The 144,179-nt window shown below is 39.5% G+C and overlaps 1 protein-coding gene across 1 annotated transcript; it reads right to left on the bottom strand.

Annotated features, from left to right (window-relative positions):
• Window positions 1–4,929: 4,929 nt before the first annotated feature.
• Window positions 4,930–5,268, bottom strand: LOC109264358 (transcription elongation factor A protein-like 8). Its single transcript, XM_019444435.2, has one exon. It carries the CDS (start codon window positions 5,266–5,268, stop codon window positions 4,930–4,932), a length of 339 nt encoding a protein of 112 aa, XP_019299980.2.
• Between the last annotated feature and the right edge of the window lie 138,911 nt (window positions 5,269–144,179).

The following is a 144,179-nucleotide window of genomic DNA, read 5'->3' as shown; positions in this document are numbered from 1 at the left end:
TTCAGAGGTTAACAGCCAGCAGGTGGTCCAGCTCAGTTTAAATGCAAACCAGACAGCTGTTTGATTATCAACTGTTGATTCTTATGGAGATCTGGGAAAACTTCTTGCTGAAAAAGGGTCTTCTCTTAAAAATCCCTAATGAAACAACACATAAATGTCAAAATGACAAAAATAAGGAAGTGTGTCATGGACTAAGCATTTTAATGTCCTTTCTGGCTTCCTCCAGAGTGTACTCTGGATCTAGCCACATTTAATGGCACAGATTCTTAAAGAGGTGGTGCACAGCATGAATTTTTACGACACAAATAAAACTTGGAGAGGGTCACTTTCTCTGCCATAGTCAGTGTCCTCAGCAGATGTGTGGGAGGCTCATCTTTCCAACCAGCCACCCACACCAGTGTTTTACCTGGACCCAGAGGCTATAAGGAGCACACGTGTGAGGATGTAAGGAAATCCTGAGGTGTACAGCATTATCCTGTCTGTCTCCAAGCCATTAAGACATTGCAGGGATTCCCCTGGGAAGTCTTGGCAAAGCTAGAGAAAATTCCAAGGGCTGATAAAATGGTTTGAGAATGGCAGATGAAAAGTTTCTAATCAAAACCTTACATTAGCACCACACAGCCCCATGGATTGATGACTATGACTGTTTTCCTCCCTTGATGATGAAATGGGACAAAAGAAAATCATTCTCTAAATCAGTATTTAATTACTGGTCTATTATATTACAATCAGAAACATTTCAGAAAGCTCAGAAAAAACAAAGTTGAACCTTTTTACACTGAAATCTGCAGGGAATGATGAAATGCAAAACCCTTAGGACTCCAAGGAAGAAAGAGTTATGGAAAGGCAATCACCTTTTTATTTTTAATAAAAGGAACAAAAATGCAAAGTGTAAAAAAAAAAAGAATTTCACAGCTCCTAGTTTAGTTGTAATAAGTTGGGAGAAAGAGGAGATCACAGAATGTGGAAAAAAAAAAAAAAACTTTTTTGTTTAACTCATGTTTGATCAGGTTTTCTGACATGACCTTATAAGCAAGCAGTGGCAAAGAGCCAGATTCCCAGAGACAGGCTAAGAGGTAAAAAGGAAGCACCCAAGATGTTTGGCAGGTCCTTGAAACTTTCTGCTACAGACAGAGGACTGTGAAAGTTGTAGTGCTTCATTCTGACAAAATAGAGTGTAAAGCCGTTTGAGGGCTTTCATACCACACCAGATCCAAGCAAAGGCTGCTTCTCAATTCCGGGAGGCCCTGAAGGTGAAACAAGCTATAATTAAAAAAAAAAAAAAATTTTTTTTTAATGTTTATTTTTGAGAGAGAGGGAGAGACAGAGTGAGAGAGCGAGAGTGAGAAGGCAAGGGGGAGAGAGACAGGGAGACACAGAATCTGAAGCAGGCTCCAGGCTCCGAGTTGTCAGCACAGAGCCCAACACAAGGCTCGAACCCATGAACCCTGAAATCATGACCTGACCTGAAGGTGGACTGACTGAGCCACCCAGGCGCCCCAAAACAAACTATAATTTAATAAATATTCATTCCTCAATGAATCAATATATAATACATAATCTTCTGGGCAATCTAGAGCTACAAGGCAAGACAGTTTTGACCATTTGCTGCAGATTTCGATCTCCAAAAAAAATCACATGAAGAACCAACCAGAAGATAAAAACATAAAGACATGAAAACTCCTTCTCTGCATTTCATTACCATGTTTGTTATACTCATAATTACTATTTAGTTAGGGAGCGTCCAGGAATGCTACATGGGGAACGAGACTTTGAACTTGATCTAAAAGATTGAGAAGGATTTCAATCATGAAGGTTAGTTGATTCCATAGTAAGTTGAGAAGCACAAGGTAAGTGCAGAAAATGAAAACTGATACTTAGTTTACCTAGTATCCATACACATTTCTTCCTATGTTGCTCCTACTCTTTTTAAAACTCTAAATATAAATAATTAGTACCTGTGTACATATTTTTCATTTTAAAGTGTTTCTAATTTCTAAATATACATACCCAGGTGACTTTCTCTCTGAAACATTTACCTACCCCAGAAGTAAGCTACTGCAGATAACCTACTAGCTACCTATAATTACTAATAATGTAACCATAACCTTACCTCAAGAGGTTATGCCCAGAAATCCCCATCCTGTATATGCAATATAAATGTACAGGTCTGCGTTCAAGCCCCATTGTTATGCCAAGGTGATATTTGCATTTTTGTCATTCCTTTTCAGTACTTTCCTCATAAAGTCTGGTGAGCACCAGGGCTCCATTCAGCTCTGCTCTATTTTTTTTTCTTTGGTTTGTTTGTTTTCTCTTTTCTTTCCTATCCTCCTGCCTTCTAGCTCCTCCAATTATGTGGCTTAGCTCCTATGGCCCATGGCCAAGAGACAAGCTCTTGTTAAGAATCATCTCTTGAGACTGGAAAGATGACGAGGAAAGTTCTGCTGCTAACCCAGATAAACATACCTTTACTCATTTTTTAGGGTTGTCATAACAAAGAACCATAGACTGGGTGGCTTCAACAACAGACATTTTCTCATAATTTGGGAAGCTACAACTGCCAAGATCAAGGTGTTGGCAGGATTGGTTTCTTTTCTCCTTGATTTGTTTTCATATGGTCTATCTTCTGTTTTCATATGGTCTTCCCTCTATGTGTATCTGTATCCTAACTTCCTCCTCTTTTATAGTCCTACCGGATAACTTATTGAAATGCCTTATCTCTAAATACAATCACATTCTGAGGTACTTGGGGTTAGAACTTTAGTATATGAATTTTGCTAGGGACACAATTCAGCCCATAACAGTACCCAAGTCACCAAAATTCTTTAATTATACACTGCCCTCTCTGTAGAGAGTCTTTAGAGAATGCCCTAGGTATTTTTCATTTCTAGAAGGCCATGGGTAGACACAGGTGCATGCTTGTCAGCCTTCCCCTGGCTACTTCCTATAGAAATTGCCAGTTTGTCTCAAGGCCTGATGAATTATCAAGAAAAGCATGAAAGTCTCCACTTGATACCAATGAGGAACTGGAGATTCAGAATGGTCAAGTGATCTAAAATCTTCTTAGACAGTCGAAAGAGAAGGACTTGTTTGTTTTTTTGACTTCCAACGTAGTGTCTTATAAATAAATGGGTGAAAATAAGGCAACATGTCACCCTTTAGGTTTAATAAAGGAAACAAATTCTAACATCAATTTCCTAAATATAATTAATCCCCTTAAAAGTCCTAAGTAAGGGTGATAATTTAAGACTGGTTTTGCTGAGTGTTTACCTTCATGGTATTTTCAGGATGGTGAGGAAGGTTCTGCTACTTAAGAATTTAACTACCTTACTTGCAGCAGGATGGCTGGCGTTTCACCCTTAGAATACAAGTTCTCTAACTTAATACTTTTCTTTTTTAATTTATCAGTTTTGATTAGTTGTGATGAAAATTCTCAAACAAATATAACAGTAAAGATACTATCTAATGAACCACCATGTGCCCAATCATCCAGCAACAGTATCAGTATAGGGTCAAACTTACTTCATCTCTATTCCACCAACCCTTTCTCCTCTATGGGGAATTTTGAAACAACTCCCCATATCATGTTTAATACTCCAATACACATATCTTTAAAAATATAACCATAACACTTTATCACACCTTAAAAAATAAAAAAATTTCATAGAAATTAAATACAAAACTTTTAAAACTTTATATTCAGATTTCTAATAATTCTTAAATAACATCAAATATCTATTTACTATTCACATTTCCCCTATTATCACACAATTTTGTAACAATTTGTTTGAATTATTTCCAAGTAAGTTTCTATGTATCTATTTGTTTTCTATTGCCGCATAAGAAACTATTCCAAATCTTGGTGACTTGAAATAACCATTTATTATTTTGCATGATTCTGTAGGTTGGTTGGGTGATTCTTCTGTCTCACACAGCTCTATTCAGCTGGCATCTTGACTGGGCTGGAATAACCAAGCTTAACTCTCAGGCTGCAGGTCTTGAGGAGAATGTCTAGAAGGCTGGGACCTCTCTCTCCCCATGCATTCAATCTAGGAGGGTAGATGTGCCTCTTTACATGGTGGCCCCAAGGCAGCAAAAGCAGCTGATGCCAGCCCCCAAAGACTCAGGCCTAGGACAATGTCAATTCTAGCATATTCTACGGGTTAATGTAAGTTAAAATCAATCCAGGCTCAAAAGGAGGGGAATAGACCCCATCTCTTAAAAGGAGGACAGGATTATTTAGAGATGGGAGAAATTACTGGTGACCATCTTTGCAGGGAAACAACCACATTCACCCATTGATATTTGATATGTTTTTTTTAAAATCTGTAATATTTGCCAACATTATTCCTTTGGCTAAGAGATCCAGAGGTAATTTGTGATTTACATATTTTATAGTTGTTCTATCAAGAATTTAGGTGCCTCCATTGTCCTTATAAGCTGGATGCAAATTATTTGACTCTTAATTACAAAACTTTAATTCTTTTTGTGTGTGTGGCACATGTTCAGGAAAAAAACACATATAAGTGAAAAGAAAAAAGCTCACACCACACAGAAATAAGCCATTAGGTTTTTGACATATGGATGTATGTATACACATATGCATGCATACATACAATTTGTGATTTAATCCTACCTATGTGAGCTGATACTAAATATACTGCTTTGTAAACATGTTATGTTTAACTTTGCAATATAGAATGAATAAATTTTCATGCATATGTGTAAAACTTTCCAACTAAAAAACAGATCTGCATAATGGGTCAAAACACAAAATCCAGTGAGACGCTGGTAACAAGGACACTACCTAAAAAAAAAAATTCCACCAGATATTTAAAAGTAAAACAAATGTCAAAGATACATCAGAAAACACAGAAAGCAAGCGGGGACCAGATTTTAATATCAGACAAAAAAAAAAAAAAAAAGAATTTACGGTCTAGAACACACAGTATAAGAACAGCTGCATGAATGTCTTTGCTTCCAATGCATCATCGCAAACTTGTTTCTTACTCTTCTTATCTCTTTCTTAAGCCTTTCCCACTCATCTACGCCTCTTATTATTTCTTCAAGGTCCAAATGCCTCATGGGAGTGTCCTCTTTAAACCCCAGGCCAGGTTGGGTCAGCCCTCCTCTAAGGCTTCCTGTTTCTTGGCTTATACCTTCAGAAGGCTGAGGATTTCCCTCTGCCTCCTGTGGTACATCTTCTGAAGGGCAGCGTGCCTCCACCTTTGGCATGTTCTGTGGTTTTCCTTCATTTTCTTTTTGCATGTTGAGTATTTTTCTGTTATTTCTTTTGAATAAATTAATCCTAAAAGGATTAGGGCACTTTTGCTCCTTCTCCAGCAATACAGAGCTCCTACAGGGAAACAAGCCCTAGACTATAAACTATGTGATATGTTTCTTAAGTCATTTTTAATCTCTAGATTACTCCTCCATATTATTTTCCCTCTTGAAAATTTGTTTAAAAAGTCGTTTGTTCTCCGGAGTTTCCCAAAGTCTAGATTTTGCTGACTGCTTCTTCCTGCATTTTCTAATATGTTCCTCTGTTCCTTTTATTCTCTGAAAATTGGTAGTTAAATCAAAAAGCCTCATCAGATTCTGGTTTTCCCCCCCAAGATGAGCCATGTACCTCCATTAGGAGGAACAAAACCTGGTGTCTCTTTTATTGTGATAGTATCAGATACTGATAATCATTATCTAGATCAGGGGTCTGCAAACTACAGCCTATGGACAAAATCCAATCAGTGCACCCTGTTTTTATAAATAGTTTTACTGAAACAATCACGTCCATTGCCAATGGCTGCTTCCACACTCCAATGCAGACTTGAATAGTTGCAATACAGACTATAGGGCCCACAAAGCTTAAAATATTCACTATCTGGTCCCTTACAGAAAAAGTTTATTGACTCCTGATCTAGATCCATCCAGATTGCGAAATCATAATTTTCTTTTTTTTTTTTTTTACAGAATCATAATTTTCTAATTCTACCATTGCTTCTTTTTTATTAACTGAAACATTCCTATAAAGAGAAACTTCTTACCAACTACCTAGTTATCATATAGGAACAGCAGGATACATGCTAGATTGTCTACTTACCAGTTTTTAAAATAAGGTAGTTTCCTAGTATTCTCCAAAGGCAGCCAATGAAGAGTTGAGAGTATTTCTGTTTGTGTTTGTGTGTATGTGTTGTTTTAAAGTATCATTATGAACCCGTGGATTTAAACACATTCCCTATGCTTCAATCAATTGCATTCAATTCTTATTAATGCTTAAAATTGTCCCATCTTTTCTAAGTAGTTTATTTAAATTGTCTCCTGAGTCTTTTTAAAATAATCCGCATATTACTGGGAGCTTTTATTACTATCTGGTCTAACAAGATGTTCCTGGCTAATCTTGTACATTTCTTTCCCCATACAGGGAATTATCCATTTCTCCAAGGAGATGTCATCCCTTAGTAAGAAATGATATTTAGTGAACAGAATCCAGATGCATGGGGTACACACTGATACTGGGGAAATTATTATTTCCAAGTCTTTTTTTTGAAAACAGAGCTTGAAAATATGTCTTTTTTTTTTTTTTTTAAAGAAAGAATACTATGAATTTATACTGATTCTTCTGATTCAAATTCAGGATTTTGGGATTTTTACTTTATCTCCTTGATCTTATACCTTTAGCTTTTTTTCAACTACTATGAAAATGTTAATTTTAAACAAACCAAAATAATACTCACTTAAATTATCCCATATACAAGAAAGGAATATAAGCACTATCATCAATAATATGATTACCAAAAATTTTCAGCTTTTTGTGTGTGTGGTTATTTTTTCTATTGGAATATATTCCACTGGGGTTATCCAATCAAATCACCCTGTTAGAAAGTTAAACGTATGTTTTTGATGAAAAAGGACATTTTGGCATGACTGTTTCAAAACAACTCAAATTACTGAGGCATTGTTTTTATTACCAAGTAATATTTGCAACAGAAACCATGGTTCCCCACCCAATCTCTGAACCACACCCCCAGACAGGATAAAGGGTGGGATGAGGCTCAGATATGAGGTGTGTCCATTGCATACATTACGAAAAACAAAAACAAAACAATGTCTTAAGAGGAAAAAACATTCTTTCATTTTATTTTCTTAAAGTACAGATTCCCTAAAAGGAGTAATAATCCAAACTATTACTAGTAATTTACCCTTTCATATTAATGGGCTCTGCTAGGAACAGGGGAAGAAGTGTGATGTCACTACCTAACCAAGGAAAGGGGAGTCAAAGAAGAAGGTGAAGGAAAAGGGGGAAACTGTGAAGATTCTCAGAATACAACTCAAAAACGTTTATTTCAGTGCTGAATCACTGAACTGTACACCTGAAACTAGTATTACACTGTATGTTAACTATACTGGCATTTAAACAAAAACTTAAAAAAAAACTGTTTCTTTCTTCCTACTTTTCCCAAGGTTCACCATCAGAAGACAACCAGATAGAGTGGGGGTAGTCAGCATCCTCAAGCTTCCTTTAAATTACCAAATTGCTTTTGAGAGGCCTGACTTCTCTCTTCATGGGTACATTTCTGTTCCTTCTTCACACATGATCTTAGCCAAAAGGCCGAGAAGCGATGCATTTCTGTTCCTTCTTATTTCCTCCCTTTGTCAGCAACTAGACCCCAACACCTGACCTTTATTGCCCACCTGCTTCCATTCATCAACCTTTGTCCCACATTTTTCCTTAAACTCTTCTTTCCAGCTAATCCCTTAAGTCAGGCAAATGAAAAGCGAAACTACCCCTCCAGTGATAGTGACCTCCAACTGGCCCAGACCAGTTTAACCCCTGACTGAGGCCTACACTGACAGACCAGGGAATGACCTCTAGAATGACAGACAACTTCCTTTACCTCATTATAATACTAAAGTCCCTGCCCAAAGAGGAGCACAAGCCCCATTCATAGAACACAATGTATGCATAGGCATGCTGCCTCAAGGCTCATGCCAGACCCTATGCCACCTCTACATACAACGGCAGGGCTTCCCTATTTAGATATTCATCCTAACCTAAATAAAAGGAACCCATCCACCCTTGCTCAGAGAGTCAGAGCTTTGGAAACAATTCCCCCATGATCTCCTTATTTGCTGCAAATAAAGTTTTCTTTGTGAGGCAACTCAATCTGGTGCAATTTCTGACTCACCAAGCAGTGAACTCCTGTTGGTTTGGTTACACCTTCCCCTGTCCCCCTTTCTTCTCCACTATGCCTTAAGCCTGGATTTGGCAAACTATAACCAACAGCCAAACCCAAGTGCCACCATTTTTTTGTAAATAAAGTTTCATTAAAACATAGCCAGGTCCATTTGTTTACACATTGTCTATGGAGGCTTTCACACTCTAATGGCATAAGTGAATAGCTGAGAAAGAGACTGTATGCGCCACAAAAACAAAAATAGTTATTATTTGGCTCTTTAATGGAAAAGTTTGCCAGCATCTGCTCTAAACTATGGGTTGACACTAACTTCAACCTTCTGGGATATGGCTCAGCCTTTCTGAGCTTGCAAGATCACTAAGCATTAAACTTGCCACTGAAAATAGGTTTACTACCTGAAGAGCACAGAATACCGATTCTAGAAATTGAACTAAACTCAGATTCAAGAACAGTGCTTGCTGAGAGCGATCCAAAGTCATAGATTCAACTTACTATTTTTTGAGAATTCTGAAATGAGCTAAAAAATCCTTAGGTACAACACAACCTGAAATACTCAAGGATAATAATGACCACTATCACTGCATACTTTTTATTTGCTAGGCACCATGCTATGGACTTTACAGGTCATGTATTATCTTCTTTAATTCTTATATCAACCTTAGGAGGTAGGCACTATGATTACCCATATTTTATAATTGATATGCACTTTAAAGGTCATGTATTAACTTTAATTCTTATATCAACCCTAGGAGGTGGGCACTATTATTACCCATATTTTATAACTGAGAAAACAGAAAGAATAAGAAACGTGCCCAGGGTCACACAGCTGGAAAGCAATGGGGCTGAAATGCAAACCCCAGCCTTCTCAGATAAAGCCCATGCTTTAAAACAACTAAGCAATGTTACTTTTAAGCCAGAACACTAGAGTTTACCATAGTCTCAAGCCTAGAATTTGAAGTTCTCCTGAGAAAGGGCTGACCTTTCTTGCCCAGGACTCAGACTGCTTAGAGAAAAAACAGTTGTGAACAACATGGGAAGGTAAAGAATTGGTCACCAAAGCTATGAAGTAACTTATTTTATAAAAGAGATTTCCAGTTAAATATGGCTTCCTGACCACAGACATTGAACCTTTCTTCTTCCTGAGTCCCCATTAAAACAATGATAAAGGAATAAAAAAGATTTAAGTCCTCAGGACAAGAAGGCTGGAGAGGAGATATCAGCAGATGAAAAGTTTAATACATTTTTAAAAAAAGAATATATCAAGGAGGAGTGGTGACCAATCTAGCTGAGCAGGGAAAATTAGAACCAAAAGTCCTTGGCAAAGGGAGCTACCAAAAGGGGAAGAGAGTGATGATCCCTTACAGAATCCTTAAGAGGCTCAGGAACCAACAGTGCTGGATATTGCACAAGGCTCAAGTCTAAATAGAGATTTCAGGGACGGGGGAGTAGTAAAAATATCCATATATATTAGTTTCCTCCTTAAATCTCTTTCCTCACACCACATAATCCCCAGGCAAAAAGATTGTAATTGTGTCCTTATTAAAGGAATAAAGTAGAGAGATTTCAACCACAGCAAAGGGATGGGTAGTATGAAGATGTAAAAGCTAGAGGATTAAGGAAGTTTTGTGAGCCTGTTAATGAGCCTACTTTACTTGTCCTGTCTCAAGAACTCCTATAGCAAAGTGTATGCCCCACCCTCAGAGCTCTTGCTGCTAGATTTTTTGCTGGAGATGACAAATAGTCCCAGACTTTCATATACTCATATATGGGCTCCACAAAGAAAATGCTACTACTGTCTATACAATGACATCACAGTGTAGCTTGCCTATTAACAGGGTCACAAAGCTCTCAGTCAACCCCATTCCTAAATGTGAACAGACATTCACAGACTATCAGATTTGAGGAAAGTCTCCAGAATGAAAAGAGAGAAGAACCAACAGGGTAAAAGAGAGCTAGATAATGTAGGAATAAAACAATGTTTCACAAACTATAATTAATATCTTCAGAGAGATAAGAAGATACTATATCCATAAAACAAGTGGATGCTACAGAGAAGGAACAAACAGAAAAATAAGAGTACCTGGAAACTAAAATTATGATAAACCCATTTTTTAAAAAAATCAGTACAAGATTCAGAAAATAAAATCATGCAAACCTCCTACAGAAAAAAAAATTAAGATGCTAGAGTAATGGCAAATAGCAGAGAAACAAAGATACATGGAAGATAAACCTGGTTAATCCAGCATCTAATTTATAAATGTTCCATAAAAAAATAGTGAGATAGAAATTATCAAATGTAAGAAAATTTCTCTAGACTAAAATTATGAACGCTCTAATGTCCCCACATTCTTAGAACCCCAGCTGAACACAGAATATTGAAGAAAAAATCATTTTTAAAAGACTCATACCAAGGCACATCATTGTGAAATTTCAGAATAAGAATAAAGTGAAAATTCTAAAAAGAATCCACTCAGAAAATCTAGGTCACATGAATCAGAATGACATGGGACTTCTCAACAGTAATAAAATGCTAGATGACAATGGAAGAATTCCTTTAAAATTCTTAGGAGTGATTTCCAACCCAAAATCCTTTATGCAGCCAAGCTAAAAATTAGTTCGAGGTAAGACTAGGGAAGACTGCTATGAAAAACTCAGCTATAACTTGCCTGTATCTTTTAGCTCCCCTAATACTTTCTTAGGAAGCTACTGAAATAGTACCCCACTGATGAAAAGGAATGAACCAAGAAGGAAAAACATTTAAGTAGGGAATGGCAAAGGAAAGTCTCCATTGTGACAGCTGTGCAGGAGGTCTTCAATTTAAATTTAAACATTTGGGAAACACAAGTGATTGCATATAACAGACCAACGGGGAAAATTAAAAGATTCAGGGGTAATTTTAACTTCTTTTCACCAAATATTTTTAGCTTTCCGCCTTTCAGACCCATGGCAGAACTGCTCTTTAAAGGCATCTTGTGGGTAGTGGAGCCATGTGAGTAGTTCAGGCCAACAAATTGTAAGCAAATGTGATATGTCTCACATCTGAACCAGAGCGTTTAAATGCTGGTTGCCCTCCAGAGCACTTTTCTGACTGACCAGGTTCAAGATGGTGGGTTCCCCAAAAGCCAAGGACCCCTAGGGATTCCAATGAGTAGAGTCCCTCCACCACTCCCTTTGTTGACCCATAGTGGACATACAGCATGAGCAAGAAAGAAATCTCTGTTGTTTTGACCCACCAAGATGTTAGGGTTGTTACCCAACAAAATGTAGCTCATCCTGACAAGTATGTAGAAATCCATATATGTGTAAAAATAGGACAATTATTAGAACCATAGTATACTAATTCTATACTGATAATATTTGCATCATTGTGATAATGGAAATTCTATTAATTTAATTAGAATTTTTGATATGACTATATATTGAGATGTTGGAGGAAGAAGTAAGGGTCATGGTTTAAGAGAACTCAATCATTACAAAAGAGCCAACACAGGGGCACCTGGGTGGCTCAGTCGGTTGGGCGTCCGACTTCGGCTCAGGTCATGATCTCACGGCTTATGAGTTCGAGCCCCATGTCAGGCTCTGTGCTGACAGCTCAGAGCCCGGAGCCTGCTTCAGATTCTCTGTTTCTCTCTCTCTGCCCCTCCCCTGCTCATGCTCTGTTTCTCCTGTCAAAAAACAAATAAATATTAAAAAAAAGAGCCAACATACAGTGTCTAAAGTTGGTAAATAAGAGTAAAGAATATTATTTTGGCAATATGGAGATAAACACTAGAAGAAACAGTTTAGAGTACTGAAAGCGATTTCTCTGGGGGAATGGAAGTGTGAATGGGAGCAACAGACTGTTAGTGCTGTTTGACTTTATGTACATGTATCACTTTGATCAAAATTAATTTTAATAGTCACTCTAAGCACTTAATTTTATTTGATAGGTCTATCTTAAAAGAGTTGAGCATTAAGTTAGGCTCCCCTATATTTCACTGAACTTGTGCCCTGAAGGCAAAGTTGTGTAAATCTTTTCCTACCCTAAATATGAGCCTTTTCCTGGTCTGCCCTGGTGTTCCCAAGGCCTGGGAATGGGGGTAAAGGGTAGGTGGGTGGGCTGTATGTCAAGCCTGAGCAAAGGTGTATGGGCTCCCCTAGGAGGGAAACAGTGTCATCAAGTCTGACTCATCTAAAAAATAAACCCTTTGTAGAACCCAAACCCGGATAGCTGCTGGGCAGAAGCTGGAAGAAGCCACACACTTTTCTGAATAAATTATAATAACTAGTGACATAGTAAGCACTGGTCTCCTGAAATTAACTCCTCGTCTGAGAGTTCCATATTTGCTCATAAGTTTACCTATAAGTAAGTATAAGGTCAGTCAGGATAGGGTTTTAAAGAGACCCTCCCTTTCAGTAGGCTTCATTTCCAGTGAGGTAAAACTCCAAGGTCCAATAGCTCAAAGTAGCCAGCGAGGCTGCAAGACCTTCCAACCCTCCCAAGCTGCTCCCTGCAATGGACGGAGTCTCCAGAAAAGAAGAGTGCTTACCCATGTTGAGTGAAGATGTCAAAGTTCAACAAGCCATTCAAATAAATGGCTGGAAGCACTCCAAGAATTATAGATTGTTAGGATGGATGTTATTATTTCTTCAATAATGACTAAAGAAAAAATAATAGCCTTGCTACAGACTATAAACTGTTGTAAGTGCTTTATGAATAATCTTGTGTGGTTGGTATTATTATAATCATCATTTTACAAATAATGAAACTGAGGCACAAAGAGCCTAAATATCTTGCTCAAGCTTGTGAAATAAGTTGCAGAGATATAATTCAAATCTGGCTATGCCAATGGACTCAGGGTCTAAAGTGAATCACTAGTGATATTTAGAGGAAGGATAGTTTTCCAAAATTCCATATCAAAGTTCTACACTAAATAGAGTGGGGGCTGCTTTTGAAAGATGCTATTGCTACTCACAATTCCACAAAGCATGGAAGTATGTGAAACAATCATTCCCCCAACTGCATAGGTCTACTATTTATATGAAGCTATTTAACTTAATTACAAATAATTTAGGCTACAGATGGGAGCAAAGCAACATTAAGGATCTTGATTTTGAAACTGTTCTAAAATAGCTTTTAAAATCTAGGAGGCAAATTGTCTTTCCAAATGGAAATGAATGTGTGACACAGTGAAGTCTTAAAGTTATTAGCATTTTTTTCCTGAGCCCCCATCTATTTTCTTTGTCATTTACACAATGTATAGCCTTTAATTTCAGCTCTGTGATCAAAGAGATACAATTCGAGAAGCTCACTATTAAAATCAATGGCTACACCTGGCAAGGGGTACAGCAGTGATGTGATGGCAGCTTCTCACCCTTGACAAAGGGAGACCAGAATCTCCTAGTGGTTTCAGGCAGAGACCCCAGCCCAACCTCTAAACAAAAAGAGTGGAAGTGTCTCTCCCTCTCCCTCCCTCCCTCCCTCCCTCCCTCTCTCTCTCTCCCTCTTTCCCTCTCTCCCTCTCTCTCCCTCCCTCCCCCCCCCCTCTCTCTCTCACACACACACACACACACACAGTGCAAGAAAGCCTCAGCCTCACTCATCCCATTCCACCGTACCTGTGAGGACTCCACTGCTGAATGCAGTGCCAGGAAACATGTTTTCAGGAATTCAAAGTATCACGTTTCATAATTTGATTTAAATCAATTATCCCATCCCTCCCTGGAACAGGCACAAGCTCCAAAAATACAAAATGTAAATGGAACCAGCTGCAGCAAAAGCCTTGTGCCAGGATGGATTTCAGTCAATGTAATCAGCCTCCCTTTCGAAGTACGTTATTGTTGAGACCCAGAGATTTGGTGAAACACTTCCAGTGTCCTGGGAAGGACCAGGAAGGTAACCAATTATGGGAGGGGAGAAAAAGAAGGAACTAATCTTCTCCATCCTAGCTTGCCTTTGCCCCACTCTCTTATGAAGAATTAATTCACTCCTCTGGGGGATACTGGGAAACTGAGGTCGTTACTGGCAGCCTTCAAACACTATCCTTAATTTATGGATATTTACTAAACCACATAATCACCCTGAGTTATCCCATTACAGGGCTCAGCAGAGCCGAGGTCTAAAGTCCTGGGTGTGAAGATCAATTGTGAGAGGTTTTGTGAATGTGTGTGTTTATTAAAGAGGGCATGAGTGTACAATTATTTAGGCTCCCAACATGCTGCCCAACAAATGGATCCCATGCGTAGGGCTTGGCATCCTTCCACTGAAATCCTTCCCCTTAATTGATTTAAAATGATAATTCAATTAAAATAATTATTCTAATCAAACTTCATATCTTTTTGGCAGGTTCTATGAGGGCCTCTGCCCTCAGTGTTATTTTAGTATTTTCTTTATTTGTTTTCTCACTGAGCTGACTTTGGCTCTCTGAATCTTTGGAAAATTTTACATCATTGGGTAGTCACTGTACCTTTCTGGAGCTTTCCACTCAAAACACAGGGAACGGGGTAAGGAAATATCCTAGGAGATGCTATGACTTTGAATTTTGAAGAATCAGGGGGCCAACAAACAACTGAGAATGATATATGGACATTTTACCCACTGATTCACCTATAAAATGCATAAATAAAATTTAGAATGGCTGGCCAGCTTGCTAAAGCTGTAAAGGGAGGATGAGGGGTAGTCTTATCTCTTATTGTTGTCTTTTTTCCTTTTCCTCATTTTTCTTTCAGTGGCTGTTGTCTCTTGAAATGTGTAACAGTTGTATCAGATCTCAGGAATTCTTCTAGTTTTTGAGATATTGCAACAACAGTTCTCTCATTTCTTCTACATAGCTATGTCAGAAGCTAGGTAGAGCAGATCCTCTCAGGCCCATTTTAAGGATGAGAAAAAACAACAACACAAAAGGGTAGGTGCTGTACCAATACCACACAGTTAATACTGGAAGGGCTGTCACTTTCCAACTGGAGAACCATACCACAATGCAAGTGAAAAACAAACTATTTCTATATTCTAATTTTTTAGCCTTAATACAATTTACAAGGACACTGGGACAGTACGATTTGTATAATGGCCAATCCTTGATTTAAAAAATGTTTCTGCTTCTCCTGGAAAAACAACAACAACAACAAAGACTCCAGGTGCAGTTTTGCCTGAGGGATGCCATCCTCTTGACCTGAATCATTGATGCCCGGAAATCCAGCTGTGGCCTCCTTCACTTTTCAACCATGCTAATGAGAATACAAAAAAGATCTGCAATAGAAGAGACAGGCCTCTTTCTGATGCTACTCTAAGTTGAACATTGGATCAGAAGTTGAGAGACTTGATTCAGTAGCTCTGCCACTGATTAGCTATGTGATTTTGGAAAATCCTTTTTATCTCTCAGTGCTTCAGAGCACTCACTAGACCTTCAGATTCTAGTATCTGTTGTTAGCCAAAAGAGCCTCTATTTTTGAGATTCCAATATTAATCCCATTTGAAACAGTCTCTAAGAAAAAAACTGGGCTTCAACAAGGCAACAGGTCACCCTTGATTAGTATCCTCCTGGCAAAAATTTTATCCTCTGGATCCAAGGAAACTTCTGTTTACGAGTATACCTTTTTAAAGAAATAACTCTGCAGTACCTTTGATGATGCTTTGATGGAATGTAAATTTTGCTTTTGTAGCAATGACAAAATACACACCTTAAGAACTGTCTTGAGCATCTCATCATGCACCTAGAGGCAACGTGGAGCCTAAAAATGCCAAGAGGGAGGAGTCATGCCCATAGAGCCTGAGTGGGAAAGCTAAGAAGAAACCTGAGCAGGGGCTTAGACTCTGGGTCCCACATCTCTGGTCACTGGTTATGGTGCTTCTCTGCAATCCTGCTCTGAGTAGACCCCATCTCAGGATTTACATTGAAAGCCATATGGAAAGCTCCAAAGAAGAAAAAGGGCTGTGGGAAAAGGCATTACAACATCATTCAAAAGGAAACTAAGTCAGACAGAAAGTTTCTTCCAAACTCGTTCTTTTCCAAATTACTTCTATGTAGGATTACCCATTTTAGGCAAGCCAGTTTCCAGAGGGAACCCCTTTGTACATGTACTTTGTCTGTCGTAATTGTATGAGGCTAACAAATTGAAAACAAATTATATGTATATGAAAACAATTTTTATGTACATATATATAACCCAGCCCAAATTGCAGTTCAAAGAAACCAGTGTTTTAAAAAGTGTACTACTCTTTTCTTTTACTCCTTTTAAATGTCATTTTAAATGTCCAGAAAGATGAAAACAAACAAAAAGAACAATCCCTTAGGAAAGTAACTGAAGGGAATGGAACTAAATCATCTCCTAAGACCATTTTTATGCAAAAAGCCTACTCAACAATTGGTTTTTGTTTTTTTTTTAATAATTGTTTTCTACTGTAGGAAAACATTTGACCAGACAGCCGGTTAAATTTGTGGGTGTATCACATGATAAATGTGAGGACTGGGCAGAGTCCTGAGCTGGCCATGCAAGTATTCTGATTTAGTTCTCAGGAGAAGCTCAGGAATACACACTTTAAATAAGAACTCAACCTGATTCTGATGGTACATGACCCACAGGCTAGATTTTCAGAACCACTGCTTTAGACAGATTCCCCTGAAGACTCTAACTTACTAGTGATCAATAAGTTTTCTTGTGACTGCTGTCATTTACCATGACTTCTTAGACTAGTCTCCAACAGAATACCAGTTTAGAGGAATAAGTAGAGGACTATGAACCAAGAGGTTCGCATTATATTCTCTGTAATAAAATGAGTTAATAAACACAGTTATTATTACATGGGGTGATTAATATCACAGTGGCAAAATCCAGATTTCTGTTTTCTAAACAATGAAAATTAGCAACAGGTATTACAATAAGCCCAGTGTGGTGCTTTAAGTCCCCTTTCTGCACCTGGCACTGGCTCACCTGCTTGATATTGGGAGGAAATATTAAAATCCACTTAATGTAAATGGTATTTCTCAAATACCATTTCAAAACACGCAAGGAATGAAAGAAATAAGACATAAACTGTTACCTCTACTGAAGAGTTAATGTCTAACCCTCACAGATTTCATTTTATACTAGAATTCATTAGCATTAGAGGAGCCATTCCATATCAGATATACAAAGTGCATGCAAAAGAACTGGGAGACAGCAAAGAAACAGACTTTTGGCATGGAAGGAGTAAGTCTCAGAGGTCTTTGTGGAGACAGTAAATGATGGGTAAGGTCTTAACAGGCATGATCTTTGAATTCATTGGAAGAAACAGTCTTGAATTCTGGCTGTTGCTAAGTCTAGGCAGATTCTCTGGAACCATGGACAAAACAGTATGTCCCTTACCTGGAGGGGTTTTTTTCTCTTTCCAGTTTATCTTCCCAAACTAAGCTGACAACAACTGTAAACATTCATGTATACATCCAACCATACATTCATGTAATCATTCATTCAATCTTTCATTCTTCCTATCAAGGACTGCATTTTTCACTGGGGATGCAAACAGGATGAACCCACAGTGCTGCTCTCAAAGTTTAGAAAAAACAAACAAACAAACAAACAAACACACACACACACCAACAAACCACACAGCTCAGGAGCGAGAACTTTTCAGTGGCCATAGTTGCATCCTAGGGAGCTCAAATTGAGTAACCCAGAAAGGTTCTCTTTCATACTTCTCTTTTTCCAGATTAATTCATTCTGCCCAGCAAGAGAATAATTGGAGAAAGAGCACAGTATTATGATTCAGGTGTGGATTCTGGAGCCAAAGTGTACGGTGTGAATCCTTGCACTAAAAGCAGCTTATAAATCACTGCCAGCTGTATGATCCTGGGCAATTTACAGAACTTCTCCAGGCCTTAGTTCTTCATTTGTAAAATGGGGACAATAAGCTAATATATGTAAGTGCCTACAGGTTCCATCGGGACACTATTTAAGTGTTCACTATTAAGAGGATGCCACCTCCCACACCGGTCTGCTGCTTGAGAGCAGGAAATTTGTAGCCCCCAACTCAACCACAGATGGGCAACCCCCAAACAAGAACATCTACTGCATGATAAACATTCAACATGTACATTTCTTTGTGGGCTGGCCTGGGAGCTCCTTCTTCAAGCAAATGTGCATTTCCTTCTGGCCCAAAAGCCACCATCTTCAGTGAGATGGAAAACAGCTGGCAAACACCCTTTCTACAACTATACTCCTACCACACTGCATGACCACTCCAGGTTACCCATCAGACTTATTTTTCAGGCTAACCCATTCTTCAACACGGCCATACAAAGATGCTCTCCCAGCCCTTCGATCATCTCCCTTTGCTTTGTTTGGCCCAGCACCAGCCCTAATTCTCTGTTTCTGCATTAACCAGGAAGAGCCTCAGATAAACATACACTATTCTCCACAAACACCTTCTCCAATACTTCTGACAAACTCTCTGGTGCATTACACTGAAATACTTCTGAAAACAAGATTCCATATACTTTCTATTTCCTTCACCATAACCTAATAAATGAAGAAATCCCAGACGAAAAAGAACTGGCTGAGCTCATAAGTGAGAAATACATGTGAGCTGATAAATATCCTCCCCAAGACTTCTATCAGAGCTAGAAAGCTTCATTTCAGGTGTCAATTCCATGTGTGTGTGTGTGTGTGTGTGTGTACATCATAAAGTCTTCACCCTTATCATTTTCACACTGAGGAGGGTGACAAAGAGGAGGTGGTGGCATAGTTGGTCTCACTGTCCCAGGAGTGGCAGAGGTGGAAGAGGTGAAGGAAATGGAAGGGAAGGCAGAGAAGCAAGCACATTAGGTATAAGTTTACAAAAATACAATGTAATTTCTGTGTCTGGCTTTTTTATTTCTCTAAAAACCTTTCTATATGGTACCAATCCTTCCACCATTTGGTTTAGCTTCAGTGCCCATAGCATACAAGAGTCCATGTCATAAGTCAGAAGCAGTCTTGAACAATCAGACTTCTTCTACCAGACTAATGTTTTCTGTTTTCTGGCATTGCTTCTACATCTTCCTCATCGTCTGCACTGGTTCAGAAGCACTCATCTCCATCATGTTGTCTTCTGTTAATTCCTCTGGTGTGATGTCTATTAGCCCTTGAATTTCTTCAAGATCCATATCTCAAAACCCTTCACCACTACCCCCCCCCCTTTTCTGCCATATCCACAATCTCTTCCATGATTTCCTTGATTAGCTCTGTCACAAATACTGTGAGGTCAATGCACAACATCTGGATACACTTTTCCCCAGCAGGAATTTGTTTCAGGCTTCACAGCTTTCATGGGTTTCTCTATAACAATGGTATCTTCAATGGTTTGATTTCATGATGATGAAACAACAATGGTATCAACAATGTTGTTGATCAACAATCAACAAATAACAACAATGGTATCTTCAATGATTTGATTTCATGATCTTCAATGATTTTCATGATGTTCTCTCTATTGGGATTCTCTTCCATACCACTGACAATGCTTTCTTTGGAATAACGTATGTAATGAGCCTTTAGATACTTATGACCCTCCCTGATCTAAAGGCTGAGTTAGAGACATTGTATTTGGGGCAAGTCACCTCAATGCCTTTGGTATTAAACTCATGGGGTTCTAGTTGGCCAATGGCACTGTCCAATACCAAATGAACTTTAAAAGGCAGTCCCTCACTGGCAAGGTAGTTCCTGACTTCATGGACAAAGCATGGATGGGACCAATCCAGAAAAAGGGTTCTTGTCCAGGCCTCCTTGGTGTACAAGCAAAAGACTGGCAGCTGGAGTTTATCTTTTTCCCCTTCAAGGCACAGGGGTTAACACCTTTACAAATAAGGGCAAACCGTCCTGATCATAAAGCAGACTGCATGTGCACAGAACAGTAGAGCTAGCCTATCACTTCTGGCCTTAAATCCTGGTGCTCACCTCTCTTGCTTACTAATAAATGTCCTTTGTGGCATTCTTTCTTCCAGAATAGGACACTTTAATCTGCATGAAAACACCTGTGCAGGCAGATATCCTTTCCCCTCAATTATTTTGTTAAAAGTAACTGGGAACTCATCAGCTGTCTAGCAGTCAACAGAGGCTGCTTCTCCTATTACCTTGACATTTTTTAAGCCACATTTCTTCCTATAATTATGAAACCATCCTTTGCTGGCATTAAATTCTCTAGCTTTGGATCCTTTACCTGTCATATGATGACTTCTCTTTTTCTCAAATGATATTAGAGACCTTAGGTATGCCTTTCTTGTAGCCATCAAGTACCCACATAAAAGTTGCATTTTCAACATGAGATAAAAAAGTATTTTGCAAAAAAGGGCAAGGCGTTTTGCACCTGTTGGTATAGATGCATCAGCAGTTATACAAATTTCCTTTTCTGTTTTTTGTTTTTTACGATGGTCTTTACACTAGATTCATTTATCTTGAAACAGTGGGCAACCTCAGCTGTGGACTTCAATCTACAATACATACCAAGCAATTTGACTTTTTCTTGTAATGTCATGACTTTTCTCTGCTTCTTGGGAGCACTTCTAGCATCACTCGTGGCACTCTGTATGGGTCCCATGGTGTTATTCAAGGTTTATGGTATTGCACTAAATGTGATGAAAAATACGCCGAGAACTGCAAGAGATCACTTTTTACTGTGATACGCAATTTACTGGAGAGATGAACCGCTCACGTGGAGATGATTAGTGTCACATGGCATTTTAAGCAGATACTTGCAACACTTGAGCTCACCACAATAGCAACAGGAGGTGGCTGTGACATTATTAAAGTAGTACAGTATGAGCCAGAGTGAATTTTATGTAGTTATGATTTAATATTGCATCTTTACAATTGTTTACCTTTCTCTCAACTATGAATGGCACTATTTACTGCTGTATTTGTGAGTGTAGGTTTTGATACATTTTCACTTTTTATAATAGATTTGTGAACATTTTATGGTAGTAAATGATAAAATAGAGTGGTATCTACATATTATGCATCCGTGTCATACCTGTTCTTAATTCTTTCAATATTTTTGAGCTTCACAGTTTGTGTACAATTTTTTTACATTGTCACAAATCTCCAAAAATGTTTCCAATATGTTTATTGAAGAATAAATAGCTCAAAACCATGTTGCTCAAGAGTCACCTGTACTCTGATTTGAAGAATACAGTACACCCTAAAGGTCAAATATTTTCTCAACTATTTTGGTCTCTCTATAATCACCTCTAGCATTAAAAATCTTCAACAAGATCCTAATTAGCCTTAAAATGTGTTTCTTGGGAGGACTAACCTAAGCTATTATCAGCTTATCACTTCAATCTTGGAATAACTAGGTAGTCATCTAACAAGGGCCTATAGAAATAGTATCCAGGACAGGTAAGTTTTGACGTGGAAGATGAAAAATAAAGGAACTTGGGGTACTTTCCAAAAATACCCACACTGACAAGGTTCCACAGTGCAGCCTGGGCAGTCACTATGGGACATGAAGGCACACAGTGCTGGGGCAAATAATAAACGGAGTGTCACAAAAATGAACTGGATTCAGGAAGATGGAGACATCTGAAAAGCATATACCAGCTGTTTCACAAATTTGCTCATCTCTGGGCTTAGGGAATAATTCTAACTTTCCAAAGCTTGTAAAAGATATGCAGGAGGCCAAAGTCTATTCCTACTCATCAACAAGATAAAGTAAACCAATTAAGGTCTATTTGGCCTGCTAAAGAGAATCCCAAGGAAGTGAAGGCCATCATCTCACTGTTTTGGGAAAGGGAACTGAATGAAGGGGTAGATAGTCTCTCTTCCCTCTTGGGATTTGTAAATCTTTTATTACTATATTTTACCTATCTCTAAGGCTGTTCACATATTAATATTTCTAAAATTAGGATGCATCTTACAATGAAAGGCATATCAGAGTTTCATTGATAACTTTCTAATTTCTTAGTGGAAAATAAAATAATGGCATCTATGACATTTGATGGCACCCCAGACGCAATGAAATATAGTACAGTGGCAGAAGGGCTATGATATGTGGGAATATGCAAGAATACTTTGCCATTTCTTCTCTGGAGTTCAGCCACAATGAGCACAGCCCTCCAACTCTCTGTCTTCAATTTATCAGCTGTTTGTGGAGTCCCCAAGATTCCTAAGCACAGCAATTATGTTTGGGTGGCTGCATGAAGAATCTTGTCAGAAAAGGGAAAGGCAAAGTAGCCCTATTTATTTAGTATGTCTTCAGCTATTTTAAAGGATTTTTCTTATTTCCATGTTGGAGGTCTTTCTACCAGTTTGAAGAATGCTCCCCCTCCCTCAATCCCCTAAACACACCAGTTAAATTTTAAAGCTTAGGAGCTTTTTTCTCTGTGGCCCTCTGTTTCAGTTAGTTCAGGGAACAGCCACTGAGAAAGGAAGGAATGCTTTCAGAGTGTCGTTTACACTCCAGAGACTCTGTACCACCCACAGTCTTCCCTTTTTGCCTCTCAAATGAATCAGAGCAAAATTAAATATCAAAATTCATTCAGACACTCCCAGTTTCTCCAGGCCTTCAGTCTAGCCTTTGCCACCTGGTGAGGACTAGGGCTTAACTGAGCTCTGGGAATATAAAATAAAGTTGCCATTGGTGCCTTGTCAATCAACATCCAATCCCATGCAAAGGCAGAATGTGCAGTCATGTGCCTGCCACATGTAGAATGTTACTCAGCCACCTTGGAGGAAGGGAAGAATCCCTCCAGGGAAATTCTTACAGCCCAGACATTTGACTCAAGGATCCAAGTAGGAGAGGAGAGAGGGATCAGGAATGAATTCATGGCAGGTATTAATGTAACCCTGACCACTCCAGTCTTGACCATCCAACTATGCATGGGGAAGAAAAAGAAAGAGGACAGACAATAATGAATGGAAAGGAGGAAAGAGGGCAATGATGTTCTCTTTAAGAAGCATAACCAGGGGCGTAAGAGATGCACTCTCTAAAAAGATTCTCTAAAAGTGGCACTCCTCAAAAAAGTTCGTAAGGTGCTATGTTAACATCACTATTGTCAAAAAATACAGGTGAAAAGACATCAAAGAAAACAATATGAAAGCAAGGAGAAGCTAAGAGAAACCTGTGTGGGAACACCTGAAGCAGAAAGTAGGCTTTTCTCTTTCCCATAAAAATGCTACATGGCAGCCATGACTCTGCCTACAGAAACTGGCTTTGTCAGGGGCCAAGAGATGGTGATAAGGAAGAACCTAAGTTGATAGTCATCCAGGTGGACTTCAAGGAGTTTATGCACAGCTAAGAAGAAAAATCAAGAATTTATTAGCTGCATTAACCGGCTAACAGAAAAAAATACTTTCATAAATATGTGCTTTCCCTCCAGTGAATATAATGGATCTCTGTCTCTCTCTCTCAATCAATTGGCCTGAATCAATGTCAGCTGGGAAAGCCCTAAAGGAGGATGATATCTTCTCCAAATTCTACCTCCCAGTGTTATTTCTCTTCAAATCACATTTGGTCATGTCTACAGAGTATTAAGACACTCGTTGATTTATCAAAGGACCTCACAGGAATGAAACAATCTTCAAACTGAGCCTTTACCAGAATTGACAGACACAGCAGTTCCCTGTAGAACAGCTAAGACACGCAGAGGAACCTGAATATCATTGTCCTAAATTATCTAGAATAAATTGCCCAAATTCCCCCACTTAAGGCACATCAACATGTCTCTTTCTCTGGGGATTGCGTGAGAAACAAACACACCTTTACTTGTCTGATCTAATCCTTTGTGGTTTTAAGTGGGGAAGCACAAGTAATGTAACCTCATCAAAAAGAATATTTTTCTTCTCTAACCGAAAAAGCTTAAGAAGAATTCCTCACATGTATAAAGAACTTTATACTATTCCAAGAACGCTCAGCTGTTATCACATTTGATGCTTATAGGCATTAAAACCCATAAATGTGTATTTACAGTCATCTTAATACTGCAAAGCAAACCAGAAGTATTTCTATATACATTACATAGCCAGTTGTTCATAACCTCAAAAGCTCTTTCTCTCCATCCACTGGCCTTTCTGCTTCCCTAAAGCTTTTTTTTTCTCCCCTGATCAGTTTTCCCTCTTTTACCACTTTTATTACTGTTGTTACACTTACAGGTGTTTGCATTTCCACTACCTCTGAGGATCCTTATGCATAAGATGGTAAATCTCCTCCATTTTCCTTTTCTTTCTTTTTTTAAACTCTCTCTTTTGTACTCCCATAACCCTGATCAAATGATACCCACGTTTCACAACAGATTTTGTTTTACCTTCACAACCCTCTTCTCATGGCCATATCCTTTCAGTACTTATACTTGTTTTCCTCATGATTTGTATAAAAAGTATTTACTCGTCCTTCCCCACCCTGGTTCTATTTCTGCTGCTACAATGATATGGTGATGTTAGTCTTCAGCCATCAACTTCAAAGACAGAAATTACTTATTGGTACAGAAAATGCTTCCCAAGTCTTTCTTCTTACAAACTCAGTTTTTATTCTTCATCCCTGCCACAAGGTTTTAAAGTTGAAAGGGACCTATGAAATCTAATCCAACTGTCTCATTTGAAGGTGACTATACAGGGATCCAAACCCAGACTTCATCAGTTTTGGCCTTTGCAATATCTACTGTTGTCTGGCCCAATCGCCTCTCCCATCTGAGAGTCTCCCATCTGAGACTCCCATCTGAGTCTTTTACTCAGAAATCATTTGACATTATCACCTAGTGGCCCAAAGTATTCTGAACTCATTCAGATGCCATCACTGAGCTCTTCCTCCTCTCAACTCCTCCTTTCACTTCAAATCTGCTGTGCCCCTCTGGTGAATATACCACCATCCACCAGGTGTCATTCTTGATATGGGTATCATCCTAATTCCTCTTCTCCTTCTCCTCGCATCCCCAGCTCACTCTTGATCTTTCTCCTCTTCTCAAGTGCCTCTATCATCAGCCCAGTTTCTGCCACCAACAGCTCTTGCCTGAATTACCACAACACCTTCCTAAGTGGTCTCCCTGTTCCCCTCTCTTGTCCACATCCAATTACAAGCACCTCCTGCAGCAAGCAGATCTAGAATTAAAATTTGATCATATCACTACCCTGATTAAAACCATTAACGAGTCCCCACCACCACCAAGAGAAAACTTGGACTCCCGGAGTCAGGCTACAAGGTTGTCTGTGTTTTGACCCCTTCATATGTGCAAGTTCATCTTTGGCCACTCCTACTTTACATTTCAAACCAAACTTCCTTCAGTCACTTAGATGAGTCCATACTTGCACAAGCCATTCCCTCTGGCTACAAGATTTTCCCTCTTCCATTGTATTGGAGCAAGCTGCCATTCATCATTCAGGTAGGAACTTTAGAAATCTTTCCCCGTCCCGATCTCATGGCACTTCTTGCAGTTCTTTGCTCAAATGTCACCTTTTCGGACAGCCCTTCCCTCACCAGCAGTTCACTTGTCAAAACCTAATGGATTACACACTCATTTGCTTATGTTGCCTCTGCTCCTTCCAAAACTACTCTCCCCATTACCACATTAGACAATTTTTTTTAAGTACCATGAGAATGGGGACCCGGCCTATCTTAATCACTGCTAAATCCTCAGTGGCTAGTGAGCATTTACAAGTATTTGTTAAATGAATGAACATTCTTGGTGTTTAACATAACTTTATTTACAGTAGTAGCTTCATAAATATTTGAAGACAGATGGAAAGGATGAAGAAAAAAGGCTAAAATTGGGAGTTTACAACAGCTTTCATATTTTTTGTCTATAGAAGTTGCAACATCTTCTCCTTTTATTGTGTTTGTTATTTCATCCTCTTTCCCTTATTAGCCATTGAGAAGAGCTGGCCCCCAAAATAGACCAGACTATCAACAAACTTCACTCAGATCCAGTACAGAAGCGAGGCCCACAGTCACAAGCAAACCTCCAGATTTCTCGGAATCATTTCTTAAGCTTAGATGTCTGCACTGAATCACCAATTTCTGCATCTTTGATTGAAATGCCAGAATTAGTCTACAGCCTTGCCCATCCCCTGCACTTTTCCTAGAAACAATTCCATAAAACTCTTGTTCTACCCCGTTTCTCTCATACACCATCTCCTAGCATCCCACAAGCTGTGTGTAGGTGGCACTGTTATCATACCTTGACCTGCTCTCATCCCTTGTCATCTGCAGTGTAAACATAGATGTCTCTCATTTCCACTATTTTTTTCCCATTTAGTTCACCTTTATTTAAGAGAGTATCTGCTTCCTATTCTGGGTCTCCTCAGAACCTTCCCTTTAATAAATGATTTGAGAATCCTGCCCCCTAGACTGAAGTTTAAGGGCCTCACCTTTCTTTCCTATTTCAAACAAGGATCTGCGCTTGCCCGCAACCCATCTGTTGCCCACCACAGTTGGTCCATGAACACTGGCAGTGACCTGCCCTCTCTTGTGCAGGAACATAGAAAGGTATCTGCTCTAGCCAGGAAATTAGAATTTATCCAGAGCAGGGAGGTCCCCGGATCTGTTCATTCACATTGGGTCTCAGTTCCTTCCTACTTATGTTTGTTCTTCCTTTAACAGTCCCAGCATCGTTCCTTTTGGCAGAAAAGATGAATGTAAAATAGCTCTGATGGAGCTTGCACTGTACTGACCATTCATCAACAGCACCCTGGTGCTGCCAAGCACTCAGCCAAAGGGATTCTTTTCTTCTTATTCCATGCTGTTTCAAATCCTTTTCCCTAGGCTAAGCATTTTTGAAAGCCTAGGTTCACTCTGAGCTTCAGCTTTCTGGCTTCTTTAAATTTTTCTTCTCATTTTTTAAAAATATCAGACACTCTATTTTACGTATCCCTGGTTTAGGTTTTATTCTTTTATATTTTTATACATCTTTAAAAATGTGAGCTCATCAGAGAAGGACCTATGGAGTCAACCTGGATTCTATGGGTTTTTCTTTTTCACTTAGATCCATTTCTCTAAGATCATCAGAATACTATCAGGGTGGAATTAGGACTAGCTTAACACAGAACTTGTTTTCATTTACTTTTAAGGTACTCAATGTGAACCTGATTCATAGAACACTGTAGGAAATACAGAAAAACAAAAAGAAAAAAAACTGAATATATCCCAAACCTGGCCAACGAGAAATAATCACCATTGCCCCCATATGTGCAGGGTTTCTTTTCCCCTATGAATCAGCAAAGAAAAAGGGGGGGGGGGATATCATTTTACCGCTTCTAAAGTCACTTAACATCTTTTTGTGCATATCTTACTGTGTCACTAAATATTATTCTACAACATTGTCTTTAAGGACAAGGTAGTATTTCATGCTATAGATAAGCTATTACTAATTCAACATATGCCTGTTACAAGACATTGGCTGTTTCCAATGGTATTAGAAAAAACTGTAATGAACATCGCCGTAGGGGAATCTTTGTGCATATCAATGATGGTTTAAGACTCACTCCTAGAGACAGAACCGCTAGGTTGAAGGGTATGAATTTTTTTTAAAAAAGGCGGGGTATGGATTAAAATTTGAAGATATAGATAAAAATCACCTTTCATAAGGGCTTTACATTTTCTGTAAATTTATACCAAATTACAGTCTCTGGAGATGAGCATGTGTACCTTCCATATTTAGAATATTATGTATCAATTTTTCAAAAACCTTAACCAATTTTATAGGTAAGAAATGGCATTTGTTGCTTTCAGTTACATATATTTAATTACTAGTAGGTATCAATATTTTTCATATTTTATTATCTTTATTTTTCTGTGTTTGTGAATTATCTGCTCATAATCCTTTGACATTTTTTTCCTAGGATGCTTGTCTTCTCCTTAAAATACAGGAGCTCTTTTATATCTTGAGAATATTATCAGACCTATCCTTATAAATATTTTATTCCTAGTTTTCACTTGCTTTTAAATGTTCATTATTTTTATGAAACAATGATCTTATATATATATGAATATATATATGAATATATATATATATGATCTGCCTTTCATAGGTCTTAAATGTCTTCCCCACCAAAAGATGACCTTTAAAAAAATTTTTTTAATGTTTATTTATTTTTGAGACAGAGAGAGACAGAGCATGAATGGGGGAGGGTCAGAGAGAGAGGGAGACACAGAATCGGAAGCAGGCTCCAGGCTCTTAGCTGTCAGCACAGAGCCCGACATGGGGCTCGAACTTACGGACTGTGAGATCATGACCTGAGCCAAAGTCGGACGCTTAACCGACTGAGCCACCCAGGCACCCCAAAGATGACTTTTTTAAAGCACCCATATTTTCGTGGATTCTTTTTTCTTACTAAATACTGAATTCATATGAAACTTGATATGTATATGACACGAGATAGGAAATCTTAATTTGTGCCCCAAATGCCTAGCCATTTATTTTAAAACCATTTATTAAATAAGCCTTCCTTCCCCAGTGATATTTAAGAACCATTCTTATCATATGCAAATTCTTATATATACTTAGGTCTATTTTGGGGTATTCTATTCTGTTAATTTGAAAAGATTTAGAAGTTTTAGTCTGAAGTCCTCTTAATCAGAAATGAGGTAAATAAGGTATCACTTATCAAGATACTATTTCTCAATAAAAGCTTGTTTTTTTTCTAATAAGCCTTTAACATGTCTCAATAAACTTACATGAACACATTTGATATTTCTGATTGTTATTATTAACGGGATTTTCTTTCTCATTGTACTCATTGTATTTTTTAATTGGGTTATTACTAGTGCACAGGAACTACAATGGCCGTTGTGAAGTGCTGCTCAGACTGTCCCCTTGTGGTTTGGTTTGCACACTCACTTCCCTAGCTGCTGGGTGGTGATAGATGGCAGGTTTAAGCTAAGTCCCTCTGTGGAATTGCCCTTAGCAGGACAGCTGCCTTGCTCAAATTCATACTCATTCCCTTGGAGAGTCCTTGTCCAGTGACTGGTACGTTAGAGGTATCAAGGTCCAGACCCCTTGATTCAAAGCAGGAAAATTCTGAAGAACTAACCCAGCTTCAAGGCTCCCCATGGAAAGGACTGTGGTTCTCAAGGCAGCTGTATCACAGTCTAACATCTCCCTCCGTTACCCCTCAGGTACTGAACCTAAGAGCATTCACCCATCAACTTCCCACATGTAAGCCTCCATCTCAGAGTCTACTTCCCAGGGAACCAGCCCTATGTCAGTTGCTGTCAGGAGTGATCTGAGGAAGAAGACTAAACTAAAATGTACTGTTGGAACTGGATCCCCTACTAATCAGTTGGCAAGGAGGACCTCATTCCTTGCAGTAGGTGGAGCACTAGAAACTTCAGGCTTGCTGTAGCAGTGCAATTGCTAAAAGTCTTCACCAGTGACAACCTGGGACAGGATACCCTTAGAAGAAAATGCACTGACAGATGCAGTAGCTTAAGTTTTGAGAGGTTCTGAGGAAGTACTAATTATAAGGACAATGGAATCCAATGGCTTGCTGAGTGGTACTGAAGCACTAGAGGGAGACAAGAAAAGGCTGAGAGTAATTTATAACTAATTGAAGGCTAAGAGTGACAATCAGAGGACCTCTCTGGCATCCTGTAAAGAGTCTGTGATTCCTAACAGCTGGGGGAAGGAGGAGGTTAAGGATCAAGCCCAAGACTTAATTATAAGGGTAGCAAAGCTCCAGATAAAGTGAATTCTCAGCCTTGGTAAGTCTGCTATACCAATGTCAGGATTCTGATTGGGAAGGAGTAGGAGCCTGGAATTTGAGATGGATCATTTGGACCAGTACACTTAAAATATTAACATTCCAGATCCTCCTAACCTCTCCGGGCCTATAGAAGTGGCCCACTGCTCCCTAGTAGTTTAGAGCACCCTTTGCTTAATATAAGGCACAGCCTTCTGTCCTACAAGGCAACAAGTACCCTCCCTCAAGTTCTTCCCCCACCTCTCCTGCTAGGCAAGAGAGTAATGTATAGGGTCGTCATAAGGTTACCTAGATGATGATGGGCTGGGCCTACAAAGTAGGGAGAGAAACTATATCCTCAAGATACTGTCAAGACCTAGACAACTTATACTAAAAGGAGCTGAAGCATATGTATGGGACTGGATGCTGGAACAAGAGTGAGTAAAGAACATCAAGTTGGGAAAGGGAGAGTTTATCAGCATGAGGGCACTCTCCTACATCAGGGGATCTAATTTAACATCCTGGCCTATGAAATGGCATCAGCACACTACTAGGATTGCTCTTGGAAGATCAGAGAAAGAAAGAACTTATACTAAATGAAGTAGAAATAACAAAACTGCCTTAACAAATGGTAAAATGTTAGGTTTAAAAGCCCGAGGAAGTAAGCAACTAGAGTGGATATACTTTGTAAGGCCAGAAAGCTCACCTGGTGATTGTTTTGTAGCAGGGTCCAGAGCATTTACCAAAGCAGTAAGGCAACAGGGCATGGGCTGGTGAGAGAGGCTGTCTATTGCAAGCCAGAGCAGAGGAAACGAAATGCCATTAAAGAAAAAAACAAACAAACAAACAAAAAAAACGCAGGCCCACTGATAGCAGTGAAGATGACAGAACTAAAAATAGAGGCCTGGTTTTCAAACTCAGAAGCCACTAACTCAAGGAGAGACCAGATACTCCGAAGGAAAGACTCTGCAACACCAAGGCAAGTATACACAACAATAATTTCCCCAATTCTTCTCTAAAAAGACCTACAGCCTCTTACTCTGCTAATTTTATACTGGGAAAAAGTAAAATACACCAACATTTCAAGGACTGTTGTACAAAAGGTAAAATTTGATATATGGGCACATAAAACATACTCATGGCCCCATTAAAATGGGAGCTTCTAAGAGCCAAGTAATAAATGGAATGCTGTCCTAATCTTGCTTACAATGTTGCATCCACTGGGTCCACAGATACACTCTGTGAAATGTCCTTGGATGTTCAATGTATCAATGGAATGGCCATGTTTGGTGGTTGGTATAAGCCCTACATGGATTCCTTGGCCTTTGGAGTAAGAGCTAATATAGTAGAGAAGATCAAATGAAAGCCACTGAAATAGCCCCTTCCCTGCCAAAAATTGTCAATAAAACACACTATACTATTGTGTCCGGGGAAAATGGCAAAGATTAGTGTCACCCTAAAAAAGACCCAGAATGACGTATATTCCCATTTAATTAATTAGTCTGGCTACCAGAAAAACCAGACACACCCTGGAAGATAACATCAAACTCAGCCTAGTAGTAGCTCCAATTACAGTTGCTGTGCCAGACATGGTGCCTCTTCTAGAGGAGACTAACATGGCCTCAAATACATGGTATTCAGCCACTGATCTGGTGAATGTGGTTTTTTCCATCCATATCAGGAAGAAGGATCAGAAATAGTTCTCTTTTACTTTGTAACAGGCTATAGAATATATTCACCATTTTACCCTGGTACTATGTTAACTCTCCCAACCTCTATCATACTGTAAACTAAAGAGACTGGGATTTACTGGACATTTTTCAGAATTTCACACTGACCTACCATATGGGCAAAATGAGTAAGAAGTACTAAGTATGTTGGAGGCCTTAAGAAAACGTGTCTCCAGAAGGTGGGAGAAAAACTCTGAAGATTCAGGGATCTGCTATATCAGGGAATTTTTTTTTTTTTTTTTAGAGATTCAAGGATGCTGATTCAGCTCTTCCAAAAGTAAAAGATTTCTGCATCTCACACCTCCTGTCCATAAAGAGGACATACACTGCCTGGTAGTCCAGATTCTAGAGACAGCATTTTTCCATATTTGAAAATACTGCTCTGATCCCCGTACTGGGGGACATGATGGACAGTTTTTGGTATGTCCCAGAACAGGAAAGCCTCTGTAAGGCAAGACCAAGTTGTAATAAAAGCAGGCCTGCCACTTAGGCAGTATTACCAGGAAGACCCCATGGAATTAAACATGTTGGTGTGGGGGGAAACTGCCCTGTGGAGCTTATGGTAAGCACCAATGGAAAAATAACAGCACAGCCCCCTAGGATGCTGGAGCAAGGTCATGCCATCTGTAGTGGTGAAGTGATGTCTTGTGAAAACTGGTTCCTATATGCTACTGGTTCCCAGTAGATGCAATGCCTGATTATGGGACATCAAATGCCTATCTGGCCAGAAGCATTCATCATAAAGTAGGTTCTGTCAAATATATCAGGCTTGACCAGCAGCAATTCCTCCTATGAAGAATGTTGTCCCAACAAGCAGGGCCAGAGAGCACAAGGAAGCAGCACAAGTAGGTGGCCTAGACTCCCATTTCATTCAATGCTGTTACTCACTACCAGTGACTCACCTTCAGCTCAAATCTATGGTTACATGGGTGGGGTCCTTTAAGATTCTGCCATGGAACCAAATGACAACAGAAAAATCGCTGAGCTTGGGTGAAAGATGTGCCTGTTCAGTAGAGGGATACAGGATGAAAGTACGCAGTTACGAGAACAGCCCCATTCAGAGGTGACCTAGAAAGACAATGGTACAGAAAATCCTCCTAAAGGGCGGAGCTTCAGAAGATGCACCCAGTCATGCACTTTGTGTGGAATGAGAAGTGACTCAAGGCAAGAGCATATATGAACTTAAAACCAATGGTGTGTCAGGCTCATTTGGTGTGTCACAAGCCTCAAGGAAAAAAGACTAGAAAATAATAAACAAGGAGGGCTGTGGGAAGAAGAATGAAGGTGCATCTATAGAAGCTGGCACAAATTGTGAAGATCTTTACTTCTGTTAACTAATCCACCACAGAGTATCTACCACAGCAAAAAAAAACCTAAACAACCAGGTGAGTGCATGACTTATCCAGATGATGTTAGCCAGTCTCTGCATCAGCCACCCCAGTGCTGCAGAATGTGTACTGGAACAGAGCAGCCATAGACACAGGAACAGGGGTTGCACATGGGCCTAAGAGCACGTGCTCCCAGTCACCAGGGCTGATTTAGCTACTGCTGCCACCAAATGTCTAACCTACCAAGAACAGATATGTATGCTGAGTTTCTGAAATGGTACCATTCCTCAGAGAGTAAACCAATGATCATACTGCATCCTAGAAAGGGCAGAATTCATCTTGAATGGACTTGAAACACATTCTGAGTATGACATTGCCTTTTCTGTCTGCAGGCCTGTCCTGTACTATTTTAGGGTACAATATTTGATCAGCTGATCCAGGTTCCACAAATATCACGTTGGTCCAACGTACCTATTTTACAGCAAAGAAAATACAACACTGTATACAGACATGTTCATTAGATCCACTAGTCCTATTACATACTGCATGGCCCAGAAGTTGTTGGCCTGACAGAGCAAGGGGATGGCCTTTTGAAAGTACAACTGGGATGTCAGCTTGGAGATGACACACTGAGAGAATGGGGCACCCTCTCCAGGATGTAATATACATCCTAAATCAATGCAGAGTATAAGTTGCTGAATATCTATAGACATAATATATAGATTCAAGATAAAATGGCTGAAACAGGAGTAAAACCACTTACATCACTCACAGTGACCCACTGGTGAGAATATGAGATTCTTGTTCCCTAGCTCTGTAGGTTTAGAGATCCTGGGTCCCAGGGGAGAAAAGCATCCATCCATTAGGTAAGAAGGATCCCACTAAACTCTAAGTTATGACTTCCATCTGGTCACTTTAGGATCCTCACGCCAAGAGATCAACAGGTAGTGAATTACTAGGGTAACTGGCCCGATCATCAGGAGGAAATGAGGCTCCTGAAATACACCAAACCAGGGAAAAATGTTTTTGGAAACCAAGTGATCCATTAAAGCATCTCTTAGTAGAAATCTGTCTACTTTTGACACTAAGTTGTGTGTTGTATTCTCATTTTAATGTCTCAATAGCCTGGAATTATAATTTTTATATTTCTTAGAACTAAGATTTTAAAGTGCTTCATTTTCTTAAATTTAACTAAAATTTTCTTTCACTTATTTTATACAGGGTCTCTTTCACAAATCCTTATATAAATTCAGTAATCTAGTACCTTTGATTTCCACAATCAAAACACTTGACTTAGCTATGCACAAATGATTTCTAAGGTCACTTTTTCACTCTTTGATTCATCCTTGTTCCAGCCATGATCCCCTTCTCCATTCTTAAAAAACAAACAAACAAAAAAACAACACACAACTTTCCTAGCAGGTAGTCTACTACCTCCTCCAACTTGCTACAGCCTAACTTCCCATTCAGATTGCCAAGTTCAAACCTCAAACCAAGCTGCTTTACTGGAACTGTTACCACAAGCAAAATCCCTCCTAAACAAAGTCACAGTGTTTTCTATACTTGCCCTTTCATTCATGAACAGAATGAATAGAGCCTCTGACCCTGACCTGCTTGATTAAAGCCTGCCACGTTCCTCCAGCAGTCCTTTCCTCCTGGCAGAACCTCCATGCCAAATCCAATTCCTCTGTGGGACTTCACATTGAACTCCTTGCCTGCAGAAATATGTACACTATAAATAGCATCCTTCCACTGAATTCATAATCGGGGTTCCCACACGATACTGTTATCTGAGTAGCTGCTTTTTGCCTCAAGAGGGACACCCGAGGCTCAAGTCAAGCATATGCCCCAAAAGTTTATTCCTGCCACTTCTTCCCCTCCCAGGAACTGTACCAGTTTTCTTTTCTTCTCCTGGAAACTCACAAAAACAAGCAATGCCTCCATATTTTTTTTTTCAACGTTTTTTATTTATTTTTGGGACAGAGAGAGACAGAGCATGAACGGGGGAGGGGCAGAGAGAGAGGGAGACACAGAATCGGAAACAGGCTCCAGGCTCCGAGCCATCAGCCCAGAGCCTGACGCGGGGCTCGAACTCACGGACCGCGAGATCGTGACCTGGCTGAAGTCGGACGCTTAACTGACTGTGCCACCCAGGCACCCCTTCTTAAAATTTTTTTTTTTCAACGTTTTTTATTTATTTTTGGGACAGAGAGAGACAGAGCATGAACAGGGGAGGGGCAGAGAGAGAGAGGGAGACACAGAATCGGAAACAGGCTCCAGGCTCCGAGCCATCAGCCCAGAGCCTGACGCGAATGCCTCCATATTTTGCTTTCTCCCTCTGTTCTCTCTTGCTATATCCTTCCCATTTTACACCATGCCATAATTCTAGAACACTGTATCTTTAGAGTCCCAATATGAATGACCACTAGCACTCCCATATTGCCACAACAAAAGACAGATGAGAAAGCCTCAGGAATCTGGCTAAATTCCTGCAGTTTTGCTTTTAATCCACTCATTAGGGGAAAAAGGTAAGCTCAGCCCAGGTCCTAGCCAACAGGCACCTGCCAAGACATTAGGCCCATGGAAAGCCTAAGTCAGATTTCTGCAAGGGGCACACCTAGCCAAACTGAGGGCCACATTAAAATGTCAAAGCCAGAATACAGATGCAGAGCCAATGTTCACATGAACTGGATTGGAATGGGAGGAAATCAGGCAAGTCTGGCCACCAACTGCATTGAGTATCTCCTAATTCCCTGTGCTGATGTATAAGAATATGGCGTGTGTGGATGGTGGACTCACTGAAAGAAATATTGTTGGGCAAGTATATGCATTCTTCTAACAGGCAATTGTTTGTTTGTGCCATATTCTGCATGCCCTATGCACACACTGGTTTATCCAGCTGCCCCCATTTCCTCATGTCTTCCATTTGTACCACTAAGGTACCTCATAGCTTTCCACTCACATACTTGGAGGTTCTCTTGGCTGGCTTCATCTCAACATGTATTGCCCATTCACAGGCAAAGCTCATCTCATCCCTATAATAATGAGGTGAAGTATGTAGAGTAGGACTATACTCACCTTACAGATGAGGACACAGATACATTGAGATACTAAGTGATTTATCCTAAACAAATTAGTAGCACAGCAGCATCTGGGTGAGAATTTTTATCTCCTAACTTCTATTCCAATTACAGTTACCTCAATATTATGTTGAGGTGTGTAGAATTGTGTTCATCTCCAAATTGGCAATTTCAGAAGGAAAACAATAGATGTCTGGCCTTTACTACCTACATACCAAGATGGCATAGGGTATACTCAACCCTTTGTCAAATCAAATATACATACTCTGTAGTCACATGCTTTCAGGCCACCAGTATACTCCCATGTCAATCTCAGATGACTGTTCTTAGTTTTACCTTATTTTACCTTCAACCAGCAGCAAACCACAATTCTGTAATCTGGAGCTTGTTTGGCTCCTCATATTTTCCAGTGTAAATATTAAACAGGTAAAGTTCTATAAATCTTAGAGATGAGAAACAGTTACCAGAGCCCCAAGGAACATTAGCCTTGCTTTTCTATTGTTCAACCACCATACAGGCCCCTTATTCCCGCCAATATTAACTAGGTGTGTGCCAGGGTACTGTACAATTGAAATGGTTTCTAAAGTTAAGGGTATGGGAAGAGGAGGAAAATCAAGCTTTGGTGTTCATTTCTCCTGTGTTTCAGCAACATTTTATGACTCTGTTCATACACAGCCCAAATGCTCTGGCAGAGCTACTATGCAAATACAATGTGTTGTGCCTCTGTGCATATAGTAAAAATGTGTAAAAGTACATACTTCCTGACATGTGAGACCATTTGGACTCTATGCTGCAGCACAACTTCTGGCCTCAGGATGCATGGGTAACCTCTGATAATATTCATGATCTCTGTTTACACCTATCAGCAAACACCCACTTGCTACCAGTTCTGGGGGATACAACTTTAAGGAGCTTTGGAAGCTTTGGAAAGCCTTTTAGGAGAATCCACTGGAGGGCAGTCCACCTGAGTCACTGATCCTAAAGTCACCTACTAAGTGAAGAGGGAACACCACAAGAAAGCGTTCATTAAAAAATGTTCAGAAATAAGATGCCCACCTTCCAGGAACTGAGGAATGATAGAGCTAACTGGAATACAGACATGTGAAAATTGTGCACTACAGGAATCAAGATGAAGGAATTCTTTCCATTTGTATCCAATAAGGACATACACCCTGATACACATACTCACAGAGGAGCTCTAGCCTTCCTCCAACACAATCCATCCTATACACAATTGTTTATCTGTGATACTTTTCAGTGTCATTCTTCACACTACTCTATATATTGGAAGAAATCCTATTGCCTAAAGAGAAGTGGTAAATTCCTGGCAAGAGGGCTGCAGTGTTCTTCTATGCCCTCCTATTCAACCACTGTAATCTTCTGAAGCCTACCTTAGTCTGGTATTCCTAAAACACAGTGCTCCAGACAATCAGTACTATCAGACTGTAGTTTGAAATGGAACAGAAATGTGCTTACCACACTTAGTTGAACTGTAACTGTTCACATTTTGTTTGTATTCACCCCCAAGGCTTTGTTCTCTACTTGCCTTCAACATATTGATTTATTCATTCATTAATTCAACATTTGTTCAACTCCGATCATATATTGTGTATAGTGCAGATAAGGGGGACAGAACTGAAGCCAAGAAGGCCAGGGAGGAGGCCATATTAGCTGAAGGTGGGAAGGGAGACATAGGTAAAATTTGAAAGTAAGAACACAGGCAGATGATTAGGCTTAGAAAGGAGAAGTTGATGAGTATAGATTTGATATTTTTTACTGGAAACTCATTTATGATAATCAAGTAGAGATATCCAGCAGGCATCTGGATAGAAAAGGAGGAAGGTGTGGGCCCAATCTCTAGATCAGGAAATCATGAGAGAAGTTGTGTGGGCTGAGAAGGCTGCTAACACCACACCTGAAAACATACCACACTATGAGTGCTGAGGACAAGGTGAGAAGAAAAGTAATGAAGGTCAGGGACTTGGATGAAAAAGTGAAAGAACATGGATATAGGGGACCTAAAAAAGTAGAGGGTTCCCTTTTTATAAGATGTAACACATAAAACATTTTTCTTTCAATTCACAAATTCTTTCAATTAAACAATCTGAAATAATCAAGAGTGCACCTTACTAGTCATGATGAGCACCAGGCGATGTATGAAATTGAATTGCTATATTGTATACCTGAAACTAATATAACACTGTGTTAACTAACTGGAATTAAAATAAAAACTTAAAATGAGAGAGTGTGCACTTTAAAGGAATAATAAATTTTACAAGAGACTATCCCCACCTTCAAGGACCTTGGGTCTGAAAGGAAGGTGTGTATGTTAATAGGTATGACACGCAAGCATCTTGTCACCAACAGTGAGTAACAACTGTGAGCTAACTACAAAAAAATTATTCAAGTTAATGGTAGAAATGAAAAAAACATTAGTGATGAATTTGCATTAGGATTTTTATCTTTTAGCCTTTAACACGTGTGGTTGTATCCCTTTAGCATGATGTGAAGTCAGAGGAAGCAATACCGACTTGAAAGCCTATACTGAGGTTTAAGTTTCCAGAACGTGGCCACGACCAAATGGAATGTTTACCAAAGGCAGCTGAAAGCAATATAACTGGGAAGGACAGTCTGAACCATAGTCAAAGAAGGAGGTAAAAGGCCAAAACTAGAGCGGTGGTGCCAGACAATTAGGTCAACAGGATGAAGCAAGGCCATCAGCAGTTAACTCAGCCAGGGGATAAGAAACCAGCAAAAGGGCAAATGAGTTGGAAAGTAGAATGAAGAAAACGCAAAAGGGGCCAGAAGAAAGCAAATATATCAGAGATGGGTTAAATGTGGGGACAGATTCACAGCTCAGGAATATACTGGATGATCTAAAGGAACGGCAGGGCTGGATCAAAGGCTTAAAACACACCAGCTTCTGCAATTCCAGGCACAGCAAAGTCTCAATGAAAGGAGATACCTCTATGTTTGACTGGCAACCAACCCCACCTGCTGGATGGCAGCATCCCATATCCCCCCTGGAGTCTCACACTGGCTTGTGTTTGTGCCTGACTGTGGCCAGTGGTCGCTTATCTCCTTTTGTCTCTGTGGCTGCAATTACTGCTGAAAACTAGGTGGGATTATATTTGTAAATGTGTAACGTAATGTTAAATGATCAGCATTTGTCAATTAGGTAACTGAATGAATGAAATAAACCAACACTTACCAGGACAGCTGAATACAACGGGGTCATTTGGAAATGTTTCTTATTTAAAGGGAGAGTATGGAAGATTCTCCATGGTTTTCCCGTCTATTCCTTTCATTTACCTTTAATTTTTTTTTCCTTGCAGGTTAAAGCTGACTCCACATCCTAAGGGACCAACACAAGCCATCAAGTTAAATGATGTCCCTGATAGCTCTGTGGATCAATAGTTATATAGGCCTATTCCTCATCCAAGCTCTGTCAGGGCCCAAATTATACACTGCACATGAAAACCACCTCCTGGATTTACTGCCCCAGCACCCCTAGCCATGGCAGGTGGCTTATCACCCTGCATTTATTTCTTGTAAGCTTTAACTAAGTCTTTGCTACTGATTTTTCAACATTTTCAAAGTAGTCCAGCAGCAATTAGCCAAGTTCTGCTCCCTTCCACAAAACAGCAATGATTTCCTTGATTTCCAAAGAAGCTCCTTAATTTTCTATTTCTCACACAGAGATACGGGAAATCTTCAAGTCAAAGGACATACAACTGGCAGAGACATTACAACAGTATGAGGAAGCAGATGAAAACTCAGCCATCTACAGTGTTTTTGGTGTTCCTAGAATAATCCACTAGAATCTGGACCATTAGCATTTGTGGGAAGGTGGCAGATGAACTGAAACCTCTAGTTCTGATACTCAGATGCTGGCTAAATCGCCTCACCTCTCTCAGTTCTTCTCTCTCTCAAATGGGAATGATTCCGCTTCCCTGCATTACCTCGTAGAGAGGATATCAACCTAAGTCAAATAGAGTATGTGTGAAAACATTTCATACTCCTGGGAGAGCAGGTGTCCTATAAATTCTAGGTTCTATTATTATTTAATATTTATATATCTCAGATTTATCTGGTTTCATGAATCACTTTATAACAAAATGGACTTGAGCTATATTGAGCTGTTTTTGAGCTTCTTAATATCCCAACTGTGTCAGACATCTAGAATTACAGCCCTCTGAAATAATGTGTGAAGCATGGCTTTAACATATCAAGAGTGACTCTTGTCTGTGGTTAAGAGACAACACTGCATGGATTTCTAATCAGTGTCCAAGGCAAAGAGGCTCACCATGGTCAACCTAGTAGCCAGATTAATGAATTGCCTGACTTGTGAACTTCAATCTTCAAATTTGTCTCAGTTTGACCCATCTTTCTTACCTTCTTATGTATGTCCTTAGGACATTTCTGTTTAGTGAACAGGAATAATATCCACTTTCATAGTTTTTAAAAATAAACAAGAAACTCTATGTTCTACTAGTCCAAATATGTGGATATAGTTTCAATGTACAGTCTCCTCATGCCTTGTGCTATTATAAATATCGTTTTACATTCTAGCGCACTTACTGACCCAGTTAGAATCTCTCTTGTATAGACTGTCTTGTGTTAAAAAAGTGATGTACTCCTCTAATTCCAAGCATAATTCTCATTAGCTACTGTACTCCTGCATCCAATTATATCAGCCCAATGTTTTCCACACTATACTATTTTGATTTCCTATAACCAACACTTGACTGTGAACTACCATTTTTGGCTCATCTTAACCAGTGTTTAGTTAGCTAATAAAAAACATTTGAGGGGCTCCTGTGTGGCTCAGTCAGCGGCCGACTTTGGCTCAGGTCATGATCTCTCAGTCCGTGGGGTTTGAGTCCCACGTCGGGCTCTGTGCTGATAACTCAGAGCCTGAAGCCTGCTTCGAATTCTGTGTCTCCCTATCTCTCTGCACTTTCTTTGCTCTCTCTCTCGCTCTTTCAAATAAACATTAAAAAATTTTTGCATACCTTCTATTTCTAAACCTGACTCACCTATAAAATTGTGGGGAAGAGGTCAGTGCTGCTTTTGTATTACCAGACCCCAACCACAGTTCTGTGGACATGTGTACAGGTCAATTTCTAAATGTTTGTTTGATTTTAATCAGCAGTTTTGCAATCTGTGCAGAAAATGAATTGTAGACTTTCACCAACTCTCTTTCCTGTAGGACAAAAGAATCCTTCTCCTTGCTACTCATAGAGTCAATTCAGATCATTTTCCCAGTACTCTCTGACAGCGCCTGGGGACCTGGAGGTCTGCATTGTGTCATTTGGTCTTTGCTGTCCTCCCCATTAAGTACTGTCACACAACAATGGCCCACATCTTGTTCCTTACATATGCTGAATATATTCCCCTTTCTTCTCTACCTGCCTGGATCGTTGTAAAACTAATGTGAGTAACAGCTTATTAACTAGCACATAGAACTTTACAGAATTTAAGGTATCTTTTCATTTAAATGGGAAGAAGTCTTGAAATTTTAAATCTGTTTCTCTTTTATTTCTAGGTGACCAGTTCTTCTGAAATACTGGCACATCCCAGATCTTGATTAGTTCCCCATTAGTCCCATAAGCTCAAAAGATTTCAATTTCCTGACCATGATCCAGCCATCAGAATAGAATCTCTTTCCATCATGTAGACTGACTTGCATTCATTGATATCATACTCCAAATGTACATCATCTCCAAGTTTCGTATTCTCCTTAATAGCTACATCACTGTGCTTTTGAGTTGGCAGAGAGCTCAAAGTTACCCATGCACAGCAAATGGCTTATGAAGTGATATTGGCCCTGATGTCTGATCTTAAACCCAAAGTCAGTGCTGTTTAGTTTTATTCTTTGTGGATTCACTCTTCAAGCAGTCTGTTTTAAGTCTATTCCAAACAGTTCGACATTCACATGTAAAAGAATAAAACCGGAACCTTATATTACACCAACAAAAATTAAATTGAAGTGCGTTAAAGACTTAAATGTGAGAACTAAAACCATGACACTCTTAAAACACAAGAACAAAACCCCTTTACATGAGTCTTGGTAATGGATTTTTGGATATGACACCTAAAGCATTAGCAACAAAATTCAAATAAAAACATGGAACTATATCAAACCAAAAAGCTTCTGCACATCTAAAGGAACCATCACCAAACTGAAAAGGCAGACTACAGAATGGGAAAAACCATCTGCAAACCATGTATCTGACAAGGGGTTAATAATATCTAAAACATATATTGGGGCACCTGGGTGGCTCAGTCAGTTAAGTGTCTGACTTCAGCTCAGGGCATGATCTCACAGCACCAGAGTTCAAGCCCCACATTGGGCTCTGTGCTGACAGCTCAGAGCCTGGAGCCTGCTTCAGATTCTGTGCACCCCTCTTTCTCTGCTCCTTCCTCACACTCTGTCTCTGTCTCTCTCTCTCAAAAATAAACATTTTAAAAAATTTAAAAAAAGAATATCTAAAACATATAAAAACTCCTGTAACTCAATAGCCAAAAAACAAATAATCTAATTAAAAATGGGCAAAGGATGAGAATGCAAGCTGGTGCAGCCACTCTGGAAAACAGTATGGAGTTTCCTCAAAAAACTAAAACTAGAACTATCCTACGACTCAGCAATTGCACTACTAGGCATTTATCCAAGGGATACAGGTGTGCTGTTTCGAAGGGACACATGCACCCCCATGTTTATAGCAGCACCATCAACAATAGCCAAAGTATGGAAAGAGCCCAAATGTCCATCTATGGATGAATGGATAAAGAAGATGTGGTGTGTATGTGTGTGTGTGTGTGTGTGTGTGTGTGTATGTGTGTGTGTGTGTGTGTGTGTGTATGTATGTATACACACACACACACACACACACACACATACACACACACACACACTGGAGTATTACTTGGCAATCAAAAAGAATGAAATCTTGCCATTTGCAACTACATGGATGGAACTGGAGGGTATTATGCTAAGCTAAGTTAATCAGAGAAAGACAAAAATCATATGACTTCACTCATGAGGACTTTAAGAGACAAAACAGATGAACATAAGGGAAGGGAAACAAAAATAATACAAAAACAGGGAGGGGGACAAAACAGAAGAGACTCATAAATATGGACAACAAACTGAGGGTTATGGGAGGGGTTGTGAGAGGGGAGATGAGTTTAAATGGGTAAGGGGCACTAAGGAATCTGCTCCTGAAATCATTGTTGTACTATATGCTAACTAATTTGGATATAAATTTTAAAAAATTTAAAAAAAAGTTAATAAAAAAATGAAATTTTATGTTTTTTATATTTTATTTATTTTTGATAGAGAGAGACAGAGCACAAGTGGGGGAGGGACAGAGAGAGAAGGAGACACAGAATCTGAAGCAGGCTCCAGGCTCCAAAATGTCAGTACAGAGCCCAACGCGGGGCTCGAACTCACAAATTGTGAGATAATGACCTGAGCCGAAGTCGGATGCTCAACTGACTGAGCCACCCAGGCACCCCAATTAACAAATTTTAAAATGGCATTTAACGTCACCCAACTTTCTGAGGAAATTGTTAGAAAAAAAAAAAAAGACTTTGCCTTGATTACAGTTTAGACTTATGTAATGTATATGGAATTCAAGCCACAAGAGGCAGTAATAACTTCTCCATTCTCTAATGAAAACCCAAAACCCAGTTGACTAATCAAAAATAAAACAGAAAAATTTAATTTTCAAAAAAAAAAAATAGGCAAAGGAGCTAAACATACATTTCTCCAAAGATCATATGAATGGCCGACAAGTACCTGAAAAGTTGCTCGACATCACTAGTCATTAGGGCAATGCAAACTAAAACCAAAATGAGATATCACTCCCACCTGTTAGAATCCCATCATCAAAGAGAGATAACAAATGCTGGTGAGGATGTAGAGAAAAATGAACACTGGACACTGCTGGTGGCATTGTAAACTGATGCAGCCACCATGGAAAACAGTATAGAAGGTCCTCAAAAAATTAAAAATAGAACTACCATATGATCCAGCAATTATACTTCTGGCAACATATCCAAAGCTAAGGAAAACACTAACTTGAAAAGGTATCTGTGCCTCCATGTCTATAGCAACAATATTTACAATAGCCAAGACATGGAAACAATTTAAGTATCCATTGATGATGAATGTATAAAGAAGTTGTGGAATATATTATTATATCACAATATAGTATATTACATATACTATATTGTATATAGTATATATTATATTCCACTATACATGTGTGTATATATAGGTATAGTGGAATATTATATTGAAATGTAATATTATATATATAATAGAACATTATTCAGCCATAAAAAAATGAGGAAATCCTACCACTTGCAACAACATGGATGGACCCTGAAGGCATTATGCTAACTGAATAATTCAGAAACAGAAAGACAAATACTATATGATCACAGAAAAAGAGATAAGACTTGCAGTTACCAGAGGCAGGGGGTGGGGGAAGGGAGAACTGAAGGAAGGTGGTCTTCCAATCCTAAAATAAATAAGCACTAGAGATGTAATTTACAACATGATGACTACAGCTAACACTGCTGTATGATACACAGGAAAGCTGTTAAAAGAGTAGATCTTAAGAGTTCTCATCACAAAGAGAAAATTTGTTTTTCCTTTATTCTTTTACTCTCTTTTTACTGTATATGAGAAGATGGAGGTTAGCTGAACCTATTGTGGTAAGCATTTCCCAACAGATGTAAATCAAAACATCATGCTGTATGTCTTAAACATATACAGTGATGTATGTCAATTATTTCTCAATAAAACCAGGGAAAAAAAAACAAAAAAAAATAGACCAAGCAAGTCTCCTTTAAATAGTCACTGCTTTAGGAGTATAGCCTTTAATTTGAAGGTACTTTCTCCAGCTGAAAGCTGTAATAATGCTTCATTCCATTTGGCAACAAAACAAAGAACCAGAGGATTTATAAACTGACAGATCCTCTAATAAGTGTTAAGAGATCAAATTTGCATTCTTTTATGTGACTGGGTGACACATCTCATCACCTATTCTGACTCTGGAGCCTTATTAATAGTCAATTTGCACACAAGCAATTGGCATGATGATCCAAATCAATCATAACCATGATGGAAAATGTTCCACAGGACAGTAACAAAATCCATTGGCACCCAAGTCATACAGATACGGAAAACTAAAGGTAACCTACCTGAACATGCTGCCTCCTAATTTCTGAACACTGATTCAGCGATTCAGCTCACCTGACAAGCTAGAGGTTTGTGCCCTTCCTCACTGCTCTACAAACATTCCTCACATGCCAGCCTGGTCAATAAAGGGAATGACTTGGGTACCCAGGTGGCTCAGTCAGTTAAGCATCTGAGTTTGGCTCAGGTCATGATCTCATGGTTGTGAGTTTGAGGCCCCATCAGGCACAATGATGTCAGTATGGAACCTGCTTTGGATCCTCTGTCCCCCTTTCTCTCTCTGCCCCTCCCCAGCTTGCACACATGCTCTAGTGCACTCTCCACCCCACCCCTCTCTCTCTCAAATAAACATTAAAATAAATAAATAAGTAAAGGGAATGACTTTCCCAAATGGAGACTGACAGGACACAAAAGCCAGAGGAGTGTTTCTGGATGGTTTAAAAATATTCATGGGGGTGGGGGATGCCTGGGTGGCTCAGTCAAGTGTCTGACTTTGACTCAGGTCACAATCTCACAGTTGGTGAGTTTAAGCCCCACGTCGGGCTCTGTGCTGACAGCAAGGAGTCTGGAACCTGCTTCAAGCTCTGTGTCTCCCTCTCTCTGTCCCTCCCACACTCATGCTGGCGCACTCTCGCTCTCTGTCAAAAATAAACATTAAAAAAAAGGTATTCATGAAAAGGCCATGGTGGTAAAATGAGGTTCAAAAGGAGCATATGTTATGCCCATTAGAGCATGTGTGGTTTACAGATATGGTTCAATCCTTAGGTTGACATGTAGAGAGAGATATCTGCTATAGTAATACTCCTGGTCTAACTGGCCACCACCCCTTACTCATAAACAGTCCACAGATTGAAAGTAAAACTATTGGTCCACACTTCTAAGTTATAAGAGAACCATGAACCCTAAAAATTTGGTCTCTTTTCCTCTCCTCCTCCTGGGACCAGAGTGAGGCTTCAATCCTAAATAAGTACATCTGCTTTAAAAATGTTAACTTTGCTTTAAGTGGGCAATCCCAGGGTCTAAACTGGAGGTGTGGGTAAGGAAAGCAGAGCACATTAGCAAGCCCAGTTAAATGATTACAGTTAAACATTTGGTTTCCATCTGACTGGCTCTTATGTTGGACCTACCATTTGTTTCTGAATTCAGGCAAAAAAGACGGGAATATTATTTATGAGCTCATCAAAACCCAGTATCTTCATTCGGTAGCCATAGGACTTAAAGGTAACATTAACTGATGTAGCAAATTAACCCCAACATTTCACTGGCCTGGAATAGTAAACTCATGTAACAATTCAATTAAGCACTCCTGGATGAGTGGCTATCCCCCAAGCAGTGAAACAAGGGCCTGCTGCTCCTTCCATACTCAGGTTCTATTATCTTCAACATGTGGCCTCCAAAGCCACCAGAAAAGTCATTGTCATTCTAGCAAACCAGAGAAGGGAGCATGAAAGATGTGCATAGAAGGATTTTATGGGCCAGGCCTGGAAGTGGTGCACAGCACTTTCTCCTCACCTGGCTTTGGCTAGAACACAGTTACATGGCCACCAAAGGGAGGCTGGGAAACATATTTTAACCATATGCTCAGGAAGAAGAAGAAGAAATTAGTTTGGTGAGCATCTAGCAGTCTCTGCCACACTGACTATCTAGGAAAAACAAAAAGCCAACTGATCAGGTTTCAGAACATTATCAGCACACTTAGATTAGGATGAAGATGTCTCAAGAATGAAAGGTGTGACAATTTTCCAAATAATCTCTATATAGCAAACACTATTATTAGGAACCCATCAAATGGTATATAGATTTGTGAAAGGCAAACCTTAGGACTTGCATTATCTTCTTCAATCATGCACTTTGAGCCCACTAACCACTTCTGTGCCACGCTACCATCACTGAGTAAGCACAAGATCTTGACACCCTTCCCTTCTTCCTGGATTCAAGTTTTTTTCCCATCTTACACTCCACTTCCTATCCCAATCTTGACTTCCCAGCACTCAATCTCTGCTTCATTCATCCCTGTCCATGCTGTTACCCCTCGATCCTCCTTGGCCTGACCCCAACACTGTCCTTTTCGTCTATTACTCACGCTGATGACTGGCACTCACTCTGACCACTGAACCTGGCAACTCAGCCAATTTCTATTCTTAATCATTGGACTCAGCCTCAGCACCAGTCCACCACCTACAGAAGTTTCTCCACTCTCTACAGAAAGGACATGCAAGTTTCAGGAAATTATTAAAAATCCCCCAGCTAGATTTTAAATTTTAGCTGCTAAAAAGCATTCTATATGCATTATCTAATTTTAATCTGATCCAATCCTTACAACAATCCAAAAATGCTGGTACCATTGTCATCCCCATTTTAAAGATGAAAGCAATGGGACTTAGTGAAGCATAGTATCTTAGGAACATCACACTTAAAAGCTCACATTTGAACCCAGTTATTCCTGACTCCTAAGTTTAAGCTCTGGGAAAAAAGGTACCATGTATAATTAGCAGTTATCAAGGTGTAGAGGAGACAGGAATATATTAGGTTAATCACAGTTTTCTGGGTAATATCTATGGATATTGATCTGGTCCCAGGCTGTCCAGGTCTCTCCCAAAAGAGACAACCATTAATAAGCAGCATTATAGGCTAGTACATTCATGTGGAACCCCAGACCCCTCACTTCAGTAACTATAATCACAGTTCCAGACAGTTCTGATTGGCTTCACTGTCCTTGACCTTTTGGGGGTCTGCTGTTACCTCCTTGTCCAAATTATAACATACTTTCTGTGTATTAGTCATGAGCTGATTTTTTCTGACAATGTGAGGAAATCTTCTCAGCCCCAAATGTCTGCCAATGATTTGTGGATGGCAGGTAAGCATATGAGCAGGCTATATTTAACACAATTTGAAATTTCATTGTCTTTCAGTAAAAGGCAGCTGTTTCCAGATGTCATGAATCAACCTTTATGTCTGACTGATGTGGTGTTTGCAGGAAACATCTTGCGATACTGTCATGTGTCATTGGGAGCTTCTTGGACTAGATTATCTGCAAGTCAGAACCTGCTGCTTTCTAGTGAACTGTTATTTGGATTGCTTCAGTAACCTCCTGTTCAGATATGACAATAGGTTGACAATTCGATGGTTCATCTGCCCCATTTGGTTCTCTCACAACCACAATGCTTCAGCCATTCAGTATCAAGAGCCTCACAAACATTTCCCAACAATTCAATCACACACATTTGAGGAACACACTCAGAGCTAATTGGTGCTATTGTCAAGCCCATGAACATTTTATTTGGTTTTCCTGGAAATACTTAATTTTTCAAATCTTGAATTTCCTTCTATTTCTGTAATGTTTTGAGTACCAACTTAATTTTTGTGTGCATTTGTCAACTATACCCATCAACTTATCTTCACTTAAGTCACTCAATGTAAGATACTAATTAGCTAAGGAATTTTATTGTTTAGTCTGTCAGATCTATGGTTATTTTTATACCACACAAGTCTTCCCAGGCTTTGGGTGGCTTTGCCAAATTTCTGTCCTTTTGTTTTACTACATTTCACCCTATTCACCCCTTTACTGCTATGATGTGGATTAATTTAAGTCATTTTTCCTTCTGCTGTAACAATCCAATAGTAAATGCTTTATGCATATTATTTTAGACCTGTCATGTCATTTGGCTATTGAGGCAATGCATAATAGCCTAAATTATTGCAGAGTAGGAAATTTGGAAGGTGTGATGTCTTTTATTAGGTCAGGCTATGAGAGAAATTCAAGGCCATAATTAATGTAATTCTTGCAAACAACTGTTAGATGTCATGGTTTTTAAAAACTACCAGAATTTAGTTAGATTTTTACATTTTCAAGCAGTACAATGCTCTCTGCCCTTATCCACATTTTCATTCATTGCTCTCCTAAGCTCTCACACCCGATGGTATAGCCATTTCTGATTCAATAACTAGGATTCTCTTTGCCATGACTAGTTTCAGATTTACCACATTTTACTCACTTAGCTTGGCTGTCAGTTCAAGATATTTGGTAATAAAGTGTGGCTACCCTGCAGGTCTGCACATCGTCACCTCAATTCCCAATAGAGAGGTCTCCAATAACTGTGGATTTACTAGGTCTTCCTTTAATGCCCTCTCAGCCATCCAGCTCTAGTGGATGACTGACTCTGTCAGCCAGAACACTTCGGACAGTCACAGCTCACTGGGCTTGGATGCACCTTAAATCTCTGGTTCCAGACCAACGGGCCCGCCAGCTACTTGCAACTATTTCCAGAGTATAAGGCCATTCCTAAGTGAAAAGACCATCAGTCTCCCCGTGGACTCACCTCTAATTCTCCTTTCCCTGACAGAGTGACTACTCTGGCCCCATGATGAGCTACTAAACCTATATGGGATATCAGAGCCCTGTGAAGCAATTGTGGCACGGCCTGCCTCTCAAGCACAAGGACACTGCGCTGGGTTTTGAGAGGGTTGTAATTAGCATGATTACTTTATTTTGATTGCTAAGGTTAACAACATGGGCAATGCCCAAGTATATTATCATCATCAATTGATGAGTTGGTTTTAAAAATCTGATTATATGACATGTGTTCAGCCATATCACCCTCTGCATTGCTGTTAGGGAATAACTAATGTCTTGTTCCTTAAGGTGCTTAAATAATTTTGCCCACGGTACTGTGCCAGGTGTGAGTAAACAAAAGAAACGAGCTCCCCAAATACTTTGCCGTGTTGTGTAGGCGTTTTAGTGTTTGCAACAGTGCCATTTTTTAAAATTATATTTGAGAGAGAGAGAGAGAGAGAGAGAAAATGAATCCCAAGCAGGCTCCACACTCAGCAAGGAGCCCAACAGAGGGCTTGATCCCATGACCCTGGGATCATGATTTGAGCTGAAATCAAGAGTCAGATACTTACCCAACTGAGCCACCCAGGCACTCCTTGCAACAGTACCATTTTATTTATTTCAATTTATTACCAAGTTAGCTAACATTCATGTAGTCTTGGCTTCAGGAGTTGATTCCCATGAGTCATCACTTACATATAGCAACAGTACCATTTTAAAATGGCATCTAAGAGAGGCGGAAGCTCATCATTTCAGTTGATCAGGAGTATGCCATCAGAGCACAAAATATCTTTGTAAGACAGACAGCTCTTCCCTATGTTAGTCCCCAGAGGACACTAATAAATGGTTCTCAAATGAGGCTATTTGGCAATGTCAAAATTTGGTATAATTGTGATAAACATTTTTGGTTGTCACATCTCAGGGAGTGGGGGATATGCTACTGGCATCTAGTGGATGCAGGCTAGGAATGCTGCTAAGCTTCCTACAATGCACAGCATAGCTACCCAAAATAACAAATTATTTGGCTCAAAATGTCAATATTAACAAATTTGAGGAACCCTAGGTTAGACCAAAGAAAAAGACTTATAAAGGGTTAAAAGAAGTTCAAAGGATTATCCAAAAATGAGAAACTCAAATAGCTTGCCCACTCAAAATTATTCACCAAGGACAACAAAAATTTCAAAACAGTAAACCTCATTTGCTGGAGCATCCTAAAAATGGAAAGACCCCAGCTTGCCTTTCAAAGATAAACTCTTTAGGCATTTTGAAAACTCCCTGATATTAGGACTTAAAATTCAAATGAAGAATCTGCCTTTCTTCTGGTACCAAAGGATCTTTCCCTCTTAAGGAAAGTTAGGATGATAAATTCCCCCAGCCCCTGTCCAAGTCATTCTACATTTATATGAGGATTCCCTCATGAAATCATACTGTGTGTCAGAGGGCCAACAGGCAGAATTTTATTTAAAGGTGATTATTTCCCAAGGTTTTAAAACACAATGATCTGGGTGTTCAAAAACAAAGTGCTAGCCCTGTACTGCAAATAGGCATATGACTTAATTTATGCTAAAGGAGGTTATCATGCAACAGATGTTGGCTAAGATGCAGAGAAAGAGGAAGTCTTTTGCACTGCTGGTGGGAATGCAAACTGGTGCAGCCACTCTGGAAAAGAGTATGGAGGTTCCTCAAAAAATTAAAAATAGAACTACCCTATGACCCAGCAACTGCACTGCTAGGTATTTATCCAAGGAATACAGGTGTGCTGTTTCAAAGGTGCATGTGCACCCCAATGTTTATAGCAGCAGCGCTAGTGATAATAGCCAAAGTATGGAAAGAGCCCAATGTCCATTGACAGATGAAAAAAGAAGATGTGGTATATACATATACAATGAAGTATTGCTCAGCAATCCAAAAGAATGAAATCTTGCCATTCTCAACTATGTGGATGGAACTAGAGAGTATTAAGCTAAGCAAAATTAGTCAGAGAAAGACAAATATCATGTGACTTCACTTATGAGAAATTTAAGACACAAAACAGATGAACATAAGGGAAGGGAAGCAAAAAATAATATAAAAACAGGGAGGAGAACAAAACATAAGAGACTCTTAAATACACAGAACAAACAGAGGGTTGCTGGAAGGATTGTGGGAGAGGAGATGGGCTAAATGGGTGAAGGGCATTAAGAAATCTACTCCTGAAATCATTGTTGCACTATATGCTAACTAATTTGGATGTAAATTAAACATTAATTAAAAAATAAAGAAAGAAAAAAAATAGGTTATTGTGGCCTGAATTCTGACTTTCCCCTAATTATTCCCTTGCTTGTGCACTGTGACTCCAATAAACAAAATAAAAATCAAGGTTAATTACTGCCATTTAAAATGTAAATAGCATTTGCAGGGGTGGACCTTCAATCAATCGTAGTGTAGTTGTAAAAGTTTGCTGTAAGAAATTTCCAATGAGTGTGAGGAAGGTAAAGAGACGGAGTTACAGACGGACAGATACCATAAATATCTGATCTTCAAAATTAAATCATTTGTCCAGGGAGGTGCAGGAACCCCAGAATTCTGGTTTTTACCTGTCCCTCCTCACCCTGTGGAGAGTAGTCCAGAAACCTGCATGCACAAAGGACAATGGTGAGAATATTTGCTCTTTATTAACAACTGCGGCTTTGGTCCCAAATCCCAAGGTATATCTTGAGCCCTGGTGAGCTCTACTGCCTGCCAAAACTCCTCTTGGACAGACTAGAAAGGATGAAGTAGTTTTCTTTCTCCTCAATCTTACCCTAGTTTTCACTTAGCTTTTTAAAGGGAGTGGGAAGGGAGGCATTTCTTCCATGTGGAAAAGGGACACCTCTTACCTCTGGTCTCCCAAAGGATAAAACATTTTTAAAAAACGGGCAATACTGGGAGAAAGAGAAACAGACAGATGAACACTACTAGGCCTTCCTCCAAACATATCAAGTCCACACAGCCCCTGCCTTAACTCTCTTGGCCATAGGAAGGAGCTACATTCCAAAGACTACTGGGGTAGATGCCATAAATGGGCTTATTTACTGCATTCCAGTTAAGGCTCTACCTCTTAGAAAATGAGACCAGATGAATGCCCTCAAACCTGACCTATCCATACAGAGCCAAATTTCTCCACCTCGGAGGTAGAATCCAAGTGTGTTGGGGGGACAGTGACCTTCCTGAGGCATAATCAACTAAAATGATTAACAGGAGCTTCAATGGAAGCATGGAGGAATGAGAAATGAGGAATTAAGTGTTCTGGGTTTATGGGCTTTAAGAGCAAACAAGGCAAACAGAGAAGTAGCAGTAACCAGGAGGCAAAACAAAAGTTCAGGAAAATGAGATCAAGGGGTCAGAAGGGAGCACAGAAAGTGGCTGTGAGAGAGCCAAAGGCAAATAAGCTTTTGCAACATCTGGCGTAGACCAACCTAATGTCTAAAGGGTTTTTCCCATCAATGACTCTGTTACCAAGGTAGAGTTGCTTTCCAGGAATGACCCCTCACCCAACCATATTCTTACAGAGATGTTGACCCACACATAGAACTTAAGCAAACATCAATGGTTCAAGGTGCTGCTCAAGCAAATTTAAATTGTGGCATTGTATATCACAGCCCCAACTCAAGTCACCTTGCAGAAGATTCTGGGTTGCAAATAAGAGACTGTTGAAGTATTAAAACTACCCAAAAGTTAAAAAAAAAAAACCAAATTAACCAAAAGACAACCCCCATTGTGGATTTATGGCCAAAGCTTCAGGAAGTAAGACTAGCTGCAGCGAAAGGTAGGGAGTTTGAACATGTGGACAATTTATGGAAACATTCAGAACCATTACTTGAGGTTAACTGCAATCATGTCACCTCCACTCCAACATGCTGTGCAGGTTGATGATGAAGAGACAATCCATGCTTGCTTAATATTTCCCACAGTGCAGGCTAGACTGGGTGGTAGAAGAAGGATCCCTACGTAGCAAGCTCAGCAATTCTCATCAAAAATGTATTTCCAGCTACTCCTGTTTAGTCCCAAAGTTGTAACCAAGCCCACTGTTGGAGGATTTCAAATTCGTGAGTGCTCTTCTAAAGAGCCAAAGGGCTATGAAAAGGTCCCAGAACAACTGGCAGGAATGTGAAAAAGGAGGGCTCAGAAAAATCCACCTAGAGTATATAAAGCATTGAGGCGGGCACTTGTTGGGATGAGCACTGTGTGTTGTATGTAAGCGATGAACCACAGAAATCTACCCCCAAAACCAACAACACACTTTATACACTGTATTTTAGCCAATATGACAATAAATTATATTTAAAAAATAACAAAATAAAATGCAGATTTTCATGGAAAATAAAATAAAGCAAATGCTCCATCCTGTTTTTATTGTTGAGGGTTTCTGCCTCACATTAGTTTATTTGGGCAAATGTACCTTCTTTCTGGTATGTCCTTGGGAAAAGGTAGACATAGAGAGAAGTTCAGAGAAGATTAAATTAGGATGCACAGAATTAGTGCATCCAGGCTGAAAAGAGTTAATTTTAAATGATTTAGGTAAAAGAGGCTGATAAGAACAGTAGCTGCAGAAGTTCCCAAAGCAGATTTGCCCTTGGTATGAGGACACAAAATGCAAGGCTGGCTGCTACTCAACTGGGAAGCAATTTCAACTCTCATCATCACCCCTTCACATAAGGGTCAATCCTGGGGATGTGCCCACAGCTCTGAAGAAATGCACCTGTGGTACCCCCTGAATGGAGCAGTATATTAGCAAGCCATGAAAATAACTGCCCACCAAGCAGAGCTTGTCTTTAGATTTCAGAACCTCCCTTTATCCTTCTTGGCTCCCTCCCCACCACTATTTTCTGTCTCATCCTAGTTCCCTTTCCTTTTCTCCTTTATGTGTCCTGAGCTCTTCCCTATGGGGCTGATTTGACAACAGCCAAGCTTTAGCTTCTTAATTTGTTTCATTTGGAGTTTTCCATTTTAAAGCTTTCAGGAGTTTCATCTTACATTATAATTCTGATTAAGTGGCAACTGCTTTGCCTTCCTCCTAGGCTTGTTATAAGTACAGAGGAATGTTGGGTTCTTCATGTCTATAATGGGCCCAGAACTCCCTAGAGGGAGTTTTATATTTAAGACAACAAAAATAACTCTCATTACAATTAATAAAAGAAAAATGAGGCTCCCCATGTAGAATCTCAATAAGCCTCTAGTATATTAAACATTCAGGAAAGAGATTCACTGAAGACTCAGCCTGTTATGACTTAGGAGAGGCACCATAGTTAATAGGGCTGTGAAGCAGATGACACCAGGTGATGCTCCAGGTTTCCAGTTGCCACAGCAACTTAAAATATCTCCAGCAGCATCCTTGCTCCTATGTTAAAGAACCATGTTCTCAAAGCAAAGAGGTGACAGAGGTCTGACCAGCTTCCCTCTCACAACCATCCTCTAACTCACTGACCTTCCCTCCATCCATTAGGTGTAAGGCTTAGGGAGGTGCTTCTAATATATTAATTATCTTATTTAACCTTAGGCTTGCTCCAACATGGGGCATTTTTTCCAAACAAAAGTACAGCTTTGAAATGAGGTACACCATGGTTTGAATCCAGCCTCTATGTACTATTTCAGTGATTCCTGCCAAGCTGCTTATTAACTTCTTTAAACCTCAACATCCATCCTTGGAAATTAGCATTGTATGCTAGTCAGTTTTTGCTGCATAACAACCTCAAAATCTCAGAGTCTTAAAAAGCTTTGATTCTCTTGCTCACAGGTCTGCCAGTGGTTGTAGGTCTATTGGGATTGGCTCGGGTCAGCAGGACATGGCTCTAGGCTGTGGGTAGGGCTTACATATTTCCTTATTTTCCTTGGAATAGCAACAGCCCAGGTAATGTTCTTCTCATAGCAAGCCACAGAAGCACAAAGGGGCAAGCCAAAGTGTACAAGCACATCTCAAGTCCCTGGTCAAGTCATGTCTGTTAAGATCTCATTGGCCAAAGCAGTCACATAACCCCATCTAAAGTCAGGTAGGAGGAAAATGCCCTCTATCACCACTCCTCTAATGAAGTCTTTATAAAGCCAGAGGGAGTGAAGAATTGAAATACAATCTCCCACAATAGAAATAACTGTCATATAAAGGTGTCGTAAAGATTACATGAGATCAAAATACATAAAGCCCAGGACAGAGTAGGTGCTAAATAAAAGACAGCTATGATTATGGGTTAACAAAAAGCTTTCTGATAGCTTTGCCTAGCTGCACAAAAGTTCTAAAATGAGACAGTTACACATAACTTTATTACCCTTTATTAACTGTAATTACTAAAACATAGCCTCAGGCTTTTGCACCCTATGTCTGTGAAATTCTGATGATAAAAATAAGCCAGGGCAAGCTACCAAAAGGCTTACACAAACTAAAAAGCCACAGACAGCTGTCCTTGGAACTCCAGGTTCCCCGTTCTGAGCAGCTTCCTCCAATTGCCCAGGTTTTATTTCACATGGCAAAGAAGGTCTCCACTCAGTCCCCTGTCACTCCCTTAATTAGAAACCAGTAGTATGTCTGGGAAATGGATGCCCCCTTCTCTCTATATCTACCAGAGGGCTAATGGGACAGCAGGTATGGTGGTACAGTGGCTGATTTGCAGCCTCTTCTTACAGAGATCTTTTTTTCTCCACCTCCTATAGAGAAGGGCCTTTCAATGTGGGAGGAAGAGGAAGTGTTTAAAATTTTTTTTAATGTTTATTTATTTTTGAGAGAGAGACACACAATGCAAGCAGTGGAGGGGCAGAGAGAGAGGGAGACAAAGAATCTGAAGCAGGCTCCAAGCTATCAGCACAGAGCCTGGCGCGGGGCTCCAACTCACGAGCCATGAGATCATGATCTGAGCTGAAGTCAGACGCTCAACAGACAAAGCCACCCAGGCACCTCAAAGAGTATGTGTTTTAATCTCATGATGACCTTAGGGCCCCTTGTGGATCCACAGCCCCTCCCTTCCTGCCCCATTTTGCATACACACTCCCCTATCTCCCATCCATCCTCCACAGAAAGCTGCAAATCAAATTACCTAAAACATAGGGACCATTCAAATTAGCAGGGACCTGGCAAATTTCAGAACATCACATAACACTCATTAGGAGAGGTGAATCTTTGGTCCTGGAACGATACTCCTGGGTCGACTCTCTCAGATGGACTCAGGAATGTTATTTGGCCTCTTTAGGATTCATTTTTAGCAATTATAAAATGAAATTAAAAACACCTGCCTTGAGGGGGGATGCCTGGGTGGCTCAGTCAGTTGAGCATCCAACTTCAGCTCAGGTCACGATCTCACAGTTCATGAGTTGGAGCCCTGCTTCAGGCTCTGTGCTGACAGCTCGGCGCATAGAGCTTGGTTCGGATTCTGTATCTCTCTCTTTCTCTCTCTATATATGTCCCTCCCCCACTCATGCTCTGTCTCTGTCTCTTGAAAATAAACATTAAAAATTTTTTAAACAAAACAAAACAAAAAAACACCTGTCTTGAAATATGACTCATGGGATCAGAGGAGATGATTTATTTACTACTGAGAAAATATTTACTGAATGTTGTGTGCCAGGTCCTAAAGATGAAAGACACAGCCACTTCACTCCAAAGTCTACAAGGGGATCCCAGGCACACAGTAGGCATGCAGTAAGCCATCTCTATTATTACCATTGACAGTTATCTGGTGGCAACATGTGAGATATTTAACAAGTGACACGGTATAAGAAACTTTCTACAGGAATGAAGAGCAGTCTTAGAGCTATAGCAGGATGCTGGAGGCCTCCTAATATTTCAGGATCATGGGGAGTAAGGACCAGGTAGCCTGGGGGTAATGACCAAGCAGGCCATGGTAGCATGCCACACAGGAAACTCAAGGAAGCAGCTATTTACCACCCAGGAGAGAAGTATGTCAATATTTTAACAACTGATGTGGTACTACAAGTGATATTACTATATTTTAAATAATAAATATGCACTTATCATTGAAAGTCTTATCCTACATGTTTGACATTTTCTCTTTTCTACCTAAATGCTACAATAAAGGAATAATGCTCCATTATGTATGTTGCTTTTACTGACCAATGATTCAAGGAAAATATAATCCTGGGTGAAGCTAATATTCCAATTCCAGGTCTGAAATGATACATATGTGTGATATGGCCAAGGGAGAGACATCCTGCCCTAGGAACCAAAGATCCGTCCCTAACCATCACATATGGACCCAAAGAAAAATTGAATGACTCCAAAATCAAAATTGAAGCATCACTGTGTCAGGTATCAGGGATTCCAAACCAGTGTGTTTGGATGTTCTGTCCTCCTGGGGCGCCTCTTGTACCATGAGGACTCACTTCCTCAGGGATGTCTGAAGTTTCTTTGAAGCCCGCAAGTCAATAAGAGGGGATGGGGTGGGGGGTCAGTTTTAGGAGAGAGGGAACAATACAAGAGATCTCTTAAAAAGCAGAGAAAGAAACCTCCGTGATATTCATTCCAATCACTGTAAAACAATGCCTTGAGATAGCACCAACCTTCTGCCAGTTATTATTGTGTTTATTTGGCAGCATTCACCCCTCCCCCAAAATACTAATGATTAAAGTACATGAAGTAACATATTTAATCAAACAAAAAAATACTACAGTGAAAGAGTAAAAAACTGGAAAATTCCCATTCATAATGGAAATGATTATTATTACAAGAATCATAGCAAGTAATGGCACGTTCTTACCTAATTCTGGCATACAGTCATGGGGGCTTAGAGTTTATAGTCATCTGGTCTATTTAATCCAGAAAACTGAAGGCCAGCAAGGTAAAATGTCCTATACTGAGGACTCTTGATCCTCAGCCCCAGAGCCAGTTACATCATGCTAACATTTCTTTCTCTCAATTGCAGAAAATAAGTGCACAAACACACAAAAGGAAGACACTGAGGAATAATCAATGCATCGTGAGACAGACATTCTTGGAAAAGACTTGTGATAAAATATTCTCTAAAGAATATACAAACACAGACATTTAAGATTATTATTCTAGTTGCCAAGACAACAAAGGAACAAAATCAGAGAAAGAAAGAACCAAGAACTCTTTCCTCAAGTTCTACACCCAAACCACATTGAGACTAAGAGTGAGGCACTTCTCACTTTGAAATTGTTGGCCCAAAGAAGGCACCCAAAATCAATACATATGCCTCTGATCACAGGAATCTGGGCTGCCTACAACCACGGAAGTACTACAGAGCAAAAGTATTCAACACCAGCATGCTGCAGGCCAGAGTGATCTGAGGACTAATTCCATTCACATGTGCCTAGGAGATTTGTTTAGGGGGAAGCAATCCAAAGGCCAACTGCAGAGTTCATTTTAATAGCACTGAGGTTTGTGTGCATGTCTAATCATGGGATCAGCAAATTACATGCCCTGTGCACAGACCATACGACCTCTGTGGGATTGTGGAACAACTGAGTGCATGTGGGAGAAACACTAAGAATGGAAAATTCACCGAGCAAGAGGCCAAATTGCGAAGCTGTTGAATGGGGCAGAAGAGCAGCAGGGGTAAGCAACATGCTTTGGGGCATCTCCTAAGCCTGGGGCACTGAACTAGGCACCAGAGAATTAACTCCCCCATCCCACCCCACCCCATTCTTCCCAAGTCACTAAAGAGGAAACCTCATCAACTCCTTTAACAAGTGGACAGCCCTCAAAGGAGGCTCTAAATGCTTGTCCTCAAAGGCAGACCAGAGACTGTAGAGATGTCAGGGAAGAATGTCCTTCAACCTGTCTGCCAGCTGTACCTCCTCTAGACTCTCAAAACTCATAAAACAAAAAGACCTTAAGGCCTTTGAACATTTAAAGTTCCTAGTAACAGACTAATGCAAATTAGCTAAACAGGCAAAGCATTAACAGAGTCACTGATAGTGAATCAGGAAATAAAGAGCTAACAGTTATACACATCCTTCTCCTCTCTCTTGTTCCACCAGCCCTGGTTTCCACCCCTCTCTTCATTATGTTATCATCTCCACACATAATCATATGTGTACTTGTGCCTGCACACACACATTTGACACGTACACACACAGTGATTACCAATTTGTGGTAGTAAAAAGGCCTGGACAAGATTAAATCCCAGAAATTTGGTAATAAGCTATTGTGAAAGACACTGGAAATGTCAGGAAATGAGGAAGACTATACTGCCTGCATAAACCTCTGACCTGAATTACAGAAAAGAAATATTGGGAAATTCTCTGTCCAAGAGAATCCTCTGGAACTTAAAACCCATGAATAGTGTTGCCAACACAGGAATCTTTCCTCTCTTACTTAATTCCTCCCAAGGATACACTCTCCACTGAGGACTAACTTCAGAGCATCTAAAAAGCCAGGATTTGTGAGCACACTAGGCTCTGAGTTTCTCAAAGGCAAAGCTGTATTTCTCTCCTCTTCATACATCAGTACCCAGCATGTAAGAGGTCCTCCTAGATGCCTATTGTTGTTAGAATGGCCTGCCCACTCCATGTGCCCACCCTACACAGAGGTATTCAATTCCCCAGTACACACCTCTGCCTCTTACCTGAGATTAGGCAGAACTCAGTACAGCATCACTATTAACATTTACCTTGATCTGGGTAGCAATCTTTAAGATACTTAACAAGTGGCACAATCCAAGGTCCCACTTACAGGCATGAATAGCAGTCTTAAAGCTGCAGTAGGATGCTGGATGTTGCCTACTATGACAGTACCATCCACTCATCCATTCAACAGATGCCTAAATACAGGTAGACACAGTTATTAGTACTAGGAATACATCCCATCCATGATTTCTTGGAATAGCCAGCCAACCACTACTAATTTTGAACAAATCAGTAAATAAACGCTGATCTGAAGAACACCTGCCATGCGCTAGGTTATGTCTGAGCACTTAACGGGAAATGATGTAATAGATATTGACTATGCCCTAAAGACACTAGCTATTTAGCAAAGTAACTGAGACCACACACAGCAAAGGAAAACTGGGCAAAGTTGATAGAATGGAGAGATCCCCAGTGAGAGAGAAAGTCACTGAATATTTTAGTGTGCAGAGGATGGAATCTGCCGGTCAGCCTAATTTAGCCTATTAGATCTGGGACTTGGTGACAGGTGGTTCTCTAAATACAGAGACTTATAAGATTGGTAGGACCCGAAGAGACTCTGAATAATAGAGAACAAACTGAGGGTTGATGGGGTTGTGGGGGGGGGGGCTAAATGGGTGATGGGTAGTAAGGAGGGCACTTATGATGAGCACTGGGTGTTGTATGTAAATGATGAATCTCTAAATTCTGCTCCTGAAAACACTATTACACTAGGTATTAACGAACTAGAATTTAAATAAAAATTTGGAAGGAAAAAAAAAAAGATTGGTAGGATCAGCACTGGTCAGAAATGTAAAGAAGGGAAAGAAGAACTAACAGTGATAGAGCACAATGTTGGGCCGTTATAGCCCTTACCTCGTGCGATTCTTCAGCAGCTTTTTTGATGTGAACTTTTGTCATTATGTTAAGCCGCCCAACATCCAAGCCCTATTCCCTTCTGGGAAACCCTTCACTATCTTACCCAATAGGATGTCCAGCATTAAGCAAGCTTTAAATGTGGAATGAGTGCCACCAAGAGTAATGGACCTGTGAGCCATGCAGTATCAAATAGGGTGTCTCCACGCAGTGGTGCATGGAGAGGTGGCAGGGTCCTAACAGGACTGTTCCTTCAGCTGAACTTTAGTTGAGATTCTGGCTGCTCAGTTCCCTTGATCTCTGCTCATTTTCCAGTCCTGTTTCCTTAGCCTTCTCAATGCCATGAGTTATCAGATACCCTTCCAATGAATTACTTTTCTACTTAACTAGAGATATTTTCAGTGCTTACTACAAACAACATTGACCAATACACCCCTGATATAGGCATCATTTTATAGATAAAGAAACTGAGGCCCTGGAAAGCTAAGTATGCAGCCAATTGGTGACAGACATAGGTTTTACGCTCAGGTTCTCTGACCTCAAACCCAGAGACATTTCCTCTACTTGCTATGTTCCTCAGGACATCTCTGGTTGCAAGTAACAGAAAAAATAACAACTGAAACTGGGTTAAGCGAAAAGGATATGTACTGACCGAATAGTTGAGATATAGAAAGCATACCTGGCTCTACTTCCCAAAGGATGTCAAGCCTATTAATCACTGGTATTTGCTCTCACTTACATGGATTTCACTCCCAGGAATTTGCCCCATTAAGGTGGCCTTCTCCAGGCTTATATTCTCATAACCACAAACCTAGAAGAAAGGGGGGAATTATTTTCCCCAAAATACTGAATGAAAATTGTTGGGTCTGACTCTCACTGAACCACCTCAGTGGCCAGGGACTGTATATACTATTGGCCAAGGCTGACTTGCATGTACTCCCCACCTCACACTCTGGTGGATTCAACATGCTCAGGCTGGTGGAATGATAGTTCCCAAGAATATCACAGTATTTTAACAAAAGAAAAGTGAATAGATACTGAGTGGCAAAACAACAGATGTCCACTGGTGTCTACTGCCTCTATAGTATGGGTGACATTCCTCTTTCCAAATGATCCCTTCTCTACACTGCAGTAGAGACTTTCTCCAAACTGAATCCTGCTACCCACCCACCCACCAGCCATAAGCTCTCTTTCCTTCCTCCCGACCAAAAATTTCTTTCAAATTCTTTTGTACACATTATATACACTAGAAAGTAAAATTACCTCTTCCATTGCATTGTAAACCAAAGCAAGAAACATTTCTGGGAGCCCCTGTGAAAAGGCAGATGTTAAGGGAGGAAATTCAAAGAGTGTGGAGGACTGACTGGCTCATCATGGCTTTTCTACTTCCTGAAATGGTATCACAGGGGCAGCCAGCCACTCTGGGTCCAAGTCAGTGGGATTTGATCCTAGGATCCAGAGCAGATACTAGTATGTCCAAAAGAGACTGCTAGGGGTCAAACTGCTAAGGAAAATCATGTCCAAAAGGTTTATAAAGAAAGAAAGCCCTGAGGTGAGCATTTAGATGTGGAGCTTGGAGCCAAGGGATCAGATGGCCATAGAAGTCAAAAGCAAGGAATACCACGAGAGGCTGAGTGTGGGTTGATACTGGCAATGAAACAGACTGAGAGGAAATGTTCGCATTTCCTTTGGAGTGCAGTAGGGTGGGCTGGCTCTACATAATGGACCTGACTGAACTGTACATTGGCCTCCATGAAAGGCCACCCCCACAGCCCCACCCAATTTGCTCCTTAGATCTAGATTTTTACCCCCTGCAGCAACTCTAAAGTTGTTCCTAGAACTGAGCCTGCCACCTAGCCATTGATCCTTACTTGAAATTACAAAACTTCAATATTTACCAAATACCAAGTGCTAAGCTAAGACTTGGGCTAGGGGTTGGTGATACACAGATAAAAAAAAATATAGTAATAAATGTCAGTTTAAACTTTGAAAAAATTTTCTGAGGATGAGAGAAGCAGCTGAGCTTTAAAAAATGATAAAATATTAGTTCTACAATAGAGATTTATATAAGGTTGCCATAGGAACTCAGAAGGGGAACAATTAACCTGAGTGCCCTTAAAGTTGTGGGAGGGAACAGTGGGTAATGAAGGTAGAAAGAAAGTTGGGCCTGATTCTCCATGGGGTGGCACAGGTTGAGAAAGAAATAGGAATAGGAATTAGGGTTGGATCAAAAAACAGTTCACACCATGATCTGAAGTTCCTCCCTAGAACATGAGCCCTCAGCTTTGTATGCCCACTTCTTGGCATGAAGCCTTCTCCCTAGAGGAAACTCTGTAAATGTCTATGAATTAAACAATGAACCCTGCTTTGCCTTTGGAACAGAATGCAGACCTGTAAGACCGAGGGACATGGCTTCCTAAAACATTATCACAGCCTTTAATTTCTCATTATGACTCTCTGAGCAGTTTAATTAATAATTGCTATGGGAAGAGGAGAACAAAGTGATAATTAATAGCTACTGGCCAGAGCTACTGCTGAATTGAGTCCAATTATAAAACGAGCAATGCACACCCAAAAAGAAACATGAATTTCAAAAGTAAGTAAAGACCATGGGTAAGAGGGACCCTAAGGGATCTTCTCAATCTAACCAGTTGTTGAGTGAGGCGTGCTCCAGATGGGAAAGATGGAGAAGCAGTAAACATAAGCACTTGTCAGGAAATGAATCCTTCACCATGGTCAGCACTTGCCAGAAGGGCAAGCAAGCACTGCCACTGGGCTCCTTTCCCTCCTGACCAAAACAACATAGAGTAAGATAGAAACAGAAGAGGAGGAGCAAAGACTAGAGCCATCTTATCCAGCATGCCAAATGCCCAGGATGTTTCCCACAACCCAAGGATACCCAGCACTTCTGAGATGAACAAATCTCTAGGACTTGATGGCTGGCTCTTCAATTCCTCCTTTAAAAGGCAGCATGATCATGTTTTCAGAAAGGTAATGGCTACAAAACGGCTTATACACAAAGAACCTCCAAAACACTTGTTGTTTGAGTAGCCAGGTAACTGACTCCTCCACTGGTCCCTGGGGTTAACTTATATATTTACCCCATTGTCCCCATCAGGGATCCCCATCAGGGATCCTCCTGTGTTGTCTTTTCAATGTGTACTGGCTTCTCTCCACAAACCATCTTTTCCCCACAATGTAGGTCTTCAATTTTCAGTCTTTGAAAATTCATTACACCCAAACCATAATATAGCTAGCTTTATGCTTTCTTTTATGAAGAGTATTTTAAGAATATAGGATTCTTGGTATTAGGTACCTAAGAATTTTTCAAGTTCATTTAGGCTGCCCATTAAATAAAATCTAAATTTTTAAAGGAAAACATGTAATTTATAAAACCTATGCTAAAGAAAAAATTAAGAAAGTAGGCACACAATTCCTGTAAACTACAAATAATAATAATAATAATAATAATAATATGGAAAAATAGGCAGAAGAAAGAAAATTTTTTAAATATCAATGATGTCTATGAATTACTCAAGCACTGGTTGAGATAATTCTGGGTTTTTAAAATTGCTCCTTTAAAAAAAATCTCTGTTTTTCTACCCCCTAGGAAACACTGTTATCCTGAGAGTTACATGATATAAAGGTGACATTCTATGGCTGAGCCAAGGATTGCAATGGCTTGATCCAAATGCCCTGGCTTCCACCTTCCATTCCCCTTCTGATATTCATGAACTTGTAGGCTGGAGGTTCTAAGTTAACCTAATATATATTTATATATATACTTACATATATATATTTATATATATAATATGGAATATATATATATATATAATATGGAATATATATATATATAATATGGAATATATATATATATATTTTTTTTTTTATTTATTTTTTTTTTTACAGTTTACAGACTGCATTGCAGCAACTGTTGCTTACCTGTGAGCCCATCCACTTTCTTTGCTGGTTAAGATCTCAGAGTCTACACCAATTGCTGTCAATTTCTCCTTCACTAGAGACTCTACACACCGCAGAAAGAAAGGGAGGGTTGGAATACAAAAACTAAGTTTTCAATTCCAGCTCTGCTCTCCCTAGCTGTTCTCCTGCCCTCTCTGGGTCTCTCCTATCTCATCTGTAAATTATGGGTGGTCTTACCTGTCATCTCCAAACTATGGAAAGGTGTACATATGTATGGTGGAAGGGAGGGAAATGAGATGCAGGGTGGAAATGCTACAGCAAGACAGAATGTTTTCCACTTCTGACTGATAAAGCATCTTCTTTCAGGCAGAGAACTCAGTCCATATGCAATATGCATACCTGCCAGGTAGACTCCAAAGCACCCTCTCCTGGGTCTCTCTAGTCTTCCTGCCTCCATTAGAGACAGGAGTTACTGGAAGTGTCTCAGCACATCATGAAAATACTCTCTTCCTTTACAAAGCGTGTTGCAAACTCAGTGTCTAGTTCATCTCCCAGGACCCTGGGTTTTCTTGGTCAGTATATCAACATGTCAGTGGGTGTGATAGAACAGTACACTGAACTTAAATCCAAATTCCTGAATTCACCAGACTGGTTCCCCCTAATTTTATATTCTAAGACAGAGGGCAATGGTTACATCACCCAATCCTTTCCCGCCTGGAGGCCAGGAACTACCAAAAACTACTTGGCTAATTATTTTCCAGAGTTTAGAAGATTGCTTAGTCCTCCAGCAAGTTTTGTTTTCAGGATGTTCCATGGGAACTTAGGATTTTTTCTCTTGCCCCCGCGCCCCGGAGCAAAAGCCAAAACCATCAATAGACTGCAACTCTAAATAGACTAATTCTCAACACTACCTGGCTTAAATTTAAATTCATCATTGTATTGCTATAGTTGTCCTTTCTCCTATTCCACTTGTTTACTTTTGTTGGACTTTTGCCCTCCCATCTGTAAGAGAAGAAACAGGAAAGAGCATAATAAGGTGGAGACTTAATATCAAAACTATGACTTACTTTTTCCATTCGTGTTTCTTTTATCAGAAGAAGAGCAAAAAGATGTATTTGGGGGAGTAGAGAAAAAGAGAGCAATGTATTGATTATATCTGCACTGAAATAAAAAATAAAGTGAGCATGAGTATTTTTTAAAGACTAAAGATAAATGAAGATCCATGGCCTAGAGAGGGGTAAGTTGATAGAATGGGAAAAATTGGTAAGAACCATGCTGACTTTGTTATTTTTTAATTTTTTTAATGTTTATTTTTGAAAGAGAGACAGAGTGTGAGCACAGGAGGGGCAGAGAGAGAGGGACACATAATCCGAAGCAGGCTCCAGGCTCCAAGTTGTCAGCACAGAAACTGACGCGGGGCTCAAACCCACAAACCATGAGATCATGACCAACTGAGTCACACAGGCAGCCCCTGACTTCATTCTTAATCTGTTTTCATGAATACATAATTTTCAGAATTTCTAGTTGTATTGAGAAATTTTCTCCCTTCCTTCTTGTAGATGCCAAAAGAACACAACAAAACAAAAAACAAACAAACGAAAAAAAAAAAAAAACACGAAGAAAGAAATGCATTCAAGGATAAGGAAACACCTGACAACCCAGGAATTCTGATAATGCACTAACAGAAGCAGACCTGCAGCACTATGTATGACTGAAAGATTTCAGAACAGCTTTCCCAGAACTGGGATGTTTTTCCAAGTGAATAGACCTGGCATCAGCTTAGAGGAGAATCAGACACAAGTAGCCACTTAGAATTCATTTTAGAGATATTGGATATTGGAAAGAATGCTGTCTGAGCACAGGCCTGCAGAGTCCTGGGTCTGAGGGTGTGCATCCCCTCCAAAGGCAAGCTCTCCAGAGAGCTCTGTTTCTGGTAAAAACCAAAAGCCTAATATTTATGCATACTCTGCTGGATATTCCTCACTGCAACAGTCATGCCTTAAAAGGTTAAAGCCCAGAGCTCTGCTGCTTTATAAAAGGCCAAAGAAAACAACCTGACTTATCATGAAGTTCAAATATATTTGGACAGGTTATTTAGGCTTTGTATATCATACAGTCTCCACCACAATTTGTGCTGAATCTACTCAACTATGCTATTGTAGGGCAAAAGCAATCATAGATAACGTAAACAAATGAGTGTGGTTCTGTTCCAATAAAACTTTACTTACAAAAATAGGCAGAGAACCAAACTTCACGCATTGGACATAGTCGGCCAACCCCTGCGTTAGAGAGTACAGGGCTTTGCTCAATAAGAAGCAGAGGTTTCTACTGAGGCCTCTTATTTGATGCTTTGTAAATTTTTCAGATTCACAGGGCTCTTTCCATCAGTTTGGTATGCCTTCAACTGCAGGTAACAGGTAACCTCCGCTGACTTATACAAATAGCAAGTTCTTAATTCTCCTGTAACAAGGAGCGCAGGGTTAGGTCACTGCTGCCCTCCTCACTGCTTTCTTAGACACAGGCTCTTTCCTCCACCTTTTTCAACCTGTTGGCTAGTTGAAAAACCAAAAGACAGCTGATGCTCCATTGGGCATCACATTTAAATTTCAGAAGGAAGAAAAGGCAAAGGATGAAAGGATGGGCAAACTATAATTTTTTTCTTTTTATCAGAAAAGCAAAATGTTCCCAAGAACACCCCTAAGTCCAGTTGATAAAATAGTTCTATTTGTATCACATTGGCTAGAACTATGGCATATGGGTGGCCACCCCTTGTTGAAAGAAAAGGTGAGGAATTTAGTATTTATTTTCCCAGCCTCTAGAGTACAGAAGTGAGAGGGAAATTGTTGGGGATGGGAATTGAGACACTAAACTATGCTCCTCTCTGGGTGTAGGACACTGTGTTGGTGATAAGAAAGGCATCCTAAGGCAGGTGGTCAAGCATATGCCTACCAGGAAGGGAGCTGTATAAGAGTGATCCCTGATGACAAGATATTGTAGGTTGCCTCTGTTAGAGAAAACCTTGATAACAAGTGAACTGATGCTTTTAATGGCCTTTACTGGTGTTTTAGTCACCAACAATGACAAGGTATCTAGTAATCAATGTTCCTATTGTCACTATTTGTGACTTTCCTCTGTGCTTGACCCAAGTATAAAAGAGGGATTTTGCTGTGACTCTATACAAAGACAGTTAACATAGGTAATCCTCTCTGCCATCATGAAAAGTATTTTACTATAGAAAGGCAAAGGGAAGACATAACATATTACACCATATACAGCTGAGATTCAGGAGGAGGAGGGACTTTTGGTGACTGAAATGCAGTCATCCCAACACTGACATAATATCAAGGTGAACTTACTGATTACATTTTTTGACAGGAAGCAGCCCTTCCATTTTAATGGCCACAAGTGGTTAGCTCTACAGTTTACAGTTTTGTCTTGTAAATGGTATGATGCATGGCTTTGAACCATGATCTCATAGTTTAAATCATTTTTATTTCCAGGAATTCCTTTTCTGTGAACACTCTACATAGTTAAGGTTCAGAGGCAACCTTCAAAATAATGGAATTGTTCTTTTGAGAATTTTGCTCTGTGGGGGAAAAAAAGAGTTAAATTAAGCATAAGGCAATTTTCTGGAAGAGTGACAAGAGAAGAAATATCCAACCATACAACCATGATACACTCACATGAAATGCCACCATATCTGAGTCGCATTTTTATTTCCAATGCAATTAAAATATACCTGTGATCATATGTTTTGCAGTTTAATTATAAAATATAGATAATCACAACTCTTTAAAGCCTGTTCGAAATAATGCTCTTTACTTTCAAAGCAAGTTTATTACTATCATCTTACATGATCTTCATTGGCAGGTATGTGAAGTAGATAGGGCTTGCCTGTTTATGTCAAAGGAGAATCTTGTATAGAGAAGGAAAATGACTTGCCTGAGAGCTCAGAGATTCACACTGTGCCCTCAGTCCTCAACCAATGAATTGTCTGTTATCTACTTTCAAATGCAGAAAATTGGTTCATCTTATTTTTAAGATTACACTGTGTCTCCATGCCAATTTCTTACCACTTTATCCTGGCTTTTAAAATATTAAGTACGAACTTTGCAGTTTCCCACCAAAGCACCTGTTTTCCTTTCCATTCTGTATATGAATGTGAGTCTGAACTGGTTCTACTAGCTCTAAAAGTACCTCAATTGGGTCCCCATGACAAAGTGCAGTCACTTATACAAAGAAACAAGTTGAGTCACCTTCAGGTTCCAAAACCCTCAGATTAGATGAGCTACCTCCTATTTGGGGGGAAAAGGCAGAGGGGGTGGGGAGCTAAGTTTCAGGTTAAGTTCAACACTACAGTAGATAAATACAAAAGAGAAGGAGAAATGTCAAGTAGATAATAAGAATAAAGTGAGGCTTCAGGAACCAAGCCACACCTCAGAGACCAGCTGAAGTGAACCCATCCACAACTCCTTTCCTGAAAGACCACCAACTGCTTAGGAGGAGCTGCTCTTCCTGCTGGCAGCCGGGCCCTGGGCCTCCCACTCCCAAGCCTACTACCCAGCTGGGGGGCCTTCACTGGGCATCCCTTCCCTTTTGTTTTCATCTTCGTCCATTCAGCCCACTAACGCCAGGTTTTTGCATATTAAAATTGAATTTGTTTAAGGACAAACAGTTGGAGACCTGCTTCTCAGGGGCCGAAATGACAGATTGCATGTGGGGCATCAGCCTTGGGGGCTGCCAATTTGGCAGGTTCCCGAACTTGAGGAGAACCTAGCCCCTGAGCTGCTCACTGTCTGTACTCCAAAAGGCATTCCCCTGAGCTCCAAGGTGGAGCTGTTTACCAATACCGTGATCTCTCCCCAGATGCAGTTGCTACTGCAGCTAATTAAGAGAACAATTAAGACTAAGGCAATCAGTCAAGTACACAGACCTCAGTCATCTTCCCAGCTCTTGGATGCTGTGCCACTCCCAGAGGGCTGAACCATATTCAGTCATTCAGAAAATGACAGGAAGAAGCTATTAAATATCTGAAAACCATAAAAATGCAATCATACTGTTCTTTAGCTGAGCCATCCACCAGAGACCAATGCCCAGCAACTTTAGAAACTTAGCAGTCGTCTCGAATTCACACACTCACAAATAAGATTAATCAAAAGCAGCTCAAATCAAAATTTAATTATAAGGTGGGGATGGGAGAGGCTGTGCTGGCCATTCTCTGGCTTTTTTTGGTTTATGACTGATCAATACCGCTCGTATCAGCCAAATGCATGACAAAGTCCATGGGGTGTCTTTAGAAAGGAAGTAACAGATTAAATATTGAGCTAAACAATTTAATCTTCTCCTGGAAGAATTTTCAGATATTTGTAAAGGTAAATCCTATTAGAGGGGAACAGTCTCCACGTGCCAGATTATAGCACCTCACTGGAAGGAGTTCATAAACACAGAAACAAAAGCCACTAAAACAAAACTTCTCTTAATAGCCTAGCAAATGGAAACCAGAAAAAAACAACTACCATTAAAAAGAAATATGTGTGTGTCTGGGTGTGTCTGCGTGTGTCTGGGTGTGTTTGATTTAGTACACTTATTGCAGAGCACCCTAAGACTCCTCCTGAGTACTAGCTTTAGCTGTGAGTAGGTAGTTATCTCAATGAAACACCTCACAAGAGAAATGGAATTTTCTGTTCACCTGGAGCTAAGAAATGAGGTTAACCATTTTAGAAAAAAAGCACCACAATGTTATCAAAACATTTTTTATTAAACACCTACTATATGCCTTGTGAGGGATACTGAAGTAGTAAGTAAAAAGTGTTGACATGTAAGAACATGGGTTTTGGAGTCAGACCTGGGTTCAAATTCCAAGTCCCTACACACTAGCTATATGACACCAGGCAAGTGACTAAATCACTCTGTTTCCTCCTCTGTTACAGGCCTGTCTCAGGGGATTTTTCAAGGTTTAAATGAGATAATATAAGCAAAATTCTTAGAACAGGTCCTGACAAACAGTAGTATTCAATAAAGCAATGATGATGATACCGATTTCTTATTAACTATCATTTGTAGATGGCCTGAACAGTCATTGCAATTTCTCTATGTGATTTCTATATGTAATCTTATTGAATACTCATTACAACTTCATATGGTGAATATTATTATTATTACAGCCATTCTAGAGATGAACAATCAGATATTATTAGACAAGGCCTCTCATGGCAGCAACTGGAAATACAAGGTGACCCAAGCCCTGTATTCACAAGAGCCTTCGATCTCAACTTCATTTTTATCTCCAAACAAGGCAATACCATCGCAGACAGAAACCAAGGCCACTGAAAGTGAACAACCTAGCCTTTCTCTCTGGTTAAAGTCCAGGACACATCTTCTAGTACATTATGAATTAAGTACACATTTTTTTCTAATTTAAAAATTATCCTGTGAATCACAATACATTGTATTAGATATTTAAAATGTATGTTTATTCTGCATAAACATATAAAATGATCTTTAAGTTATTTTGGCCTTTCACATGTTTATATCAAAAGCCTCAGGAAGAAAAATAACAAGAAAGAAGGGAGAGTAACCCAGACTTCTGTTTATCCATTATCAAGTTACCAAATGGACGGCAACGAAGAGAGTGAGGAAGAAATGCATGACACGGTATTATGCAGTGTTTCCACCGTATATACACAATAGTCCTAAGTATCCTCAAGAGCACAGATAACAGTAAAACATAGTGAATTAATTAGAAAGGAATATGTCTGGGGTACTTATTATTTTTGTTTTCTAAGGTATCTAACTGCAAAGTTTATTCAGTGTAATTTTTACTAATGTCTATTTAACAACCAGCTTGCAAAATTTCAAACATCTAACAATGGACTTCAATGAGCTAATAGGCACCAGCTCTACCACATCACTGACTCCACAGATGATTCTTCATGTGTGCAAACATGAATCTTTTAGAAAGTGTATATATCAATACAGTGACACAGCAGCATGCTTCTGAAGAGTTGCATGTGTTCAAAAACACATGTCCAAGTGGATTTCTTTATATACATAAGAATATGTATCTTGCACTCAATCCAAGTAAGTTGTGCATACACACTGCTCTCTCGGTCTCCTGAACAATATGTTAATCTCTCTGTACAAACCCTGGTATTATCTGCTACAGACTTCTGCTGGGATTGGCCAGGCATAAAAAGTACCCACATCCGTATACAGTGGATGCAATAAGTTGCGCTTTACTTTGTTAGTTCTTACCAGTCTCAACCCAATGTCACAGAGGAGCTGGCAACTTCCAGGTGGCCACTGGTGGACTACTTTTCCTCATGTGGTGTTACAGGTAAGAACACTCCCTGAACCTTATAACATGCTCAGAAATCGAATGACCAACATCAACTTACATCATATTTTTTTTTTTTTTTGGCATTACTGACTGCTCACAGGCACATACACATGCATACATTCACTCTAAAGAAAGCTCATGTTTTAAGCTAAATATGACACTACTCTTCTGAAATGTGTAACATCAAAGAATGATATGCTATAATCTTTTCTTGATACAGAATAAGACCCCCCAAAATACACTGGTTTAAGAACTAAATTCTACACCTAACTATATTTATGCTCTGGTATTTTAGTGTGCCCATGTTACCATCAACATTTTTTTAAACTACCACTTCAAACATCCTTGTAGCCAAACTACTACTATTGAAAAGGAATTTGTCCACTTCTTACTGCTTCTCCTTTTCTTGGAAATGGGAAACCAACTGATCTAAAATCAGCTGCTTAGAACTCCACCATGGCAAGGAGAAGAAAGTTCAAAGACTTTCATTAATGCTCTAATTTTGAGAAATGTCCACAAAGGACAAAAGTTTAAGGATTCAGAAGACAAAACAGAAGGCAATGGGTTTCAGGTGCTAACATTTTCCCTGAGTAATTCAAAATGATTTAATAATAAATTATTAAGGCTCTTAGGCCGTTAGTCCAAATGCTGTCTGATACCTATGACTATTTTGAACAGGAAAAAAAAATTAAACAGGAAATAGCCACTGAATTTAGAAAGACAGTTATGTCTTTGTATAGCAGCCTTTTTATCTCTGCCTGCATTGTAAATAGTTTTCCCCCTTAATCAGAAGAACCACCGGTTGCTGCTTATAAGGTATAATCTTCCTAGAAAGGATTTTCATATGAAGAAAAAAAAAAAATCTCTTGACTCAAGAAGAATCAACTGACTACCAAAGTTTTTAAAGAATCTTCTCTAGCTACCATTCAAAGAGATGTTGAATAAAAAAGGAGGGAGAAAATAATGTCCTCTACAAGAGAGAGCATTTCATAATAGACAACAATGCACCTCCCTCTCTAGAGTGGCAAAGACTTGTTTACTTATCTTTACAAAAGGTGTTTAGAAACAAGACAGAGAAATGTCAAGCCAACCTTAAGTGGTGAGCCTCCATGAAGACCAAATGCTCCACCAACTGAATAGCAGAGAGAAGAAATCTCCCTAAACACTATCACTTATCCCCTTTGTACCAAAATACACAGAAGCTGTCTGGGCAGTCACAGCCCTGAAAACTGAATTCTTAGTTTTTGCATCACATCAAAAAACAATTTAAAGGTGGAGGATGTAAGTTCAGACTATATTTAGGTAAACTACTCATTATTTCTTTATTGACCAATCACAAATTGTATTCATCCAGATGTTTTGAAAAGATCTAACTGAAGGCAACTTTTCATACTTCTTTCAACATTTAGAAACCCAAAGGATTTCAAAGAATTATCTTTTTCAAACCAATTCACTTTGAGAACTGTTATTTGGATATTGCTGGAAAATCACATTGACAAGTACTTTGCTTTGATCTGAAAGATAAGTCCAAGGAAGTTTCTAGTAAAAAAGGAATATAAATTTCTAAGAGGAACTTTTATCAATTCAAACTTCTGGTTTCAAAGCTTAATGAGATTTTAGCAAAAACTGGGCATTGACATATCCAATGTATACTTTCTGCCAGTAGTTAGTAGGCTAATCCATTCTACATATTCTCTAAAAATAACAAAATGAAGAATGACGAAGGGTATGTGCCCAGGAATGGGGCACACTATATCAATCTCATTTCACCTCATATCTCAAAACTCCTCCAGATTTCAGGCTTCCACAGTGGTTATAAGCATGTTTATGTAGCAAAAATCAAAGACACACTGAAAGAGTCCAAAATCAACCTAGGGGTTCAAGGATGAGCCAAGTACCAACCTGCTTTTTTGTCCCTCCCACACCTAAATTATAATCAAGAGAAACCAAAAAAATATGTCCATCAAATTTATTGTCTTTCCCAAGAACTGTTTGCTCTCCCAACTGTCCTGCTTGGGGTCAGTGTAACCGTGTCCCTTCTACTTTCACAAACTAGAACCTTACGTCATCTCTGAAACTCCCTTCTCCTCTGCACTTTAACCTCTTCCCCAGGCATATAATTATCTATATGAATTAGTCCTCAGGGTTAGCTCTTCCTCACCATTTCTACGCCATCTGCCTAACCATAAGCAACTAAGCCAACCTCCCACCTGGTTTCCAACCTTACTCCAATCTCTGCCACACTAATCCAGAGTCCATACCATTGTCAGACCAAATCTGAAAACCCAGTTGTCCTCAAGTCCTCCTGTCTGTAGAATCAACACAGATCCCAGATCTAAACTCCCCTCTCCTATCCTCATGTTACTCTAGCCCTCCTAACTGTGACAGACAAGACTAGATATCCCCCAATATTCCATGTCTTCTTCTTTTAAAAATAGAACCCCAATTACAACTGGGCACAGCACAACCTAAATAAAGGTTAAATTTTCTAAACTCTTTTGCAACCAGGTGTACTCCTGCAATCAAGTTCTGGTGGATATGACATGAACAGAAGTATTATGTTCAGTTTCTAGGTCATGTCTTCAAAATGAAGTAGTGTGCACAGGCATTCCTCTTTTGTCCTTCCCACTGACTAGAATGCAGATGTGACATGAGGATCAGAAACAGCCACTTCCATAAAAATGGAAGCCATACGCAGGGAATAGTGAAGACATTCTATCAGCTCTACCTGTTCTCTGCTTTCAGATGGTTGAGTAAAAAAGAAACAAATTTACATTTCACCCAATCCATTGTTAAAATGTGTTTTTGTGACAGCAATCTAACCCATACCCTAATTTATATTCTAATATATACTACATCCTCAATTGTTTGATAAAATTCAATAGCACTAATTTTCTAAATTTGTTTTTAGATAGAAAAAAAAACCATAAGAAGTAGAAGAATGACCTGAATTTTTCACTTAAAATCACATTTCACTTTTGGCACACAGCCCAACACATACCAGGAATATTGCAATATCCTCATTCTACATCATTTTTTTAAATCTCTGGTTGAAATGAAAATATTTCTTTACACATATTAAACTTTTCTTGTTGCAGTCATCAGAAACTTAAAAAAAAAACTTAAAAACAGGAAAAATTTTAAATATGAATACAATGGCATCTAATTATTCCAATGGCTCTCAAAAATATCTAAACCTGCCCTCTGTTCATCTATTTCATTCTCTCTCACTACACACCAGCTTCTTGTGCTTCTCTGTTTGAAGGTAGAAACACGGCTGCCTACTTTCAAGTTTCATATACTGTAATCCAAGTACCCAAAGAGAAACCATTATTGCCCTTGAGTTTTATCATGTATTAACCTTAGGCAGATCTTGAGAGCAGAACTATGTAAAATAAAACTGCCTAATCATTGTTCACATAGTTGCTTTAGGAAAAAAGCCTGCTGAGCCTTAAGTACATGTAAAAAGAGTCCTTAATAACAATTCCATTCTGTCTTGGTCAGTGACTTAGGGATGTGCATCTGGACCTGCGATGAAGCAGGGATGCTCATCAAAGAGTTCTACAAGCACAAATTGGCTCCAAGTGCAACACAGAGTGAGAGTCATTTCCTTTTCCACTGTCCCCAAGAATCATAAACTCAATGTGGAAATGTTAGGATGCAACCATCTAGGGAGATCTCAAGGGTAGCCATAAAAATGTGCTTAGCATCCTAACATACTACTTGCTAACATATATATGCTCTATTCTCACAGCCTTGAGGGCACTTCTTTGTCACTGGAAACCATACAAAAACTAGTGTGGGCCAGAGTGGCCCATTTTGTTCAGATTCTGAGCCCTTCACTACCAGGTAACAGGTTTTACAGAAATAGCCAGTTTCAACAAGCTAGTTATAGGCTTATTTGTTGTTGTTGTTTTGGGTTTTTGTTTGTTTTTTCAAAATTCCTGTAGGGAAATTACAGCTTCAAGGTCTTCTTTTTCTGCCCTGATTTTATTCTTTAGGTTTTACCTAGTTTCTCATAAGCCTCAAATCTCTGAGTTCTGATGAGTGTGCCCAGATGCTACATACTTTTGTTTTAAACCATATTAATGATTTACCTACTTTTTCTCACCTAATCTTTTCAACAAATTTGAGATAGATATTATCATCCCCACGTTTTCAATCAACGTTATGGAGATATAGCTTATATACAATAAAATGCATCTTAGTTTTACAGTTCAATGACTTTTAGCAAATATATACAATCAAAATCAAGATATAGAACATGTTCACCACCACCCCCAACAAGCTCCTTTGTGCTCCATTCCACTCTCCACCCTTCCATCTCACACAACATACACCTCAGACAACTGATAACTCTTTCATTAGAAATGAAGTAGTTTCATCCAATGTTTCATATAAACGGTACTTTTTTGTATGTGACATTTTTTTGCTCAGCATGTTTTTGTGGTCCATCAACATTGCTGAACAGATCAGTAGTTCACTACTCTTTATTGCTTAACAGTATTCTGTTGTATGGATACATCACAATTTATCTACTCAACAGCTGATGGGCATTTGAGTGGTTACCAGTTTTAGGCTATGATGAATAAAACCATTATGAAGACCTGTGTACAATGTTTCTGTGAAAATATGTTTTAATTTCTCTTTGGAAAATACTTATACATGGAATTTCTTGGTCATAACATATGGGTATGCTGAGTTTTATAAGACACTGTAACATCTTTTTTCCATAATGGTTGCTCTATTTGCTCTATGTCTTCAGCAGGACTTAATACTGTCAGTCTTCTTAATTCTAGTCATTGTGGATATGTACTGGTATCTCATTGTGGGTTCTAATGATGCTGAGTGTCTCTTTATGTTCTTATTAGCCATTCACATATCTACTTTTGCAAGTGTCTGTTCAAGGATCTTGCCCATTTTTAAAAATCATTTGTGTTCCTATAACTGAGTTGGAATGGTCTTTATATATTTTGTATATAGCTATATATGGCTTATCTTTTATTTTTTTAATGGTATCATTCAAAAAGAAGTTTTCCATTTTTATGAAATACACATTAATCATTTTTTCTTTCATTGTCCACACTCTTTCTCCTCTGTAAAAGAAATCTTTGCGTAATCCAAGATGAAAAATACTATATATTTTCTTCTAAAAGTTTTATTATTCAGCTTTTTAAAACTTCCATGACCCAAGTAAAGTTAATTTTTGTGCATGATTTAAAGCAATGGTCAATATTCACTTTTCCATATGAAAATAGCAATGCCATTATAATTTTTAAAAAAATATCTTCCTTTCCACCATTAATTTTGGCAACTTTATCAAAAATCAATTTACCACAGATTTGAGGATATATTTTTAGAATCATTGTTGTCTCATTGTCTGAAACATATCCATATGTCTGCCTTATGTCAATCTCACACTGTCTTGTTTACTATAACTTTATGGTCAGTCTTGAAATCAGGTAGTTATTCCTATGTTTCAAGATTACTTGAGATGTTATTAGGTATTTTCCATTTCCATGCATATTTTAAAATCAGTTTGCCATTCTTTATTTTTTTTAAAGCATCCTGGGATTTGATATTACATTGAGTCTATTGATCAATATAGGGAAAACTGACAACCTTAACAATATTGAGTCTGATACATGAACAAAGTAGATTTCTCCATTTATTTAGATCTTCTTTTTTCAGCATTTCTTCAAATGTTCTGTAGTTTTTAGTGTATAGGTCTTATTTATAATTTGTGAAAAATTTTACTAGTTATTTCATGGGTTTTGATGCTATTCCAAATGGCACCTTTAAATTTTTAAATTTCCAACTGTTACTTATATAAATATAACTGATTTTTGTACACTGATCTTGTATCATGCAGCCCTTCTAAACTCACTCACTGTTCCAGTAATCTTTCTTGTAGATTCCTTGGGATTTTCTATAGATATGATCATGAAAGTTTTCCAGTCTTTTCCAAACAATATGAGATGGGTTTTTTTTTCTTGCCTTATTGCACTGGTTAGGATAGCCAATACAATGATGAATAAAAGTGGGGAAAACAAATATCCTTTCTTGTTTCTGATCTTAGACATAAACGTCTTTAACCTCTTACCACTAAATATAATATTAGTTGTAGGTTTTCCACAAATGTTCTATACCCGGTTTAGGAAGTTCTCTTTTACTACTAGCGTTCCAAGGAATATAACTGATTTTCAAATGTTAAACCATTTGTGCATTCCTTGGGATAAGTCTTACATAATCATGGTGAACTGCCACTGTTACCAACTGTTCAACTTACTAAGATTTTGTTAAGGAATTTTTGTGTCTACGTTCATGAAGGATTATTACTGTCTACAGTTTCCTTCTCTCATTCCTCAATCATGAATTTTCCTGATTTTAGTATCAGGATAATGTAGACCTCATAAAACAAGCTGGAAATATTCCCAACTCCTCTGTTTTTGGAAAGACTGTGTGTTAGAATAGTGTTGTTTCTTCCTAAATGTTTGATGAATTCTTCAGTGAAGCTATCTGGGCCTGGAGTTTCCTTTGTAACAAGATTTTTCATTGGAATTTCAATTTAACTACTAGGTGTGACACTATTTAGATTATCTATGTCATCAAGGATAAGTTTTGATCAACTGTGTCTTTCAAGTAATTTTCCATCTCATCTAAGTTATCCAATTTATTGAAGTTTATTCATAAAATTCCCTCAGGATCATTAACATATGTCAGAGTTGTTGCTGTATGTTTCCTTTCATTGCTGATATTGGCAATTTGCATCTTCTTCCAATCAGTGTAATTACAGGTTTATCAATTTTATTGATATCTTCATAGAACCAGCTTTTAGTTCAGTTGATAGTTGATATTTCCTATTGTTTTCCTGTTACCTATTTCAACCCTTTCTGTTCTTATCTTTATTATTTCCTTACTTCTACTTATTTGGGGGTTTAATTTGCCCTTCTTTTTCTACTTCTTAAAAAGGAAAACTTAAATTACTTTGAACCTTCTTCTTTTTTATCCTAAACAATTATTGGTATAAATTTCCCTCTAAGCATTGTTTTAGCCGCATCCCATAAATGTTATATTGGGTTTTCATTATCACTTAATTTAAAATACTTTCTAACTTCCTTGTGATTTTTTTCTTTGAACCACAGAGTTCACTAGTGTTTTAGTAGTGTTATTTAACTTCCAAATATTTAGATATATTCTAGATATATTTCTGTTAATGATTTCCAGTTTAATTCTGTTGCAGTCAGATTACACTTTCTGTATACAGATCTCAGTCCTTTCACATTATTGACACTTGTTTTATAGCCCAATATATCTTGGTTGATGCTCATACATACTTGAAAAGAATGTCTATTCTTGTTGTTACCTTAATTTTTTGGTGGTGTTGTTAAAGTTTTCTATATATTTACTGATTTTTTGGCCTACCTTTTCTATCAATTACTAAGAACAAAGTGTTAAAATCTTCAACTACCACTGAAGAAGTAACTATTTTTCCTTGAAATTTTGTTAGGTTTTGCTTCATGTCTCTGAAGCTTTTAATTAGACACACGAATACGTATGGTTGTTATGTGTTCTTAATGGATTGATCTCTTTATTTTGGAACAACATTCCTTATCTCTGGTAATATTCTTTTCCAACCTCTACTTTGCCAAATATTAATTCAACCACTCTAACCTTTCTTGTGATTAAAGTTTGCACTATATATTGTCCACCATTCTTTCACTTACATCTGTCTTTATATTTAAAGTGTCAGCATAAAACTGAGTCTTAGTTTAAAAAAAAAAAGTTCTTTAATGTTTACTTATTTTTGAAAGAGAAAGAAAAAGACAGAGATGAGCAGGGGAGGGGCAGAGAGGGAGGGAGACACAGAATCTGAAGCAGGCTCCAGGCTCTGAGCTGTCAGCACAGAGCCCGATGCAGGGCTCAAACCCACAAGCTGTGAGATCATGACCTGAGCTGAAGTCAGACACTTAACTGACTGAGCCACCCAGGTGTCCCTTGAGTCTTAGTTTTATATCCAATCTGACAATTTCTTTATGCTAACTGGAACATGAAGATAGTTTAAACCTACCATCTCACTATTTGCTTTCTATTTCTTCTGATTTTTGTTCCCTTTTCCCTCTTACTGCCTTTTTGGATTAATTCAGGACCTTTTAAAATTGTTTTATCTCTACCTCTGAATTATTAACTATAACTCTTTGGTTTTTGGCTTTTGGGTATGTTTTTACAGATTGTTCTAGAATTTTCACTAGGCATCCAGAAGTTATACAGTCTACCTTCAAGTCATTACACCACTTCACATATAATGTAAGAACTTTATGATGAATGCTTCCATATCCTCCTTCACATTCTTTGTACTATTTTTGTCATACATTTTGCTTCTATCAATTTTATAAGTTCAAAATTCAATATTGCTATTTTTGCCTTAAAAATCAAGTATTTTGAAGAAATTTAAATATGAAAAAATATATCTTTTTAATAAATGTGTATTTACTTAGAGAGAGAGCAAGTACACACCAGCATGGAGAAAGGGAGAGAGAGAGGAGAGAAAGGGAGAGAGAGAGAGAGAGGAGAAAAAGGAGAGAGAGGAGGGAGAGAGAGAGAGAGGAGGGAGGGAGGGAGGGAGAGAGAGAGAGGAGGGAGGGAGAGAGAGAGAGAGGAGGGAGGGAGAGAGAGAGAGGAGGGAGGGGGAGAGAGAGGAGGGAGGGAGAGAGAGAGAGGAGGGAGGGAGAGAGAGAGGAGGGAGGGGGAGAGAGAGAGAGGAGGGAGGGGGAGAGAGAGAGAGGAGGGAGGGGGAGAGAGAGAGAGAGGAGGGAGGGGGAGAGAGAGAGAGAGGAGGGAAGGAGAGAGAGAGAGAGGAGGGAAGGAGAGAGAGAGAGAGGAGGGAAGGAGAGAGAGAGAGAGGAGGGAAGGAGAGAGAGAGAGAGGAGGGAAGGAGAGAGAGAGAGAGGAGGGAAGGAGAGAGAGAGAGAGGAGGGAAGGAGAGAGAGAGAGAGGAGGGAAGGAGAGAGAGAGAGAGAGAGGAGGGAAGGAGAGAGAGAGAGAGGAGGGAAGGAGAGAGAGAGAGAGAGGAGGGAAGGAGAGAGAGAGAGAGAGGAGGGAAGGAGAGAGAGAGAGAGGAGGGAAGGAGAGAGAGAGAGAGGAGGGAAGGAGAGAGAGAGAGAGGAGGGAAGGAGAGAGAGTGAGAGGAGGGAAGGAGAGAGAGTGAGAGAGAGAGGAGGGAAGGAGAGAGAGTGAGAGAGAGAGGAGGGAAGGAGAGAGAGTGAGAGAGAGAGGAGGGAAGGAGAGAGAGTGAGAGAGAGAGGAGGGAAGGAGAGAGAGTGAGTGAGAGGGAGGGAGGGGGAGGGAGGGACAGGGAGAGGGGGGAGAGAGAGAGAGAGAGAGAGAGAGAGAGAGAGAGAGAGAGAGAGAGAGAGAATGAGAATGAATGAATCCCAAGCAGGGTCCACACTGTCAGCACACAGCCCAACATGGGGCTCCATCTCAGGAACTGTGAGATCATGACCTGAGCCGAAATCAAGAGCCAGACACTTAACTGACTGAGCCACCCAGGTGCCCCATACAAATGAAAAATAAGTGTGTTTTATATTCCCCGCATATTTACCATTTTGAGTGTTTTTTCTTTGTGTAGATATAAGTTTCCATCTGGCATCAGTTTTTTTTCTACCTGAAGGGATTCTCTTACATTTCTAATCACATAAGTCTGCTGGCAACACATTTCCTCAGCTTTTGTTAGTCTGAAACCAACTTTACCTTGCCTTCAGTTTTGAAGGATATTTTCACCATGTAAAGAATTCTAGGTTGACAGGTTTTTCTTTTTTTTTTTTTTTTTAACTTTAAAGATACTGTTACATTTTTTGTAATGCATAGTTTCTGATAATCTTGTTCTTTCCTTGGTGATCTATTTCTCTGACTGCTTATAAAACTCACTATCACTATTTTCCCTCAGTTTAATTAGGCTTGGGATTTAGTGAACATCTTGGAATGTGGATTTATACTTTCCTCAAATCCAAAAACTTGGGACTACTGTTTGTTCAAATAATTTCTTCTGTACTTCCCCTTTTCTATAAGTCCAATTATACGTGTGATAGAATACTTGATATTGCACCACGGGTCACTAAAATTCTGTTCTTTTTCATTCTATTTCTGTGTTTCCTTTTTGATCATTTCTTCTATTATGTCTTCAAATTCACTAATCTTTTATTTTCTTTTTTGTAAGTATATAGTCTACTATCAATACCACTCAGGAAAACTGTCATTTCTGATATTTCATTTTTATCTCTAGAAGTTCCATTTGCTTCTTTTTTTAAGTTATTTTGAGAGAGAGAGAGAGCACACGCACACAGGCAAACAGTGAAGGGGCAGAGAGAGAGAGAGAGAGAGAGAGAGAGAGAGAGAGAATATCCCAAGCAGGCTCAGCACTGTCAGCACAGAGCCCGACACAGGACTCAAACTCAGAAATCGTGAGATCATGATCTGAGCCGAAATCAAGAGTCAGATGCTTAACCAACTGAGCCACCCAGGCGCCCCTCTATTTCCTTCTTTTAAACATCATCCATTTCTTTCCTCACTGTGTTCATATTTTCCTTTAAATACTTAACACAGTAATAATATTATTTCTATGTTCTTGTCAACTGATTCCATAATTCTGTTTCATTAACTGATTTTTCTTCTGGTTACAAGTCACAATTTCCCTTTTTCACATGTTGAGTAATTATTTATTGGATGCTAGACATTGCATGTTTTACATTTTTGAGTATCTAAATATGATTGTCCTGCTTTAAAGAACTTTAGGATTTATTTAACTGGAAGGCACCTCAATTAATCACTAAGTTTGGTGCTTGTTTTCAAGACTTTTTATAGTGTATCTAGGGCAGCTTTTATTCTAGAGATATTTTAACCCCACTACTACGGTGTGACCTTTTTGGTTTCTACTGAATGATCAACAAGGATTGCTCATTCTAGCAAGTCAGAACTTGAACACCTCTTAACCTTGGGTTATCTCTGGAAAACATTCAGCTCATAGCTTACCATGAGGTCTTTGTGGCATTTCACTCCATGCATGTAGATCACAGTTTTCAGTGAAGACTGAAGAAGACCTCCATACATATTCATGGAGATACTTTTCCGGGCAGCATCTTCCTCTCTGTAACTGCCCTGTATGCTATGGACACATTAGCTTCTCTGGACTAAGATCCCGGTCTCCTCAACTGCACAGAATCAATATACTTTGCTTACAATCTTACTCCCTTGTTACACAGTTCAGAGTATTTTTCCAGGAAGAAAGCTGGGGAATCAAAGGGTTCACCTCATTTGTTCACTTCTTTCAAGGATCACAATCCTTCCACACCCATTGTCCAAAATATAAAAGCAATGGTTTCATAAGTTTTGCCAAGTCTTTTGTTGTTTATAGCAAAGGCATAAAGTCATAAAGTTGTCCCCTCTTGTTGCATCATGCCCAGAAGTTGAAGTCTGCTATACATTTTTATACTAATTATTATCATTTTGCTACAAATTCTACTTTGGGACAAATGTAGAGACAGTAATGACTGACTTTTTTTGAGTGTTTTACTATATTCTAGGCATCAGACTAAAAAGTTTTACTTTAATTGCCTCATTTAATCCTTATCATAACCAATGTATTATATAACACTTCCATTTTATAAGTGAAGAAAATTGGACTTCCAGAAGTAACTTGCCTAAATCACACATCTAGTAAGTGGTAGGATCAGATTTTCAATCCAGTTCTGCTGGGACTATACAGCTGGGCTCTTAACCAATACATCTGACAAACCCTTTGCTATACCCAATATACTTATCCCAAATGATAGTATCTCAAGAATGTACACAACTATATACATAATTACATACTATATACATACTAAATGTCATTACATAATGCCAAAGTGTTTACACTAATGCCTAAAAATAAGCTACATGAACATTTTTGTGAAAAAATATTTTATATTTGTATATGTTTAATATTTTATACACAAATATTCATCTATATATATAAACTGAGAAAATATTTAAAGATAATCTGTGAAGCTGGAAGTAGGAAAACTGCCCTTATTTATTAGGCAAGGATACTGAAGTTCTTACAACTTACTATCTCTGCAATTCATAAACAACTGTAACATACTTCTTATTATTAATTTCATGTAATTCTATTTTATCTCCTCCAGGATTTTGTATACAAGCTTCTTGAGAGGAAAATCATGTCTTAGTCCTCCTTTATACACTCCGCATTGTTTAGAACAATGTCTTCCCAAAGTACACACTAGATTATTTTTTGATTTCTTGATAATTTGTTGATTTATCAAGATAAGGTTTTTAATGTAATTTGTACTTTGCTTTTTAAGTACAGATCCCAAAGGATATTACTACTATGTAAGGTCTTTCCTCCTAATTCTTTCTAGATTATAGGCTCCCCAAAGGCAAGGATACATTTTACATATCTGTGTCTCTGCTCAACAGAGAAGTCACTAATATACAACCAAGTGCTGGCTTCTGGTGTGGATATATACGCACAGGGCCTATAACTGAAGTATGTGCTTATGAGGCCTATAGGCCCACTGACTAGCATGAGTAGGACAAAGCTCAGCCTATCATAGGATTTTGCACTCCAAGATTCTCCTCAGTTATGGAAGTCCGAAATAGTAATAACACCATCCACATTTACATCACTGTTTAAAAAGTACTTCCACTTCACATGTTAGCCATGATCTAGTCAAAAAAATAAAAATTACTACTTATCCTACAAAGCGAGAAAAGCTGATTCCAAAGACTGGTTACATTTGTGTGGTGGAAAAGTTAGGAATACAATCAGGGTTATTGAAAGAACCCTGGCATTATCAACAGTAGGAAGCCACTATTACCCCTATGCTGGAGGTACAATGGGAGGAGATGGTGGAACAGCCCAGAAGTCAGGGCCCTTCAGCAGCTGCTACAGCCATGAAGGAAATGATAAAACAAGGATGCCAAAGAAAGCCAAGAGGAGGAGAAATGCCCTGGCCTCTCTTCACTAATTAATGCTCTGTGATATTTTGCTGTTGTCTCCCATTGGTCAAATCAACCTGGAAACCAAAGAGCAGGGAAGTCTCGGAAAGAAATGTAGCCTCCTATATTACAAAGCAGAACAGGAGAAGGCAGAGAAAGGATTTGAGAGCAATCAGGCAGTTGGGCCCACATTTTATATCATTCTGTGGAAGAGGAAATGCAGAGTTGGAGAATTCCACTGACTTACTCAAGGTCACACAGGCAGAAACTGGTGGAGCTAAAATTTACCTATAAACCAGTTTTATACATTTTTTCTACAGACTATGGTTTCCTTTTACCACAAAACAGAAGAGGAGATGGGAAACAATATTCTCTTCCTTGTACTCTTATAACAGCCTCCCGTTGATTTTCCCCATTCTATCTCATCCCTTTCTCTTTTTAGTTTCCTATACACACTGAATTTCCCCAGAGTTTTATTTAAAGTGGTATTCACATTGGAAGTCCTAAGCTCTAAAGAGAATTGTTCTTAGGACCAAGACCACTGGCATCTCCCATTCCTTCATTTACTCCCAAGACCCCTTTTGCTTCCTTCCCTCACAGTACAAGCCACACTGAGTAGCAATTATTTGTCGCCTGTCTTCTCAGACTGATAGAAACTGATTCTCAGTCATCTTGATATCCTAAGAAACTGACATAGTGTCTAACACATTGTCAGTGCTCTGTAAGTGCCTGAATAAATGAATGAATATAACTGAAGATACCTTTCCACCAGATTGTTGAAGTATTCAAAATTAATCTGTCCTTAAATCTCTGAAGACTGTAAAATACACCAGTTCACAGAAGGTTAGAGTCATCAAGAGGAAAAACGTTCACTCCTTTAGTCCCAGTGTCTTAGTTTTGGTGTCCCAGCTTTACAATCAGCCAATAAAAGGTTGTTGGAGTCATGCCTTTTCATTTAGTCACAGGGATGAGAAGGATGAGCACAAGTGAGTGGCTGTCTAGATCGAGAATCCATTCATATGCTGATATAAAAGTAACTGGACAGCAAAGCCCTGTTTTAGCATTTTATCTATAGTGATACATAAGAGGCATTTGTGGGCCCACAACAATTTTGAGAGTATAGTTCTAGGGAATAGTGTTATGTAATCATAACATTTGAGATAAGGTTTAATTATCATTTTCACCTTACCAACACCTCTCACAAAGCAATGCTTAAAAGCTTTACAAGAAAGAATATTACCCTTAAAGTGATAGCATGCAACAATGAAAGCACAAGAAAGACCAAACAATAAGCCAGTCTTTTATGGAAGCTTAGGTTCAAGGCATTATTCAAAATTATTACAAGTGCTTCCATCTAAGAGAGTTTACAGATAGGCTTCAAAGGGGAGGCTATTGGAAAAAATAAATGGACGATGTCCCCTACAAGAGATATTTTCATTTCTCCAGACTGAGAGCTAATGAAAGCCACTGGATACCGTGATAAGAAAGCACTGATCACAAGATAAAAAGCATGTCCTCAATATTATTCTATTTTCATTGTAAATCACAACACACTCAACATTGTTACTGATACATATGTGCAAGGTGGCAACGAGGTGGAAGCCCTGACCTGCCCTCTATGGCAGGGACCTACAGGATGACAATAGCTAGTGAAAATAACTCTTCCCTTTACTGGATAGAGTCATAAAACTGTATTTGGTGTTTTAACTGCAATCATAAAGTAAAAGTGATTTGAAAGTGATGAGAAAATCACCAAGGTAATGAAAAATAAGGAAAATATCAGAAACTGTCCTAGATTGGAGGAGGCCAAGGATTTACAATGACTAAATGCAACATGGTTTACTAGATTGGATCTTATACCATAAAAAGGACATGAGTGGGAAAACCACTGAAATCCAAATGAAGTCTAGAGTTTTAGTTAATAGGAGCATGTCAATGTTAATTTCTTAGTTTTGACAAACTGCCATTATTGTATAAGATATTAATATTAAGAGAAGCTGAGTGAAGGGTATGGGAACTTTCTGTACTCTAATTGCAACTGTTCTGTAAATTTAAAATTATTTTAAAATAAAAAGTATATTTTTTAAAGAATAAGCAAAGTCCACAGACTATATTGGTGTCTTTATCACTTGGAGAATGAATTGAATGCTTCGTCCTACTTTCCAGCTTCTCAAAGAGGAAGAAGTAGATCCATCAGAAAACATGGAATATGGTAGGAGCAGGGCAGGCATTCTCTCCTGAATGGTTCTAAGATCGAAAGGAAAACCTCCATTAAATTTTAAGTGATGACCTCAGGGGCTGAGGCTCCCAGAGGGATTCAGCTAGCCCAAGGTTCTTGATGGACTTCCTATCATGCCGATCAATTCAAACTGTAGTTATCAGGGCATCACTTAGAAATGAGATCAGACTATTCCTTAATTCATCTGCATAGGTGTATATACACTTTTTCAATGTAAATAATTTACACTACAAGTCTGTGTGCTCAGTTGTCAGGATCCTGAAGAAAAAACTGCTAAGGGGTATGGCCACAAGTTTTGAGAGAATGTTCTACTTATAGGCTTAAAGGAGAAGACTAAGATTGAATTACCACGGCACACAAGTGCTGACAGGAAACAGATGGAATCATCAATTTGAAGATAATTTAAATAAAGGAACTGATTCCCAAGAGATGGACAAAATTTGGATAAATCAGCAAGGAAGAGTACAGCACCTCAAGTCCAGCAGTTGTGAAGAGCTCTTACAAGAGTGCTCACAAAGATGTCCCACACTGAAGAGGCAAGGAGAAGTTACTGGAAACTGAAAGACAGATATATGTAGGGGGCCACCTATACAGCATCCACTGGACACAAGCCAGAGGAATTAATACTCTGACCTTACTCTCCTCCTGCTGATACTCTGCTGATGTCTCCAATTGGCCAAATTCACCTAGGAACCAGAGCACAAAGGAACCCACTACCACAGCCCACACAGGACAGCTTTCTGGAAGCTCATAACAGGAATGAGAAAGGGGTGGGCAGTAGATCCGGAGGGGCAATCATATCCAGCCTGCTCACTCTATTCCTGGCCTCCTCCTGAATTTGCAGTGCTACTGCACCTGTTTAATGACAGTGGGAATCTGTTGATTGCTCAGTTGCAGAATTTTTCTGAATCCAATATGGCCAAATAATTTTCCATTTTATAAACTGATAGGGGTCAAGCCACATACTGACAAGATACAATCACCTCTGAAAGAAAGGGTAATATTTGCTGAATAACTCAGGATAGCAAAGCAAGTGGCTGCTCTATATTTTCAAGCAATGGGATGGACATGAAAAGGACCATACCCAGATTCCCTAAGTAGTCTAACCTGGCTTCAAATAATAGTCCTCTTCCCTCTTTTAAGTCTGCCCTTTATATTGCCTTCATTTGTGAAACCTTTTTTTAAAAATCCAGCAGCAAAGACTTTTCCCTCAAGACAAAAGGGAGAGTTGGGGCAGAGGAATGACAAAAATACCACTGGAACACAAAAGGAACAAATGTCAGTAACTTCAGACTTCTGGCACTTACAGATTCACCAAGGTTTATATTATTTGTCTCTTCTTCATCACCTTGCAATTTCTAATAACGCATAAGAAAACTTCCTGGGGCACCTGGGTGGCTCAGTCAGTTAAGCATTTGACTCTTGATCTTGGCTCAGGTCATGACCTCACAGTTCCTGAGTTTCAGCCCAGCCATCAGGATCTGCACTGATGGTGCAGAGCCTGCTTGGCATTCTCCCTCTCTCCTTCTCTGCCCCTACCTCACTTACTCTCTCTCTCAAAATAAATATATAAACTTAAAAAAAATTTTTTTAAAGAAAAATTCTTAAATGGACAAATATATAAGGCAGCTAGAAGAGGGTGGAGGCATGAGGTGGATGTGGCATTTGAGCTAAGGGAAAAACAGCCAAGGAAGAAAAAAATGGGTAGGATCGAGGAAGAAGAAAACAGGTGAGATAAAACCTCATATTGAATGGGGAGTAATCAAATGAGAATTTGATTCTCTTCCTGTGAGGCACAGGAAAATGTGTGCCAATGAGCTGGCCAAGTGGTAGGACTTAGGTTCTCACCACATATACAGAAAATACATACAGAAAAGGTATGCCCTGCTTTAATAATTTAAATGCCAAGAGAGTCACATTTCTTTGATATTCAAGTTGTAATGATTCCAGGTTAGCAGTGCTTCTTCCCAGACATTCCCAAGAACACACAGGCTGCTCAGTCCATAATGCTAGTCTTGGTGTTTTCATTTCACAGCAGAATGTGTATTTATTCCATCACTCATTCATTGCTTCATGCAATAAATATTAAATAAATATTTATTGAGCACCTGCTATGCATCAAGCCCTGCTGTAACTGCTGAGGATGCAGTAGAGAAAAAGGAAAACAAGATTCCTTACTCTCAGGGTCCAAACATTCTGTGGGTAAAGTAGACCACATTCAAATGAACAGAAATGAACACGTTCAAAGATTAATACACCCTTGAAAGAAATAAAGTAGGAGGGGTTCTTAAAGAGGGCCTGCCAGTGGAAAGGAGATTACTTTAGATTGAGTGGTCTGAGAAAGCCTCACTGAGGAGGGGTGTTTGGGCTGAGATCCTAGATGACAAAAAGGAATCAGCCAAGCCACACAGTGGGGTATGAACACTGAAAGCTCATGCCAGGAACAGCAAGTGCAAAAGTCCTGAGGAGGAATGGACCTGACTGCTCTTACAAAGGTGTCAGAGTCAGAAGGGGTTCAAACCTTGGCCACAGGCTATGTTGAGAACCAGCCCTTCCTGGGAACCACCTGGGCCCTGGTATGCAAAGTCTGAATCAGGGGGTCCAGATTCCTTCAGACATTTCCTCCGCGCAAGTGTCTCTGACCTATTCCCATTAGGACACAAATGTTAATGGAGTCATGTAGCCCTGATAGAGATAGCTGGGAGGCAAGGATCTTAGGTCCTTGGAAAGAAGGCTCCATCTCCTGACAGCACAGTGAAGGGGAGAGGGGAGGGATTTGTTATACTTTCAGATAAGTAACTTTATTTTTAAGATATCACTCCCAAACAAAAGAAGGTGATCAAGAAGTTAGCTGACATCCTCCACCACTAGAAACCAGACTGCTCACAAAGCCTCACATAGCTGTCTTTGTTAAATTCAATAACTTAGGTTTAAGTTTAACCCAATTATATTCCCTGCAAGATATGCCTATTGTTTTTCTCCTCAGGCAGAGAAGGAGAAGCTGATAAAACCAGGTGCAGCCCCTGGACACAGAAGTACCACTGGGCCATCACCATTGGGGAATGCAATGAGATCTTAAAGTACAAACAAGATATAATCATTTTGACATAGAGCAGGCCACAATAAGCAATGGGGTGGCTTTAAAATATGTTGAGAAATTCTTTGATACTCCTATCTTCACAAGATGGAGCCTAATGCCTGTTCCCTTGAGTCAAACTTGAATGCAGTAACCTGGGGAACAGAATGTGGTAGAAATGAAATAGCATTACTCCTACGATGAGGACTTTAAAAGCAATATGGCCTCCTCCTTGCTCTCTCTCCATCACTCGCTCTGGGCAAATGCAGTTGCCATGTCATTGGGACACTCAAGCAGGTATATGAAAGGCCCATGTGATAAGAAACTGAGGTCTCCTGCCAACAGCCCTGTGAGGGAACCATTTTGGAAGCTGATCCTCTAGCTCCAATTAAGCTCTCAGATGACTACAACCCCAGCTGATATTTGGTTATAATCTCATGAGACACCCCAAGCCAGCCAATAAGCCACTCTCAAATTCTTAAACCACAGAAACTACATTTTCTGAGGTAATAAATGTTTGTTGTTTTTAGTCACTAAGTTCTTAGGTAATTTGTTATGTGTCAGCCAAAGCTGTGAGGTCTGCAAGCATTTATATGGTGCTCTACAGGAGGGCACCAAGTCTTGGAATAACGGCTGGGCTAGTGTTTAGTATCCAGATTCTATCTCCAGGCTGGCAGGGCCCCGGGACATATCTATTATGAATGAAAGCAAGGAGAAACATATCTGGAGTTATCAAACATGTCTCAAATATAGAAAACACCATTTGTTCCTGTTTGAAATAGTTAATAATCATACTGTTCTCATATTGTTGCCGTGTTTAATATTTTCACACGATACTAAGAGAATGACTTAATGGTCTGCTGACAGGCATAACAAAATACTCTGATATTAAATCCGCCTCAAGACTGGAAGGGTTACGTAAATGTAAAAATTCCAACCCAGAGTAAAGATGTCAACCTCTGTGGCAGACAATTTTAGTACCTTTAATTCAAGCTTACTAGTCTGTGACAGAGAGAATCCTGCCATTTTGAATCTTCCAATTTACTAAGCCCCAGACTGACAACATCCCTCCATATGTCAGTGTTTCTCTGTAGGTTAAAAAGCTAAGGGAACACAAACAAGCAATATTATTTTGGAACCAAGAGATGTTATTCCGAAGCTTAAATTCCTTACGCTCATCACATCTGCTTCCCAAAATATCAAAAATATAGAAAATCAGAAACTGTCAAAGGCAAATCAACTCAGATGTGCCTATTCCGAGACTAGCATGTCAATAGTGTTTATACCCCTTCTTACACCATATAGTCTAATTACCTCTGATTATATATTTAAGGAAACTTCCACGCACTGTAAACAGCACAAAAATATATCCCTTCAGGTTTATATTTCCTCCATCTGGCAGAGACTGGGAGTTCCCCAGTCAACCAAAGTCCTTGACTAGGACACTTCACTGATGGGTTAAGGGATGGGGGATAAATAACAACAATCACTCACGAGAAATGTCATATTTCTCTTTTATTGCCCATCTCATCCTCTAAAAACCTCAAGCCTAGGAAAGGGTGCTCTCATGGCAAATTGAAATCCAGGTGGCACCAATAATCCCAAATATGACCTCCCTGCAAACTGACTTGAGGACCAATAGTGTCACAATTCTTTGCCAGCTTCAGGGGCAATTGCTAAGGGTGGAAAAACTATACCCAAAGAAATAGTGAGCAAGGTGCTGACCCCAATATGGCCTTTTGTAGAAAATTGTTTCGTTTGTTTTTTTCACTATCCTTAGGTAGCTTTCCAGTGAGTCCAGGGGAATTCTTGCAATTCAGATTCTCATCTATTTTTCCCTGTGTTCCTGTCACCATAGTCTTAGAGTCAAGTGGCTTAAATTCCCAACTGGCAAACTCCACTATGTCAGTTTGAGGTTTTTATTCCCAGAATAGACTAGGCTTAAAATCACCCAGTAAACAAAGGCAGCATTCTGAAAGGGGTTCTCTCATGGGAGAGTTTGTGATTGAAGACTGAAGCCACTAGGGAGGAGCAGGGGATCTCAGAGAGTGCAAGGAAAAGGCAAAATGTCTTCAGAGGGAAGTTATATTTTTACACAGAGAGAGACTTTAGAGTCCTCTCAAACAGAACAGTCAGAGAAAAATGATTGTCATTTTTCTAATATTTAAATGATGCCTATGAATTCAGTATTTAAAGAATACAAAAAATTAAAAAAAAACATAACTGACACTGATTTGGTTCTCAAAATGTTTTCAACTTCCACTCAGTAAGAAAGAAATATCAAATCATATACCCATGTGGTTCACACATTTATTCACTTATTAAGCATCTTTTACATACCAGGAATTGTGCCATGTGGTGAGTGTTAAGCAAAGAAAAGGACGTAATTCCTATATTCATGAAGTTAATAGTCTAGAAGGATAGGCAGAAATACAATGGATATGTGAGGTGAAGGAGAGAAAATGAGAGAGAAAACAACAGAGTTACATAATAGATAGGTAGAAACATTTATATTAAAATGGTGCAATTGAGCCAGTCACAGAGGCCAGAAAAAGCCTCTACGAAGGAAGTTTGATTGAACTGAATTCTGAAGAATGTATGTGTTTTCTGGGAGTTGGGGAATGAGGATAACATACCAGATAAAAGAGAATGCACATGTACAAAGGACCTGCAGCAGAAAAGGAGAATGATACATTCAAGAAACTGAAAGAAGACCATTACAGCTGTGTTGCAAAGATCAAGAAACCTAGTATAAGGGAAGGCTATAAAGATAAACAAGGGGCAGACCACACAGGGCCTTCTAGGCCATGCATGCGAAAGAGTGGGTTCATATCCTAATGTAAATGGGGATCTACTAGAAGGTTTTTAAGCAAAGGTGTGACATAACTACATGTTTATTTTAGAGGGACCCTTCCAGCTATAGCCTAGACACCAAATGTCAGAAAAGGTCAGAAAAGATTTAAGCACACCAGTTGGAGCTTTTAGAGTTGTTCAAGTGAGAAAGAGACACTTGTGCCAGCAAGGTCTGTGGGCCCAGGTGGCAATTACTAGCCTCTTGTCTCTCAGTCCTACACCTGCCTTTACATTCTGTGCTCTCTTCTGCTGGGCTGAGTCTCTGAACCACATTTCCCAGGTTCCCTTGTCTACCACCTTCCTGTTAGGTTTTGCCAACAGGAGGCACTGGCAGGAGGTCAAAGGGTGGAAGAAAGAGGAAAGACTCCAACTTATGGATCTGACTGTGTGGCCATTGCCGCTGGTTGCAGGTGGTTGCCGTTGTGACAGCAGGGATGGGGTGATTCTGAAATGCAGCAGCCTGTGCAAAGGCAACACCCTTTCAGGAGCTGTAGGCCTGGTTAACGCTCCTCCTTTTCAACACATCCAGATTGAACTGCCACACGTCTCTTACAAAGCAGCAGAAGATGCAACTTCTGGGTTTCACTCTAGGACACTGACAACATCTTCCTTTTCTCTCTTCCAAGTACCCTCTTCCATCCTTTTAGATCTTCCAGCCTGCTCCAAATTTATAACCAACTCCCTGTGTTTAATTCCATTTGAAATAACAAGAATGATTTCATTTTCCTTGACTAAACTTAGGCTAAAAGGGTGCAGAAATTAAAAGTTGGAACAAATTCATTAAATCATTCTTCCTAACATAGGGTACCTATTTGACACTATTTGGAGAATTTCAGTGGCAGAGAACATACTACTTGGTAGGGCAGTCTAACTCATTGATGGTAATCTCCATTATTAAAGCCTTCCTAAGAATGACCCCAAATCCACCCACCCATTTGCCATGGGTCAATCATGGGAAGGTATTCACCATGAGCCCTTAATGTACCTGACATTCCAGTTAACTGAATATAGGCATCATGTCTTCCCGTGTGTAACTGGTTCTCAGATATACCTGAATATCCCTAGTGCCTTCAACAGTTTATGATTTCTGAATTCCTCACTTCCTTTGATATGCTCCTTTTAATTTTCTTTTACACAATGAACTTTATCCAGATGAAACTGTGTATGCCGCAGCCCTCTGCCAAGGTAGGACTGCTCTTGAAGAGTTTGAAATCTGAGTTCCATGTTTTCATGAGCTTCCATTCTTCTCCCCACTACTGCAGAGGCCCTGGAGGCACCTTCTCCAGACCCCTATTACTGTAGTATATTCATTTCCTCACAAAGTACGTCATCCTCCTGAAATAGGGTACAATGCTCACAGTGTGGTGAATGGTACAGAGTTCAGAAATATCAGTCTGGATGTGAACATGCTACAAATGTAATATAGCCTACGTTTGATTTAGATTTCACATTTATTTTTTTTGTTTGGGGAGCTAATGTTTTGTTCTTGGCTCCTAATAATCACCAAAGAGATTTTGAACATGTCCTGTATATCCTAGGTCCTAAGGAGAATTTAAAAATGAGAAGAGGAGAATAAGAAGGAAAAGGAAAATAGAGCATAGTCCTATCCTAAAGAACCTTCAAAACTAACTGGAGAAATTATATATAAGCCCATGGAGAGATGACAAATCATTGCACTTGATAAATACTGAGGGCTATGTAAGTTACATAAAGCAACGCATTATGTTCACACTCAAGGTAGGAATGAATTGCTCAATTTGGGGATAAATGGGAAAAACTTTGCAAGCAGTAACACTTAAGCTTACTCCTTTAAGCATTGACAAAATTTGAATATGTGGGAAAGTGTAAGAAAGGTGTATCTACCTAGGAGAATGATGTCATTCATTTATTCATTGACTTATTTTTCAAATATTTATTAAGCAACTCTATATTCTTAGCACTGTGTTAAGTCCTAAGAAAACGTGATTGAAAGAACTATTCAAGGATCTTACAATGTAAAAAGCAAATATGTGCAGTAAGGAAAATATGACTTGTGGGGACAAAAAATAAGGTAACTATATTTTTAGCAGTGAGTTCATAAAGAAATGGAAGGCGAGAATTAAAGGGTAGTTAGGGACCACAATGGAGAGGGATCTCTAATGTCAGATTAATAATCTGGAGTTTTACCCTTTCATTGCAATTACTATGGCTGTGTTATAATTATTCCAAAATTTACTACCATAAAACAGCCATTTATTATGCTTATAGTTTCTATAGGTTAGGAATTCAGATAAAGCATAGTGGGGACTGCCCATCTCTGCTCCATAACCTCTGGGGCTCACCTGCAAAGCTCAAAAAAGCTGAGATCTGATCTGAAGTTTCATTCACTCCCATTCTGAAAGTTGATACTGATTGTTGGCTGGGAGTCTCAGCTTCTCTCCAGATAGGTTGGGTCAGACTTCCTCACAGCAGAGGGCTGAGTTCCAAGGCAAAGTGTGAAAGAGACAGAGACACAAGATACAGGCAGATGGGGAGAGAGGCAGAAGTTGTAACCTTTTCATGACCTAACATTGGAAGTCACACATATCACTTCCATCATATTCTTTCAGTTGAAGCAATTACAAGTCCCTCCCATTTTCAAGGGGAGACTTCACTTCTTGGTTGAAGTGTTGTCACAAGGTAAAAAGAACATATGGGTGGAGTATCAATCACTTGGAAGAAGAGGATAGCTAGATAAGAGATTAATATTTGGAAAATACCATCTGTCACACCTTTAGATTAACACAAAGCCATTTGATTAGAAAAGCAATCTGAGAAAAGTTCTATTTTAGGAAGATTAATCTGATACCATGGATAGCATGTAGATGGAGAGCATAGAAATGATGAAGCAATAAACCAACCTAGAAGTAAAGGAGAATTTGGCATCTTGTATATGAAGCCCATTATTATGAGTTTCAGCCCTTTTCTGCCCCACTATTCTCTCTTGGACATCTTAATGTTGTCTGTGCCAATACGTTAAAATGTACTGTGTTCTGTGGAATATCGGTCCCAGAAGATACTCCAACAAAAAGACCCTGTGTTCAAAAGGACATAAACAGATCTCACACTTTACCTCTCACTTGGAAATTTTCAATGCGTCTGAGCATATTAAAACATCTTAGTAAATCAGTAAGAAACAATCTGTTTAACATTGTTTTATCCAGAGTGACTCTGACCTTCTTGACCACCAATTTTTTTTGTTTGCTTTTCACTAATTCATATCCTTCAGAACTAGCCTAAATGCCACAGTGCTGGCTGCCCCTGGGCGGAAGAGTAAAAGGCTAGGCAACTACTCAATCAATCAAGTACTCCTCAAATGCCTGATTTGCAATAAGATTCCAAAAATCAAAGGAACATGTACCATTGAAAATAAGATAAATTTATTGGACCAATAAATTTATTGGACTAAATAGAAAAAATAGAAAAAATAAAATAGAAAAAATAAAAGCAATGGGAACTTTGAATTGTTTCATGGAAGTCTAAGATCTCAATGAAAGACACAGATATCCTTGAGAATTTAGGTTTGGGTTTGTTTTTTTTTTGAGTGTAACTGGCACACAACATCTGCCCAAATGAGGCTGGTTCTTGTATGTTTTCATACCACTCAAACCTCAAAGCTAAATTACTGGGAAACTTGTCTATTCTTAAATGAAAGATGAAAAAGTAACTTCCAAAGATTACTCTGTACTTAGTTGTGACCACTGCTTTCACACAAAGAGAATTTTGAAAGAAAGTCTGCCACCAGCAAAAAACCCCACGTGCAGTGGAGTAAACTACTAAGGCAAACAGAAGACCTTCCTATAAATCACCGTCCATGTCTCCTGATGGGGCTTCAGCTGGCAGAATGGTGATGCTCTGGGAGGGCAAGGCTGTGTCACAGGCCTCTTTGTTAGAATGATTGATCACAGACACACAATCGGCAGCTTTCTCTTTGTGAAAGCCTCCTTTCTTCTGGCCTATTTCTCTTCACCTCTTCCTTCCTTCTCTCTTCACTCCAAAATCCTGCCTTCTGGCCTTCCCAACAAATATTTTTGTCTGAAGAAGGTAAACCCACTCAAACAGACCTCCTTAATATCTCCCATCCTGCCAAGTGCCAAACTAATATCTAGAACTCAGGCTGCTGTTGCTGGGTGAAAAAAATAAAATACTAAAACTCTTTTGAAAATTAATTCTACAACTGCTTTCCAATCTCACAGAAGACTCTAGATATCTGTTTCACCTCAAGCTTTCATATCCTTCTTAGCCTCTCCTCTGACAGCCTGAATTATATGCTTGATCTTCAAACTACTTACCCACCTGCAGTCTCTGTTCTGAAAAAAATCTTTACATCTGTTCTGAAAAAAAACTGTCCTCAGATTAATACAAGATTCAACCTCCTCTGCTCCCACATACAGCACAGCTAGAATGATTAAAGCCACTATAAACTCTGATCCCAGCCACAAAGGAGTCAAAGATTCACCCTCCAATTCTTACCCCTGCCCTTGGCCCCCTCCTACCCCATTCCCCTGAGTGACTGCTCCAAAATTCCCCACTCTCTTTACCACCTATACAACACTTAGTACATACCCTGAGTCTCAAGGGAGATTGACCTCTCCTTCACCATGGAAATCAGGACCAACAGGGAACATCATGAACCTCCCTACATCTGCAATTCTACACCCATGTGTATCTACTCTAATTTCATACTACTCTCTTTTTTGCCCACTATGGTCTGGCCACACAGGCCTTTCTGTTCCTTGCACAAGACCAGCCCAATCCCATCTCAGGGCCTTTACTCCAGCTGTTCTCTCGGCTCTGAATGCTCTTCCTTCTGATCTTCACATGCTGGCTCCTCTCTGGTATGCAGATATTTGCTTAAATGTCTCCTTGAGTGAGGTTTTCTCAAACCAATGAATATAAACTAGTCAGCCAGGCTCTCTCTGTCAATTCACCCAAAATTCCTTACATAGCTCTTAGTAAAAATTATCTGATATTTATTTGTGTAACATCTGTTCGCTACTTTAAATGAAAACTCCAGGTATCTCTCCATCGTGTTCACTGCTCTGTCCCCAGAGCCTATGACTGTGCCACACATAAAGTTAATGCTCACCAAATGGATCTTGAATGAATCAGTAAACGTTTGGAGAGTGTGAACACGCATAAACTAGTAAGGGAGATGTCGCAGATGGCAGGGCAATGTTGAGCATCCATTCAAGATGTGTCCTCATGAATCTAAGACACAGCCAAATATTGTTGTCCTGCTTGTTCAGTGGCTTGCGTGCAGGTAAGGAGTAGATAAGATGCAATTAAGCATGGATGGGATTTTGCCAGAGAAGTACCATTATAGAGAGACTAGGGAGCAAGGTCTTTACAAAGGAGGGCTTTCAATGTTGGACTGTGGAATCTGTGCTGGGAAAGGAAGTAGTTTGCACAAGAGGAGAAGGAAGAAAGTGAACAATGGTATGAGAACAAATAAATTAGGGATCTAGATTAGGACAAAAAGCTGAGAGGTTAGGGAGCATTGCTCACAGAATGGCAGGCTTGATATACAGCTTTCGGAGGAGTTCCAATTACTGGATGGAGGAAGAAAGAAAGAAAAGAGGCAACTATGTTCTAACCTGAGAATGTAACATCCATAAGCCAATAGCTCTTCAATGGCCATCAATGACCACCTCTTAGCACACCTTCTATGAATCTTTATGCTCAAAGAATCTTTGTCTTGAATCTTGGTTTGCCTTGGGTTGCATCACCAAAGGTTCCTTCTGTTTATCTAACTTTGGGGTATGTAGGGAGGTAATAGGAAAAAAAAAGAAAGAAAATGGCATCCTACTAGGTATGCACTAAGATGCAGGTTATCTGGCACCTTTACAAGGAAGCTTCCCCCACAAACATACTCCCTTATCAGGATTAGTGAACTTTGCTTATACATCAGAAAACTCAGGGCATTTCTCTATGGCGCCCTGCTGCACTGCTTTAAAGTACCTATGGTGGCACCTGGCTGGCTTAGTCAGTAGAGCATACAACTCTTAATCTCAGGGTTCTAAATTAGATCCCCACACTGGGTGTAGAGATTACTTTAAAAAATATATTCAAAAAATCTATGTACAGGTCTGTTTTTCCCCATTAGATTTTGAGTCCTATGAGGGCAGGACAATCTTTTACTCATCTTTGTTTCCAAGAACAGAGCCTAGGGCTCCACATATAATAGGCAATCATTAACCCACCCTGCACACCACTGAGTATTAGATGGAAATGAAAGGCCCCTAGGAGATGATATGGCCAAACATGGACACAGAGGCCACCTCTAAAATACTTGGAGTCCTTTGGCATAGACCATCTATAGTCACAGGTATTATTGATGAACCAACATTTGCTCCATTTCCTTGGGGAAAATAAACTCTAGGAAAGTTCAAAGTACAACTTAGCTCAATGGGAGGCAGCCCTATTTGTTTCTCTAGAAATAGATCTCTTGCTCCTATTTGAAATTCAACTTATAATTGCCAAATCATTACTTCCAGTTATGAGCATATACTGTTAAAACTAATGCAGTGCCTCTGAAAAAATATTTTCACAACTTGCTTTTGAACATTCTGAGACATTCTTTCTTGGAAGCTACAAATGGGGTCTTTGTGAGAGAAGTCGCCTCCTGCCCTGAGCAGGTATGCCCATCCAGCTCCATGTTGACAGGAGCATTGGCCCTTCCACCAATGGAGACCATCTACTTTGTGGGCCAGAAATGAGTCCTCAGAAGGGCAAAGTCACCAGGCAACTCCTTTGCTTGGATGGGGAGAGACCTGCCTCACTGTTCTCAGGAAACTCAGCCACTGCTGCAGATCCCTAGGATAAAGATGAGTGGTCATATCAAGTGGGGCTGGCCCTCTTAGAGCTTCTTGCCAACTGAAGATGCTTTCTAGATCTCTATTCCCCAGGTTTTCCCAGAGATGTCCATTCCACTACAAGGGCAGGGGGGAGCCTAGGCCAGAAATGGGAAATGTGTGCTCTAATGTTACTCAACCCACTGGTGAAAATGTTATTGAAACTAGGTAACTTTAACATGTATGGACCCCCGCCCAAAGATTCTAATATACTCTCTTATGCTGAAAATCAGAGATACTCTATAATGTTTGTGTTATATTTGTCATAATACTAAGAGTAAAAGAAGAGCATTTTAAACTACTTTAAAGTTTACAGTAGAAACAGTCAAGGCAGCTATCAGCAGGAAATTATTCTGACTACTCGGAGATGACAAGGAATTTGTATCCATGAATCAACTCTGGCAGTCAGCAGAGGCTGCCAAGAATTGAGAAGGGTCCTGTCCTGGGGCCGTGTCTAAACATAACAAGAAAATAATGCTAGATCCAGTTACTGATGTCTGTCACAGGTTAGGGAAGGGACAGCAATGGCACATGTGCCACATATTGGCCTCCACAGCCTACCAAGTTCAGGTCTCCAGCCCTTTTGCATTCCAAGTAAAATCTCTTCCAGGAAACCAGGAACAAGTTTGGGTGATGCATTTACTGAACTTAAAGATGCAAGACATGGGGCCAGGATGAAATTTAAAAAGCAAGTCAAACAATGTGCTTCCTGAACACAGACTCCAAAGCAGCCAAAGCAGAAAACATCCTTCCAGTAAGGGAAAGGGAGGTTTCCTAAGGAGAAGCACAGCTAGGATGTACAAGAGAGTGTTAGCAAAATGATGTCTGCCAGTTCACAGTATTTTCTTTGCATTGCTCAAGGGTAAAGTGAAAGATAACAACAGTGTTTTGAACACATTTAGATGTTTTGTTACCAGAGGGAGCTACAGAAAGCCTGAATTCTCTGAAATGGAAAGGAAAGAACAAAAAGCACGTTGTGCATTTGCTTACTGTCAATTACTTCACAGAATTTCTTAAACACCTGAGGCGTGACTTGGTGAGGAGGTGTTGGTGGATATCATTTTAAATGAAGGCAGTTTTCAGATTTTTTTTTTAATGCTTTCAAATAAAAGTTACCGGGAACACCCCAAGGTCAGTGTCAGGTCTTCTGAGGTCTTAGTTCATTCTGAGTCGGCTGGACCAAAGGGGCCACTAAGTGCCCAACCACACCCACCCAGGTGGACACCCCTGAGGGACCCTCTCTGACATTCCCTTTCAGCATCTGGTATCTTTGTTGTGTGAGCTGACACACCAGCACCTCTCTTGGGTGCACTGGTGCATGTCTGCAGGCAGCTCTGATCTGCAGGGTATGGGAGTGAGACACCCCACCTGGAGTGAAGCAGTCCCAGTGAAGCCCCAGCTGTGTGCTCTACCTATTCATTTAACCACCTCCATTCAGTTTCTTCAACTTCCTGAAAGGGAGGATACCAGTATCTTCTTCCCAGGGTTGTCAGTTAAGAATGAAAGGGCATGCTAAAGTACTTTGCATCAAACATCAAAAGCAAATAATCAATGCCAAATGTCACTAGCCTTCTTAACTGTGATCTCAGCTCAAATGCCATTTCTGCAGGAAGGTCTTCCCTGACCACACCACAATATTACCACTCCTCTCCCTCTCTACCACCTTTCTCTGCTTTCCTTTACACTGCTTAATTCTCCGACATTATAATTCATATAATTGGCTGCTTATTTACTGTGTGTCTTCCCCACCGGAAATCCTTGGGCAAGGACTTCTGTCTGTCTTGCCATCTAGTAGGATTCCAGTCCCCAGAGCCATACCAGACCTATAGCAGGCATTCAATAAATACTTTTTGAATAGCTGAATGGATTATACCCCATACCACCTAGCTGATGAGGCCAGGGAAAAATAACTCTTCTTGGTGGACCAACTCCAAGATAACCAGCAGAAAAAAAGTAGACACCTACCCAAAGGCAGGAACAATGTTTTTATTTAACTCTAACTTATCTGGGAGATTTTCATGTAGCAAGGAAACATGATCAAAAATTCACCTGAATAAATCCTAAAATGAATACCTTTTAGAGTGCCAAGAAGAACAATAGCTGAACTCTTTTTTATAATATTTGACTGAAGCTGCCTCACCCAGTCCCTATAGATATCAATATCATAGAAATAGCCCTCCAGGAACTGGGTAACCGGACATCAAGAAGCCTACTAATCATGCACTGATATAAACTACTTCTTATTCATACCCAGGAAATAACTCCATTCATTGTGCCAAGGCCCATTAAAGTCGTCATAATGTCCCATCAGCCATTTTAAGGATTCATAATTAAATATGCCCAGCTTAGAGAGCAAATGGATTTTAGTCAGGGAATCTGGGAAGCAAAATAGTACAAACAATAATGAAGGATGGTTATCTTCAGAAACCGCTGTGCCAACAATAACCTTCTTACTGGTCTACCATGAGTGAAAGAGAAGATGAAGAATTGAGTCAATTTTCTACAAAACTCAAAACCTATTCCCTTCCACTGAGAGGAACAATATCTAACACTTCATTTTTCTTATGTTAAATAAATGTTTCAGGATTCAAAACAATCCATTTGAATTGAATTGAAATATTTACCAAGCTTGATCATAATTCTTAGAGAAAGTGCCCATTTTTCAATATTGATCTTGGCAGACATGAGAACAAAAATAGAGTGGATGAAAGCAAGTGTCACGATGTGTAACAACTCAGAGGCAATGGGAAGGCAAAGCTCCCCTCAAAACAAGCCCCAGCCATTCCAATAGATCCATGGCCATTTAAATGGATCTTAATTTCCCCCTGATAATTCCTTCAAGCCTACCCTTCTCACACCACCAATATCACCATGTGTGAGGTCAATATTTCACTGACTCTGCACTTCCATTTCCAGACTTCTCTCCCAACACACCCACTAAACATTACCTCTTCTCTTCAAGTCCACACTTCCTATTTATACCAAACTATCTGCATTCTCACTGTCATTGTCCATTGACCCTGAGACCACCCCCACTGTCTGGTGACCCCCATCTAGATTATGATGTCAATTTTTGGCTTATGGTTCTTCTCCCAAAGAAGCACAGGCTTTGGGATAGACTTGGATTTGCAGCCTGTCTCCAGCATGATCTATCTGGAAGACCTTGGGCCACCTTGAGAGGCTTCAGCATCTCATCTGTAAAGCAGGTACAACATTATCCATAATTACAGGGCTATTATGAGGATTACATGCTATAACAGATGTGAAAAACTTTCACATACTGCCGGGCACACAGTGGGCCTCAGTAAATACTAGTTTCCTTCCTTCCTCTTTAGCCCCCTGCCTTTAACTCTAGTAAGTTCAGAATTCATACTGATGATCTTTTCAGCACTGACTTAAAACCTCCCAGACCTGTGGAACTCCCAAAAATCTCATCCACAGTCTACCTGAACACCTTCTTAGCCATACCCTGGGATACCTCGACACTGGAAACTATGCCAGCTAAAAAGATCAAAACCCTGAAATTGTTTTCCAAACAGTCCTTGCTTCCCCACATGTTCACTCCTCCTACATATATTCTGTGCCCCTATGACCACTCACCCTCTCCCTGCTCCCCCAGACCAGGGCCTCATGCCCTTTCCAGCTCCATTCATCCTACCACCACAGCCAGGCTCCAGGCCAGGCATTTAAGCCTCCTCCCTTGAAAGCACCCTAGGGTCCCTCAACTCATTAATCTCCTGCTAAAACTGCCATATCACTCTCCAACCCCTGGGAATACTCCCCATCTACTTTCATCTAATAAAATTCCCAAACCATGCACTGAATTCATTTTCAATGCTGTTTCCTTTTAGTTGGGCCCTCACTACTGATGAGTCTTCCCATCTGGCTCTTCTGAACTTTCCCTTTTAGCCCCCTTCTTATCTGCAGTCCTCCAACTCCCAGCAGTCACATTGCCTCCTGCATTGTGGAGACATTCAAGTTAGTATGACAGGAGCCATCACAGCATCTCTCTAAATGGGCCTGCTCACTTAAGAGTCTCTGGTGACCTCTAATAGCCACATCCTCAACCACTTCCCAGCACTTGATCCTATTGCTCACCACTTCCCTCTTGAAGCTGGCTCTTTCCTTGTCATCCTTCACATTGTACTTAATTCTCCTCTCTCCTCATTGGTGTAACTTCCTCCTCCAAACCCTAAAAACATAAATTCCCACAATTCTGAACCACAAGCCCCGACCTTCTGTCCTTAAAACTCTCATTGGAAATTTCATCTATCCCCATTACTTTTCACATTACCCCCAAGAAATTACTTCCCAATTCCATGCCTTCAAGTCTACCAAGCACTCCAGAGAATTCCAACAGGGTATTCCATGGGCAGCTCAAACTCAACATCTTGAAATTTATCTTGTTCTTTCCTCTGTCTTTCTCCTGTTTATTATAACTCTACCAATCTTCCATTCCTTCGGTAATTCTGGACTCTTTCCCTTCTCTCATCCTTGACAATCCAATCATGCCAAATCACACTTATTCTAGCTTTTAAATCCATCACTGCCTCCTATTCCTACATGTACCTCCTGCTTTGGACCCTCAGAACCCTCACCTGAAATCTTGGAAGAGCTTTGTAATGGTTTTTTCCTTCCTTCCAAGCCCCAGGGTCCACACCACCAGATTAAGAGAATAACAAATTAAATCTAAATCATAGTTTTAAAAAAATAGATACATAAATTTTTTTTAATTTTAAAAATTTTAATATAAAAAAATCATAGTTTATCTTGGAATAATAGAACCTCCTTAATCTGGCCATAATCTAACTTAATCTTCTCTACTCTTCTCAATGAACCTTACACCAATCAATAATTGCCTTACGGTTCACTGTTACCCAAATATGTGCTAATATTTCTTGCCTCTGCACTTTTGTTTTCATCATTCATTCCATCCCATTTTGTTCTCATCATATAATTTCTCCAAATTTCTAGCTGGAAAAAATCTTATGCATTCTTCTAGGCTTAGCTTAAATGTCATATATACCCTAAAGTCTTCCCTGATCTATTAACAAACATGATCTCATGTCATCTCTGAGCAGGCAGAATACTGTTTATGGGATTTAAAACATTCCATGTGACTTTCTAATGTCTCCTCCTCATACAAGTGTCCCCCTCAACAGGAGGCTCATCTTCTTGCCAACTTTTCATGCCGTCTACAACTGTCCTCTCTAAGCTACTGCTGCTGACTTGGATCTCTCCTTTCTCTTTCTCCCTTACCTTGTTGTGCTAGCTCTTTGCTTCCAAAGGCTCAAGACATCGCTGTCACCATCTATCCCTTTCAATTAAAGAGTTAAGTCCCCTCCATTGCATGTAGCTCTAGTGTCCATCTATACTGACCCTGAAATAAGTCTGAAACTCAAAGGTATACAAGTTAAACAATAAACTTGTATGGAGGTTCTGTTCTCAGAGAGCTAAAAATAATCTTACAGAATTCCTAACTACATTGTCTTTCACTCACAATCTTTAATATCTATTTCTATCATATTGGGTCTTACCATTTTCATTTCTTCACAATTGAACTCTCATTTGCCTGACTTAATAGGATGAAAAAGGCTACAGTTCCCACTTACAACATACCAAAAATGATTCAACCCATCTCATTTATATTCACTTGATGAAACCTACACTTTGAGTTATCACATTTACATTTTCATTCTGTTTGAGATGTGTTTTTTTTAATAATCAAGGCAAAAAAACAAAATATTTAAATAATTATATGAACATATTGTACAAGGCTGAAATACCACAGAGTTAAAGTCTGGAAGGCAACATCAAATTTTTTAAATATCCTACTGGTTGTTATAAGAAAAACTCAATACAACCCACAAAAGACAGTTTGGGGTATTAACTACAATGGGCAACAGTGATAGGCATATGAAAGTTAGGACCTACTGATATTCCTCACCCAACAGTCAGGATCATGTCTTGACACCTTGGTAATCCCGCTTCAGAGCAAAGTGGGCAAAGCAAAAGCTCGGGATCCCAATGGTGTGAGTTCTGGGTTTTAACAAAACAGAGAGAGAACACTTAAAATGGTTTCCAACTGCATTGTTTCAACTACATAAAGAGTTAAAGAGGCTTTTTTTTGTCTTGCCTAGGATTATGATAGTATTTTGTAAATGATGAAGTGTTCTATAATTGCAATGTGTAAGAACCTTGTTTATATAGAGAATTCATTCCAAATTCCAAATGACTTGAAAATGCATTTTAAAATGTGTCTCGTTGTAAGCTTCTAGAAGGCAGGGCCCATTTCTTATCTTTTTTCTTATCTCTCATAATATTTCTAATATAAATGCTCAAAGTTCTTATCACAAGCAAGATGAAATGAATTCATATAAAAGAAGAAAAGCCGAATTAACCAACAAGAGGGCTTTAAAAATGTAATCACCTGGCATTGCATAAGCCCCTGTAACTTACTTCAAATGGGCATATTTAAATCTGACTCTTTCCAAATAAAAAAATAGAAAGCCTACAGATAAGAAAACAATTGTGTACATTTACATCTTCATCATATTATATTCCCTCTCATGCAAATCAGCAGAATCAACTTGCCTGGAATTTGACAGCAAGTCTTTTCCACAAAGGCAAAGTAAAATTATGCAGCTTCCTTGGCTCAAAAGCAAACTTGAGCTATGGCTAGAATGGAGAGGAAGTAAAAGGTAGGAGAAGGCATCCATAGCATGTGGGTTCTTTTCATATGGGGTTTTCATTGATTCTCTCACATTGGCCAATATGAACAGAGGAAAATGTTGAACTTATGCCTTCAGTGGTATTGCCTGTGCCTGCTATTCAGGGAATCACTCAGCTTGAGATCTCAGTATCCTTCCTGCATGGTGACTGTTCTCACACACACACACACACACACACACACACACACACACACACACGCCCCATTTGAAATGCCACTGCTTCCTCTGAATCCAGAGTTGGCTGTTCTACTAAGAATCTCTTTCCTGGGAGAGACATCAATGGAGCAAGGAAATTGTCTTTACCTCTGGGTGTGTTACCAAGGTTCCCTCTTTTCAAGGCTCACCACAGCCATGCTCTGAGAAACACTGATCTGTGCCCCCCTCATTGTCCTGCTGCACCAGAAACAAGGAACAGCAAAAGAACAGTCATTATTTGTGTTTGGCAAGAAAGGCAACAGTAAAAACGGAGAGGCAGTAGGCATGGAAATGTCCAAGTGAGGATGTGAATGAGGCAGGAGCAGTCTCAGTGGGGAGGAGCATCAATTATAGACACATAGGAAACTGATGGAGGGGCACCTGGGTGGCTCAGTCAGTTGAGCGTCCAACCGTGGTTAGATCATGATCTCACAGTTCAGTTCATGAGTTAAAGCTCCACATCAGGCTCTGTGCTGGCAGCGTGGAGTCTGCTTGCAATTCTCTCTCTCCCCTTCTCTCTGCCCCTCTCCTACCTGCACGCTCTCTCAAAATAAACACACTTTAGGGGAAAAAAGGGGAAACTGATGGAGATGGAAAGAAAGAAAAGGCAGGAGATTCTGTACACCTAAGAGCAAACAAACAGGTTCAAATCCTGCTTCCATCTCCTGAGGTGTGCGACAGCATAATGGCTGAGGAGCAGCCAGATTCTGGAGCCCAATGTCCACGGTATAAATCCTGGCTCTGCCAGGATTTAGATAGGTAAATTTCTTAACCTCTTTGTGCCTCAGTTTCCTCATCTATAAAATTAAGATGATAAGAATGACCCAACAGAACAGTCACAGGCTCAAATGAGCTAATGTTTAGAATGGTTAATGTTAGAACAGTGTCTGGAACATAGTATGTATGAGTTGTTATGACAATGATGATCTGGTAAAAGTTATTTCAACCAACACTCCTGACTTCCTTTCCTTACTTAGAAAAAGAGAATAAGCTAAACCAGTTACTTTTATGTCTAATATTCTACCAGTCTACCCACCAAATATGTACTATTCACCACATACCTTGGGAAAACAACTACCTAACTTGGCAGCTATAGGTCAGGTGAGCATACTGTAAATCAGGACTCCTAGGGTTATTTCACACAAAAGAATCCTTTTCCTAGAGTCATCACTGTCCTCACACATCACCTCAGAGGTCTCCAGAGGACTAGACTCCTGCCTAGGGGATGAACTCCAGTCTCTGGCAGGGAAGGTTCTAGGAGTAATCACTCCCAAAATAACACTCACTTGCAACAAGTGAAAATGCTACTGCCCGAGACTGTAAACCAAAATAAAATAAATATTGAGTGTTTCATTTTTCCTTCAAATTTGGCTTCACAGTGGGTCTTTAGCCAAACCAAGTAGGTTAAAGATTATTTTTAATGAACCTTCCTTGGTGCACCATTCCAACCAGAGCTAGATTAAACAGCAGGATGGGGTAAGTAGGGAGATCTAGAGGGATCAATTTGTAAGGGGCACAAAAGGTTACTAAAAATGAACATGAAATGGTGAAAGATGTTCTAGTCAAAATTCTCCTCAGGGAGAATACTGACTGTTATTGGAAGAATACAGTAACTCATGGATCTTATCTGGAGTTGTACTGTTCTCAAAAGGTGTCAGGAAATGGGTGATAAGGAGATTTTGGTAGACACAACTATTGGGAGAGCACTATTGGCATTTAGAATTTAGTAGGTAGGTCCAGGAATAATAATCCACGAAATAAAACTCACGTATCTAAAATGCCATTGGCTACCTTGTTGAGAAACAGTGAGAAATGCTCCCAGAGAGCACGCACCTTCTAAGGACAGATCTGCTAGCTGGTGGTTCCCTTTTCCTGCCCCGACAGCCCAGCCAAGTGAGCATGCCCCCAGGGGTCAGAGCCAGATTTTCAGGTAATAGAGAAGGTAAGGCTTCCACCAGCAACCCTCCTCCACACTCCAACTCTCATGGCTGGCTGCCCAGGCCCTGGTCAAGCACCTGTTGATGGAAAAGAGGACTGAATTTTGACCAGTGTGTTCAAACCATTGCCCATTTGTTTTCGCATTAATTCTCACAGCAACTCCTTGATGACAAGATATTAATTTTCAATCTCTAAGAGGACCAGAGAAGGAGACTGAGAGGCTCCCTGTCTAGAACAGTACTCATGATCTCAATGCAGTCCTGATCCTCACAGACCCTGCCATGGGGTTCTGGGTCCCACTGCAAGACCCACAGGACCATAGTACCTGATGCAGCCAGAAACTAAGCAGCTCTGCAGAATCCCACTTCTTTGCATCACTAGCCCTCAAGACAAGGTCCCTTGTGGGTGTGTCTGGTGGGCAAACCAGGGTCACATGTCTGTGCCTTAGTGCAAAAGGGTCTAAGAAAAGGATGGGAGTCAGTCTCTGGCTCCTAACAAGACTGAGGAACCAAATTCCTCAACAAAAAGGGAGGCTCAAATGGCAGGTGGCAGAAAGGAAAGGCAAACACATGACTCTGAGAAGAGACTTGACCGCAATCCTCCCCTAAGATGAAGGGAAGCACATGTCCTATTTGCCAGAAATCATCTCATTTATGTCTCCTGTCCTGGCTTTGTTATTAGTAACATCCTTTTCACTCTCAGAAGGGTTGCAGTTTGGACAACAAATATATGTCCCCCTCCTTAAGATTCATGTCCTGCACTGAACCTCAAATGATGTGCACGTAGATTTGCATGTGCACATGCATTTATGTGTATATGTGCCCAAACACCACCAATCGTGCTGCAGAGACCAGGGTCTGATACAACAGACACTCCCTCCACTTCCAGGAACTGCTCAGTACAATCTGAGACTTCAACTTAAAAATGATTCACTTCCCTAATAACAGAATTACCTTGATTTTGTATATGATTGGTTGCTTTTGCAGTTGAAAAACCACGGAAAATGATAATTCCTGGAAAAGATTCTTTCCACTGTATGGTAAGTGCACTTCTCAGATTCCGTTATTTTATCTCACTTCCCTCAGGACTCTGCCCTTAGCTGCCTTCCAAGTAGCCATAAAATTCACCTTTTTGCTTCAACTTTAAAATGCCAGCATATTTTTGCCCTTTGGGGAATGAGTCACTGGGGGAGGAATAAGAAGACAAATCCAAAAAGGAAGGCTGAAGGTAAGGTAGAGAAAGGAAGTAAAAAGGAAGCAGAAAATTAAATGAGAGAAAAGAGAGAAGGAAGAAATGAGAATCACCTTACATGATACATTATCCAAATGTTTATTTCCCTTGGACTAGACCAGGCACTGGTAAAAGCTAGCAATTCATCAAGCTTGGTGGTCTCAGCCCGATTCTAAAGGGTTTCTCGGGGCGCCTGGGTGGCTCAGTTGGTTGAGTGGCCGACTTCGGCTCAGGTCACGATCTCATGGTCTGTGAGTTTGAGCCCCGTGTCGGGCTCTGTGCTGACAGCTCGGAGCCTGGAGCCTGTTTCAGATTCTGTGTCTCCCTCTCTCTGACCCTCCACCGTTCATGCCCTGTCTCTGTCTCAAAAAAATAAAATAAAATAAAATAAAAAAATAAAGGGTTTCTCTTGCTAAACTTTCAGGACCACAGAGTCCTCAAGAAGAGCAAGAAGTCCAACTGACTGCTATATAATGGAAAGGATGGATATCTGGGTTTATATAAGCTAGCATTCAAAATAAATCCTGAACACAGTCCCTTATGATATTAATCCGAAGGGGAAACATGCTCAAATATTATCCAACCATGATTTGTACTGCCAGCAAAGCAAAACCGAGATACCTTTTCCAAGCTACAGATTGTTAACTAGAGATACCAGTTTGAGAAAATCCTGCCTTATTGCAAATATCCCTTAAGTCAATTTCATTCAATTCTTCTGTTATTCCTAATGATGTTTTAAAACAATGATACCTAAATACATATTCCTAAACTGCCAGTGGGGCAATCACACTTCACAAATTAAGACAATGTCACCTTCTCAAGATAAAAATACATCCTGTAACCCTGTTACTGGTGGCAGAGCTAGCATTTTCTCTCCCTGTTTACAGGTAATTGAGACCTTCTGGCATGTTATGATCACTAAATATTGAAAGATTTCTAAAGCTTCTGTTTTAACCCACAACCTCATTCTGAATTGTACATGTCTACAAGTACAGAAATAGGGAAAATATCAGTTCTTCTGAATGATCCAACCTCACAATTAATAATTGAGAACCTTTTTTCTCTTTCTCCCTTGCCTTTTTTCTCCCCGAACTAGAGTGCACTCTTCAGCTTGTTAAGCTCAGCTCACTCCCACTGATAATTCACTAGAGATCATAATTTATGGACAATTGAAGCTGCAGAAACATCTCTTAGAAGGAATAGAGCAGATCCATAGCAACAATTCTTCAGGGGAATATTAATCCCCGGCTTTATGTAGTGCTAAGTGTACAATAGTAATCAGAACTTGAGTAGAAGCTGCTAATCATTGAGGGAAAAGGCTGTATAAAGAATTCATAATGGAATTAGCCTGCGGCAAACAAAGAAAGACAAAATTAAATCAGCCATCAAATTGCACCAAGGAATTTTAATTTACAGGTTAATGTAGGATTATGTAACTAATCACAGCTAACATTTTCAATGAACAACCAATAAAATTCTGCTCTTTTTCCTCTCTAATCTTACTAATGGTATTCCAATAACATGCTTTTATTACCCTAGAATATGTTAGAAATGATTCTCAAAAATTCTAAAAGTCTTTCCAATTGTCAGAATCAGTATAAAATGCTAGCTTTGAAAAAAAATCAGTCAAAAGTGCAGACCTAGGAAGATCCAATCCAATCCTCATTTCAGTATAGACCCAATAATACCTGAGTGAGTTTGCATAAAATGGATTTACAAAGCCAGATAGCTTTAAAGTATATGCATGTTTTTCATGCAGTGCAGGGAGCTAAAATGGGACAAAAGAGACCAAATTAAATATGTGAAACTAATTTGGAGCACAAAGTATATCAGCTAATTCTAAATAAAACCACTGCCATAGATTTATATGTCAATATTGCAGACATATCCAATGACATGCACACCAAGGACCGCTCTAACAGAGTTTTCATGGTTTATAAATGTGAACATCATAAAAAGAAATAAGGTTTCTAGGATAAAAAGTTGATTAGCATTTCCTATGGGAGGGGGGTAGAATCTTGTATCCTCCCCAGTTATATTTTGATATCAACCAATGCATGACAAAGACAGAAAAAATAACCCTCTACACAATTTGAAAAATTGTACGAAACCCACTGCTTCATAAATATAAATACATAAAAAAGACAGCATAACTCTTTGCACATTGGCAAGGGGAAACTCCAAAATTATACTATATGCTTAAAAAGACATCAGTTTAATCAAAAAGATCTTTTTCCAACATATGGTAGAAGGAAAATTATTATAAATGGAGTAAAAAGTATGTTCATAAGCTTTACTTCATGAGGGAAGAATGCTGGGGAAGACAGGCAACAGCATTCTTCTTGCATATGTTTTTCTTGTCGAGAACAATGTGGGAAAGTCTCATTTTCCTTTAATCTAAATGTTCATTTTATGGAAGCAGCAACATTCAGCCCAGTTATTAGCAAAGGAGTTTTGTTGCTTTATAAAGTCTAATTTTAAGATGCTCACTTCCAAAAAAACATTATGGTGTCAATTGCACTACCCTTCAGCAATCCTGTAATAACTTTATTCAACCATTTCTAATTATAATTATATTTTCAATTCCTTTTAGCTATAGAAACTCTTTATCAATCAGAGCACAAGACAGAAAATTACTTTATTACAGCTACAGCTCGTTAGGCTGAGTGCTCTTAATGAAGCAGCCTCATAATCAGATGAAAATCATGCTGGAGAAAACTTGCATCATTAGTCTGGGCCTTAATTACCAAGAAATATAGTCACTAACAATGATATTCCATTTCGTGATATGGTGCATGCACCTTTTACACTACTTGCAATTAATAATTCCACTGACTGCTATGGAATCTTTTCTATTTATTCATAACAATGGAGGGGGGAAATTCTAAATTTAATTGAGCGCTTCAGATTGCGCACTCTTTCTCCCTCTCTTGTGCGTTCAGATTAAAATGTCACAAGGCTAATATTCTATCTTACAATAATTCATCATTTTAATTACATATTTTATGTATGTGAAATGTCTTTTTCGGCTTTATAGTTGAGGTTGACATTTTTGGGGACGCATCTAGGAAAATGTGTGGCCTCTTGTGAAGGTAATTCCTACCACCCAGAACCACATCAAGGAAATCTGAAGAAAAAAAAAAAAATCACTGACATCAGTCCCATCAATTCCATCCATGTTGGGAAAAGCTGCCAACAAGAACAGGGACATTCATTTAAATTAATGTCGGCGTCTTCTGATAGGCTTTGGATGGCAGAATGGCGATGTTCTGGGAGGAACAAGGCCCCATGTCACAGGGCCTCTTTGTTAAGCGTGATTGATCACAGACAGAATCAGCAACTTTCCTTTGTGAAAGCCTCCTTTCTTCTGCCCCATTTCCTTTCACCCTTTCCTCGCCTGCCTCTCTCTCTCTTTCTTTCTCACTAAGATCCTTGCTTCTGACCTCCTGAGAAAGACCTTCAGCCAGAGAAGGAGATGTGGCCCCTGGCCACCCTGCTGGGTTTTGCACACTGAAGGTCCCAGCAAACCCACCTGACTTCTGGATCCTCTCTCCAGGCTAGCTTAATGCTGGAACCCAAAGTGCTATTGCAACTGCTGTTCCTTTTCAAATGCAAATTAGGTTACAAGGTGAGGGCAAAGAGCCTTTGGGGAAGGGCAGAGGGCAAGAGGGTTGGCATAGATAAATGAGATCCCCATTTGACCTCAAAACCCAAGTGTGCCTAGAGCTGAACTTCCTTCCTGACATCGCCTTTCACGGGAATCACTGCCAAACAGCTGACTGGATTCATCTGGGCTGCACTTTCCCCAATCATCTGCCTTACGAGCACCAAGCAGTTTGATAAACAAAATTGACAGAAGAAGAGAATGACTTGGAAAAATCCGCAAGTCACAAGATGAAAACTTGACTATAATATAAGAGAATGCTATATTTTTTAAGAGCTAAGCAATTTCTATACCGTGAGTGTAAAGACAGTAGACTTAAAGATCGTTGGCTTCACACTAATTGGCATTGAGCATGCATTGGCACGGTTCCTGAGGCAATACAAAAAGACATTCGCAAGGCGCCTGGGTGGCTCAGTTGGTTAGGTGTCTGACTTCAGCCCAGGTCATGATCCTGTGCTTCGTGGGTTTGGGCCTCGCGTCAGGCTCTGTGCTGACAGCTCAGAGCCTGGAGCCTGCTTTGGATTCTGTGTCTCCCTCTCTGTGTCCCCCTCCCCCCACCACCGCTTGTGCTCTGTCTCCCAAAAGTAAATAAATATTTAAAAAAATGTTTTTAAAGACATTCTCCCCACCCAAATTCAGACCCCAAATAAATAACTGAATAAATTAATAAATGAAAACCCACCACATATGAAAAAAAATCACCAGATGATAATCAGTATGCAGATGGCAAAGAAATAACTATATCATTAGTGAGTCTGTGTTCTCTTTGGCATTGTTAAGGTTTTGAGGGAAGTAGTGGCAAGTAGAATCATACTTCACACAGACTTCACCAAAAAAGTGGGCTCAGAGGGGGAATCTGGAAGATGAGAGCCAGCAGGAAGGGAAGAGTCATGAGGCAAAACAACAAGATGTGGGCTACCTGGAGAAGAGTGCTAGGTGGGCAAGAGGAGGTGGATCTGGACCATGGGGAAAACACTACAGGAAGCAACAGAAAATGAAAGCTGTCCAGGAAGACAACAGAAGATGAGATTAATCAGAACCACACAGAGCACATTTCCACAGGAAAAATGCCTGGCATTCTGGACAGCCAACAGCTTGCAAAACAACTTAAGATGTGCAAGGATCTGCCAAGGCAACTGGTTTGCAAGGCCCAGCCTGATACTCTTAGAAGCAGCCACAGGAGAGCCAAGTAAGAGTTAAAGAGAAGAGGCTGCATTTCCACGTTCTCCCATTAATGCACTGTCAGGAAAAGTCCTCAGCATTATTGTCCTTGCCTTCAATCACTCCTTAATGTTTCTGCCTAATAGCACTTCATTTAAGTACAAAAGTCGCTGCAGGTACTTCCATCTGATGGTGGGTACCCACACAGACACAGAAGCCCCAGCGAAGCGCCAGACCTTCGTCAGCGCCTGTGACCCACATTCTGGTGTTCCCACTCTCTGTGTCTTGGCAATGTCCACATCTAGTTTCACAATGAGATGATACATCAGCCATATCTAAGGAAACTGGGGAACTCCCACCTTGGAAGGTCTTCAGAGGAAGACACTCAGCCTAAGTTGCCCAATCACCCTTTGTCAGTGCGGTGGCTACAGCATGAAATCTTCCAGAGCTCTGCTGCATACTGGCTGGGTGATCTTAGGAGGGTGACTTAACTCCTCTGGGCCTAAGCTTCCACATCCCCAAATAAGGGCACTAATAGCATCTGCTTCATAGAGCTGCTGCAAAGGCTATCTGAGATGAGGCATATAAAAGTGTTCATAAGACAATCTGGCACAAAGGAAGTTTCAATAAATGTTAGCTCTGATCAATATCATCATCATTATAATCATCACCACAGACAAGAGGCAGGTATGGTTTGCTCAGAAATAGGTTCAAGGACTTCAAACAGTGGTTTTCAAACCTGGCTACTACACGTAAGAATCACCTGCCCTGAATTCCCCCACCCCAAACCAATTAGATCAGAATCTCCCAGATGGTAGTTTTGAAAGTTCTTTGAATGATTCCAGTGTGCAACCACAATAGAAACCCACTGATACAGAGTCTCATGGTCTATGCATATTTAAACATTATATTGCCAGCTAAAAGGCCTGCCTCTTGGCAGGTGGCAAAGCCCTTGTCTGGGTTTCCCCACGAGCAATGGGAATCTTGTAGCTCCATTTTGAGATGTGAGGGTTTAGAGCATTTATGGCCCATGAAGGAGCAACCACAGCCCTGGCTGAAGGAATGTGCCTGTTGGCTTTTCCAGCTGGCAAAGTGGTCCATTTTCAAAATACAAAGTGTAATGCATGCAGCCAAATGTTCCCACAGAACAGCCACCTGTGACTTGCAAACTCTCCTGTCAGGAGCCAGGACACACACATCCCACAAGACAAAAGGTCATCAATGAGCACAAGGGAAAGGACTGTCTTCCCCCATGGTGTAGTAAGGGCAGACGATTCAAAACCTGCCCAGAGAGGTCATATTAAGGCCACAGGGAGAACATGACTACCGCTCAGGTCTCTGAGTGTGAAGATTAACCTACCAAAAGGTACAAAGTTATATTCAGATTAACCCTGAATGAATGTGACAAATCTAACCAGTCGAATCCTCAGCTATCTTGATGTTGGCAGCTGTTTGACAGTTTTCATTTATAGAATCTAGGAAAATTCAAAATTTCAACTACTTAGACTCCTCAAACCTAAATAAATCCATGAGGCACTCAAAAGATAATCTCCTATTTATTTATTTTCTTTTAATATTTAGGACACTTCTGCCAGAGAAAGACCTCTAAAATCATATATAAAATAACAGAAAAACCACAATTAAAAAAAAAAATTAAGAACACTAAACAGCATTTAAACTCATCATTTATATCAATTCACATTCTTTTTCCAGCAGGAAGGGATTTACTTAGATGGTGGTGATTACTGAAAACCTGAAAGGAGACCAGATCACCCCAAGCAGTACAGGTTACCATAACCTTCCTGTCCTTGCAGAGAGTGGGAAAGTATAGGAGGGTTCTTTTCCCCTCCCAATCACAGATACCAAAGCCCTTCTTTGCTGACCACTGACTGCTTTTCCACCCCCAAGAGAACCATGAAAGAGAGAGAAGCTAGAAAAAAAGAGAAAATAATCAACAATGGGCAGGAAATGACAAAAGACTTGCTTACAACCTTGGAGTTTAGAATGGAAAACCTTAAAACAGACACCAAAGAATTTAAAATCAAACATAAAAATATTGTATGACAAATAATTGTAGGATTCCAATAAAATGAGGTGCCTAGAATAGCCAAAATCATAGAGACAGAAAGTAGAACAGTAGTTACTAGGGACTGAGGGGAGGGGGGAATGGGAGTTGTTTAATGAGCACAGAGTTCTGGTTTGGAAAGATAAAAAAGTTCTGGAGATGGATGGTGGTGACGGTTGCACAACAGTGTGAATGTGCTTAAGGCCACTGAACTGTACATGTAAAAATGGCAAGTTTCATATTATGTATATTTTACCACAATAAAAAAAATCAAACATAAAAAAACATTTATCTTGAAATCATAAGGAAATTTAATATTAGAGGAATTTTTGCTTCAGTCATTTACAGAGAGAGAAAGCATGTGAACAGGGGAGGAGGCAGAGAGAGGGAGAATCTTAAGCAGGCTCTACCCTCTCAGTGCAGAGCCAGACACAGAACTTAATCCCATGACACTGAGATCATGACCTGAGCTGAAATCAAAAGTTGGTCACTTAATGGACTGAGCCACTCAGGCGCTCTGATTCAGTGATTTTTTTTTTAAACAAAACCAAAAAGAAAAAAAATATTTAAGAGCCCAAGCTCTCTCTTGAAATAGTGGAAGCAGATCAAAAAAGAAAGATTCAAGGTGAGAGCGACAGATGGAGACAGGAGTCCTGGGTTCAATACCGCTCTAACCCTAATGAGCTAGATTACCTTCATTGGGGAAGTGATTGCATCTCTTGGTTTCCTCATCATTACAACCAGGAGTTAGAGATGACTGCTAAATCCATGCCAATTTCAAAGCCCACTACCTCACTTCTTTTCTTTTGCCTTATTCTATAATTCTGCCTCAGTATTCATGGAAATATTTTTATAGCAAAATCACAGTAGTCACTACAGGCATATATCAGTATTCTCCTCCCTACTGGTGACAGAAAGAGAAGAGGAAAGAATTGGGGGCAATTAGAAAAAAAATAACTTCATTGTCAAACCTGCAGATAAAAAACCCACAAAAACTGCAAGCCCCAAGAATATTATTTTTTAATGCTTTACTCCTTTATCAGTAGATATTTTTATCTAACAGAAGTGGCCCCTTTTCATAACTATAGGTTATCTAGTTAGAAGTAACTGGGTCTGTGCCAACCTCTGAATGAGTGGCTGAGACTGTCCCATAAGACCCGGGAGACCAGCAGTGTTCAGAGTTTGTGAACAGCCAGGTAGGCACCATAGCAAAACTTGATGTGTCTCTCCCATCACTGAGCTGTTTCTAAACTCTCACCACTCCCTCTGCCCAGTAACCTTGACAATCAAGGCCATGGCTTCAAGGGACCAATATCCCAACCATAATTTGCATTGTTAAGTATCTCCTCATATGACTTTGTTCCTTTTAACTTTGACTCTAAAATTCTGGAAAGCAGGGACTCTGGTACTCCTTGCTAAGCCCTGTGATATCTAGGGGAAGGTTGGAGTTACAATCAACCAGCTTCTTAGTGCCACAAACCATGCAATCTGCATCTCAGTCTTTAGGCCGGTGGTTCTCACCAAGGGACAATTTGTCTCCTTCCCCACCCAAGGGACACTTGGCAATATGTGGAAATATTTTGGGGTTTGTCACAAATGAGGGCAGGGGAACTACTGGCATCTAGTGGGTAGAGGCCAGGGATGCTGCTAAACATACTACAATGCAAAGGAGAACCCCTACAACCAAGTTTATTCCACCCAAAATGTCAACAGTGCTGAGAAACCCTGCTACATGCCACTGAAAATTTCACAGAAATTATGAAATAGGTTCACTGATCCTTATTTTACAGCTAAAGCCCAAAAAAGTAAATTCTCCAAAGTCACCTAACAAGGAAGTGGAAAGGCCAGGAATGGATCTCAAGTCTGTGGGTCCAAAGCCCCACTATTTCTCTGTGAATGAGTGAATGAGTGAATGGACAGCAAATAAAGTCAGCCTGCTGCTCTGTTCCAGGGAAGCTGAAGAAGGGCAGACTACACTGGAGGCAGATGCAGACTGACCTGAGACCACCTCTGGGTAATCACTGTTGATGCCCCAGGCCATATGCTCAGGCAAGCAGGCCTCTCCATCACTGCTCATTAGATATTCCTGCCCCAATGGGGTGGGGACAGAGAAGTCAAGAGGACCTCACACCTCTACAACACTGCCACAATACAGCTCCAGGAGGCTCCTGGGGAAGACACAGCTACTACTCCCACGTGGTTCATGAGAAAGCTGAGAACTGGGACCACAGAGCTGCAAATGAAGAAACCACAGGCCAAGAGTGACCGCCTGGGGAGGTGACCCCCACCAGCTGCTTGTTTATTTCAGGAAATGGAGATGGATGGAGGAATAGAGGTTGCAAGTGATCCCCAAGTTTCTCCTTGTGGGAAAGCCAGCAGTCTATCAGCAAATTCTTCTGTTCCTTTGAAAATTAAGCTCAGCAGACCCACACACAAGACAGTGGTGGTCTTAAAAATTAACATCTCCCCTCCCCCCAAAAAAGTCTGCTTCACAATACTGAGGTTTCCAAAGACCGATAACAAGTAGTGTCTTCACAGTGAAGTGGGATGGGGAAGGTCTGTTCTTAAAACCTGGTCATGGAGCCCAAACTTGGAAGACCCCTCTCTTCCCACTGCCTACTGCCCCCTCACATCTTCACCACCCCACTCAGAAACAAAGGCCCACTGCGTTAGGCATTGCAGACTTAGTGATCTGGACAGAGTAATTAAGGGCTGCTTCTGTCAACCATTTGTACTAAAAGTCATGAGATGTTTAACTCCCTCAGGCCCCAAGCATTAATTAAATCCTTTATACCTGCTCTCTGATTTTTCTGGAAAAAGACTGCTGGGGCAGAGAAGAAAAGTCTTACGGTACGTCACACTACAAACATTACAATCCATCCGCCAAGGGTTTGGAAAGTGCCTTCAAGGTGCCAAGCCCCTGGCCTGCTGCTGGTAAGGGCCACTCTCCCAGGGAGAAGACCACAGTGAAAAAGATGGATATAAGCCCACAGGAGCCTCCCAAAGACACTATACAGTTACTGTGGGTGTAGGGATATGCCCAAAGCACCCATCACTGGTTCAGCTTTTTCCCTCACTACTGAGTAGAAAAAACAGAACTTATTAAATAGTACATGATTAGTTGTTTTGGGGGTTTTGTGTGTTTGTGTGTTTTATTTTTCTTATTACTATTAACTAAACTTCAGAGTTTATTTGGATTTCACTAGTTTTCCATTAATGTTTTTCTGTTCCAGGATCTCATCCAGGATAAGTTCCTATATTTAGCCAACTTAGTCTCTTCTCGTTTATGTCAGTTTTTCTGTCTTTCCTGACTTTTCATGACCTTGACACTTTCGAGTACTGATCAGGTATTTTGTAGAATACCCTTCAATTTAAGTTTGCCTGAGGTTTTTTTCTCATGATTATACTGAGGTTCTAGGTTTGGGAGAAGAACATCATAGAGGTGAAGTACCATTCTCATCATACCAGGAAATGTTTGATATATACATACAACACAACTGCAGATATTCACCTTGATCCCTTGGTTAAGGTGATATCTACCAGACTCCTCCAATGCAAACTTACTATTTTCCCCTTTCTCTATTCCTTTAAAGCAAGACAGAGTACAGCCCACATTCAAGGCAGAGTGAGGCATTTTTGTCACTTTCTGCTTTAGGACAGATTCCTCAGTAAGAAAATAAATCTATAGCTACCTATCTATATATATATATATACATATATATATACACATACATATATATACTATATATATGTATGTATATATATGGTGTATATATACACCATATATATACATACATATATATACTATATATATGTATATATATATACTATATATATATACATATACATATATATACTATATATATGTATATATATATACTATATATATATACATATACATATATATACTATATATATGTATATATATATACTATATATATATACATATACATATATATACTATATATATGTATATATATATACTATATATATATACATATACATATATATATACATATACATATACATATATATACATACATATATATACTATATATATGTATATATATACATATACATATACATATATATATGTATATGTATATGTGTATATATATATATATATATATTTTATAGTGCAATCTGGAAGTCAGGACCTTGGGTTCTCTTCTCACCTGTGTAACCTGGGATGCATCACTTTGCTAAGAGTTACTTGCTACCGTTTCCCCTCTGTAAGAGAGGCAGGGTGGCCCTGCCTTCTCTGAAGGCCTGCTGAGGAATCAGAAGGGCAAGCTGTGGGAAAAGAGGTTCAGCCCCCACGTTCCACCCAGGACCACAAAGTTACATTCCTTCCATTTCCATACTCTTCTCTTACAGCAGCCACGCATACCACGCAATACTCCCAAGCACACCTAGAATTTGTCCACTTGCAGCCTCTGTTCCGCTGGCTAGAAATGCTCTTTCCCTCAGTATCCATAGAACTTTCTCCTTTACTTTGTCTTCCTCTCTGCTCAAACGCCACCTCCCTAGGAAGGTCTTCTTTGACCCTGCTACTTAAAATAACAGTCGCCCAAATGTTCCCTCACCCTGCTGTGAATGTTTTTTTATGACTGTCAGAACTATCTGCCATTTTATTCTGTATTTTTGTTCCTACTGTTTGCCCCCTACACTAAGTCATTTGCTCACTTAAGAGCAGGGACTTGGTATGTTTTATTCCCTCAGTGAAGCCCCAACGCCTAGGACAGAGCCTCGCCCATAGTAAGCTGAGTCTCAAGAGATATTTAATGAATGAAGGAACACGTGGGAAACATTTTTTTGTATCTTTAGAATGCTTGGTTGTCCTTGTAGATTCACGAACCTTTGCAATAACTCTACAACATCACACAACTACCCACCAGGCTTAGAACCACTGTGTAACCTATTAGTGACTAAGATTACAACTTTGGAGAGAAATACCTTAGACAAGAAAAAGACTATAATATGGGGACAGAAAAGTGGTTTTATTCACCACAACACTTGTGGTCCATGGTCCCCTGAGCAAGATCCTGAAGCCAGATATGGATTCAGTAGAAGAATGTGCCATTTTGGATTTGTAATTTTGTAATGTCTCCCATGGATAAAAGAATTGGAGGGGCACCTGGGTAGCTCAGTCAGTTGATTATCCAACTTTGGCTCAGGTCATGATATTATGGTTCATGAGTTCAAGGCCCACATTGGGCTCACTACTATCAGCTCAGAGTCCCCTTCGAATCCTCTGCCCCTCCTTCCCTCTCTCTCTCCCCTCCCCCACTTGTGCTCACTCTCTCTCAAAAATAATCTTTTTTTTAATTAAAAAAAAAAGAACGGGAACAGTGATAACATGTGTATGTATCTGGTTTCATATATATATACACACACACACACACACACACACACAGTTTTCTAACTAATACAAAATAATACACACACACACACACAGTTTTCTAACTAATACAAAATAACTAATACAAAATACCAAACTCCTATAAGGTCATTACCTATGTTAAAGGTTGGAAAGTTTTACATATAAAAGGTCATACGGTAAATATTTAAGGCTTCATACACCATACAGGAGTCTCTGTGGAAACTAATCAGTTATGTCACTGTAGTACAAAAGGGGCCAGAGACAATACATAAACAGTGAGTGTAGCTATATTCCAATACTACAGAGAACTGATAGTTACCAGAGGGCAGGTGGGTGGGGAAATGGGTTAAAAAGGTGATGGGATTAAGGAGTACACTTGTGATGAGCATTGGCTGATGTGTGTTGAGTCACTATATTGTACACCTGAAACTAATATACACTGTTAACTAACTGCAATTTAAATAAAAATGTTTTAAAAAAAACTTTATTGGGGTGCCTGGGTGGCTCAGTCAGTTGAGCTGCCAACTCTTGATTTCAGCTCAGGTCATGACTTCATGGCTCATGGGATTGAGCCCTGTAGTAACGGGCTGTGCCCTGATAGCAAGGAGCCTGCTTGGGATTCTCTCCCTCCCTCTCTCTGCCCCTCCTCTGCTCATACTCACTCTCTCTCTCACTCTCTCTCTCTCTCTTTCTCTCTCAAAATAAACTTTAAAAATAATTTTTTTAATTAAAAAAAATTATTTACAAAAACAGGCTAGATTTAGTGGGCCATAGTTTGCCCACTAAATTTATCCCTGATATCCAGGAACTACTCTTCAAAGAACATCTTTCACCACCCTACTCTCCCCATCTCCCCCCAAAAGCAGAAAGAGCTTCAGAAAAAAATAATAATTATTATTCACCCCTAGCTAGATCTTCTGACTCCTTGCTCTAGCTAGAGCCACAGAGATTATTTACATATCAACATTTTCTGACACTTTTAAGAGTTATCAAAAATGTCACCAGTCACCAAATGTTTTGTTAATTATTGCAAACATCTTTAGAAAAATGTCCCAGGTTTCTTTCACCAAGTGATGTATTTCAAATATAATTTCAGTTTAATTAATAGGGGATTTCATTGTGACCTGGAGGGTATGAGAACCAGCAGAGTGTCTGTGGTTTGGTTAGGAGAGAACTAAAACCTGTCTCTGCCTGTAGAAGGAAAATTTCACAAAAAAGGGAAGAAAAAAAGCTGGCATTTTTTTCAGCTATGACCATCCAGCCAATACCCTCATTAAAAGCACCAGTAGAACATCTTGAAAAAACAAATTAAAGGAGATGGAGGAGGAGCTAAGAGGTACAAATTAGGCAGAGGGGAGAGAGGGGACAGGATTTGGTTTATTTATTCTTTGAAAATAATTCTGCTTCTTAGCTGCATTGCAATCTGTGTCTGTGCCATACGTCCTTACAGAATCTTAAACCAACAAAAACAACAAATCAACAGTATGATTTATTAGGGCCTGCCTGGCACCATACAGCAAAAGGCAAGAGAGAGGGTCTCTGCATTTGAAGAGCCAACTCTTCCTTAAAGTGGCTTCATTTGAACTTCTTGGCATTCTGAAAACATTTAATCATTTATCTAAGCATTAATGTTCTTTTTCTGAGGGGTGCATTTGGAGGGGAGATGGTTGTTGTTTGCCATTACTAATAAGCAAAGTGCCTCGTCCACATTTCCCAAAACACCAGGTTACATTAGTTTCAGTTTTAATATCCTGCCAAAGGAAAAAAAAAAGTCCCCAAATATGAAACAAATACAGCTGTCTAATATTGCTGTTCAAATGCCACTGCATTAAATAAAATTCCATGCTGTAAAATTTTGCAAGGTGATAAAACAAAAATGATATAATAAATATAAAACATCTGCGTTTTTTTAAAACAAGACATTTGGAAACTGATTTCATTTATATTTAAACTTGTTTTGAAGTGTTCCTAGTTTTGAAAAACATCCTAGTTACAGTATATTAGATTTTTTTTCCCAGTCAAAAGATTAAAGAGCTGATGCCCAAATGGAGGAGGACAAGGGGAGGAGAAACCACCATTTTGTTTTCCAGAATAAACCTTGTGTTTGAGTCTTCAGCTGGCTTTCAGTCATAAAAGGGCAGGGCGGGGGGAGGGGGTGTCAGTGCTTTCCATCAGCAGTGCTGGAAAATGGATTCTCACACACACACAAAATTCTCTTAAAACAACGTTAAGTTTCTGGCAACAGCTCATATACATATGCCTCAGAAAACAGAGAGTTTAACAGCATTTCTCCCTCTTCTCCATGTGCCTAGGCAGGATAGTTCCTCAAACACTGAGAGAACAATACCACCACCCACCACTTTCAGCTCAGACAGGCTTTGGTACGGAGGAGTAGGGTTCAAATGCAGGGAATGCCGCCTCTACCATCAGGCTGGGAAACCCAGAATCTGAGTGTCTAGGGACTGGACCTACAACAGCTCAAAAAGGGCTCAGATTTCCTTTGATAAACCAAAGGAACAAAGGCAAATGGCATTTGATGGGGGGAGGAGGAGACAAAACATGTGCATCTGCGTGCTACAGTTTTAAGCACCCTCATTCTAGAGAAAAGAATTGTTAGAAAGAATACCTGTGAATACCTGAACTCACAGATGGGAAGCCCACTACCACCCACCTACTCAAATACCATTTTATCTACAACACCCATCCTCTGACCCAAAATCCAGCTATGAGGCTGCAAAATTAGGAGCAAGTTCTTTGTTCACTTCATGGCTCAGAGTGGAATAGAAACATCGTGCTTGAAACAATCAAGGGAAGAGAATCTGGCCTGAGGACTGCTCCTAAATGAGTTTTCAACATTAATGTTAGCCAACTTTCATCGAGTCTGGTTGACCATCAGACAGAGGAACTCCATCAAAGTCTGGTTGACTACAAAATCACAACAGGTCATTCTTCAGCATCTCGTAAATGGGAAGTGGGTTGTAGCCCAAAGTTAACACAGAAAGTTTACAGACTTCAGCCACTAAAAAGAGGACCTTTGAATAGACCAAAATTCTGCTTAACAGAGTAGCTGAAGAGATATGTAATTAACATTCCTGGGGTAAGAATGAATTTGGGACCAGGTCAACCACATGTCAATTAGAACTAGATCATGCCATGATGCACAGTTAATAGTGGTTTGTGTACAACACGTCATTTACACATAAATGCATCTTTCAAGACTGCTTGCAAAGAATTCACCCATATAAACTCAACCTTTCCTACATCTTATTAATTTATCTGCAAACTTTTTCTTCAAAACTAGTATAGAAGCTACCTTCATCCCAATCTCTATTCAATTCACACAGAAATGATTAATGAACATGTTCCCTCAAAACCATCCCACATCCACAACTGTCCACCAAAATTTAACTTTCTCACCTTACATAACATTTGCCATGATGCTTTCTCCAATTACCTAAATAATATGGGGTTTTGTTTTCCCATTGTTTGGGGGTTTATATGGCTGTGACAGATCCTGTGATTATCTCTGTAACATCCATTGCATACTCCCAATGAGGTTTGAGTGAACTGCCCAGACTTCCAGCTCCAGGACTCTGTTTTAGACTTTCATAGTAATCTCATCTCTCTGAACAACATCCACCCAGGCCTAACCTAGAAAGTCCACGTCTCACAGATGATCCAATCAAGCTCAGGATTCTTGTTTGAAGTTCCTGGGAAGGGACTTTCCCTCTTCCCGGGATGTAAATTAGGAAGCAGGTAGCTCCAGTCTTGGCTGTCTGCTTCCTCACAGTCAAGAGAGGAACTTCCCTGTCTTGAGAGTGAATGGGGAATGAAATCCAATCCACAAAGGCGAGAGCTCAGAAAAACTAAGAGGAGAGTCAGAGCCATGAATGGATTACATATTAAAGTTTGACCTAATGCTACGGTTCTCAGTTACATGTAGCAATTAAGATTTCACCTTCATTATTTAGGCCAATTTAAGCTTTTATTTTGCTTGCAAATAAAAAAATTCTAATGAGTACATTGAGTTTTCTAGAGCACTATGAGAATGTATTAGGCAACTTCCAGCACTAAATCATATAGTATGGAGATGATTAAATTAAAGGAGATGGAGGAGAAGCTAAGAGGTACGAATTAAAGTCCAGAGAGCTTACAATCTAATATTATGTGAGAAAATAACACGTAGCAAAATTTACTGTGGAAAAATCCCTAAAGATGCTACACAGTAATTCTTATGTACATTAAAGTTTGAGACTCAACTACAATAACAAACACTTAAACATGTTGTATAGGACATATTTAAACTCATGAATTAACATATCATAGATTAAATACTTCTACCTTGAAACCTACTCCATTAAGAGGCATTCAAGGTCCTTCCCAACCTAACCTCACCCACTAGTCTCACCATATCATGCCTTTATGCCCTAGTAGATGTTGTTTCTATTGAAGTTCCTTTTACATTTTTCTTCACCGGGCATACTCCTGTTTATACTTCAAAGCCCAACTCAAATACTATCACCTGCCTCAGACTCCTAACTCTTCCTAGGAGACTTATTCACTGTGCTCAGGATTCCCATAGCACTTTGATCACATCTCTATTAAGCACTTACCTTGTGGTTTGAGAATTACCAGTTTGTACTTGTCTCTAACCCAGAGACCATTAGCAATTCTAGAGGGAGGGCCTGTCTTATTCACTGTTGTGTCTCTTGCTTCAGCACACGAGGCTCAGAGTAGGCATTCATTCTGTTTTAGGCATAAATGTTCTTAATTCGGTTGACATACCCTAAATCCGTCCGCCTCTCCCCATCTCCACTACCCATGGTCTACTACTCCTGGCTTACCTGGGAGACAGAAAGAGCCTCCTAAATACTCTGTCTGCTTCCATTCTTACCCTTTTCAATTTCTTCAGGACCAGAAGTACCCTCTCAAAAATCAGGCAAAAGAGCACCCCTCTAACTCGGTAAGTTAGAAAAACATTTCCTGTCTAGTCTGATACAACTTACTAGGAAATTACTGAAAGAGAGGCCTTTCCTCTTCACTGGAGTTACTAAATTGATAGAATAAAAGTCTGGAGCTAGCAGTCTTTGGCACTGCACTGGAGAAATACATTCTTGACACTGAAGTCAACCAGGAAGAAGAAAGATGGAAAGGGCACAGATTCCTGATTGTGTTGTTGGACACCTGGGTCCAGCCATACCTGAAAGCATTATCCCCTTCTAGTTACCTGAGCCAATTAAGCTACCTTTGTGCTCAAACTAGTTTTAGTTCTATTACAGACATTTACCACCTAAGCAGTTCAGGTTATATATTACTGCTACATGCTAAAAGTATTAAAATATGACTCAAGGGGAGTGTTTCTGCAAAGAGCTAAACTACAGAGGGCTAGAGAGAGACTTACTGGGTCAGTATAGGCCTAGAGGCTCCAATGTGTGTAATTCAAACCCATTTGCAGAATCTGTTTAAATTAGAACTCTATACTGTTAAATTCTGTCTTTCAAATTCAAATGAATAAACCCCAAATTGCAATACACTATTTCACCTTTTATTTTCAAAATGCTTTTGTCATATACATCAGAACTGAAAGGAAGCTTTCATGAGAGGTCATCATAGGTATCCTTGTATCCACACAGTTGTGCCCTTAAATCACCCTAACTGCCTGATGCTTTCTTCAAAAAGGAAACTGCCTGACCTTCTGAAAAGTGTTTGAATGTTCAGTTGGTTTCGTATCTTTTTTTTTTAATGCTCAAAGATACCAATGCAATCCTATGAAATATTGAACAGAAAGCCTTGAGGGCAAGTCAAAAGCATCCAACATCATTAGATAGCTTGCCTTATTTTAACCAAGGTTATATCTGTGGCTAAAAAAGTGAGAAATTCTGCCAATGGTTTATTTATTTATTTACTGCTTCAGGCACATCGACTGCACCCTTCCACTTACCCTCCCCCCATCACACACAAGGTTGGATGATTTGATTTCAGAGGACTTATGGTATGGTGGATGGGCTTTGAGTTATTTTCCTGGTTCTGCCAGGCTACCTAGGCCAGTCAGTCACCTTCTCTTGGATTCAGCACAAAGTAGGATGGTAATAACACACAGGTTCTTGGGAGAAGCAAAATGAGATCCCCAATTTGCTTTTAATTGGGAATCTCAACAGAGCAGATACTCCAGACACATATGTTTGCGTGCTTTTCACTGAATTAACTGTCTTTGGTAAAACAGGCCAGGTATTTTGGTGTCAAATCAGTTAATTTCACTACTAGTTGCTCGAAGTATTCTCTGGCTAATAAATTCTACCTACATCCACCCACTTCCTCAGGTTAGAAGTGAACCACTGTCCTGAATCTTATTTCCCTCATACCCCACTTCCAATCTACTAGCAAGACCTGATGGTTATACTCCAATAAATACCTCACATCTGACAATTTTCTACTGCCCTTACCCCCTTTCCTGTCCATTTCATCACCATTTCTCAGCTACATATTGCAGAAGCCCCCCAAACTGGTCTCCTGTCCCCCTCTCATCTCCCTACAGCCTCTACATGGCAACCAAAGTGGCATTTTCTGAAATGCAAATCAGGTCATGTCACTTGCTAATAATAATTCCATTCATATTAATAACAATATCTATAATTTATTGAGAACTTACTATATATAAGGGGCACAGGTCTAAGCACATATTTAATGATTCAATGATTAAACCTAATGTCCACTGACACAGTAACAGATAAGGAAATGTGACACAAACACGTACAATGAAACGGTATTCAGCCACGAGAACTAAGGAAATACTGCCATTTGCTACAACATGGTTGAAACTAGAGGGCATTATGTTAAGTGAAATAAGCCAGGCATGGTAAGACAAATACTGTATAAATATACCTACATATATAATCTAAACAAGTCAAACTCATAAAACCAGAATGTAGAAGGGTAGTTGCCAAGGGTGGTGAGGTGAGGGATATGGGAAGAGGTTGGTCAAGGGACACAAACCTCCAAGTAGAAGATGAGTAAGTTCTATGTATTTAATGAATAGCATGGTGATGATAGTCAATAATTCTGTGCTATATACCTGAAATCTGCTGAAAATGTATATCGTGAATGTTCTCACCAGACATAATAGTAACTATGGGAGGTGATGGATGTGTTCATTAGTTTCATTGTGGTAATCACTTCACAATGTGTATGTATAGTGACTCATCACACTGTATATACCTTAAGAAAAAATCATGTTGTACAACCTAAATATAAATAATCTTTATTTGTCAACCATACCTCAATAAATCTGGGGAAAAATAAAACTGTATAATGCAGGTACTGTTATAACCCCCATTTTTTTGTACATATGAAGGTCATGTAATTAGGGGCAAAGAAGCCAGGATAAGGCAGAAATTCTTTTCTTCCCTAAAAAGTTCTAGAAGACCTAGTCCCCACCTGTCTGCTTCCTCACTTCACTTCCTAACACTCCTCCTTCTTCCTTGTTCCCTAAGCTCTAGCCACTCTGGCCTTTTTTTGTCCCTCAAACATATCACAACTCATTTCTTTCACAGGTTCAAAGACTCTTCATCCAAGCTCTGCTCAAAGGTCACCATCTTGGAGAAGCCACCCTTGACCATACTGACGGGTGAAATGGATGTGAGCATAACCACCACAACTCTTAAGTCCAGAAGGGTATCCTTCATGGACTTCTTACTGTTTGGGGGGTAGGTTAAGAACACAGGAAGGATACTGACTCAGAGGGCTATGATTTATCATTTCTACCAAGTAGTTCATAAATTCTCTTAATTCTGAGTTTGATTCTAAATACAAAAATGGCTATTAAAAAAAAAGTAGAAAGTCTATGGAATGTTTCTGGAAACTGCTTCCTAGAACCCTGAACTTTTTTTTTTCCCCTTCAGTGAATAGACTACGCTGAAACACTCTGAAGGCTGAAAATTGACAGTACTGAAAACATTCTCTCACAAAAAGGGCTTATTTTAACTTTTCAAAAAATATTTGTATTTCTTCCAATAGTCCTACAGTTCTTTTTTAAAGGCAATTCAATTTGGGGGGAACATTATGACAATATGCTTCTTCATGCCAACGAAAGCTTTTCATTGGCCTCTCTCATGTTTCTGGCTTTCCTTTTCCAGCTGTTGTATCAGATATAACCATCTAAAACTGCGACTTGTCATCTCCATCAAATTTGGTTTATAATTCTCAATGTTGCAGTTTATATGAAAACATTTATGGATTAAAACTCAGAGTAAAAGGAAGATTTCACAAATTAGGGACAAAGTTAATTTTCCTCAAAAGGTTGGATTACAGGCAGACCTGAAAAAACACTGGAGTTTATCCCAGATGTCAGACATGAAGTACACTGCCTCATTCCACTGAAATGTGGTGCAGCAGAGCCCCATCCATGCTGCAAAGCCAGCCTGGAGGTTTGGTTCCCTCCTACAAGTAACTGAATGATGTAAGGGAAGGTAGTAGGTAAAAATGAGTTCTTAGATTACTTGACCTGTCAGTCCAAACAGAAGGATTGCATTTAGGCCCCTGATTAAAGTTAACTGAATCATTATTATATACTTCCAACCTACATTCAGTGCCCATGGCAGCAATATATTGATCAAAATAGGTACCATTTATTGAGCTATTACTATATACCAGGTGGTGTGTTAGGCAATTTACATGCTTCATTTTATTGAATATACGTTTGTTAAGTAGGTAGAGGTTTTCTGTATTAAGATGAGTTATATGAAACTGACTTTTTTTTGTAGGTAAAAACAGTCCAACAGCAGCAATTTCATTTTGTTCATTCTAATACTCTGTAGGCACAGAGTATTCTGTGCTTACATTCTGACCCAGCACAATGCTTATGATACACAATAGAGCTCAGTAAGCTCTTATTTAATTTCTTAATAGTTTTACATACAACCAGCCTCACAGGGTGGAGCAAGGGGGAACAGCATTATTTCAAGCAAGATTCAATCCAGCCACCTCTGCTGTGTTGATCTCAGCCACACAGGCTTCATCTGAAATGTCTCAAGCCATCCACTTGCCTTGATCCCCTCAAGGCTTACTCAGTAAACAATGAAACTTGCTGTCATGCCTTTGTCCAGTGTAACTGCAGGGAGCTTTGAGACATTGTTGTTAGGTACTCAATTACTGCTCTTCCCTCCTATCTCCAGGCAGCATGCTTTTCCTCTCGGGAGAGTCACCATAAAAGGCATTTTATAGTTAAACAGCTGTGGAGGACCACCTCAGGAGGATTGAATTTAGTGATGGATTAACCTTAAAAACTGCATTCTAGAAAGATATCAATTAGTATCTCAATTAGTAATATTTACCATTCTTTAGGAGGTGAAATGGGATCACTAGAAATGAATGACAAGAAGATTCCACTTCTAAAGAAGTTAAGGCGGGAAAAAGTGCTCATACACCGGAACCAGAAATTTAAACTAAATTTGAATAGAAGGGCAGATAAAGCCATTCAGAGAAGGGAATATGAAGCTGTTCCATTTTAAAACAGTGCCTGAGGCAGTGTCTTTGCCCAACCCCTTCTCACCAAGGTCTCCACACCCTCACTCCCAACCAAGAAACGAAATTACAACATGCCAGAATCAAGAGGTGCCATTTCACGAGAGGCTAAATCTAAACCAAAGACCAATGGCTGAACAATAGAGTATGTTTCCATATCCTCCATCATCCACTTTAATAACTATGGCTCAGAATCACAGAATATCAAGGTGACAGTCTAGATTTGGTGTGTCTTAAATGAGGAATAATTTGCTATTTGAGGTGGGAGATGTCAAGATTGTCCCTAAACCCATATTTCTAGCCTGTTATGGAACTAATAGCGAAACATCTGCTTGCCAGCTGTAAACATGAACCAGCTGATTTATCTATAGACGTCAGACACCCAACTGCCCCAACTTTGTACACAGGACTACTGGAGCAGAGAGGAGGGAAGGTGAGGGTAGGTTAAAGGAAGGGAGAACACCACTCTTCAGAACTTAGAGCCTACAAAGTTCATGTAAGAGTTCACTGTGGCCCACGTGTTTCTACCTCTTTTCTCCCCTGCTCCACCCCAACCCCTAATCCTCATAGGGTTAACCAACAAAATTTATATCTTCCAGGTTTTTAGCCACTGGAATACCAAAAAAGAGGTGTGTGTTCAGCCCCAATGACTGCCATCAATATGCATGACTAAATGGTATTTAACTTAATTTTGTGAAAGAAAAATAAATGAAGCATTTATAGTATAAATCTACGTGGAAACACAATGTAGGACGTTGTGCACTAGGTGGTACACAGAACACCTCATTTTTCTGTAAGGAGAGTGGCCGCTCTCAGCCCAGACATGGTGTAAGATGGTACAGGTTAAGATCTGTTCTTCACCAACCAGACCCAGAGCTGAGGCCACGTAGACAGTGACCAGGCTGGGAAAGGCTACATCCTCTTCAGCAAAGCATTCTGCCATGTGAGCTAGGAAGTGCCACAGCAGGTATCAGGACACAACATTCCTGCACTGGGGTTCATACTGAAGCAGCTGTCTGCCATGAAAAAACTGTTCAGGCTTCCCCTATTTTATAGCTTCTCAAATGCCCGAGCCATCCCCTCTGAGTGCTATTATGTAAGTCAGGTGAGAATAGAACTAGAAGAAACCTTATTTTAAAAACCTCAGGTCTTGCTCTTCTCTGTCAGTCCAACTTTATCCTGTACCCCTCCCATCCCTCAAATGGACAAGAGCAAGCTCCATTTTTGTCTCCTCTGTGTTCAAGCAAGAAACCCATGGCCTATTCTAATAATCATTGAAGCAACTGGGCTTTAGAGTTTGGTGGTCTGGTTTTGAATGCTGGTCTACCCCTTACCTTAGTGAGCTGCTTGACTTCTTTGTGACTAATGTCCTTCGTAAGACAGGGATAATAATTGAATCTTTAACTGCTAGGATCGCTGTAAGGATTAGATGAGTTCACCTATTTAAAGGACTTGGGAAAGTCCCTGGTACATAGTGAGCAATAATAAATGTTAGCTGCAATCATCATCATCAGCACCATCAACATCATTTTCTTCTTCCCAGCTCCTGTTTTAAAAGTGAAAAACTGGGGCTTTGGTCTCCTGTATTATACAATATGGTATGGAGATAAAGATGACATCCGAAACAAGAAAATAAAACCAACTTCACATTACATCAAACACTAATTAGGTGACACAAATTGTATGTTTTACAAGGGTTCAAACGAGGGAGAATGGCAGAGCAGGAAGAGCTGGTAAAGGTTCTTGGAGAAAGGAGAACTCTGTGGGGCCCTACACAAGGGCAGCATTTTGATAGATGGAAACAAAAGACAAGAGGGAGATTGTAGGATTCATTTCCTTTTATTAATTTTTTTAATGTTTATTTATTTTTGAGAGAGAGAGAGAGAGAGACAGAACGCAAGTGGGGGAGGGGCAGAGAGAGAGGGAGACTCAATCCGAAACAGCTCTAAGCTGTGAGCTGTCAGCACAGAGCCCGACTTGGGGCTCAAACCCACAAACCATGAGATCATGACCTGAGCCGGTTGGACATTCAACCAACTGAGTCACCCAGGCACCCCGAATTCATTTCCTTTTAAAGATTCTTTGTGTGTAAGGGGGATCCTTTTATTATTTATAGGGGCTGAAAACTGTTTGAAAAGCTCTTCTCTTAATCACCTATCTGAAAAATTTTTATTGTGGAAAAACCAAACATTTAACACAGGCCTAACTGCAAACAACCAGGGTAAATTCTCACTAAAGTAGTCTCTGCCTCCAAACCCCCATCTAGTCAACACTGTAAATAGGATGGCCATGTTATTATTGAGAAGGGTGGTAACTCCCATGCAAACTACATATTTGATTAGGATCTGAACTCTTTGCTGAACCATGAATTCGAAATAATTTAGGTGATACATATAAATTTAATTTCTTTGTTCAGAAACTCCACATCTGAAATGATGCCCTGCAAATGTAGAGCTCTCACTGAGGTCTACAAAATGAGTCTCCTACTAACTCGTCTATACTGTGTGGAAATAATCTTCAAGGAAAGGAATAAACCTATTTTAAAAACAGCTGAGTCCTTTAGATCATATACCCTAACCAATTTATGGAGATAAATGGAATTCAGTATTAAAGAAATATATTTTTTCCACTACTCCAGAAAATGTAAATGCCAGCTACAAAATAGAAAGAAAAAGACAAAGAAATCAAGAATAAAGCAGCACAAAAAGAAAGCCAGAAAAATAAATTCAAGGACAATTGAAGAACCCTTGACTTATTGTCCCTTCCTGCCTTCCCCCCTCACCTCCATATCCCCCACTAACCTAAAGGAATTCTATACAGGAACATCACAGAGGAAAGGAACCCAGAGAAAAATAACTGCTGAAGAAAGCAGAATTTATTTCCACAATTTGGAATCAGAGAAGGCGTAGTTCTCTACAGATATGAATCCCCCTCTTTCTACAATGGGCACTGTCCACTGTTAGCTATCTTTCCTACATTGCATTCCATCTCATTTTTCTACCACTCTCACATTAACCCTGAACTAATTACAGAGACAGATGAAAAAAATAACAAAGGAGAAAGAGCAAGAAAGGGAAAACAAACTAATACTGTGAGTGATTGCTTGTGTCCTATTAATATAAATGAATACAAAATACTTTTTAAAAAAAATGCATTAGGCAGATATTGGCTTATGATGGGGTCAATATCACGATTTATTTAACTCTGGGGACAATAAATCTTGATATTGACTAAAAACATAAGTCAATATGTGTACTGTTGTGTGCATTCTATTACAAAAATGAGGTTTTTAACTTTAATGGCCCCTTTTGCAAGGAGGAAAAATAAAACAACTCCCTCAAAGGCTCTCAGTTCACAGCCACACCAACATCTGCTGGGAATGGACTCACCTCTCGGGCCCAGCTTCTCAGCATCATGTATGGTTTGTCAGTTGGTCAGTCAATGTGGTAGACTGAATTGTTGATTCTAATTATTCACTCCATCTGTATCCACAACCTTTGTAGTTCATCCTATACAAAGCAGAGGCCGCTCCTTGATGTGGGCTTAGCTTGTGACACTTTAGCCAATGGAATATGGGTAAAATTGACAGTCTGTCAGTTCCCAGTCTAATCTTTAATAGGCATCCTCTGTTCTGCTTGCTTCTTGTGACTCTGTTATCACAATGTAAAGAGCTTCCCTTTAAGTAGATGCCACCTCTTCAGTAGAAGCCCCAAATAAGTATACCCAAAGTCCATGCTTCAGTGAAGAGCCAAGCCCAGCTGGACCAGCAAGTGAAAGCAGTCACTCACTCAAGCCCAGCATAGATCAGTGCCTCTGAAGTCAACCTGCAATTATATGAAAGATAACGCTTACCATAAATGCCACTGAGATTTACTGGTTATTTGTTATACAGCAGTAGCTGACTGATACAGGTGGCATTCACCAAATGATCATTATTTATAGACCCACTATATACCTCATCTCCTTGTGGGATCTTCAAAGAAAGTTGGAGATAAATGCCCTGACTCTAAAAAACTTACAGTATAATAGGGAAAGCAGAACATCCATATTATGGAGTGTATCCCTTTAGGGTATGTTACATTTCACTCAGACAACTATCAGACACTTCCCTGTTCCTTTAGCCAGGAATACTCAATTCCTCAAATCCACACATACCCAAAAGCTGAACTCAGCCCCCTTACCAGTTTCCAATAAAAATATAGTAATTCCAACCACTGGGGATGTTTGTTTTGTTTATGAAAAATATCACAGAGACTTCATGGGGGTGCTACATAGGGTTGCACATAGCATTCTCGTAAAATCTACATTAGGTGTTTTATTTTCCCTAAATCCCTCCTCAGTTATAACAACAGGTCTTCTCTCTTTCTCCTGTTGTGACCCAGAGGCCAGCCTCCCTGGTAAGTCCTTTCTCCTCCTAGTCTCAAGAGCCCCCTTTATTATGCAGAAAAATTCAACTGTGCCCCAACATATACCCCTGAACTTGTATTATCCAACTTATTCTGTTGTCAGCAAATACTGAACCCTTCAACAAACAGAACTACCCTCTCTAGAAGGCAGCTCAACTATCTGAGAAGATTCTTTGGTGTCTCAAGCCCCACCCCAAGTGGCTGATCAGAGTCCTTATTTAGCTGAAATAAAATATGAAACTTTCCAAAATAGTTTTGATGAGTAAAACTGTCCTTATATTATCACCATTAATTTTTTTCAATAACTATTTATTAAACCAGTCACTGTTCTAAAGGCTGAGAATACAGCTGTGAACAAAAGAAACTCCCCCTAATCTCATGGAGTGTTGTTTCGAGAGCAGCAGACAGACATTAACAGTTGAACTCAAAGATGAAAGTCATGTTGGGTAGCACTAAGTACCATGAAGAGAATTAGGGGCAAGGGGATCCATATGCCATTCCAGACAGGGTGGTCAGTGTAGGCCTCTCTGAGGAAGTGACGTTTGAGCTGTGACCTGAATTGGGCCTAAATCCCATTCATTTATCCAGTATTTATTGTGTAGTTGATATACTGAAGGGATAGTGTTTGGCTGCTGACAGGCACAGCAGAGAATCGTAAGTGGATACTATCCTTGGAGATTTAGTCAAGTAAAAGGGATAAGACATATTTGAAGGAGAAAAAGACACAGTAGACCTGAAGATATAAAATAACATGTGCTGTGTAGACAGGATACTAGGGAGGGTGTGGAAGAGAAACCACTTTGTGAGAAATCAACAGATCCTCTTATAATTGTAAAAATTTTACATAAAGAACATTTTTCTGAAGAATCTAAGGTCACTTTGTCAAAAATAGAATTGTTCCACCTCAAACTTCCAGATATTTTTAGATCCTTTACATCCTGTATATGCAATACATGACAATTTTATATGCAAATGATATATATTTTATGCCCAAATCTCATGATAAATAAAGAAATGTAAACAATTGCCATTCTCTTGTTCTCTCTTCTGTTTCTTGAGTGCAATGAGAGTATAAGATAATTTCACAAGACAGGATTTTTTACTCCTTTTTCAAAATTATTATTACAATACAAATCTCTATACTTAGCAGCACAGAATGCACCTAAGATTAGGAATTCAAGCAGAGATGGGATGATAATTTCTGAGAAGTCAGAGGATGTTTCTACATCAGCTGGTGGTAACTCTGGACACTCACACAGGTCTATGATTGCTGACTAATACACAAAGAAGGTACAGAGATCACTCACAACAAATAGAGCCACTTCTGAATGTTTTCTTCTTTCTACTGATTTCTATAGATCTCTACTGATTAGCCATATTTCCAGTTCAGTTCCCCTATTCCCTTCTAAGAAAAGGTTTGCATTTCCCTGCTGAATGGATTTGGAACATGTAGGTTATGGGGGAGGAGTGGGTCAGAGGAATGTGATAAACACTACTAATTATCTGTCAAAATCCATTTTTATTTAATAATAAAACAAAGGAGGCAAGAATATACAACGGGGAAAAGACCATCTCTTCAATAAATGGTGCTAGAAAAGCTAGGCAACTACATACAAAAGAATGAAACTGGACCACTTCCTAATGCTACACACAAAAGTAAACTCAAAATGAAGACCTGAAAGAACTAAAACCATAAAAAGCCTAGGGAAGAACATAGGCATTAATTTCTTTGACAGGAGTCAAAGAAACATTTTTCTAGATATGTCTCCTAAGGCAAGGGAAGCAAAAGCAAACATAATCTATTAAAACATCAAAATAAAAAGCTTCTGCACAGCAAAGGAAACCACCAGCAAAAAAACAAGGCAACCTACTGAATGGGAGAAGATACTTGCAAAGGATATAGCCAGTAAGGGGTTAACATCCAAAGTACCTAAAGGGCTTATGTGACTCAACATCAAAAAATATATACAACCTGATTTTAAAAGGAGCAGAGGAGGGTATCTGGTGCCTGAGTGGCTCAGTCAGTTAAGCATCTGACTCTCGATTGCAGCTCAGGTCATGATCTCACGGTTCATGAGATTGAGACCCACATCAGGCTCTGTGCTGACAGCGTGGAAACTACTTGGGATTCATTCTCTCTTTCATTCTCTCATTCTCTCTCTCTCTCTCTCTGTCTCCCTCCCTCCTCTGCCATTCCCCTGCTCATTTATGTGCTCTCTTTCATAATAAGTAAACATTGTTTAAAGGTTGGCAGAGGACCTAAATAAACATTTTTTCAAAGAAGACATGCAGATGGCCAACAGATACATGAAAAGATGCTCAAAATTACTAATCAGGGAAACACAAATCAAAACCACAATTAGATACCATCTCACATCTGTCAAAATGGCTAAAATAAAAAAGATGGGAAATAACAAGTGTTGGCAAGGATACAGAGGAAAAGGAATCCTCATACTGTGGGTGGGAATGTAAATTGGTGAAGACACTGTGAAAAACAGTATGGAGGCTCCTCAAAACATCAAAAATAGAAACACCATATGATCCAATAATTCCACTACTGAGTATTTACCCAAAGAAAATGAAAACATTAATTTGAAAAGATATATGCACCCCTATGTTTACTGCAGCATTATTTACAACAGCCAAGATATGTTGGCAACCTAAGCGTCCTCTGATAGAGAAATGAATAACGAAGATGTAGTATATATAATTGAATATTTACAAAGCCATAAAAAAGGATGAGATCTTGCCATTGTGACATGGATGGACCTAGAGGGTGTTATGATAAGTAAAAATGAGTCATACTGAGAAAGACAAATATCTTATGATTTCACTCATGTGGAACCTGAAACACAAATAAGCAAGCAAACAAAAAGCATAATTAGATCTATTAATCAGATGGCTGCCATAAGGAAGGGAGATGGAGGGATGGGCAAAATGGGCGAAGGGACTGAATAAGAGGTGCAGTATTCCATTTATGGAATAAGGGATAGGAATAAAAGGTACAGCACAGGTAATATAATCAATGATACTGTAATAACACTGTGTGGTGACAGATGGTAGCTACACTTACGGTGAGTATAGCGTAACATATAGAGATGTTAAATCACTGTGCTGTACACCTTAAGCTAATGTAACATTGTGTGCCAACTATACTCAAACAAAAATTTTAAAAATAATATAATAATAAAGCTGGAGTTTTAGTTGTGCCCTTGCTGTCCAGCAAAATATTTCCCAGACATTCTTGCAACTGTGTGTGGCAATGTGACCGTGTTCCGCTAATAGCAAGTGAAGAGAAGTGATACATCCTAACTCTAGGGTGTGGCCTTAAGAAAAATGGGCATGTACTCTTCTTGCCTTTTCTCCCTCCCTTCCCCCTCACACTGGCCATAAATGGCACAAGATTTGGACCCAGAAACCAAAACCACATATTGAAGATGGCAAGAGCACCCTACCAAGTCCTGGTTCTCTGCCTGCTGTTGTTAGACAGAAGTAAGTAAATTTCATTTGTGGTTAATCCACTAGACCTAGGTGTCTCTTTGAAACAGCAGCTTAGTCTCTACTCTAAGCAATATAAGAGAGATAGTAATATAGGGGTCATTAAACCCAGAAGAATTAACTAGCTCAAACAAGCATGCTCTCAGCCAGGTTTCTGGAAGTAGTGCTATCGATAGAAGAAAGATTCTGCCCAAGTCTGGAGTTTACATTAATCATCTTGGCTATTTTCTTCCTTGGACATGGTCATGTACTCAGTTTCCACATGACTTAATGTTCATGCTACATGGTCCCTGACAACAGTACTTTCCAGACCAGAGGAACCAAGTTATTCAGCAGCACTGAATGAGAAGAGCTACCATTCCAGGAGCCAGGATGTGAGTTTTTAGAGACTCAAAGTAGAAACCTCTGTTGCTTTTCAGCTCTAAAATTTAATGCTTCTTGAGTTTCTTAGCTGATAAGCTTCTCCCATGTTGTTTTGTAATATAGAAGAAAGTTATTTTCTAAGCTATAGCTTCACAAAAATCATTCCCCCTTAGATAAGGAGGAAAGTAGCAGAGAGCAACTCAAGGGAACACAGATTTGTTTCCACTGAACATAACCTCTCTATGTTTTCTGATTTGATTGAGATTGCCCAGATGCTTTATTTAGAAATATGAAGAAAATATTACTCCAAGAAATAATTAAATTAGCTCAATTAAAGGTGTAAGGCTAGAGGGCAAAGGGGTAAATATTAGAAAAATGGAAATCTCAAAATATCTGAGGCCAGGAAGTAGAGTACAATGGGAGGTGGAAGAAGTGAGAGCTGGACACCATCAGCAGTTCTAGATTCAGAGTGGCTCTCAGGACCCCACATCAGCAGATACCCTTAGGCCTTTATCCTACTCTACTTCACGAGGAATCTGAGCAACTCCCACAGGAATACCATTCATTGTGTTTTGTCCTACTATCAACCAACGTGGGCTCTCAATATCCCAATTCCTAAGTAGTTCCTTTCAACAGAGACTAATGATGCAAGTGGTTCTCAGAGAAAGTAGACTAAGCATGAACCAGGAATCCCAAAATAATCCCACCACCCCAGTGGTGTGGAAAACACAGATGCCTGGAATTTAGGATTAAGTTGGGGGTAGACAGCTGAATTCTTGATCTCATTCCTAGCTCTGTGATAAATACCTTTGGCCAAGGTCATCTAAGCTAAGAGATCTTAATTCATCTATTTATTTATTCATTCAAACATTCATTCAATAAACATTTATGAGCACTTGCTCTGTGCTATGGGCTAGGAAAACAAAGTTGAATAAAAAAAGATCTCTTTCTTTCAGAAGCTCACAGGCAAACACAAATAGTTACTTCCCAGAGAGCTGCAATATTGGAAAAAATCAGGAAGGAAGGTCACATAAAACTAAAAATGTGAATTTAAAAATAACTGGTTGAAATATGGTTTAAAATGGTTTTAATGTAAACTGATGCTTAAAAATAAATGTGAACTCATTTACATAAGTATACTCATTTGCACAAGAATCATCCACATTTCTTCAAGAAGTCAGCCAACAGTAGTTCCAAATGCACCAGCCTGATCTTGATTTTGTTAGCTAACCTCTCCTTATTGCAGATGGTATCTGCCATCCACCCAGACTGTTGGTAAGGGTCTCAAATGCCAGTTTTTAAATCCTCTACATCTGTTTAATATTAATTATTTAACCAGTGAACAATGAATCAGGATACTTTCTGTTTCAAGAACAAAGAAACATTTTCCTGGTCTGTCACAGATCAATCTAAACATACTCTTTTTGCCCATTTCCAATAGACCTAAACCAGCATTGCCTTAGCAAGGTTGTTTTAATAGGACATTTTCCGTGGTTCTGCCATTCCATTTTTTTTAGTCAGTTCCATAGATTCATGAAGAATGCAAAATATATACACATTAATTCACCTTTTTTTAACCTTACCTCACTTACATTCCCTTGATATGTGCAATTTAATTTGTCTGATTTTGGTTTTATATTCTACCCTTTCACACACTGTTCCATATTATAAAGTTTTTGTGGTATGTTAAGTATTGGGTAGGTTTCTTTCCATTCCCATAATGTCTAAGTTACTGGTTAACTTCATCATATTTATACAAAGAACTGTTCACTAATACTGCACTAATAAAATTTGCACAAATGGCCACCAGTGGTGTACAGTTCACATAATTAGAGAGACAGATGGGTATTGTTATGTTACAGTACACAACTTAGCACCTATATAGTTCCAAACAACAGAATGTACAGATTCTTGGTAATTGTCTTACACAAGTGTATTAACTACAAACTAGTTAATGCAAACCTGGATAGCCAAAAATGGGCAACATGTATATGACAAAACATGTATTTAGTACATTTCCAGAACAAAGGAGGAGATGGCCAATGTCAGAGAGAAAGTGAGATTAGGTGGGACACAGTTGGGGAGGGGGGAGGACATGTTGAGGAAAAATTTCATAGAAGTAACTCTGGTGATATAATCATTAATAGAAATGAAACAAAAACTATGTTTTCTAAAAGTTGAAGTAGAGAAAATACAGGATTGCCTGATTGCCCTAAATATTGAAGATATCTTACAAAGAAGAGATGGTGTCCATATATTCATGTAAGGTCAGACTGTCTCTGTGCCAACTACCCAATAAGCAATAAGATGTGTCCTGCTGTTCAAGAATATTCAAACAAGATAATGATTTCCATAAACTCCGCCAACCTCATATCTCTCAAAATACCTACAGGCATTGTAGTAATGGATGGGTCTTCAATAAAACAAATCCAAAGGTCCATCTGGCCAACTAACTTTTATTATCTTCCTGTATAACAAGACTCTACATGACCCATAAAAGCAGCACCTTTCAGCCTCCAATTGAACTTAGCCACAAAACCTTCAAGAAAAAGTTACAAGTCAAAATATCTTTGAATCCCCTTAAGGAGGGAGAGAGAGAGAAAGAAAGAAAGAAAGAAAAGAAAGAAAGAAAGAAAGAAAGAAAGAAAGAAAGAAAGAAAGAAAGAAAGAAAGAAAGAAAGAAAATTGCCCATTTAGGATTTTTCACTTCCTAATCAAGGAGAAATGACAAAGCAAAAGAAAATAACCATGAAAAGTCCACCATCCTTTGTAATACTTTTTTTCATTTTCAGACCACCATCACTGATTTTTAAGTCATCATTCTTAAAGTGACTTGCAGAGCATTTCATTTAGTGTACCTGTGACCGGATACAATGTTTTAAGAAACAAAACAACAGTTTTCTTATCCTCCTTCCTCTTTCCCAAGATACTGGAATGACCTGGGTACAAGAGGTAATGAAGAATAGCCTCCTTTCATTATCTTTTCTCTTTTTTTCTCACTTTTCCTCCCTGATACCTTTAAATTCTTCCCTTAGAACTAATATGGGAGTCATCATTTGATGATGAATTTGCATGTCGATCTGCAGCCAGTGTAGCAGCCCTCAGATTAGGGACATTCCGCTGCACACTAAAAGGCACAAAGAACAAGAAGTGCATTTCCATCTGCCCTTCCTTTCCAGTCAGTGCATTCCCAGCCGTGTCTATTGATGAGCACTTGGAACAATACCAAAATGCAGTGTAAGATCAATCCTGCTGTTTACTTCGCTGAGCTAAAGGAACAAAGAACAGAAGAAAGGCCTTAAACCCAGCCATCGTAAAGGAATGGGATGAAGGATGAAAAATGGGTCTGATGGACAGTTGCACAGAGTAAATGTATTTGGAGAAGCAGCAGCTCCAGCTGAGATAAAACCAATGATGATTTGTATTTTGTACTGTATCTTCAGGGGATAAAAGCACTTCTATCAGATTGCATTGGAAGCAAACTTGAAACACTGCAGTAAAGGGCTATGTTCCTGCCAGGGAGAGAATAAAAACTCCCATAATTGCTGAGGAGTGTTAAATATCTGATTGTGCATGCCTCTCTCCTCCCATGGTGAGGCAACTCAACCAGGTCCTCTTTTTAACTCTACCAGCCCGGGGTTAACCCAACAGTTGGCTGGGCCCTGCTGTCAACAAAGCAACAGGATACTGGGTTTTACTTGGGTAAATACCAGTAACTGTAATTTGCGGGATTTGTCTTTAAGCCTTTTTAAAGTGATTTCAAATGGGAAGCCCAGCAACTTCATTG

The sequence above is a fragment of the Panthera pardus genome, unplaced genomic scaffold, assembly GCF_024362965.1.
Source record: "Panthera pardus isolate Hobbes unplaced genomic scaffold, ASM2436296v1 HiC_scaffold_25, whole genome shotgun sequence".
NCBI lineage: Eukaryota > Metazoa > Chordata > Mammalia > Carnivora > Felidae > Panthera > Panthera pardus.
The sequence above is the reverse complement of the archived record's forward strand: the minus strand, read 5'-3'. Positions and strand labels throughout refer to the sequence as shown.

Coding starts and splice junctions, on each gene's coding strand:
- LOC109264358 (XM_019444435.2), bottom strand. CDS start 5,268: ATGCAAAAAGAAAATGAAGGAAAACCACAGAACATGCCAAAGGTGGAG.